A 144179-nucleotide genomic window follows, 5' to 3' on the forward strand; every position below is an offset into this window, starting at 1 on the left:
GATCCTGACCACAGGTGCTGTCTGGACGGAGTTTGTACCTTCTCCCCGTGACCTGCGCGGGTTTTCTCCGGGTTCTCCGGTTTCCTCCCGCAATCCAAACACATACAGGTTTGTAGGTTAATTGGCTCCGGTAAAATTGTAAATTGTCCTTAGTGTGTGTGGGATAGTGTTAGTGTGTGGGGATACATGGATGAAAAAGTGGGGTAATATAGAACTAGTGTGAACGGTTGATCGACAGTTGGTGTGGGCTCAGTGAGATGAGAAAGAGGGGTAACATGGAAATAATGTCAATGGGTGATCACTGGTCGACACGGACTCGGTGGGCCGAAGGGCCTGTTTCCGCGCTGTATCTCGACACTAAACCGAAAAACCGAAGCTACAGTATGTGAGAATTCTGAATTTCTAGTAAGCTCTGATTCTGAGCGAGTTTAGCTGAAGAAGTTCGAATTAGCTGGGTAGTGTAATCATCTGTGTGTTTGTGTGTAACGTCTTTGTGAGAGGCAGCGATACTTGGCACGCTCTCACCCTATTCATGGCAGTTGCCAGTTTGCAAGCCCCACCTCGCTCAGTGGAAAATTACCAGCAATAAACCCTCCATGAAAACAGATTGATGACAATGAAAATAACCAGAATTTGATAAACATTAAAGACAAGACAAAGCATTTACTGTTCAGCTTTGTTGACCTCAAGTTCCTACAAAGCAAAATATTACTTCATTCTGAATAAGTTGCACATGTGGCAAATAACAAATTGAAACAATGCCAAATTAACTTTTCAGATATTGTGAAATTCTAAATGTATGCATCTCTCCTTGATTCAGAGTATAGATAGTAAATTGTGGAGGAATTTTGTCCTTAAAGTTTTGAAGAGATCTGAAAAATAATATGTTTTACAAAATAACGCGTTTTACAAATATACTAAAGAGCACATGGGGTTATTAGTCAGATTTTAAAAATTAGGTTTTATGCCATTCTCAACCACCAGGGGCGCTGGGGCGATGGCTGCCCTGCCGGCAGTCTGTTCGTTTTTTCTTTTTTTTTTTGTTATTTTTTAGTGTGTAAAAAGTTTGTTTTAATATTATTCGGTTTGTTTTATCTGGGGGGAGGGGGGGGGGCGGGGAGGGGATCAGGAGAAACTTTTTTTCAAATTCTTACCTTGCCGGAGATGTGATTAATTTTCGGATCACATTCTCCAGGCGCTCTGCGGCCTTCCATCGATGGGGCTGGAAGCCTCCTCGGACTGACTTTTATCCCTATTAGTGCAGAGTTAACATCGGAGCTGATCCCTTGCCTGGGATTGCTCCCACCGTGGCCACCGCGGACATTACCATCAAGCTCGCAGTTGGAAGCTCCAGCGTCGCGGAAGGTTCGATCGCCCGGCGCGGGGGAGCTGACATCCCCCTCCCCCCTGATGCGAGAGCTGATCACCTCGACACGGAGGCCCGAACGCCGCCGTCTACGGGAGTCTAGATAATCCCGTCAACGGAGGGCTCGAGGCCCACGACTGAGGAAGAACTAAGGGAAGGACTTGAACTTTATTTCGCCTTCCATCACAGTGAGGAATGTGTAGGAGTCACTGTGGTGGATGTTCATGTTAAACTGTGTTTTTTGAGTGATCTGTTGCTTTTAATTGTATGACTGACCTGGCCAATGAAATTCCTCATATGTTGCTAAACATACTTGGCGAATAAAGTGCGATTCTGATTCTGATTCTGATTCCGATTATAAAAGCCAATATGTATCGTTGTTCCGTCCAAAAATTAGTTTCCGCTTCTACAGCAGCTATCAGGGCAGCACGGTGGCGCAGCGGTAAAGTTGCTGCCCTACAGCGCTTGCAGCACTAGAGACCCGGGTTCGATCCCGACTACGGGTGCTGTCTGTACGGAGTTTGTACGTTCTCCCTGTGACCGCGTGGGTTTTCTCCGAGATCTTCAGTTTTCTCCCACACGCCAGACGTACGGGTTTGTAGGTTAATTGGCTTGGTATAAATGTAAATTGTCCCGAGTGTGTGTAGGATAGTGTTAGTGTGCGGGGATCGCTGGTCGTTGGGGACCCGGTGTGTAACTCTAAACTGAACTAATCAGCTTCAGGTCTCATCTCTCTGTTTCATTTATATTTTACTTGTCAAACAACCCATCCTTAATAAACAATGTTGGCTTTGCATTCTCTAACATGTTCAATGTAATACCCTCTTCTCTCTCTAAATTTATACATACTATACGTCTCCTGAGACCACAAGTCCAGCACGCACTCGACCCACTACAGTTTGCATACCAGGAGAACATTGGGGTGGATGACGCAGTCCTCTACATGCTGCACCGGATCTACTCCTTTTTGGACAAACCCGGTGGCTATGTGAGGATTATGTTCTTCGACTTTTCAAGTGCGTTCAACACCATCCAACCCCTGATTCTGAATGACAAGCTTAAGAAGATGGGGGTGGATTCCACATTTATCTCCTGGATATACGACTACCTGACGGGTCGACCACAGTTTGTCAATCTGGGGGACAGTGTGTCTGGCACAGTGGTGTGCAATGTTGGAGCCCCACAGGGAACGGTTCTGGCCCCGTTCCTCTTCACCCTGTACACAGCAGACTTTAACTATAAGTCTGACACATGCCACGTACAGAAATACTCAGATGATACAGCGATTGTGGCATGTGTAAGGAACGGGCATGAGGAGGAATACAGGAACTTGACCAGTGCCTTTTGTACCTGGAGTGAAGAGAACTGTCTCATCCTGAACACAACAAAGACTAAAGAGATGGTGGTTAACTTTGGCAGGTCCAAGCTCCCCCTTCAGCCGGTCAACGCTGCAGGGGCTGACATTGAGGTGGTGCAGACATATAAATACCTTGGAGTGCACCTTGACAACAAACTGGACTGGTCTGTCAACTCTGACTCCCTCTACAAAAAAGGCCAGAGCAGACTCCTTTTCCTCAGAAGGCTCAAATCCTTCAATGTGTGTAAGGATATGCTGCACATGTTTTACAACACAGTGGTTGCAAGCGTTATTTTCTACGCTGTTGTCTGCTGGGGCAACAGCATTAGTGCAAAAAAACAATAGGAAGCTGGTCAAACTGGTTAAACGAGCTAGCTCAGTGCTGGAGGGGAGAGTAGACTCTGGGATGGAGGTGCTTGAGACGTGTATGAGGCACAAGGTGCAGGTCATCCTGAAAAACCCCGGGCATCCCCTCCATATAATTCTGGAGAGTCAAAAGAGCACTCGGAACAACAACCGGCTCCTCTCCCTGCCCTGTAGAACGGAGCGGTTCAGGAGATCCTTCACCCCTGCAGCCATTAGATTTTATAATTCGGACCGCTAGGCTGTAGGGGGATGCATTTTGCAATTATTAATTTTTAACTGTTAATTATTGGTCTTTTTAAGTATTTATTGCTCTCAGGTAGTGTCCACATTGTATTCTATGTATTTTCTGTCTGCGTTCGTTTTGAATCTGTGGGTTTGTTGGTTGGGAGCTTCTGGACATCTGAATTTCCCTGAGGGGATCAATAAAGTATTTATTATTATTATTATTATTATTATTAGTTTAGTTTTTAGTTTTAGGGATACAGCCGGGAACAGGCCCTCTGGCCCACCGGACCGCGCCGACCAGCAATCTCCACATATCAACACTATCCTAGACACAATTTGTTTACATTTACCAAGGCAATTAACATACATACCTGTACGTCTTTAGAGTGTGGGAGGAAACCAAAGATCTCGGAGAAAACCCACGGTGAGGATGTACAAACTCCGCACAGACAGCACCCGTAGTCGGGATCGAACTCGGGTCTCCGGCACTGCAAGCGCTGTAAGGCAGCAACTCTACCGCTGCGCCACCGTGCCGCACTACTCTTGCTAATACGTGACAAAAACAGCCCAGGGTCACTTCAGCGTTAATAGTATCCTAGTTCTGATTAAATTGATGGAAACGTTTGATGTTTGAAATTCAGCTGTTATTAACCCTTTACTTTCAGTTCCTCTCTATGACTCGGAGATGGAAAGGCAGAAGGTGCGAGTGACAAAGGGTGTGAAGAGTTGCGGCTTAACCTGTGCCTTAGCTTTATTGTCTTCTTCGGCAGTATGAATATTAATTTCTCTAACTTCAAGTAACCCTTGCTTCACCTCTCTCTCCGTCCCACCCCCACCCTAGTACTCTGACTAGTTTCACTGTCCTCCCCCCTCAACCTGATTAATTTTACTAATTGTATGCCTCGCTGAATCTCCCGTCATCCCAGAGCACCAATCGCCATGAAACAAGACAAAATAACGGTTCCTACATCGTCAACTCGCTAAATGTCAATAAACTTAGCTACCAATATTCCCTTTACCCAAGGACAATAAGGGAATGGAACATGTTACCACCCGACACATGTGCTGCTCCCCATGTTAAGTCATTTAAAAAGGGGATTGAGCAACTAGATCTCCTCAACTTGGTCAAAAAGGCTCACTTCAAAATTTAATCGCCACTCTACTCACTCCGACCTGCACGAGATAACCACTGATGAGATGTCTGCGACATAATCAACCAGAACCAGAACCAGAATCACCTTCCCCCCAGCCAACAATGATCCATTCTGCATTACTTTGAGCATCATCCGCTTTGATCTATCGTTTTCACACCTTCTATATCTCTGGTCTTCCTCTCCCCTGACTCTGAGTCGGACGAAGGGTCGCGACCTGAAACGTCACCCATTCCATCTCTCCGGGGATGCTGCCTGTCCCGCTGAGTTACTCCAGTATTTTGTGTCTATCCAGACATTTAACCTGACCACTGGTGCTGTCTGCATGGAGTTTGTACGTTCTCCCCGTGACCCGCGTGGGCTTTCTCCGGGAGCTTCAGTAAACACACCAAAGACGTGCAGGTTTGCAGGTTAATTGGCTTCTGTAAAATTGTAAATTGTCCCCAGAGAGTTGGACTAGCGTTAGTTTACGAAGACGATCGCTGGTCAGCGAGGACCTGGTGGTCCGAAGGGCCTCTTTCCGCACTGTATCTCTAAACTAAACTAAGGTGACTAGTTTTGGGTCAGGACCCTTCTTCAGATGATCGCTGTTCAGCAGTGTTCAGCTCTGACTCCCTGTCCTCAGATGCTGGTCAAACAGCTGAGTATGAAAGCCTTTCTCATTTTATCCTTGAGTTTGTCATATTGCACCCAGTGGCGTCAGCAATGGCTGCCTCGCCCACAGTCTGTCTAAAAATAATAATAATACATTTTATTTGCGGGCGCCTTTCAAAGTCTCAAGGACACCTTACAGAGATTAACAAGAGAGAAAAAACATATAGTCGAAGTAAAATAAATAATAAGGACATCACCAATACACAAATTAAAGACAGAAATCGCTCCAAAGACAAAAAATCAAAAACACAATGTGAAGAGAGAGCAGCGGCAGCTAAAGCGCGCCAGCGTCCACTCTCCCTTCCGACAGCCATCTTGGACACAGACTAACATATTAACTTACACACAAAAAAAATCATCCCCCCACAATGATTGCCACTGTGGGGGAAGGCACAATGTCCATTCCCCATCTCCAGTTCTCTCAAAGTCAGGCCTATTGAGGCCTCCGCTATTGCCTCTACGGAGGCCCGATGTTCCTGGCCGTTCTGGCCGGGTGCTGTTGCCCCGGCGTCGGGAGAGTCCTCACAGCGGCTGGGCCACCTGGAACGGCCGCTTCGTAACTGGGGACCGCGGCTTCCGAAGCCGGCAAGGCCGCGCCGGCCTGGAGCTCCCAGGCTCCCAATGTTAAAGTCGGCGCCGCCCGCTCCGCTCCACAGAGGCGCAGCCCGGAGGTGTTGAACTCGGCGGTCACAGCTCACCGGAGCTCCAGCGCGTCGATCCAGCGCGGCGACCCAGGCAAGGCATCGCCCGCTCCGCTCCGCAATAGCACTCCAGCGCTGTGCCGCCACCGAAGCCGAGGTGCTGGGCGGTCCCCGACAGGAAACGGCGCTCCACGCCCGCTGGCAGGCCACGAGGACGGGTCGACGGGGCAGCCCGGAGAAAAAGCTGCCTCACCAACCAGGTAGGGACCTAGAAATATTATTACCCCCTACCGCCCACATTAAAAAGTAATTTCTCCCACAGACAAGGCACAGAACACACTAAAACTTCCAAAAAAAAGTGAATTAAACGGACGGCTGCTGGTTAGCAGCCGTTCCCCAAGATGGCTCCTCCTCCTCGAGAAGTCTGTCACTTCCTTCTCTGTTGTTTCTTTAGTATGTGTTAAATGTATGTTTTTAGTGTTCTCTAGTTTATATTATGTGGGGGAGGGGGGGGGGGTTTGGGGAAATATTTTCTACTCTATTACCTCGACGGAGATGCAATTTATTCCGTATCGTATCACCGTCCACACTGGTCTTACCATCATGGAGCTCGCGATCCCTGTCGGGGATTGACTTTGGAGCTCAAACCACGGGAGCCTGCGGGACCTTAACATCGTGGAGCTCGCGGTCCCTGGTTAGAGACCGACTTTGGGAGGTCTGAGCCGCTGGGGCTTCGACCTCCCCAACGCGGGGTCTTAGACTGCCCCAACTGCGGGAGAAAAAAATGGAAGAAGTTGTACTTTATTGCCTCCGTCACAGCGAGGAATGTAGGGAATCCGGAGTGGTGGATGTTTATGTTAACTTTTATGTAGTTGTGTGTCTTGTTGCTTTTTTTTAGTATGGCCGTATGGCAATTTGAATTTCACTGTACCTTAATTGGTACATGTGACAATAAACTGTCCTTGGAACCTTGAAGCTTGACCTTGACTGTAGAGCCCTGACTGTCGTGTCGAGTCCTGTAGAGACATGCAGCTGTGGAGTGAAACCCCTTCAATTCTCGCTTTCAAAAGACATATGTGTGAATATTCCTACTCCTTGCATCAACTTCCCCATCAACATCCCGACTGGAATGGCTAATCGACTGCCGAGGTAGGGAACATTTTCTAACTTTTGCCTGTGCCAGAGGGTCACAGTTTAGGAATAAGGGGTTGGCCATTTAGGACTGAGATGAGGAAAAACCTTTTCACCCAGAGAGTTGTGAATCTGTGGAATTCTCTGCCACAGAAGGCAGTGGAGGCCAATTCACTGGACGTGTTCAAGAGAGAGTTATATTTAGCTCTTGGGGCTAAAGGAATCAAGGGATGTGGGGAAAAAGCAGGAACGGGGTACTGGTTTTAGATGATCAGCCATGATCATATTGAATGGCGGTGCTGGCTCGATGGGTCGAATGGCCTACTCCTGCACCTATTTTTCTATGTTTTCTATGTTTCTAATATTCTGAGCAGGCCCTTCTCAAAATTATTTGGAATCGGACCCTGACGGCTCAGATCTGCGCCTTTCACCCTCCACAGCTGGAGTGGATTAAAATATAAATACGAGAGGTGAAAGAGTTCTTACCCACATCACCCAATTCTCTTCTGTTTATTCTGATTGATGAGTTTAAATTCCTCTCTTTCGAATAGCCTGCTACATTTTCACAATCAAGTAATTCCCTGCAGTATAAATCATTCCGCAAAAGTTGCAATTCCCAGGATCGGGCTTCGGATCAAAATGGAGCAACATCAGCGTGTGTCTGATCGTCTGGTGCCATTCGCGAGATCAAAAGTTGGATACAATCCATCTGTGCCCCTTGCCCTTCAGACATCAGTTATCCACCAACATTTTCACCACCATCACATTACTAGCAACAGCCTCCCCTCAGAATCAGACACATTCCTCTGGAGGGAACAGAATGTAAAGTCAAGGATATAGAACAAGGAGGCCCAGGGCAGGGGCGACACGGTGGAGCAGCGGTAGAGTTGCTGCCTCACAGCGCCAGAGACCTGGGTTCGATCCCGACCATGGGTGCTGTCTGTACAGAGTTTGTACCTTCTCCCTGTGACCGCATGGGTTTTCTCCCGGTGCTCCGGTTTCCTCCCACACTTCAAAGACGTGAAGACAACAATTGTTCTAGACGTTGAGCAATAAAATGGCTTCGCACTTTTTTAAATTGGCTTTGGTAAAATTGTAAATTGTCCCGAGTGTGTGTGGGATAGTGTTACTGTGCAGTTGATCGCTGGTCGGCTCATTTCTCGGGCCTGTTTCGGGGCTGTACCTCCAAACTAAACTAAACGCATTGAAAATGAGAAGCAGGAGTGGTCTATTCAGCTCTTTTAGTCTGAAGTACCTTTCAATGCGGTCATGGTTCATCATCCCAATTCGAGAGGGCTTGACAGGGATGTCATGCGGAGGTTGATCCCACGAATGAGTAGGTTAACATATGATGAGTGCTAGACGGCACTGGGCCTGTACTCGCTGGAGTTTAGAAGGATGAGGGGGTACCTCATTGAAACTTACAGAATAGTGAAAGGCTTGGATGGAGTGGATGTGGAGAGGATGTTTCCACTAGTCGGAGAGTCTAGGACCAGAGGTTATAGCCTCAGAATTAAAGGATGTTCTTTTAGGAAGGAGATGGGGAGGAACTTCTTTGGTCAGAGGATGGAGAATTTGTGGAATCCTTTGTCACAGAAGGCTGTGGAGGCCAAGTCAGTGGATATATTTAAGGCAGGGATAGAAAATTCTTGATTAGTGCAGGTGTCACAGATTATGGGGAGAAGGCAGGAGAATGGGCTAGGAGGGAGAGATAGATCAGCCATGATTGAATGGCGGAGTTGTCTTAAGGGGCCGAATAACCTAATTCTGCTCCTGTCACATGATCTTATGATCCCATTTCAGGACCCTGTCCCGGCTTTCTCTCCGTATCCCTTCACTCCTCCGACCTTAAGAACAATATCGATCTCATCCTTGAATATATATTAAAGATTTATTCCAACGTCTGCACTTGGAGTATTGTGTTCAGTTTTGATCACCCTGCCGTGGGGGCAATAGCACTAAACTGGAATGGAAGACAGAGAAGATTTATGAGGATGTTGACAGGACCTGAGGAGCTGGGCTATAGGGAGGTTGGGTCAGCTCGGACTTTATTCCTTGGAGTACAGGGATGATCTTATGGAGGTTATAAAATAGTGAAGGGTATGGACAGGGTAAATGCACACTGTCTTTTCCCCAGAATTGAGGAATCAAGAACTGGAGGCTTAGGGTGAGAGGGAAAAGATTTACACTGTAGTAGGAACCTGACTTCTCCTGTCTTCCATGTCATTCTCCACGATAAATGCAGTAGAGATATATTCACTTAATGCCTCACCCATTCTAGTTCAGTTTAGGTTAGGGAGATGTTCACTTGCACCTCCTCCAACCTCATCTACTGTATCCGTTGTTCAAGATGTGGACTCTTATACATCGGCGAGACCAAACGGAGACTAGGCGATCGTTTTGCGGAACGCCTTCGCTCAACCCGCCTGAACCAACCTGATCTCCCGGATGCTCCTTCCCATTCCCACACAGACCTTTCTGTCCTCGTTCTCCTCCATTGTCAGAGTGAGGCTAATAGCCCTGTCCCACGGTACGAGTTCATTCCAAGAGCTCTCCCGAGTTTAAAAAAAATCAACTCATGGTATGCACGGAGAATGAACGTAGCGGGTACGCCGGAGCTCGGGGACGTCTCTTAGCGCTAACGGCAGGTACTCGGGAAGACTCGCTAACGGCAGGTAAGCACGGGAAGACTCGTGAAGATTTCCCAACATGTAAAAAAATGTCCACGAGATCCCCGAGTACCGACGAGCGGCCATTACCGTTAATCTCCGAGTTCGAATCAGGGCAAACTCGGGAGAACTCTTGGAATGAACTCGTACCGTGGGACAAGGCTTTAAATGCAAATTGGAGGAACAGCATCTCATATTTCGCTTGGTCAGTTTACAACCCAGTGGTATGCACGTTGATTTCTTTAACTTCAAGTTCCCTTTCTCTCTATCCCTCCCCCACCCAAGTCGCACCAGCTTCTCGTTTTAACACAACTAACAATGGCCTGTTTCCTTTATCATCATTACTTTTTAGCATTTCTTTCATTCATTGTTCTTTATCTCTCTGCATCATTGTCTGTAGATGGTTTATGCATGCAACCTATAATGTAGCTACCTCATCACCACTAACCACGCCCCATCTTATTAGTATAACTGTGGTATCCTCCCTTTGTTCCTCCCACTAGGTCCCAGTACGCCTGAAGGCTGGATGCAGTCAGTGCTGGGACGTGTGTGCCATGTGCTATATTATACTCCTAGTAAAGGTTACAGTGTGTCAGCTATCAATCCTTTACATGGTGTCAGAAAGTTAAACTCGCATTTCCCGTTTACCGGTTTTCTTTTATTTGTCCCCTGAGTGCCCAGTGTTGGGCTTCCTTTGATATGGCATCCTCATGCCGAAAGCCATCTCCCCTTGTCTTTGACGCTGACATTGCGGAGCGATGGTCGACTTTAGTGATGGACTACAATCACTTCGTCAATATTGCGCACCGGAACGACCCAGCCGCGGTCAAAGCCTCACTCCTGCTCAACCTGGCCGGTCCCGACGCAATGAAGAGAGCTCAGGCTTTCGTCTACGAACCAGCAGTCCTGGATGACAACGGCCAACCGGTCGAGCCAGCTGAATCTGCCGATGACCCGGTATGTCTTTTGCGCAAGTTTGCGGAGATATGCGACCTGCCCTCCAACCGTATACTGGAGCGGGCCAGGTTTTTCTCACGTAAGCAACAGCCGGACGAACCTGTCGAGTGTTTCATTGCTGACCTGCGCTACCTTGCTCAGCGGTGCCGTTTTGAAACCATGCGTGACCAGCTCACCAGGGACATTCTCGTCACTGGCATGCTTGACCAGAAACTACGTGCCGACCTGCTGCAACGGCCTGACCTAACCCTGACTCAAGCAATGCATGCGTGCCGCATCGCCGAAGTGGTCACCCCTCCGCATGGGCAGAGGGGATCTGACAGCTGAGCCATAAATCTGACTGGTGTTGCTGGACAACGACGTATGAAGGACAACTTTCGCCCTCCACCGCGGCCCGTTCGTACATCTCGGGTCCCGCGATCTCAGAAGTGTCCTAACTGTAATTATGTGCATCCTACTGAATCACAGTGCCCAGCCCTCGGAAAGACTTGCAATTTCTGCAAGAAAATGAACCATTTTGCAGCTGCCTGCCGGTCCCGTGGGAAAGTGCCCTCAGCTCCTAGACAACTCCTAAACAACCTTCTGCAAGTTGATAGCGAGATGGATTCTCAGTCCTCTGTTGACACTGCCCCCAGCTCTGAGCCCAGCTATTCCATGGGAGATGCAAGTGTTTACACTCTCCTCCACAGCCGGTCTCGCCTCCCCGATCCATCTGTGCTCATTACTGTGAACAACAAGTCCTTCTCTGCGAAGCTGGATACGGGGGCAAAAGTGAACGTAATGTCAACATCACTGTTCCACAAGATAAGGAATAATGAGCTGTTGACTGCAGATCGCTCTGTTTTGCGTGCCTATGGGGGAGAGGAGCTAACACCTGTGGGGAGGGCGACCTTCCATTGCGTGCTACAGAAATCTTCCCGTGACCTGTCGTTCTTTATTCTGGATTGCGACTGTGTGACTTTACTGAGCAACCAGGCCTGCCAGGATCTTGGTCTGGTGTCCTTTGACCGTACGGTCCACGAGGTGCAAGCAGTGATGGATCCACTATCCGAGTACCCGGACCTGTTTGACGACAAGTTGGGGAAGCTGCCGTTGGTGTACAAGATCGTGACTGACCCATTCGTGGTGCCTGTGATCCGTCCACCCCATAGAGTGTCGTTCGCCATGAAGGGCAAGGTGGAGGCCATGCTGAAGGACATGGTCAACATGGGAGTGCTGGAAGCTGTCAGCGATCCAACCGAATGGGTCTCCACCATGGTCGCCACAATGAAGAAAGGAAAAAATGAAATACGGGTATGCATCAACCCTAAGGACTTGAACCTGGCGATTAAACGGCCCCACTACCCTATGAGGACTGTTGAAGATGTTTCCGCCCAGGTCGGACAAGCCACAGTGTTCTCCGTCCTCGATGCCAGAAGTTCGTTTTGGCAAATACCCCTGGACAAACGTTCCACGGACCTAACCACGTTCGGTACGCCCTTCGGCAGGTTTATGTTTTTGCGGATGCCGTTCGGCATCAACTCCGCCAGCGAGGTATTCCAGCGTTCTATGGAACAATTGTTTGCAGGTCTGCCCTGTGCGATTATTGTGGACGACATTCTGGTCTATGGAAGGGATGTGGCCGAACATGACCGCCACCTCCGACGGATTTTGGACCGTGCACGGCAGATCAATCTAAAGCTGAACCAGTCAAAATGCAGGTTCCGGGTGCCTGAGGTCACATATTTTGGCCACATTTTCACGGCCCACGGGTTACAGCCTGACCCGCAAAAGACCAGCGCCATCTCAGAGCTGCCTGCCCCGACAGATGTTATCAGTCTACAGCGCTTCCTGGGTATGGTCAACTACCTGGGCAAGTTTATCCCTGACCTCAGCGAGTTGAGCGCACCCCTGAGACAACTCACTAAAAAGGACATTGCTTGGTCATGGTTTCCACACCACCAGCAGGCGTTTGATCTGCTAAAGACGAGGCTGGTCAGCACACCTACTCTGAAGTTCTTTGATCTACTGCGTCCGGTCGTGGTCACTTGCGACGCTTCTCGTTTTGGACTGGGTGCTGCCTGCCTGCAGCCCCATGATGGTAACTCGCTGCTGCCTATCTCTTATGCCTCCAGGACCATGACGGACACAGAGCAGCGCTATGCGCAGATAGAGAAGGAGCTGCTGGCGGTGGTGTTTGCGTGTTCAAAGTTTAAGGACTTCCTATTTGGCACCAGGTTCACCGTTGAGACGGATCACCAGCCACTGGTGACGATACTTAACAAGCCCATACACTGCGCTCCAGCCAGGCTACAGCGGATGATGCTGCAGCTACAGCGGTTTGACTTTAAAATCGTGTATAAGAGGGGCACCGAGATACATGTGGCTGACGCGCTGTCCCGGGCCCCCCGGACCTCCTGCGACCAGCACCCCTTCGAGCAGGCAGACCTACAGGTACTGAATGTTAACTTCGTCCCTTCCAAGCAACTACAGTGCCTGGTTGAGCATACCGCTAACGACCCCGACCTGCAGCAGCTTGCTGCTGTCATCAAGCGCGGGTGGCCCACCAAACGGACTTCATTGCCTGCTAGCGTCCACCCCTATTTTTTGGTCCGCGATGAGTTGGTCCTCCGGGACGGTATTATTGTCAAGGGACACAAAGTGGTCGTCCCTGCCTCGCTGCATGGTTTGTACTTCGACGCCGCCCACATGGGGCATCCCGGGGCAGATGCCACTATCTCGCATGCCCAAGAACAATATTACTGGCCGGGCATGGCAAAGTACATCAAGGCCAGGGTGGATTCCTGTCCGGATTGCAACTCTCTTGCCCCGCATCAGCAGAGACAGCCGCTTCTACATGCCCTGGTCTTCACTAGCTGCCGATATTTTCGACTGGCGTGGGAAGCAGTACCTTGTGCTGGTAGACTCTTACTCAAATTGGCTTGAGGTGGACCTCCTCCCTGCCATCACCTCCAAGATGGTGATCAGTAAGCTACGCCGTCACTTTGCCACGTTTGGTTCCCCTGTTCGGCTGCAGACAGACAACGGCCGCCAGTTCAATAGCGCCGAATTTCAAGCTTTTGCTGCAAAGTGGAACTTCAATCATTTCACCAGCAGCCCGGAGTACCCGCAGAGCAAGGGACTGGCTGAACGGGCGGTCCGCAGCGCTAAGCACTTGCTTGAACAATCCCGTCTCTCCAACGGGGATTTCTATCAGGGTCTCCTGAACCTTCGGAATATTTCCAGAGACAGTACTATGCGATCCCCTGCCCAACGACTCATGTCCCGAGTTATGCGCCCTCCGATGCCGATCGCCCAGCAGTCCCTGATGCCCAAAGTCCTGCAGCCTGCTGATGTCCAGCAACGAATTGCCCAGAAGCACGAAATCCAGCGCCGCTCGCACGACAAATCCTGCCGCCCCCTATCCCCACTGATGCCTGGACAGGTCGTCCGTTTGCAGACGCCCACCGGCTATTCCCGACTTGCCACCGTGGTCGGGTTCGACAGCGCGCCACGGTCCTACCTGGTGGATTTTGAGGGGACTGTTTACCGACGCAGCCGCCAGCACCTGTTGGCGGTCAACGAGCCTAAACCACCTCCTGCGATTCCGTATACCCCTCCATCGCGTGTCGAGCCTTCCTCTACTAACTTGCCCTCTGCTCCCTGCATGCCCCGGTCGGTCCGTTTGCCTCGGGTACCCCCCCCTGCTCTTCCCGGTTTTGCTCCCCAGGCCCTGTTGTCCCCTGTCAGGTCTTCTCTCTCTCCGACTTCTGCTCATTCTACCCCTTCTCTTTCACCTGGCTCACCTGTGCCTCTCCGTTCCCCTTCCAAGCTGGGTTCTCCACCCACCTTCTCTCCCCCTCCTGTTTCTGTTCCTGTCCCTCCTCCTATTCTTTCGGGTGGGGAGGGTGAGGGTGCTGTGCGCACTCGCTCGGGTCGGATTGTAAAACCTCCGGCTCGATATGGAGAGTTTGCTTAGCTTTGCAGGCACTGTATAACCAACCTGCCATTGCTGTAACTTGTTTAAATTGTAAGGGGAAGGATGTAGATGGTTTATGCATGCAACCTATAATGTAGTTACCTCATCACCACTAACCACGCCCCATCTTATTAGTATAACTGTGGTATCCTCCCTTTGTTCCTCCCAATAGGTCCCGGTACGCCTGAAGGCTGGATGCAGTCAGTGCTGGGACGTGTGTGCCATGTGCTATATTAAACTCCTAGTAAAGGTTACAGTGTGTCAGCTATCAATCCTTTACATTGTCTATATCTCTCGTTTCCCTTATCCCTAACCAGTCTGAAGAAGGGTCTCGACCCGAAACGTCACCCATTCCTTCTCTCCAGAGATGTTGCCTGTCTCGCTGAGCTTTTTGAGTCTATCTCCCAGTCCAGTTTAGTTTAGTTTAGAGATACAAGCCCTTCGGTCCACGCCGACCAGCGATCACCGCACGCTAATATTATCCTAAGCACACTAGGGGCAATTTACAATTATGCCAAGCCAATTATAACCTACAAACCTGTACGTCTTCGGAATGTGAGAAGAAACCCGAGATCCCGGAGAAAACCTATGCAAGTCACGGGGAGAACATACAAACTCCGTAATGACAAACACACGTAGTCAGGATTGAACTCGGGTCCCTGGCGCTGTAAGGCAGCAACTCTACCGCTGCGCCACCGTGCCACCTATGCTTATCAACATGCGCACATTTTTTTTAACCATGTCATATCATCTCTTTTGCTCCCACATAGATGATCTTTGCAGGGCCCTATTCACTTCCTAGTTTCTTTTTGCTCTTTAATATACTTCATGAGTCTCTTTGGACTCCCCTGCACGTAATCAGCCCAAACTATCTCTTTATACCCTCCTGATTTCCCTTAGGCAAGATAAACATAGAAACATAGAAAATAGGTGCAGGAGTAGGCCATTCAGCCCTTCAAGCCTGCACTGCCATCCAATATGATCATGGCTGATCATCCAACTCAGTATCCTGTACCTGCCTTCTCTCCATACCCCATGATCCCTTTAGCCACAAGGGCCACATCTAACTCCCTCTTAAATATAGCCAATAAACTTGCCTCAACTACCTTCTGTGGCAGAGAATTCCACAGATTCACCATTCTCTGTGTAAAAAATGATTTTCTCATCTCGGTCCTAAAAGACTTCCCCCTTATCCTTAAACTGTGACCCCTTGTTCTGGACTTCCCCAACATCGGGAATAATCTTCCTGCATCTAGCCTGTCCAACCCCTTAAGAATTTTGTAAGTTTCTATAAGATCCCCCCCTCAATCTTCTAAATTCTAGCGAGTACAAGCCGAGTCTATCCAGTCTTTCTTCATGTGAAAGTCCTGCCATCCCAGGAATCAGTCTGGTGAACCTTCTCTGTTCTCCCTCTATGGCAAGAATGTCTTTCCTCAGATTAGGAGACCAAAACTGTACGCAATACTCCAGGTGTGGTCTCACCAAGGCCCTGTACAACTGCAGTAGAACCTCCCTGCTCCTATACTCAAATCCTTTTGCTATGCGATAGAGGCATGTGGGGCTATTTTCCAGATTTTTTTTCGACGTTTCCATGACATTTTATTGGGCTGGAAGTACATTAATTACCCATCAAAACCACTTTCATAATCAGGGACAGATTTCGTTTTGTTTTGGCATTTACAATTTCATTTGGAGATGAACTCCAAGCCCATCTATCTGAAAACATCTGATTGCCCGTCCCATCCCAAAGCCCTGGGATGTCGTGGAAGGAACTGCAGATGCTGGTTTACACCGACGATAGACACAAAGTGGGCTGGAGTAACTCAGCGGGTCAGGCAGCATCTCTGGAGAAAGGGAATGGGTGATGTTGTGGGCCAGAACCCTTTCTGAAGAAGTGCCTCGACCCGTAAGGTCACCTATTCCTTTTCTTTCACGTAATCCTGACTATTATCTGGTGCCAAGAATGAAATTTGATTAGTCGAGAGCAAGAAACATAAGGTACAGCAATTTCATGAAGAGCGTTTTTGGAGAAACTGCCTTTGTTTACAGAGAGCAATACAGCGAAAAAACTTTGCTGGGTGACAATTTCTTCCTGAGAGCCAAGAGGATTATTTAAAATACAGAAACAAACCCTTTTTGTAAGCTGTTCCCCAAACATGCAAGGGGCACCATGAATGGGGATTCAGACTGAGGAGCTACATGCCTCCATCTCATGCTACATGTTTCTTCACGACCCTGAGGTACTCCTTCTGCCTCCAGGAGACCCGTTTCCGAGCATCTGCCTTGTAAACGGGGTTCATTAAGCTATTTAGTCAGCCCACGAGAACTTTTTGATGGTTTACAAAGCGGATTTAAAATAAAAGAGGAATGTAAATAGGTCCTGCTCCAGTGGCTCGGAGCGTTGAGGACCTGCCAGAGTCAATAATTGTTCGCCGTCTTTGGTCACCAGAAGGAAGAATGCATTGGCTTCTTATCAATTAGGCGGCCACAGTTGTAGGCGGTCATAGCGGTAGAGTTGCTGCTTTACAGAGCTTGCAGCGCCGGAGAACCGGGTTCGATCCCGACTACGGGTGTTGTCTGTACGGAGATGGTACGTTCTCCCCGTGACCTGCGTGGGTTTTCTCCAAGATCTTCGGTTCCCTCCCACACTCCGGAGACGTACAGGTTTGTAGGTGAATTGACTTGGCGTATGTGTAGATTGTCCCTAGTGTGTGTAGGATAGTGTTAATGTGCGGGGGCCGCTGGTCGGTGCGGACTCGGTGGGCCGAATGGCCTGTTTCCGCGCTGTATTGTATTTCAGCCGGAGCCATTCTCAACACCAGGGCAAGAGGCTATGTGTTTGAAGAACCCATCAGCTGTGCACAATATATAGGCTGAAACTCCAAGGTAGTTGCAATGGAGGGAAGCATTTTTGAAGAAGGATCTCGACTCGAAATGTTGCTTATCCATTCCCTCCAGTGATGCTACCTGACCCGCTGGGTTCTTCAAGCACTTTGTATTTGCTCAAGGTTCCAGCATCTGCAGCTTCTTGTGTCAGCATTTTTGAACGAGTCTTTAAACCAATGCCCCCACCCCCTTCTTCGAAGGACCAGAGTGACAACTGGACCAGATTATCTTTAGACTTTAGACTTTAGAGATACAGTGTGGAAACAGGTCCTTTGCCCACCGAGTCAGCGCCAATCAGTGATCACCCCGTACACTAGCCTACGCACACAAGGGACAATTTTACAACTCACCAAAGTCAATTAACCTACTAATTTGTACATCTTTGGAGTGGGAGAAAACCAAAGGGTGACCACGTGGGTCTGGTTTCCTCCCACATTCCAAAGAAGTGCAGTTTTGTAGGTTAATTGGCTCCTGTAAACATGTCCCTAGTGTGTGGACTTTACTGGACTTTGTCCTGCACTAAACGTTATTCCCTTTATCCTGTATCTGTACATTGTGGATGACTTGATTGTAATCATGTATAGTCTTTCCACTGACTGGATAGCACACAACAAAATGTGTGGATGTGGAGAGGATGTTTCCACTAGTGGTAGAGTCTAGGACCAGAGGTCAAAGCCTCAGAATTAAAGAATGTTCTTTAATAAGAGGGTGGTGAATCTGTGAAATTCATTGGCACAGAAGGCTGTGGAGGCCAAGTCAATGGATATTTTTAAGGCAGAATTAGATAGATTCTTGATTAGTGCGGGTGTCAGGGATTATAGTGAGAAGAGAATGGGGTTCTAAGGGAGAGATAGATCAGGATGATTGAATGGTGGAGCAGACTTGATGGGCCGAACGGCCTAATTCTGATCATATCACTTATGAACATGAAAATGCTTCTCACCCTACCTCCTGCCCACTGGGAAGCAAGGAGGCCCAGCGGTAGAGTTGCTGCCTCACAGCACCAGAGACGTGGGTTCGATCCTGATCACGGGTGCTTGTCTGTATAGAGTTGGTATGTTCTCCCTGTTTTTTCCAGGTGCTTCGGTTTCCTCCCACACACCAAAGATGTACAGGTTTGTAGGTTAATTGGCTTCTGTAATTTGTACATTTTCCCCAGTGTGTAGGATAGTGCTAGTGTACGGGGTGATCGCTGGTCGGTGCGGACTGTGTGGGCCGATGGGCCTGTTTCCACGCTGTGGCTCGAAAGTCTAAAGTCTCACTTCCTCTCTCTCTTCTTTGTACCGACTATTGTCCTTCTCAACACTCAGCCTTGATGTAGGTTCTCGACAACAATTCCTTTCCCTCCCCACAGATGCTGCTCCACCCGCTGAGTTCCTCCAGCATTTTGGGGTTTATTTGCACCAGATTCCTTCATCTGCACCCTCTTGCCTGTCCCTGCAAGTTATGTTCCTTTAACTGTCTGCCAAATCTCTTTTGAGGAATTCCGTGTCAAACGCCCTTCCAGTCAATGCTATTTCTTGCTATTGAGGGAGTGCAGCGTAGGTTTACAAGGTTAATTCCCGGGATGGCAGGACTGTCATATGCTGAGAAAATGCAGCGACTGGGCTTGTATACTCTGGAGTTTAGAAGGATGAGAGGATATCTTATTGAAACATATAAGATTATTAAGGGTTTGGACACGCTAGATGCAGGAAACATGTTCCCGATGTTGGGGGTCCAGAACCAGGGCCACAGTTTAAGAATAAGGGGTAAGCCATTTAGAACGGAGATGAGGAAACACTTTTTCTCATAGAGAGTTGTGAGTCTGTGGAATTCTCTGCCTCAGAGGGCGGTGGAGGCCGGTTCTCTGGATACTTTCAAGAGAAAGCTAGATAGGGCACTTAAAGATAGCTGAGTCAGGGGATATGGGGAGAAGGTAGGAATGGGGTACTGATTGTGGATGATCAGCCATGATCACATTGAATGGCGGTGCTGGCTCGAAGGGCCGAATGGCCTACTCCTGCACCTGTCTATTGTCAGTCACTGAGTTCCGGACTGAAACCTGTTAAAGACCTGCATACCTCCTCCCTGCAATATAAGACTAGTTTAGTTTATTGTCACATGTACCAAAGTACAGTGAAAAGCATTTGCCGCGTGCGAACCAGTCAGCAGAAAGACATTACATGATTACAATCGATCCATTTACAGTGTGGAGATACATGGTAAGGGAATAACGTTTAGTGCAATGTAAAGTCAGCAAAGTCCGATCAAGGATAGTCCGAGGGTCACCAACGGGGTAGATAGTAGTTCAGCACTGCTCCCTGGTTCAGCAATATTCTCCTACACCCCATCTCCTTCAACCTTCATTTCTTCTTCTCCTTCATGGTTTAGAAAATAATTTGTCCTATTCTCTTTAGGTCAGTAGTTACATTTTCAATCAAACTGTACATTAATTTATAACTTGCCAACAACCTCAGTAGTTGTGACCAGGAAACATAATTATCAAGGTTGTGGAAGGGTCCCGGCCAGGAACATCACATGTCCATTGTTATGTATTGCCCGGAACATAACAACAATGGAGTAAGTAATGAAACAGTAAATTTACTAACTAACTGGGGTACACGTGACATTAAGCTAAACTAAACTAAACTTGGAAAATAGTACACCATCCTAACTTACATAAAATGGCGGCTGCATTGTAAACATTGCCCGGGGTGTGTCCCATGCAAGTCCTGTGTCACCATCCTCTGGTTGGACGGCGTTCCCAATCAACCATGCACGCCGCACCCGTGACCTTCCTGGCCGGCAGGGATGCGCCAAATATGCCAGTGAACATGGGTGTAAGATGCTGTGAACATGCGTGTAAGATGCCGGTGTACATGCATGTAAGATGGCGGCACGTACGCGCGCACCATGTTGGCACATACGTGTGTAAGACGCCAGCACGTGTGCTCGGAAGTCAACCGTTCAAGATGGTTTGTCCGTGTTCTCCAGTGATGCTGCCTGACCTACTGAGTTACTCCAGAGCTTTGTATTGCTTTGGTAACCCAGCCTCTGCAGTCCTTTGTCTCTGCATTCCTCACTATCAAATACTATCCAGCAACACTTTGCACTGCCTCGGCATGGCCAGCAGCATAATCAAGCACAAATCTCACCCCGGTCACTCCCTCTTCTCCCCTCTCCCATCAGGCAAGAGATACAGAAGTGTGAAAACGCACACCTCCAAATTCAGGCATGGTTTCTTCTCAGCTCTTATGAGTCATGTTTACTATCCTATCACCAACTAGAGGGTAGTCCTGACCCACCAACTTCCTCAATGGAGACCCTCGGACGATCTTTAATTAGACCTAACTGGACTTTGTCTTGCACTAAACGTTATTCCCTTTACCCTGTATCTGTACACTGTGGATGACTTGATTGTAATCATGTACAGTCTTTCCACTGACTGGATAGCATGCAACAAAATGTGTGGATATGGAGAGGATGTTTCCACTAGTGGGTAGAGTCTAGCACCTGTGGAATTCATTGGGACAGAAGGCTATGGAGGCCAAGTCAATGGATATTTTTAAGGCAGATTTGGATAGATTCTTGATTAGTACGGGTGTCAGGGATTATAGGGAGAAGGCAGGAGAATGGGGTTATGAGGGAGAGATAAATCAGACATGATTGAATGGCGGAGTGGACTTGATGGGCCAAATGGCCTAATGCTCCTCATATCACATGAACTTATGAACATAAAAATGCTTTTCACTGTACCTCCTGTCCTCTGGGAGGCCAGGAAGCCCAGCGGTAGAGTTGCTGCCTCACAGCACCAGAGACGTGGGTTCTATCCTGATCATGGGTGCTTGTCTGTATGGAGTTGGTATGTTCTCCCTGTGACCACTCGGTTTTTTCCCAGGTGCTTCGGTTTCCTCCCAAACTCTAAAGATGTACAGGTTTGTAGGTTAATTGGCTTCTGTAATTTGTACATTTTCCCTAGTGTGTAGGATAGTGCTAGTGTACGGGGTGATCGCTGGTCGATGCGGACTGTGTGTGCCGATGGGCCTGTTTCCACAAAGTCTCTAAAGTCTCTCTTCCTTTCTCTCTTCTTTGTACCAACTATGGCCCTTCTCCACTCTCAGCCTTGATGTAGGATCTCGACCCGAATCATCGACAATTCCTTTCCCTCTCCACAGATGCTGCTCCACCCGCTGAGTTACTCCAGCATTTTGTTTATTTGCACCAGATTCCTTCATCTGCACCCTCTTGCCTGTCCCTGCAAGTTATGTTCCTTTAACAGTCTGCCAAATCTCTTTTGAGGAATTCTATGTCCAACTCCCTTCCAGCCACTTGAGTTCCTGAGTGAAACCTGTTAAAGACCTGCATACCTGCAGCCGCTCCTCTCTGCCAATATAAGACTAGTTTTGTTAGCATGCAACAAAATGTGTGGACGTGGAGAGGATCTTTCCACCAGTGGCAGAGTCTAGGACCAGAGGTCATAGCCTCAGACTTAAAGGACGTTTCTTTAGGAAGGACATGTTTTTTAGTCAGAGGGAGGTGAATCTGTGGAATTCACTGGCACAGAAGGCTGTGGAGGCCATGTCAATGGATATTTTTAAGGCAGAATTAGATAGATTCTTGATTAGTGCAGGTGTCAGGGATTATAGGGAGAAGGCAGGAGAATGGGGTTACGAGGGAGAGATAAATCAGCCATGATTGAATGACAGAGTAGACTTGATGGGCCGAATGGCCTAATTCTGCTCATATCACTTATGAACATGAACATGCTTCTCACTGTACTTTGGTACACGTTACAATGAACTATCTAAACTAAACTAATCAAAAAAAGCAAGTCGATGGAAATGTAGGAGGTCGCCCGTAGGTCTCCATTTTCCAAGTAGGATTATGATGACAATTGTAAACAATGATTGCCCCTGCACCTCTTGTTGGAGAACTTCAGGCTTCTGCGCCTCCTGCCGGATGGTAGCAATGGGGAGAGGACGTGGCTCAAAAGGTGTTGCATGATCCTTGATGATAGATGCCACTTTCTTGAGACAGGGCATCATGTAGATGTGGATGCCTTCAATGCGGGTAGGACTATGCCCAAGATAGACCAGGTTGGGACCACCACTGTATGCAGCCTTGTGTGTTCCTGGGGATTGGAATGACCACACCAGAGCAGAATGCAACCAGTCAGGACACTTTCCACAGTACATCTTTAACCTCCACTTGCCACGGTTTCACCCATGCACGCAACCTGTTTCAGATGCAGAGTCCAAATATCTTCATTGAAACTTGCCCTCCCACCTGCTTTTATGTCATTGGCAAACATGGGCAACTTAGGCCCCTGTCCCACTTAGGAAACCTGAACGGAACCCTCTGGAGACTTTGCGCCCCACCCAAGGTTTCCGTGCGGTTCCCGGAGGTTGCAGGTGGTTGCCGGAGGTTGCAGGTAGTGGAAGCAGGTAGGGAGACTGACAAAAACGTCCGGGAACCGCACGGAAACTTTGGGTGGGGCACAAAGTCTCTAGAGGTTTCCATTCAGGTTTCCTAAGTGGGACAGGGGCATAAGGAACTGCAGATGTTGGTTTACACCAGAGAGACACAAAATACTGGAGTAACTCAGCGGTTCAGGCAGCATCTTTGGAGAAAAGGAATTGGTGACGTTTCGGGTCGAGACCCTTCTACAGACTGAGAGTCAGGGGAGAGGGCATCTTTCATTCATTTGTTTTATGTACCTTTTCATATCTCATTTCCCTCTCCCTGCCTACGCCCCATAACCTCCGACACCTGTACTAATCAAGAATCAGTCAATCTCGGCCTTAAAAATATCCACTGACTTGGCCTCCACAGCCATCTGTGGCAATGAATTCCACTGCTACCTTCAGGTAGAAGGTACAGGAGCCTGAAGACTGCAACAACCAGGTTCAGGAATAGCTACTTCCCCTCAGCCATCAGGTTATTAAACCTGGCTCGGACAAAACTCTGATTATTAGCAACCACTTTCTGTTATTTGCACTACCAGTTTATTTATTCATGTGTGTATATATTTATATCATGGTATATGGACACATTTATCTGTTTTGTAGTAAATGCCTACTATTTTCTGTGTGCTTAAGCAAAGCAAGAATTTCATTGTCCTATACAGGGACACATGACAATAAACTCACTTGAACTTGAACTTGAACCTGAACCTCTGACTAAAGAAATTCCTCCTCATCTCTTTTCTGAAGGTATGTCCTTTTATTCTGAGGCTATAGCCTCTGGTCCTCGACTCTCCCACTAGTGGAAACATCCTATCCACACCAACTCTATCCAGGCCTTTCACAATTCGGTAAGTTTCAATGAAGTCCTCCTCCCCCTCATCCTTCTAAACTCCAGCAAGTACAGGCCCAGCGCCGTCAAACACTCATCGTATGTTAACCCAATCATTCCCGAGAACATTCTCAGCACCTGCAAAGATAAATAAATATAACACGCTGAAATGGAAAACCTAACCTTTAATAACCTTTTCAAGTAGAATGCTTTGTCGATATACATTTTAAAATATTTTAAGTTCAAGCAAGGTGAGGTCACTTTCTTTTGGAGCGTAATTTTGCTTCGTAGTCGGGTGGGATCAATCCTGGGCAGCTGTCTTCAGTCGTTGGGAATTTGTGCTTGAGGATTGTAGGTCTGACCACATCAACGTCACGGTCTAAATGGTCCAACATGGTGGGGATAATGGCCGGAGGTGCTTCAAAGTCCACCGAGAAGTACCTGAAGTAAATAAAACACGACAAAGTTACTCACTCTAAACAACTCACTCTCTTTTACATGACGGAAGCCTTGCAAGTTTTATTAGACTACTTGATCTGAGACATGTGGCGTAGCGGCACAGTTTGCTGCCTTACAGCGCCACAGACCCAGGTTCGATCCCGACCACGGGTGCTGTCGGTACGGAGTTTGTACCTTCTCCCTGTGACTGCGTGGGTTTTCTCCGGGTGCTCCGGTTTCCTCCCAAACTCTAAGTTTGTAGGTTAATTGGCTTCTGTAAATTATAAATTGTCGCCACTGTGAGTAGGATAGTGTTAGTGTACGGGGTTATCGCTGGTCGGCGTAGACTCGGTGGGCCCAAAGGCCTGTTTTCGCACTGTATCTCTAAAGACAAATCCAAGTGGAGACTGGATCAACAGTATTGAGGGCCAAAGCTGGACACAAAAGGCTGGAGTAACTCAGGCATAGGCAGCATCTCTGGAGAGAAGGAAGGGGTGACGTTCCGGGTCGAGACACTTCTTCGGACCCTTGAGGGCCACCTCTAGATTGGACTTGCCTCCCTCCAATTTACACCCACAACCTCAAGGACTCATCTGTGGAGTTGCCGACTCCCAGGATATCCAATGGGCATCCATTGAAACTAAGAAAAGGAACCATCTTACCCCGCCCCCCCCCACCACAAGCCAGCGAGGCCAAATTCGGAGAACCATTTTTCAGATACACCGAGTCATCTGTGCAAACGTCTGGCCAGGAAACATGTCCGCACATCAAAAAGAGCAAATGTTAAACAAAATGGTTGTCCCTCAGAAGAAATGAAATTGTACTTCATGTGTAGGAAGGAACTGCAGATGCTGGTTTACACCGAAGATAGACACAAAATGCTGGAATAGCTCAGCGGGTCAGGTAGCATCGGTTCGGGACCCTTCTTCAGACTGAGAGTAGAGGTTGAGGAGGCGGGTGGGGGGTGGGGAAATAAACTGGAGGTGAGAAAGGGCAAGAACAAATCAGGGCCGGCAACAGATGACCTCAGGAAGGGTGGAGCCCACAATGGCCCATTGTTGGCTGGGGATGGCGTGATAACAAGAGGGGTACAAGGATGCAAACAGTGGTACTGGTTGGACGGCAAGACTGAAGAAGGATGCGGACACAAAACGTCACCTGTCCGTGTTCTCCTGCGATGCTGCCCCACCCGCTGAGTTACTCCAGCACTTTGTGCCTAACCCATGGAATTGTAATCTGCTGGCTCATATGCAGCACGCTGAACTTGCCAAATAGACTTTGAGAGTTTCACAGTGATCCCTGGTACCTTCAGCTGGTTATTCATTTTTATTTGTGCAGATTATTTAAACAAACAGCACGTCAGCCATGGAAAGGTCAAAAGGCTCAGGTTTTTACACCAACCCGAGTGTGAGTCAAGTGATTGAAGGTGGAAACTCACAAGAGAAGCAAAGCAAATGCTTCCCAATTATCTGGCTGCTTATTATTGAGGACTTTGAGGAATTAAGCACATATCTCACTCGTTACTTGCAATTTATAACGTTTCAATTGTTCTGTGTTAAAGGAACCACTTAGAAGGACACAGGCAGCTTCATGAAGTAGTTTAGTTTAGTTTAGTGATACCACGTGGAAACAGGCCCTTCGGCCCACTGAGTCCATGCCGACCAACGATCACTCCTTACACTAGTACGTAGTATACTAGTTGATTAGTGCAGGTGCCATGAGTTATGGGGAGAAAGCAGGAGAATGTGGCTGAGAGGGAAAGATAAATCAGCTATGATTGAATGGCAGAGTAGACTTGATGGGCCGAATGGCCTAATTCTGTTCCTACAGCTTATGAGCATGAACTAGTTCTATTCTACTCTCACGAGGGGCAATTTTACGAGGCCAATTACCCGACAAACCTGCGCATCTTTGGAATGTGGGAGGAAATCCGTACGAAGATCACAGAGAGAACGTGCAAACTCCACACAGACAGCACCCGTAGTCCGGATCGAACCTGGGTCTCTGGCACTGTGAGGTAACAGCTCTACCGCTGCGCCACCGTGTAACTTTGAACTTTGTAATTTAAACATAGGCAGTACCAAGATGAAACAGAAAAACTACCCCAGTACCTGTAGTTCAATATTATTGAAGGAAAAGGCGGTATCCAGAAAAACATATTTACTATTTAGTAGCGGACTTCTGTTTACAAATCTGCAGTAAGTATTGGCACCAGTCACTCACTATGTTCCTAGAAATGTAATCTCCACGGTAAACTGTACATTTGCCTAATGACTGCAATTGTACACGCTTGGCAACGGTACAGAATGGAAATGGATTTTTCCACACCATTGAGTAGCAACAAAAAAGAAATGAAAGACTCTTAAAGAAATGCAGCTGAATAATTGACACTTGCTACTCCTTCTCTCAGTTATACCCTCAAACTACATGCCACAAACATTGTAAAACGGTGGCGCAGTGGTAGAGTTGCCAGAGACACGGTGCGATCCTTACCACAGGAGTTTGTACCTTCTCCCAGCGACCATTTGGGTTTTCTCCGGTTTTCTCCCACATGCCAAAGACGTGCAGGTTTTTAGGTTGAAGTTACGACACAAAAAGTTGGAGCAACTCAGCGGGTCAGACAGCATCTCTGGAGAAAAGGAATAGATGCTATCTGACCCGCTGAGTTACTGCGGCATTTTGAGCTTATCTTCCGTTTAAACCAGCATCTGCAGTTCCTTCCTACTGGTTTTTAGGTTAATTGGCTGTGGTAACTTTGTAAATTGTGCCTAGTAGGATAGTACTGGTATATGGGGATCACTGGCTGGCACGGACTCGGTGGGCTGAAGGGCCTGTTCCCGCGCTGTATCTCTTAACTAAACTAAACTAATCTTAAAGGTGCTGCCAGCTCCCCAATCCAACATACACACAAACATGAGTAACACTACAGTGAAACACAAACACAGAAGTAGGCGTAGGAAGCACAACTTTAGCCTGCCTTGCTTCAAAAACACCATGGCAATCTTTTTCTTCATGCACTTTCCCAGCTGATGCTCACACCCCCCGACCGTCTCTGTGTTCAAAAATCAGTCTACTTCAGTTTTCAGTAATAGCAAGAGACTGTGTACTTGGGAAGAGGAGCGTCTTCAATAGGGAATGTGTCGGAAGGAACTGCGGATGCTTCACCCACGTTTGCCTGTGTGTGTCCTTGGGCAAGACACTTCACCCACCTTTGCCTGTCTGTATGGAAGTAATTGTGTGAAGCACTTTGGGGTCAATGCAAGTTGACTAAAAATGTGCTATATAAATAAAGACATTATTATTATTATTATTACACCAAACATAGACACAAAAAACTGGACAGGCAGCATCTCTGGAGAAAAGGAATAGCTGACGTTTCGGCTCGAGACCCATCTTCAGACCCAGGAGCCTGAAAAAGGGTCTCGACCCGAAACATCAACTATTCCTTTTCTCCAGAGATGCTGCCTGGCCCGCTGAGTTACTCCAGCGTTTTGTGTTTATCTTCGCCATCAAGAGGGAAGTGTATACGGCAATGGAAATGGAGAAAGAGTACATAGGACAACAAAGTGGTCTGGCAGAGGACTAGCACAGGCACGATGGGTCGAATGTCCTTCTTTGTTCTCCAGTCCTTCTACGATTATATTCTAAAGACAATTATGGAAATTATATTCAAATACAGGATCACATTGTCCATTTGAGTAAAATCTCCATTATTGCTTTTAGAATATAATCACAGAATGACCGGATATTAGAAAGAAAAAATGTAGTACTTCCTACCGATTACCAACAATGAATAGTTGTTAAATAAGTGAATGCCCCTGAGTTTGAAATCTAACATTCTACATAATGATATTGGATATGTTGACAGAAAAATTGAACATTTTGAGGCAAAAAATAGATGTGTCACAGTGTTCATGTTCCATGGCACTGCTAGTTTAGTTAAAATAAATATTAGGGTTGTCAACAGCTAACGGTAATAAAACAGCCCAGGAAATGGGTTTAGTTTAGTTTAGTTTAGAGATCCAGCACGGAAACAGGCCCTTCGGCTCACCGAGTCTCCACCCACCAGCAATCCCTGCACATTAAAACGAGCCTACATATACATGGAAAAATAGAAACATAGAAAATAGGTGCAGGAGTAGGCTATTCAGCCCTTCGAGCCTGCACCGCCATTCAATATGATCATGGCAGATCATTCAACTCAGTATCCTGTACCTGCCTTCTCTCCATACCCCCTGATCCCTTTAGCCACAAGGCCCACATCTAACTCCCTCTTAAATACAGCCAATGAACTGGCCTCAACTACCTTCTGTGGCAGAGAATTCCACAGATTCACCACTCTCTGTGTGAAAAATGTTTTCCTCATCTCGGTCCTAAAAGATTTCCCCCTTATCCTTAAACTGTGACCCCTTGTGCTGGACTTCCCCAACATCGGGAACAATCTTCCTGCATCTAGCCTGTCCAACCCCTTAAAAATGTTGTAAGTTTCTATAAGATCCCCCCTCAATCTTCTAAATTCTAGCGAGTACTAGCGAATACATGGGACAATTTTACATTTATACAATTATACCAAGCCAATTAACCGACAAATCCGTACGTCTTTACAGTGTGGAAGTAAACCAAAGATCTTGGTGAAAAAACCCACGCAGGTCACACGGGGAGAACGTACAAACGCAGTACAGACAAGCACCCGTAGGCAGGGTCGAACCCGGGTCTCGGGTGCTGTAAGGCAGCAACTCTACCGCTGCGCCACCGTGTCTAACGGGTCTTTTGTGCATTTGTTAGATACATGTGAGAGAGATTTTCAAAATAATAGGATACACAAGGTTAACGATCATTCAGGAGAAAGACAAAGATGAAAGGTTACAGAGACATTGATCAACGATGAATTATGTCAAACGTATGGAATCCACGTAACCATTGTGTCGTGAGAATATAAAAATGCAGTAGGTGCTGTGAATCTTTGAAACACTTTGGGTTTTCTCAGAGTGTTTCCCAGTGTGCACTATTAAGGCCTTCAATAAACTGACCCGTTCGAGAGACTCACCACTGTTTTATTTTGTGTCTGAGCCTATCTGTGCCAAGTAAAGCCTGATTCAGGTTACGGGTATAAATCATATTGAAAGGTACAATGATGGACAAACAATGGTTAGCATGTAAAGTCATTTTTAATCATTTTAAGACCAAAAATATCAATGATTCATTGGGTTTAGATTTATTATTGTCATGTGTTCAGAAGTACAGTGAAAACTTTAGGGCATGGCATGTTGGTGTGGCGGTAGAGATGCTGCCTTCCTGCGCCGGAGACCTGAGTTCAATCCTGACTATAAGTGCTGTCTTTGTGGAGTTTGTACGTTCTCCCTGTGGGCTTTCTCCGGGACCTCCAATTTCCTCCCACACTCCAAAGACATACAGATTTGTAGGTTAATTGGCTTGGTATTATTATACAATTGCAAATTGTCCTTGCTGTGGGATCGTATTGGTGTACGGGGATCGCTGGTCACTGCAGACTCGGTGGACTGAAGACCCTGTTTCCGCGCTGTATTTCTAAACTAAACTAAACAAAATCCAAATCTTTATTTGCATGCCATGCTGTCAAATCAGACAACACTGTACGTGAGTACAATCTAGCCAAATATATGCAAAAGGTGGAGTGACGAGAAAAATGTAATAGGAATCTGAGGGTTAAAGGGCCTGTCCCACCAGCATGCGATTGCATGCGGCTAGCGCGACCAAACGTGGTGGCTTGAGGCGTACAGCCTCACGGGGCCGGTCCCACTTCCAACCGCGGAGCCGTCTGGAGATGGTCCCGACATCATACTCACCAATCAGCTGGGCAGGAAGCGGGCCGACTGAATTTGGACGTCGCATGGCGTCGGGCGGTTACGTCATCACGCAACGGCACGTCGGGCGGTGACGTCATTGCACAACACCACGCGCTAGGCGTACGCCGTCAAGACGCTGCGTACGGCGTCGAGACGGTGCGTACGACATCAAGGCAGCTGCGTACGACATCAAGGCCGTTGCCGCGCAGAATTTTTGGACAGTGTCAACTCCATACGCTCCGCCGATCGAAGGGAGACCGGCCCCGCGAGGCCGTACGTCTCAAGCGACCACGTTAGGTCGCGCTCGCCGCATGCAGTTGCATGCTGGTGGGACAGGCACTAAACTCTTTTACACAAAGGGTGGCGGGTATATGGAACGAGCTGCCAGATGAGGTAGTTGAGGCAGTGACTATACCAACGGTTTAGAAACAGTTTAGACAGGTACATGGATATGACAGGTTTGGAGGGATATGGAACAAACACAGGCAGGTCTGTAGTTGGGACATGTTGGCCAGTGTGGGCACCATGGGCCGAAGGGCTTGTTTCCACACTGTATTATTCTATGAATCACTATGACTATACCAAAATTCAGAAAATACAGTCACTACAGTTGTGTCAGCTGCAAACATGTAGATGGAGTTAGAGCAGAATTTGTTTGTACATTTCTGAGTGTATAAGAAGTCTAGGAATGGACTGAGAATGCATTCTTGTGGGGCACTGGTGCTGAGAACTATTCTGGAGTACGTGAGCACAGTCATTGTTTTTACCACATGCTACTCAATCATCAGTAACGATCTGCTGATCAAAGATTGAGTTATTTCCAGTTAAGACTACTTACAAAACACCCAACCCAAGATATCATGTGGCCTTTGCTATGAAAACAGTAGGTCAATGCACATAAAAGAAGACATCTTTCCCGGTGTTATATTTGGAGGTCAGCTGAGAGATGTTGTGATTTTGACAGTTTTAGAAGTTCAATGTTAGCATTATGATGCCACACAACCGAACCAGGTTATCATTGAGTCAGACACCAATTATATAAGCACCTTAAATATCTAATTCTTGCAATGCACCAACAAATATTAGGAGCAACAAAGTACCAGTAATGACTGAGTTTGCATATGATGAGCGTTTGACGGCACTGGGCCTGTACTCGCTGGAGTTTAGAAGGATGAGGGGACCTCATTGAAACTTACCGAATAGTGAAAGGCCTGGATAGAGTGGATGTTGAGAGGATGTTTCCGCTAGTGGGAGAGTCTAGTAACAGAGGTCATAGCCTCAGAATTAAAGGGCGTTCTTTTAGGAAGGAATTTCTTTAGTGAGAGAGGGTGGTGGATCTGTGGAATTCTTTGCCACAGAAGGCTGTGGAGGCAAAGTCAATGGATATTTTTAAGGCAGAGATAGATAGATTCTTGATTAGTATGGGTGTCAAGGGGTTATGGGGAGAAGGCAGGAGAATGGGGTTAGAAGGGATAGATCAGCCATGATTGAATGCCGGATTAGACTTGATTCTGTCCCTATCACTTACGGCCTTATGATATCTGCTTATGGATATTTGTTGGAACATTACAATGTATGCTCATGGACTTTTAATTCATTGTTCGGGACAGAAGAGGTGTTTACACTGGGCGGCGGACTGGCTTGTGATGCGAATAGGGCTGTTGAGCCAAAACCAAAAAGGCCTAAGGCAGGCAACGCCATTGTAGTAGGAGACTCCATTGTGAGAGGTACGGACAGGGGTTTCTGCGGCAACAGACGGGATGCGAGGATGGTGTGCTGCCTTCCTGGTGCCAGGATCCAGGATGTCACGGACAGAGTGCAGAAAATCCTCAAGGGCGAAGGTGAACATCCGGAAGTGGTAGTGCATGTCGGCACAAACGATGTCGGAAAGAAGGGGATGAATATTCTGCAGCGTGACTTTAGAGAGCTCGGAAAAATGCTGAAAAGCAGGACCTCCAGGGTTGTTATCTCCGGTTTGCTTCCAGTTCCTCGTGCTGGCGAGAGCAGGAACAGGGAGATACGGGACCTGAACGTGTGGCTGAGGAACTGGTGCACGGGGCAGGGATTTAGATTCTTAGATCACTGGGATCTGTTTTGGGGTAAGGGGGAACTGTACAAAAGGGACGGATTGCATCTTAACAGGTGTGGGACCAGCATTCTGGCAGGCAGGTTTGCCACTGCTACACGGATGGTTTTAAACTGAATAAGGGGGGTGGGGTGTCGAATGGGATAGTGGAGGATGGAGTTAAAGGGAAAGGGTTTCTTAAATGTGTGAGCGTAGAGACAGAGGGGTGTAAAATGAGGGTAGAAGCAATAGGTAGCAAGGTGAAAAGTAAAAGTGGCAGGCCGGAAAATCCAGGGCAAAAATCAAAAAGGGCCACTTTTCAACAAAATTGTATAAGGGGTAAGAGTGTTGTAAAAACAAGCCTGAAGGCTTTGTGTCTCAATGCAAGGAGCATTCGTAATAAGGTGGATGAGTTGAATGTGCAGATAGCTATTAATGACTATGATATAGTTGGGATCACGGAGACATGGCTCCAGGGTGACCAAGGCTGGGAGCTGAACATCCAGGGATATTCAATATTCAGGAGGGATAGAGAGAAAGGAAAAGGAGGTGGGGTAGCGTTGCTGATTAGAGAGGAGATTAACGCAATGGAAAGGAAGGACATTAGTTTGCAGGATGTGGAATCGGTATGGGTAGAGCTGCGAAACACTAAGGGGCAGAAAACGCTGGTGGGTGTTGTGTACAGGCCACCTAACAGTAGTAGTGAAGTTGGAGATGGTATCAAACAGGAAATTAGAAATGCGTGCGACAAAGGCAAAACCGTTATAATGGGTGACTTCAATCTACATATAGATTGGGTGAATCAAATTGGCAGGGGTGCTGAGGAAGAGGATTTTTTGGAATGTATGCGGGATAGTTATCTAAATCAACATGTAGAGGAACCAACGAGAGAGCAGGCTATTTTAGACTGGGTATTGAGTAATGAGGAAGGGTTAGTTAGCAGTCTTGTTGTACGTGCCCCCTTGGGCAAGAGTGACCATAATATGGTTGAGTTCTTCATTAGGATGGAGAGTGACATTGTTAATTCAGAAACAATGGTTCTGAACTTAAAGAAAGGTAACTTTGAGGGTATGAGACGTGAATTGGCCAAGATTGACTGGCAATTAATTCTAAAAGGGTTGACGGTGGATATGCAATGGAAGACATTTAAAGACTGCATGGATGAACTACAAAAATTGTTCATCCCAGTTTGGCAAAAGAATAAATCAGGGAAGGTAGTGCATCCGTGGATAACAAGGGAAATCAGGGATAGTATCAAAGCGAAGGATGATGCGTACAAATTAGCCAGAAAAAGCAGCATACCGGAGGACTGGGAGAAATTCAGAGACCAGCAGAGGAGGACAAAGGGCTTAATTAGGAAAGGAAAAATAGATTATGAAAGAAAACTGGCAGGGAACATAAAAACTGACTGCAAAAGTTTTTATAGATATGTGAAAAGAAAGAGATTAGTTAAAACAAATGTAGGTCCCTTGCAGTCAGAAACGGGTGAGTTGATCATGGGGAACAAGGATATGGCGGACCAATTGAATAACTACTTTGGTTCCGTCTTCACTAAGGAAGACATAAATAATCTGCCGGAAATAGCAGGGGACCGCGGGTCAAAGGAGTTGGAGGAATTGAGTGAAATCCAGGTTAGCCGGGAAGTGGTGTTGGGTAAATTAAATGGATTAAAGGCCGATAAATCCCCAGGGCCAGATAGGCTACATCCCAGAGTACTTAAGGAAGTAGCTCCAGAAATAGTGGATGCATTAGTAATAATCTTTCAAAACATGATTACAATCAAGTCGTCCACAGGATAAAGGGAATAACGTTTAGTGCAAGATAGAGACCAATAAAGTCTTTAGATTCTGGAGTAGTTCCTGAGGATTGGCGGGTAGCAAACGTAACCCCACTTTTTAAGAAGGGAGGGAGAGAGAAAACGGGGAATTACAGACCAGTTAGTCTAACATCGGTAGTGGGGAAACTGCTAGAGTCAGTTATTAAAGATGGGATAGCAGCACATTTGGAAAGTGGTGATATCATTGGACAAAGTCAGCATGGATTTACAAAAGGTAAATCATGTCTGACGAATCTTATAGAATTTTTCGAGGATGTAACTAGTAGCGTGGATAGGGGAGAACCAGTGGATGTGGTGTATCTGGACTTCCAGAAGGCTTTCGACAAGGTCCCACATAAGAGATTAGTTTACAAACTTAAAGCACATGGCATTGGGGGTTCAGTATTGATGTGGATAGAGAACTGGCTGGCAAACAGGAAGCAAAGAGTAGGAGTAAACGGGTCCTTTTCACAATGGCAGGCAGTGACTAGTGGGGTACCGCAAGGCTCAGTGCTGAGACCCCAGCTATTTACAATATATATTAATGATCTGGATGAGGGAATTGAAGGCAATATCTCCAAGTTTGCGGATGACACTAAGCTGGGGGGCAGTGTTAGCTGTGAGGAGGATGCTAGGAGACTGCAAGGTGACTTGGATAGGCTGGGTGAGTGGGCAAATGTTTGGCAGATGCAGTATAATGTGGATAAATGTGAGGTTATCCATTTTGGTGGCAAAAACAGGAAAGCAGACTATTATCTAAATGGTGGCCGACTAGGAAAAGGGGAGATGCAGCGAGACCTGGGTGTCATGGTACACCAGTCATTGAAAGTGGGCATGCAGGTGCAGCAGGCAGTGAAGAAAGCGAATGGTATGTTAGCTTTCATAGCAAAAGGATTTGAGTATAGGAGCAGGGAGGTTCTACTGCAGTTGTACAGGGTCTTGGTGAGACCACACCTGGAGTATTGCGTACAGTTTTGGTCTCCAAATCTGAGGAAGGACATTATTGCCATAGAGGGAGTGCAGAGAAGGTTCACCAGACTGATTCCTGGGATGTCAGGACTGTCTTATGAAGAAAGACTGGATAGACTTGGTTTATACTCTCTAGAATTTAGGAGATTGAGAGGGGATCTTATAGAAACGTACAAAATTCTTAAGGGGTTGGACAGGCTAGATGCAGGAAGATTGCTCCCGATGTTGGGGAAGTCCAGGACAAGGGGTCACAGCTTAAGGATAAGGGGGAAATCCTTTAAAACTGAGATGAGAAGAACTTTTTTCACACAGAGAGTGGTGAATCTCTGGAACCCTGCCACAGAGGGTAGTCGAGGCCAGTTCATTGGCTATATTTAAGAGGGAGTGGCTAAGGGGATCAGAGGGTATGGAGAGAAGGCAGGTACGGGATACTGAGTTGGATGATCAGCCATGATCATATTGAATGGCGGTGCAGGCTCGAAGGGCCGAATGGCCTACTCCTGCACCTAATTTCTATGTTTCTATGTTTCTATGTTCCACAAACTATAAGAAACAGGAAACGCACAAGCACCAAACAACTAGCTCAATATTTTAAAGGAATAAAAGTGGAAATGCTCACAATATATTTCATCGTTCAGTATTTTTCAGAGTTACAGCGTGGGAACAGGCCCTTCGGTCCACTGAGTCTACGCCGACCAGCAATCACCATGTACTCCAGCACTATCCTAACACACTAGGGTCAATTTACAATTTTACAGAAGCCAATTAACCTACAAACCTGTACGCCTTTGGAGTGCAGGAGGAAACCGGAGCACCCGGAGAAAACCCACGTGGTCACGGAGAGAATGTACAAACCTCAGTACAGACTGCACTCGTAGTCAGGATCAAACCCGGGTCTCCAGCGCTGTAAGGCAACTACTGTACCGCTACGCCCGTATCTTTAGAAGTTGATTTGCGTGGGAAATTTTGTCATATTTAAACAAATAAGTGTCCCTTTATGCCTGTGGTTTTTGTTTTTCAAACAGGAACTACACTTGTATTTTTCCCAGCCACTGAACTGATCTCAGGGTATCAATCTTCTCTTAGTCAGATGTGAGATCTCTTGCAATGACATAAGTAACAGTGAATATCTGCTCTCTGTAACTGGCTGCTCGATAACAGTCAAACTCAAACCGGAACAGGATCCAGATGCACTCTGCTCAACATACCACAGCCTAAAGTACATTTTACTTTGTTCAAATACTGTACTGGAATTGATCATGTTGTTAACAACTATTTCCCCTCCCCCCACAAATGGATAATCAAGGCATCCATTCCTTCAAGTGTAGGTTTGTAGAGTCATAGAGTGATACAGTAATCAGTCTGAAGAAGGGTTTCGGCCCGAAACGTTGCCTATTTCCTTCGCTCCATAGATGCTGCCGCACCCGCTGAGTTTTTCCAGCACTTTTGTCTACCTTCGATTTTCCAGCATCTGCAGTTCCTTCTTAAACATTCACTCTATGAACAGTCGATTCCCCCACTCTGAGCAAGAAAGTCTGTGCGTCTACCCAATCTATTCCTCTCATGAGGAATATCTCATCCTTCTCAACAATCACATCTGCATTTATATGTTGTAACTTCAATCCGCCTTTAAGGGTGTACATTTTGCAGGAAGCCCATCACATGGTTAAATTCTTCCCACATTTGAACAAATGGCAGTATTGTTTCAACCATGGACTACTGATTGCACACCAAAACCATAAAGAATGCCTGCAGTACGTCCAAATCAAGATTTTTAAATGAGCCATGAAATGGCTCCGTGTATTTGCAATCCACAATTGGGCTGTCGATGCTTTTACATGCATGTTGACCACATTACTTTCCAGTCACTTTCAGTAGCAGTTGTTGATTCCATAGAATCATAGATTCACCCGGCGTGGAAACAGATCCTTCAGCCCAACTTGCCCACGCCGACTGACATGTCCCATCTACACTAGTCCCACTTGCCTGCGGGAAGGTGCAATTGGATTTTTTTTCAAATCCACTGCTGAGGGAGGCAGGGGAGTGCTGGAATCTTACATTTGGGAACGGCTTCAGTTCCATTGGAGGAGACGGGTGCATGGTGGAATATTGGGTTGGGGGATCACACCATTGGGGGAGCAGACCCAACGGGTCTGCACTTGTGCCATCCGACCGGCTGCCGTCCGGCTGCCTTTCTGCCTTTTGATTCGTTGACGCCTGCTCCTTCCTATCAGCTTCCAACACACTTCGAAACAAAGTTGCAAGGCAGGAACACTTTGAACTTTTCACTGCTGCAGCTTCAGTTCCATTGGAGGAGACGGGTGCATGGTGGAATATTGGGTTGGGGGATCACACCATTGGGGGAGCAGACCCAACGGGTCTGCACTTGGTCTAGTATCCCTCTAAACCTATCCTATCCATGTACCTGCCTAAATGTTTCTTGAACATTATCTTGAATATTATCTGTTTCAACTTTCTCCTACGGCAGCTCGTTCCATATACTACCTACCTACATGTAAAAATGTTACCCCTCGGGTTCCAATTAAAAGCAGTAGAGTCGCTGCCTTATGCCCCTGTCCCACTTAGGAAACCTGAACGGAAACCTCTGGAGACTTTGCGCCCCACCCAAGGTTTCCATGCAGTTCTCGGAGGTTGCAGGTGGTTGCCGGAGGTTGCAGGTAGTGGAAACAGGTAGGGAGACTGACAAAAACCTCCGGGAACCGCACGGAAACCTTGGGTGGGGCGCAAAGTCTCCAGAGGTTTCCGTTCAGGTTTCCTAAGTGGGACAGGGGCATTACAATGCCAGAGACCCGGGTTCGATCTTGACTACGGGTGCTGTCTGTACGAAGTTTGTACGTTCTCCCTGTGACTGCGTGGGTTTTCCCCGGGTGCTCCGGTTTCCTCCCACACTCCACAGACGTACAGGTTTGTAGGTTAATTGGCTTCGGTAAAATTGTAGATTGTCCCTAGTTTGTAGGATTGTGCTAATGTACAGGGAGATCGCTGGTCGGGGCGGACTCGGTGGGCTGAAGGGCCTGTTTCCACGCTGCATCTCTAAAGTCTAAAGTAAAGTCTAAATCTTTTCTCCCTGACTTAAACCTATGTCCTCTGGTTCTCAATTCCCCTACTCTGGGTAAAAGAAGGTGCATTCCAGTTGAAGGTCACATTTAAATTAGAACTCAAAGCAGTAAACTGAATAATAAAGTTGTTACAGAAACCGGTTTCAATTAAAACAAATGCAGTCGAAGGTATTTCACTAAAAGGCAACGTTCCAGTGGTGAAATATTAAATAGAAACCTTCCTGCTTTAGATTCCCACTGTCATTAAGTCATCGAGTGACACAGTGTGGAAACAGGCCCTTCGGCCCAACTTGACCACACCTGCCAACATGTCCCAGCTACACTAGTCTCACCTGCCTGCGTTTGGTCCATATCCCTCCAAACCTGTCCTATCCATGTAGTTGTCTTACTGTTTCTTAAAAGTTGGGATAGTCCCAGCCTCAAGTATCTCCTCCGGCAGCTCGTTCCATGCACCCACCGCCCCGACCGCAGGAGAAAAGGAGGAAGAAAGTCAAAGTTATTCGCCTGAGGAGTGCGAGGTCACCGAAAGCAAGATGGATGCTGCCCGCACTGATGGGGACTCGGAGGGATTGCCGTGAGTGCGGTGGTCTCGGTGTTTGCGGGGACAGACAAGGACTGCAGAGAGAGCAACAAGCGGTCAGTGCAACGGTGGTCACATCACGGTGAAGGAGCGTGTATGTGGCCGGACATTGTACTGATGGCCGTGGGTCTGCGCTTTTGCCCAGGGACCCACATGCCGTTGTGGGGGCTGTTTATGTTGGATTCTTATGTAATTTTGTATCTTGTTGCTTTTTTTTGGTATGATTGTACGGTAAAATCAAATTTCACTATACCTCAGGGTATACGTGACAATAAAGGACTATTGAACTATTGAACAAGTTACCCCTCAGATTCCTATTAAATCGTTTCCCCTTCACCTTAAACCAATGTCCTCTGGTCCTCGAATCACCTACTTTGGGCAAGGGACCCTGTGCATCTGCCCGATCTATTCCTCTCATGATTTTATACACCCTGTCTTTTAGTTAAACCAGTGGAACATCACCCTGCCAGCAATGGCTGTAACTCGTGAGTGAAAACAAAGACATAGTCGTAAAGCCAAAGGTGATTCTAAATACACGATGTTTACTATACATCAGGTTCAGGAATCATTCCAAAGCAGAGAATTTGTTGAAGTCAACACCACTTACTGTTCAAACCAAACCATTTGCCTATAATTGCCTCCGGAAATTGGAGGAACAGCACCTCATATTCCGCTTGGGGAGTCTGCATCCTGCGGGCATGAACAATGAATTCTCCCAATTTTGTTAGCCCTTGCTGTCTCCTCCCCTTCCTCAGCCCTCAGGCTGTCTCCTCCCATCCCTCAGCCCTCGGGCTCCTCCTCCTCCTTTTTCCTTCCTTCTCCCTATCAGTCTGAAGAAGGGTTTCGGCCCGAAACGTTGCCTATTTCCTTCACTCCATAGATGCTGCTGCACCCGCTGAGTTTCTCCAGCATTTTTGTGTACCTGCCTATAATTGAAGTTCACTGCTGTAAACCACTGGGATAACAACATGGAGTGGTAAAGTTGCAAGGTACCTGTTGGAGTCCAAGGTTAAAGCATTTGCACTTGAGGAAACCGCTAGGCCCCACCTGCTCAGAATCCCCAGCAAAGAGTCTCCAACAAACACTGCAGATGTTCAGTATTTCTTTCAATAAACAGCAAGCGATCGTTTAAGGGAGTTTACTGCACAAAAAGAGACATTGAACGGAAAAACAGAATTGAGGGAGACATTAAGAATAAAGATCTAGTACCAGCCTTGGGATGATTCTGTGCAATAAATGACATGCTGAGGGTTCATTTATACGTGTAAAAGACAGCCCATATATACAAGGCAACGCTTTCCCAATGATTAGTATAAGTCTCCTTTAAGTTTATTCCAGTGCAAATGGGCGATTGATAGTCGGCTTGGACTTGGTGGGCCGAAGGGCCTATTTCCATGCTGTATCCCTCTAAACTCTAAAAGAAATGTAACACCACAAAAAGCTGATAAAGATCTCAGAAGATCTTTCCTGGTCCGAGAACACTAATGCAATCATCAAGAAAGCTCATCAGCGCCTCTACTTCCTGAGACGATTACGGAGAGTCGGTTTGTCAAGGAAGACTCTCTCTAACTTCTACAGGTGCACAGTAGAGAGCATGCTGACCGGTTGCATCGTGGCTTGGTTCGGCAATTTGAGCGCCCTGGAGAGGAAAAGACTACAAAAAGTAGTAAACACTGCCCAGTCCATCATCGGCTCTGACCTCCCTTCCATCGAGGGGATTTATCGCAGTCGCTGCCTCAAAAAGGCTGGCAGCATCATCAAAGACCCACAACATCCTGGCCACACACTCATCTCCCTGCTACCTTCAGGTAGAAGGTACAGGAGCCTGAAGACTGCAACAACCAGGTTCAGGAATAGCTACTTCCCCACAGCCATCAGGCTATTAAACCTGGCTCGGACAAAACTCTGATTATTAATAACCATTTTCTGTTATTTGCACTTTATCAGTTTATTTATTCATGTGTGTATATATTTATATCATGGTATATGGACACACTTATCTGTTTTGTAGTAAATGCCTACTATGTTCTGTGTGCTGAAGCAAAACAAGAATTTCATTGTCCTATACAGGGACACATGACAATAAACTCACTTGAACTTGAACTAAAGTGGTAGTTATATAACATTGGCTCATTCATCTACAAAGTTAACTTAGCGCCTGCGAACCATGTTAAGAAAGATTTGAACTGCACCAGATAAATCAATGTGAGTAGTGGTGTAGAATGTTGTTATGCCAGCTTTGAAGGCTGAGGCATTTTGTTAAGAGTAAGATTAATGATTAAAACAGATGTCAACATATGGGGCCTTCTTTGAATAAATGTTGAATTTAATCAAAATAGGATTATTGTCAAAACAAGTTAAGCAGAATTCATTCCAAACATGAAATCCGATAGGGCTGATCAAATTGCCTGCATGTGGTTGAGATCCAGAATAGTTATTTTCCAACACTCAAACGATACTACTTCAAGTTAAAACATAGATGCTGAACATACAGGTTGGTGGAAATATATATGCTCGATAACAGGCGTTTTAGTGTACAAAATCATTAGAGGAATAGATCAGCGGCGTGTGAGAGTCTCTTTCCCAAAGTACGGGAATCGAGGACCAGAGGACATAGGTTTTAAGGTGAAGGGGAAAAGATTGAATAGGAATCTGAGGGATAACATTTTCACACAAAGGGTGGTGGGTGTATGGAACAAGCTGCCAGAGGAGATGGTTGAGGCAGGGACTATCCCAACATTTAAGAAACAGACAGGCTTGGAGGGATATAGGGCAAACGCAGGTGGGACTAGTGTAGCTGGAACATGTCGGCCTGTGTGGGCGAGTTGGGCTGAAGGGCCTGTTCCCACACCGTATCACTCTATGACCATATAATCTACTTTTAGCAGCTCGGGATAGCAAGATAGCAAAATTAAAATAATATCCCAGCTGTAGTCATACAATACAGAAGCCCATTGTGTCCATGCCAACTAACAAGCGCCTCACTGCACTAATCCTAAACTCATCCTATTTTGGTATCGGTCTTGATATTGGTATGGCGTCGTCACATGTACCAAGACACAGAGCAAAATTCTGCTTTGCAAGTTGTCTGGGAAAATCATAGAAGTGTCTCGACCCGAAACGTCACCCATTCCTTCTCTCCAGGGATGCTCCCTGTCCCCTGAGTTACTCCAGCATTTTGTGTCTATCTTCGGTTTAAACCAGCATCTGCAGTTCCTTCCCACACCATACATGAGTAACATCAGGTGGCTCAGCAGAGAAGCAGGAACTCAGCGGGTCAATAGACAATAGACAATAGGTGCAGGAGTAGTCCATTCAGCCCTTCGAGCCAGCACCGCCATTCACTCTGTTCATGGCTGATCATCCACAATCAGTACCCCGTTCCTGCCTTCTCCTCATATCCCTTCACTTCTCTATCTTTAAGAGATCTATCTAACTCTCTCTTGAAAGAGCCCCATCCCTGGAGAAAAGGAATAGGTGATGTTTCGGGTCGAGCTCCTTCTTCAGACAAAATATAATTTTAGTATTAGAGATATGGCGTGAAACAGGACATTCGGCCCACTGAGTCTGCTCCGACCAACAATCACCCTGTACATTAGTTCTACCCTACACTATAGGCACCATTTACAGAAGCCAATTAACCTACAAATCTTCACCTCTTTGGTGTGTGGAGATAAACCGGACAACCTGGAGAAAACCCACGGCGAAAACTCACAGGGAGAATATCCAAACTCCATAGAGACAGCACTCATAGTCAGGATCGAACCTGGATCTCTGGCGCCGTCAGGCACTGTGCCGCCCTATGTTTCCTCCCACATTCCAAAGACGCGCAGGATGGTAGGTTAATTGGCTTATGCAAATTGCTCCCAGTGTGTAGGATGTGAAAGCGGGATGACGATGAGCGGAAAAGAATGCGGAAAGTTGTGACCACTGCCCAGTCCATCATCGGCTCTGACCTCCCCACCATCGAAGGGATCTATCGCAGTCGCTGCCTCAAAAAGGCGGCCAACATCATCAAGGACCCACACCATCCTGGCCACACACTCATCTCTCCGCTGACATCAGGTAGAAGGTACAGGAGCCTGAAATCTGGTACATCCAGGTTCAGGAATAGCTACTTCCCCACAGCCATCAGGCTATTAGACACGACATCAAACAAACTCTAAACTATAACAGCCTATTGCACTTTATCTGTTTATTTATGTGTATATATACGGTCCATGGTATATAGACACACTGATCTGTTCTGTATTTATGACTACAATCTCCTGTTGTGCTGCAGCAAGCAAGAATTTCATTGTCCTATCTGGGACACATGACAATAAACTCTCTTGACTTGACTCTTGAACTAGTGTGCGGGTGATCAGTGGTCGATGGGGCCTCGGTCGGTCGAAGAGCCTGTTTCCACGCTGTGTCTTTTTGGAGATACAACACAAAAACAGGCCCTTCGGCCCACCGAGTCCGCACCAACCAGCGATCGCCCCGTACACCAGCACTATCCGACACACTAGGGACAATTTACAACTTACAAAAGCCAAATTAACCTACACAACTGCACGTCTTTGGTGTGTGGGAGGGAATCGGAGCGCCCGGCGAAAATCCTTCTCTAAAATTAAACTAAACTAAGGTATTTCAAGGGAAAATGTTATGTTCCTATCATGTCCCGGATACACTTTATATTCAAGGGGTCAATTGCCCTCATTCCATTGCCAGGCAGCGTTAAGATACTATAACCGTAATGGACGTAAGTGAAGGGGGAAGAATGGAAACAAAAATAAGGGGATTGACTATATGCTGAAGATAGGCACAAAATGCTGGAGTAACTCAGCGGGACAGGCAGCATCAATGGAGAGAAGGAATGGGTGACGTTTTTGGTCGAGATACTTCTACTATATGCTGTTTTATATTAAGACTATCTGTGGAATTCTTTGCCACAGAAGACTGGAGGCAAAGTTAGTGGATATTTTAAAGGCAGAGATAGATAGATTCTTGATTAGTACGGGTGTCAGAGGTTAGGGGGAGAATGGGGTTAGGAGGGAGAGATAGATCAGCCATGATTGAATGGCGGAGTGGACGATGGGCCAAATGGTCTAATTCTAGTTCTATCACTTATCGTCTTATGAAGAAACAAACATTGAAAGCAGAAATTTAACCGTCTGAATTGTACACATCTGGTATAAGATTTGATCCTTGAGCTGCCCATGAGAGGTAGAAGAAATTAGAGTTGAGCCAGTGATCTCTTCCAGATGTTGACTTTGTTGCGAGGTTACAAGTCATGTGGATTACTGGGAAAACTGTTGGTGGACTCTTGAAACATTTTCCTACACCAAAGGTCTTAAATAAATGCAAGTTGCTATTATTGTTCATGCTAATCCCTCAAATGTATTGACAGATTCTTGGTTACCCTTGCACGCCAGAATGGACATTTTGTTTTGGCTTGCTGCATAAACCCATCAACTGAAACTCCTGTATCAGTCCGCCTAAACCTACCTGATCTCCCGGTGGCTCAGCACTTTAACTCCCCCTCCCATTCCCAATCTGACCTTTCTGTCCTGGGCCCCCTCCATTGTCAGAGTGAGGCCCAGTACAAATTGGATCAAATTGGATCCTCATATTTCGCTTCGGCAGCTTACAGCCTAGCGGTATAAACATTGACTTCTCTAACTTCAAGTAGCCCTTGCTTTCCCTCTCTCTCCATCCCCTCCCCCTTCCCAGTTCTCTCACCAGTCTTATTGTCTCTAACTACATTTTATCTCTGTACCGCCCTCTCTCCTGACAAGTCTGAAGAAGGGTCTCGACCCGAATTGTCACCCATTCCTATTCTCCAAAGATGCTGCCTGTCCCGCTGTGTTACTCCAGCATTTTGTGTCTACCTTCAACTGAAATTTTAGTCTGGGCTCTCCAGATTTAGATAATTTTGAAAACCAATCTTTTACGAGAACGATCCCAGGAATGATTGGGTTAATATATGATGAGCGTTTGACGGCACTGGGGTTTAGAAGGATGAGGGGGTGGGGTCCTTATTGATACATACCGAATAGTGAAAGGCCTGGATAAAGTGATTGTGGAGAGGATGTTACCACTAGTGGAAGAGTCTAGGACCAGAGGCCATTGCCTCGGAAGAAAGGTACGTAGCTTCAGAAAGAAGATGAGGAATGTCTTTAGTCGGAGGGTGGTGAATCTGTGGAATTCATTGCCACAGACGACTTTGGAAGCCAAGTCAATTGATATTTTTAAGGCGGAGATTCTTGATTAATGACTTGTAACCTCACAACAAAGTCAGAGGTTATGAGGAGAAACAGGAGAATGGGGTTGAGAGGGAGAGATAGATCAGCCATGGTTGAATGGCAAAATAGACTTGATGGGCTGAATGGCATGATTCTGCTCCTAGAACATGGACTTATTTAGGATTAAATAAGAGAGTTGTGGATAGGCCACCAGGTTATACTGGGAAGTTACGGAACAAGGATCAAGTTAGATTGATCGAGGAGATTAGTTTAAACTGGCGTCATGTTTGGTATGTACATTGTGGGCCAAAGGGCCAGTTCTTGGGCTGCACTGTTCTATGTTTTATGTCAAACCAAATTCTACCAAGTCCATCATCCCAGTGTTACGAGCAGTGGGGAGGAAAACTGCAGGGGCAGCAAGAGGCTGAACATCTGTGCACTCTGTCTTTGAAGAACAAACTTGCATTTAAACAAGCCCCTTTGACGTTCTCAAGGAATCCTAAAGAGCCGCACATCCAATTAACTGCTTTTGAAACGTGGAAACTGTCAAATGGGAAGCGCATGTGGAACTCAATTTGCACTTCTGCAAATGGGATAAGTGATGAGATAATCTGTTTCCATGACGTTGGTTAGGGGAATTATTGACCAACTAGTTCATTAGTAACCTTGAATACAAAGTCAAGATGAATTCCCATTTTAAACATACCCTTTCTATTAACAGAATACCTCTTTTCGCCAAAGTCCAGCCTACTGCTGTGGTCATAGATTGAGGTTCGAACTCTTCGACTTTCTGACTCGAGTGATGAAAATTACAATTGAGCCAATCTGATACTATTTATTCCTTTTCTATTGACACAATCAGACTCTGCTGGCTTCACGTTGCATTAAATATTATTCCCTTATCATGTATCTATACACTGTAAATGGCTCGATTGTCTTTCCGCTGACTGGTAAGCACGCAACAAATGCTTTTCACTGCACTTGGGTACACGTGAACTAATATGAACTGAACTGAACTCCTATAACTGCAAGTAATAATTTAAGAGTTCCTTGAATGTAGACCCTCATCAATTATCTTTAAAATATTGAAAGGAAAAATAGATACTGTACTTTAAGGTCAGAGGGGTAAAGTTTAAAGGTGATATGTGGGGGAAGTTCATTTTTACACAGTGTGGAATGTGCTGCCGGGGTTAGCAGTGGAGGCGGATATGATAGTGATGTTTGAGAGGGTTTTACATAGGCACGGGTAATGTGTATAAAATCATGAGAGGAATAGATTGGGTGGATGCACAGAGTTTCTTGCCCAGAGTAGATGAATTAAGGAGCCAGAGGACATAGGTTTACGGTGAAGGAAAAAAGATTTAATAGGACCCTGAGGGGTAACTTTTTCACACAAAAGGCGGTGGGTGTATGGAACAAGCTGCCAGAGGAGGTAGTTGAGGCTGGGACTATCCTGGAACGATTAAGAAGCAGTTAGACAAATACATGGATAGGACAGGTTTGGAGGGATATGGACTATAAACGCAGGCAGGTGGGACTAGTGTGGCTGGGACATGTTGGCCGGTGTGGGCAAGTTGGGCCGAAGGGCCTGTTTCCACACTGTATCACTCTATGACTCTATGGCATGGATATGCAGGGAATGGAGGGATATAGATGATGTGCTGGCAGAGGAGAATAGTTTATCTTGGCATAATTTTCAGCAGAGATATTTTGGGCCGATGAGCTTATTTCTGTGCACTATGTTCTATGTACGACCAAGCAATATCAGATTGGAACAACAATTCATTTTTGTTATCTATAAATCTTCCACTGACCAGCTTGTAAACTGACAAACTGACAAATCCCTTGTATGTGAACATACTTGGCCAATAAACGTATTCATTATTATTATTCATTATTCATTCATTCATTCATTATTATTCATTATTCATTATTAAATAAATAGGTCTGAATTCCTAAGACAATTGAGCGTTTCCAGTCTTTGATTTATATCTCTGAAGAAGGGTTTCGGCCCGAAACGTTGCCTATCTCCTTCGCTCCATAGATCCTGCTGCACCCGTTGAGTTTCTCCAGCATTTTTGTGTACTTTTGATTTATATGACAGGTATCTTTAGGTATTCTAATGCCTCTATAAAGAATAATATATCAAGCTGTGAACGTGTTCAGCTAATCTTGTTGTGTAGCAGAAAGTACTTCCTTATTTTGAACTATCCACAAGAGAAAGTTCGGTATCAAGCAATTCTGTTGCACGGGTTAAAAATTAATAAGTATAAAAGTCTATAATCGTACACTGGGCTTGCTGCTATCAACTTTGACATTGACTTTATCTGGGAGTCATTTTGTGTTTATTTTCATAAACAATCCGACAACATCCAAAAATAGCTTTGTGTGGCTCCTTTGGAAGAATTTGGAATTCAGATCTGAAAATACATTCTAAGCCCACTGTACAACTCCCACACACAGGCAGAGGGAAGTGGGAAAATGTACAACGCGGGTTTCTACGTTGTACCATCAAAGTGTAGTCGTAAATACATGAAGCAAAAAGAGTTTAAAATTATATGGGGGCAAAACTGAACTTTTTCTTTGAATCCAAGTGAAGAGATTAAAGTCTTTCGTTGGAAACATACCAGAGAGCAGTGCTGAACCTCTTTGATGGCCCTCGGACTATCCTTGATCGAACTTTGCTGGCTTTACCTTGCATTAAGCGTCATTCCCTTATCATGTATCTACACACTGCAAACGGGTTGATTGTAATCATGTGTTGTCTTTCTGCCGACAGGTTAGCATGGCAACAAAAGTTTTTTGCCGTTCCTCAGTGCATGTGACAATAAACTAACCTTAACTGAACCGAGATACCATATAAACCAAAGCCTTCTCCAATAGGGCGCCCTATACATGGCGACTCTTTGCATACTTGTGAGGAGGTGTTTGGAGGATACACTGTGGTGGATGTTAATTTGTGTTTATTGTTGTTTATTATTGTATGATTGTATGTATGACTGCAGGCACGAAATTTCGTTCAGACCGTAAGGTCTGAATGACAATAAAGGTATTCAATTCAAATTCAATTCAATTCAAACTTGTGCGTTGCATGCAAAACAAAGAATTTCACTATACCAAGTACATGTGACAATACAGTGTCAATCAAACATAGACCTGGAATTTCCAATTTTGTTATAAAGGATGGTTTAAGGATCTGGAGAAACCAAAATATCTGGTGCACAGTCAAAAAGAACAATCCAAGACGATTTTCATGGGTTTAGGGACAAAAGCACCAGTGGAATCACTCGAAACAAGTATGACTGTCCACTCATCTCCATAGGGTCGTCTACTTGTGGGTCTACAGATGTCTGTAGAGGCCAATCCGCGATCCACACACCTTGGTGCAACGTAGGCAGTGGTGACTAGCGGTTGGTTGGTAGTTGTCGGGCCCCCTTCTCTCCTTACAGTGCTGTCGTTTTGTCTCTGCGACATGGCGTAGCTCCGTTTCATGACGTGCAGCTCCTTCCTGCACGGATTTCCTCCAGGAACGCCTGTCCAGTGCAATGTGCTCCCAGTTGCTCGATGTGATGTGGAATTTCTTCAAACTGTTCTTGATGTTGTCCTTGAAGCATTTTTGTGGCCTGCCGGGGGCTTGCCGACCTTCCTTCAGTTGAGAACCAGTGGAATAGATAATGCTTAATACTACACGTGACTATTAATCCACATGCAACAATTTAGGAGCATGAGAGTGTAGATGGGACATAATGGTCGGTGTGTTCCCTATTTTTCCCACCTTGCTTCCCCAGTTTGTGAGCTCGAGGATTAAACACCTATTGTGAGCAATTTTTGGCCCCATATCTGAGGAAGGATGTGCTGGCCCTGGAGAGGGTCCAGAGGAGGTTTAGAAGAATGATACCAGGAATGATTGGGTTAACTTACGAAGAGCGTTTGATGGCACTGGGCCTGTTCTCGCTGAAGTTTAGAAGGATGAGGGGACACCTCATTGAAACGTACCGAATAGTGAAAGGCTTGGATAGAGTGGATGTGGAGAGGATGTTTCCACTAGTGGGAGAGTCTAGAACTAGAGGTCGTAGCCTCAGAATTAAAGGACGTTCATTTAGGATGGAGATGAGCAGGAATTTCTTTAGTCAGAAGATGGTGAATCTGTGGAATACTTTGCCACAGAAGGGTGTGGAGGCCAAGCCAATGGATATTTTTAAGGCAGAGATTCTTGATTAGTGCAGGTGTCAGAGGTTATGGGGAGACAGCAGGAGAATGGGGTTAGGAGGGAGATATAGATCAGCCATGATTGAATGGCGGAGTAGACTTGATGCGCCGAATGGCCTAATTCTGATCCTATTCCTTATGAAATAGTTACAAACTAGCAACCTTCCTTATAATGTCCAAAATTTCCGACATCACTTGGCCATTCAATTCCCCTTCCCTTTTCCCCTCTGCCCTCTCAGCCTGGAATCTGTTGCAGTTAAAATGAAGCCCGACTCGAGAAGCACATTGCACATTGCAGCTTCCCCAACATTGAATTCTCTAACTTTAGGTAACTTATTCTTATTTTTACAGTTTGTGTCAGGACTGGCCGTTTTTGTCTGCCACTCCCTCTCCTCCGTTATTCTTTTATTTTAATATTCTAGCCTGTAGCCAGACTACAGAATATCAGCCAGACATCATAACATTAACAATACATTATGCAGACAAGGGAACTTAACAGCCTGTTTAAAGGCTACATTATTTCACCCTATCGTTGAAATTATCTTTGTTTCACCCTAGCTCTTCCCCATCTTCTGTGCCACATGTAGAAACAAGGAACTGCAGATGCTGGGTTACAAAAAAAACACAAAGTGCTGGAGTAACTCAGGCAGCGGGTCAGGCAGCGTCTCTGGAAAACGCAGAGAAGTGTTGTTTCGGGTCGGGACTCACTACCTTGTTTTCTTGACTAAGTTTAGACTGTACATTTACACATTAGAAGTTTAGACTGTACATTTAGTACATTTAGAAGATTGAGGGGGATCTTATAGAAACGTACAAAATTCTTAAGGGGTTGGACAGGCTAGATGCAGGAAGATTGTTCCCGATGTTGGGGAAGTCCAGAACAAGGGGTCACAGTTTAAGGATGAGGGGGGAAGTCTTTTAGGACCGAGATGAGAAAAACATTTTTCACACAGAGAGTGGTGAATCTGTGGAATTCTCTGCCACAGAAGGTAGTTGAGGCCAGTTCATTGGCTATATTTAAGAGGGTTAGATGTGGCCCATGTGGCTAAAGGGATCAGGGGGTATGGAGAGAAGGCAAGTACAGGATACTGAGTTGGATGATCAGCCATGATCATATTGAATGGCGTGCAGGCTCGAAGGGCCGAATGGCCTACTCCTGCACCTATTTTCTATGTTTCTATTAGAGATACAGAACAGAAACAGGCCCCTTGGCCCAACAAGGCTGTGCTCACCAGCGATCATCCCGTACACTAGCACTATCCTACACACGAGGGACAATTTACAATTTTTCCCGATCAATTAACCTACAAACCTGCATGTCTTTGGAGTGCGGGAGGAAACCGGAGCACCTGGAGAAAACCCTAGCGATCACAGGGAGAAAGTACAAACTACGTACAGACAGCACCCGTAGTCAGGATCGAACCCGGGTCTCTGGCGCTGTAAGGCAGCGACTCTACCGCTGCGCCGCCGTGCCACCCTATCTTTCTCTCTATCTTAGTTATGACGAAGAGCCCTCAACCTGAAACGTCAACTGTTTCTCCTTCCACGGATGCTACCAGACCTGCTGCGTTCTTCCAGCATTCACTGTTCTTATTTCAAATCTAGAACAAATCCAGAACAAATCCAAAATGCAACAGTTCATGGAATTAATGGCAATGAGCAAGAGCTTATAGTTGTGTGGGACATACCCGCCTCTGGTGTGCCGCAGATTGTGTTTGGATATTTTGTATGGCAGTGTCCGTTCTCCCAGGTTTTCCAGATTCCTCACCACGGCTCCATTTTCCAGTAACGCCTCGACCGTACGCCGCAGGGCTGCAGCCATCTCCGGCTGCCACGAGAACATCAAGGATGGGACGGCGGACAGGGAAGGAAGAGAAAGGGAGAAAGAAATCTCAGTTCAAGTCCAATGTTCGAGGCTACAAACACAGCAGTCAACGTCTGGATTGAAAGAGGCAAGCATCCCTCAGACGACTTGCTTCAGAAGATGGTTCTACACATTGCGCAACCATTTATGACCATTATTCTAGATAGGAGTGTGGAAACAAGCCCTTCGGCCCAGCCTGGCCATGCCGACCAAGGAGCCCCATCTACACTAGTCCCTGCTTTTGGCCCATGTCCTTCTAAACTTTTCCTAGTTACATACCTGTCCAAATGCTTTTTAAATGTTGTGGTAGTACCTGCCTCAACTATCTTCTCTGGCAGCTTATTCCATATACACACTATCCTTTATTTGAAATTAATTGATTTGAATGAATTGAATATGTTTTACTAGCCAAGTATGTGCCCTGATGCTTTGCTCACGTAACAACACGATACTCTGTAGACAATTAAAAATAAAACATTATAATTTACACATGTGAAGAATGAAATAAAATACCAAAGCAAAAGGAGGCTACAGACTTTTGGCTGTTGAGTAGAGCTACTGCTCATGGGAAAAATGCTGTTTTTATGAATGGCAGTGGCGGCTTTGACAGTCCGGAGTCACCTTCCAGAGGGAAGTGATTCAAAGAGTTTGTGGCCAGGGTGAGAGGGGTGAGAGATGATCTTACCCGCTCGCTTCCTGGCCCTTGCAGTGTACAGTTCGTTGATGGGGGGGGGGGGGGGGGGGGGGAGGTTGCAGCCAACAACTTTGAAAGATCTGAAGTACAGAAGGTCTCAGTCACCTTTCATCACTTGATGGAAGTGATTATGGGAACGGACAACCAAGATAGAACTTGCATTCTTGTTAATTACATTTTCAGTAAAGGGCCTGTCCCACGAGCATGCGACTGCATGTGGCAAGTGCGACCTAACGTGGTCACTTGAGCCGTACGGCCTCGCGGGGCCGGTACCACTTCGATCGCTGGAGCCATATGGAGTTGTGCGGAGCTGGTCCCGACATCGCGCGGGGCTCCTAAACACTGTTCAAAAATTCCGCGCGGCAACGGCCTGCTGGCCCGCAGCCGCATTGAGGCCATACGCAGCGCCTCGACGGGTGTACGCACCGACTCGACGCCGTACGCACTGTCTCGATGCCGTAAGCAGCATCTTGATGGCGTAAGCCTAGTGCAAACTTCCCGCGGACTTCGCTCGAACTTCACGTCAACTCGTACGGGATCACTCGACCTCCGCGCGGCCCCCGCTTCCGGTTTGGTCGCGCTTGCCGCATGCAGTCGTATGCTCATGGGACAGGCCCTTTAGGGTTGCAAAAAAAGGCAGAGCTCTCAGTTTCTTAGCGTTGTGGAGTCATAGAAGCACAAACCATTTGGTCCCATTTGTTCAAACTAACTAGTGGGCACCTTCTATACATATAGAAGAATTTAGTCCAAAAGGCTTCTATACTTTAGCGATTTACATGCTCATCTAGTCATTCCTCAAATGCTATCAATGGTCCCGTTTTAACATCTCTCTCAAGCAGTATTCTAGGTATTTACCACTCTTCGAGTGAAGAAGGTCTCCATCATATCCCCTCTAATTCTCTTCCCCCTTACCTAAATCCATGTCCTTGAGCTTTAGCTATTCTGTTCTGGGGAAAAGTTTCCTATAGTCTGCCCTATGTATAAAACTAATAAACCTGTACCCCTCGTAATTGTATATATCTCAGTCATGCCCCCCTCGTAACCTCCTCCTCTTTAGGGAGAACAAAAATTGATTCTCCCTGGGATAGATACAAAATGCTGGAGTAACTCAACGGGACAGGCAGCATCTCTGGATAAAAGGAATGTGTTAGGTTTCAGGTCAAGACCCTTCTTCGTCTGAAGACGGGTCTCGACCAGAAACGTCACCCCTTCTTGTTTCGTCAGAAGACAGGTCTCAGGGGAGAAGGCAGGAACGGGGTACTGATTGGGGATGAATCAGCCATGATCACATTGAACGGCGGTGCTGGCTCAAAGGGCCAAATGGCCTACTCCTGCACCTATTGTCTATTGTCTCGACCCGATACGTCACCCCTTCTTGTTTCGTCCGAAGAAGGGTCTCGACCCAAAACGCCACCCATTCCTTCTATCCAGAGATGCTGCTTTTCCCGCTGAGTTACTCCAGCATTTTGTGTCTTTCTCCAGTGTGAACCAGCATCTGCAGTTACTTCCTACACGCTTATTCTCCCTAGGGTCAGAAGCTCTGCCAGCTACACCACTGAGCCCCCCTATATGGACCAGGGGGTTGATAATCTGAGTGTCAGTTTTCTTAATGCCCCTGTGTAATTATGTCACTGTCAAAGTCATCTTCCAATGTTAGGCCCATCTGATTGCAGGAATTGCCAAATAAATGATTGAATATGTCTGAAGTTGCTGTCTGCAATTATCCTTGTTGTCCATCCTTTAGTGGCTCGACTTCCATCTCCACTTTTCATATTTATATTTGTAGGAAATGTCATGTTCCCTTTTCTCTGCCTGCCTTTATTTCTTGGTATTTCCCATTGTCATTTTCTGTCATGCATTCATGTAGACCCTTCTTCGTCTGAAGACAGGTCTCGACCTGAAACATCACCCCATCATCTGGATTATTGCTCTCATTCTCATCAGTCCGTAGAAGGGTCTCGACCCGAAATGTCACCCATTCCTTCTCTCCAGTGATGCTGCCTGTTCCGCTGAGTTACTCCAGCATTTTGTGTCTAACTTCGATTTAAACCAGCATCTGCAGTTCTTTCCTACACTTGCTGCTCTCATTGCCAGCTTTGTTAGTGCGGCACGGTGGTGCAGCGGTAGAGTCGCTGCCTTACAGCGCCAGAGACCCGGTTCGATCCTGGCTACGGGTGCTGTCCGTACAGAGTTTGTACGTTCTCCCCTTGACCTGCGTGGGTTTTCTCCGGTTGCTCTGGTTTCCTCCCACACTCCAAAGACGTGCAGGTTTGTAGGTTAATTGACTTAAATTGTCCCTTGTGTGCCGGATAGAATGAGTGTATGGGTGATCGGACAAAGGGCCTGTTTCCACGCTGTATTTCTGAACTAAACTAAACTTTGTGCCTTTCATTCATCCACTGCATACTGTAAATGGTTAACTTGTTTTTACTGGAATATATTTTTCCCAGAACACCATTTTAAGTGCAGCCTGTTTCCTTTTCACATCATTGGCTGCTAATTTTTACTGTCTATTTTGCTTTCCAAAGTTGTATTCCCAGGGTCCAAAAATTGGTTTTCCTCCAACCCACTGACCTGATGTTTGTTTGACTTTTGCCCCTCTCAATTATTATCATGGAGCAGATTCTATTGTGGTCTCGACTGAGAATGAATCGACTGGACTTGTATTCACTGGAATTTAGAAGGATGAGAGGGCATCTTATGGAAACATACAATTCTTAAGGGATTGGACAGGCTAGATGTAGGGAAAAAATTCCCGATGTTGGGGGAGTCCAGAACCAGGGGTCACAGTTTATGAATAAGGGGTAGGCCATTTAGGACTGAGATGAGCAAAATCTTTTTCACCCAGAGAGTTGTGAATCTGTGGAATTCTCTGCCACAGAAAGCAGTGGAGGTCAATTCACTGGATGTTTTCAAGAGAGAGTTATGACCCTGTCTCACGGTGCGAGTCCACCCACGAGTGATCCCGAGTGAAAGAAAAAAATCACACTCGTGCATGTCTAAGTTTGCCGTTTACTTCTCATTTCTGCGATGTACCAAGTTCCTCTCCCGAGTTACTCTTGAGCCAACCGTGAATGAAGGTCTGTTTTAAGTATCAAATAGAGGAGCTGGACAGCATCTCGTACAGTAAGTATATTCTGATTCAGTATTGAAAGTTATTCAATTTCAGAACTTAAAAAAACTAGGCAGGATCTCGGCCTCTTAAAGAGTGCCCATGGTAGAGTCACTAAGGTAAACTCACGGGCTACTACCTTCTTACAACGAGTTTAAATGTTTCAAATTTTAACTTCACAAGTAAATTTGACTCGTGGAAATCTTTAAACATGTTTAAAGTTTTTCAAGAGTTTACAAATTTCCCGGGTACCTGCCGTTAGCGCCATGAGTCGCTAAGTTGTGTCCATGAGTTCCGACGTCCCCGCTACGTTAATTGTACGTGATTACCACGAGTTTCATTTGTTTTAAACTCGGGGTCACTCGTGTGTCGACTCGCACCGTGATACAGGGGTTTTAGATTTAGCTCTTAGGTCTAACGGAATCAAGGGATATGGGGAGAAAGCAGAAGCAGTACTGATTTTGGATGATCAGTCATGATCATATTGAATGGTGGTGCTGGCTTGAAGGGCCTGCACCTATTTGCTATGTTTCTATGTTTCCATGTCTCCATTCCCTAGATATTCACCCTTTCTCTACTTCTCTCAACTGCTCTCAGTCATTCTGTACCATCAGATCAAGCAGCAAAATCACCCTGGCTGGATTCCTTAGTGACTGGATTAGAATGAACTGATTTGGGTGAAGGGGGAGAGATTAAATAGGCATCTGAAGGGTAACTTTTTCACACAAAGGGTGGTGGGTGTATGGAATGAGCTGCCAGAGGAGGTAGTTGAGGCAGGGACCATTGCTAACAATTATGAAGATAGCAACAAAGAGAACAATTCATTCATTTTATGTGATTAAAGTTAACCAGACAAGGGATATGGGGAGAAGGCAGGAACGGGGTACTGATTGTGAATGATCAGCCATGATCACAATGCATGGTGTTGCTGGCTCGAAGGGCTGAATGGCCTACTCCTGCACCTATTGTCTATTGTCTGTAACCCCATTCTACCAATTTATCTTCTCTTCTTATCCATTCATTTAATGGATTATCATAAATCTATCAAACTCGGGATTAAATTAATGGATCTGCTTTCATTAGTCAATGGCCCTGAGTTCACAATTACCCTGTGTAAAAGTGTTAGCCAACTTCACTGCTAAAAGACTAGTCATTTATTATCTCATCCCCAGTGACTGCAGGAGCCAGCAAGTAAGTGCCAGAGACACAAGGACCTGCAGATGCTGAGGCTTTGAGTAAAATATAAAGTGCTGGAGTAACTCGCAGGACAGGCAGCATACTTGGAGGGAATGGGTCCAGTATGCTGCATTCACAGACTTGTTCAGACAGAAGTTCATAAGTTCTAGGAGAAGAATTAGGCCATTTTGCACATCCTCTACGCCGCTATTCACTCATGGCTTTACTCGGTCTTTCACTCTAAACCCATTGTCTCGCCTTCACTCCTGATAGCCTTACTAGTCATGAATCTGTCAACCTCTGCCTTAAAAGTATCCATTGACGGCCTTTGCTGGAGACTGATTTTGTGAGCTCCATCACTGTCGCCTATGAACTTACCATCACGGAGCTCGCGATCCCTTTGCCAGGGGTCGACCTCGGAGCTCCAACCGTGGGTGCTTGCGGAATTAACATCACGGAGCCCGCGGTCTCTGGTCAGAGACCGACTTCGGGAACTCCAAGCCGCGGGAGTTTTGATCGCCCCGATGCGGGGGGTTTCGACCGCCCCAACACGGGGGCTTTGATCGCCCCAACGGATGGTTTGACTGCCCCGACCACGGGAAAATAGACAGGAATAAGATTGTACTTTATTGCCTTCCATCACAGTGCGGAATGTGGGGAATCTGCTGTGGTGGATGTTTATGTTAACTTTTATTTAGTTGTGTGTCTTGTTGCTTTTTTTCTCGTATGGCTGTACGGTAATTCGTATATCACTGTACCTTAATTGGTACATGTGACAATAAAATACCTTTGAAACCTTTGTAATTCCATTTGAAAACAAAACCTATATTTCATCTAAAAGCTCTTGTTGTGTTTACATCAGATTACTACAGCTCACCCGCAATAAATAACTCAAGACTCCCTATGCTTTGCTGCAAGAAGGGTGGCACGGTGGCGCAGCGGTAGAGTTGCTGCCTTACAGCGCCAGACACCCAGGTTCGATCCTGACTATGGGTGCTTGTCTGTACTGCGTTTGTACGTTCTCCCCGTGTGACCTGCGTTGGTTTTTTCACCAAGATCTTTGGTTTACTTCCACACTGTAAAGACGTACAGATTTATCGGTTAATTGGCTTGCTATAATTGTATAAATGTAAAATTGTCCCATGTATTCGCTAGTACTCGCTAGAATTTAGAAGATTGAGGGGGGATCTTATAGAAACTTACAAAATTCTTAAGGGGTTGGACAGGCTAGATGCAGGAAGATTGTTCCCGATGTTGGGGAAGTCCAGAACAAGGGGTCACAGTTTAAGGATAAGGGGGAAATCTTTTAGGACCGAGATGAGGAAAACATTTTTCACACAGAGAGTGGTGAATCTCTGGAATTCTCTGCCACAGAGGGTAGTTGAGGCCAGTTCATTGGCTATATTTAAGAGGGAGTTAGATGTGGCGTGGGTTTTCTCCAGGATCTCCGGTTTCTTCCCACACACCAAAGGCGCACAGGTTTGTACACTAATTGGCTTGGTAAAATTACACGTTGTCCTTAGTGTGTGTCGGATAATGTTAGTGTACGGGGATCACAGGTCAACATGGACTCAGTGGGCCGAAGGGCCTGTTTCTGTGCTATATCTCTAATCCAAACAAAATAGTAGATTTTTGCAATTATAGGGATTGACACGACTCAGGCAGGAAAACAACACTGTTGTAACGAGCTCATCCATCATCTTATTAAATGGCAGAGTAGGCACAAGGGGCCGAATAGCCCTACTCCAGTTTTTGTTTCTTGCCAAAAGGACAGCGAGCTGAATCACCAAACTGTAAAAGGTGAACATCAGCTGGTTGGGGAGTTGTGGAGATGATCTTCAACATGTGCTAGTCAGGAGCTCCAAAACTGCTGTCATGTCGTCTGCTCTGAACTATGGAATTCCATCCCTCGAGCATTGTGTCACGCTCTCTTTTGATTAGCTGTACAGAGAGTCATACAGTGCGGAAACAGGCCCTTCGGTCCAACTTGGCCACAGCCATGTACTCTCTGAATGCTTCGTAAACATTGTGATAGTGCATTATTTCTGAAGTTGTTAATATTCAATTGGATCCAGACTCAAAACTAATAATATTAGGAATATCAGAACAAAGTATAAAACTTACAATAAAACAAAGACATTTTCTTGATTATAGTATAATAATTGGGGGAAAATTAATACTAACATTTTAGAAAAATCCAACAACCCCCACAATTAAAATGTGGATTACGGAAATGTCTGAGACCTTACACTGGTCTTAATTGACAAATCAGAACTATTTGCTAGAATATGGTCTCCATTTATTGATTTTCTAAAAGGGTAAACTGGTTCAACACGGAAGCTGGACTGAAACTTGAATCCAAGACTGGATGAAAAATTACACTCTATAATCTACTGACCTATCTCCAAAATTTATGTTATTGGTAATCTTCTTTGATTTTTTCCCCCTCCCCTCTCTATTAGTTTATAGTTTTCTTTTTTTTTCTCTCTTATTTCTTTTCTTTCTATAGCTCTATCTTTCAAAAAAAATTATAAAAAATAGAACCTTGTTTATATGTAATTGTTAAGTTTTGGTTATATGTATATGCTTCTAATAAAAATATTATTAAAAAAAACATTGCGATAGTGCCTGCAATGGCCTGGGAGGGTGGCTCAAGGAAAGTTTTTTCCCACAGGGAGTGGTCATGGTCAGGAACATGGTGCCAGGAATAGCGATGGAAGATTCAATTGCAGAGCTCAACGGGCTGAATAGGTATTTGAAAGAGAAGAATATTGGGGCCAAGGACAGTAAGGCTGGCTGCTTTATTGCGCCGGTTTAGATTTGATAAGGCTAATAGGGCAGCACAGTGGCGCAGTGGTAGAGTTGCTGCCTTACAGCACCATAGACCCAGGTTCGATCCTGACTATGGGTGCTGTACGGAGTTTGTACATTCTCCCAGTGACCGCGTGGGTTTTCTCTGGGTGCTCCAGTTTCTTCCCACATTCTCATGACATGCAGCTTTGTAGGTTAATTGGCTTCGGTAAAAATTGTAAATCGTTGTTCGCGTGTAGGATAGTGCTAATGTACGGGGTGATCAGCGCGGACTCGGTGGGCCGGAGGGCCTGTTTCTGCGCTGCATCTCTAAACTAAACGAAACTACACGAAATTGAAAAGAAAAACGAAGGAAATGTTTTGAGTCACGTTAAATAAAACAGGACAAAACATAATATTGTGCAGTTCTAAGAATGCATGAAATGCAGAGAACCACTCTGTAAATGCTGGTACATTGCAGAGACCAGAAATAATCTAGAAACAAGCAGAAATAATGAAAAGAAAACATAATTGAAGAGTAGAAAACAACAATGTAACTATTAGTAAGATGGAATGTAGCAGAAAAGCAGGAGTAGTCTTGATGAAAATTCACTAAAGGGCCTGTCCCACTTGGCAATCATTGACTGACATATCAAGTCACCGAAAAAGTCGCGGCATGATGCGGCGTGATGACGCACTGACGCGTGGTGGTTCCTCAAGTGTCGCAACAGTTGTTTTGTCGCCGCTGGATTTTGAAATGTTCAAAATCCAACGGCGACTGCCAGCGTCAGTCAATTATGCCGGCAGTCGCCGAAAAAATCGCCAAGTGGGAGAGGCCCTTAACTGTCCTCTCCCTTCTTTACTTCCACTCTTCCAATTTCAAATCAGGTTCCAAAATTTGCTGCCCTGCGTCATCTCCACTTATCACCTCCCAGCCTCTGTTACTATCTCCAATGTTCCCACCCCAACTTGACATCATCTGCCATTCAGCCCCTCCACATCCGGATCCACCTATTGCTTGTGTTGGAAGGAACTGCAAGTGCTGGCTTACACCGAAGAAAGACACAAAATGCTGGAGTAACTCAGCGGGACAGGCAGCATCTCTGGAGGGAAGGAAATGGGTGACGTTTCGGGTCGAGACCCAACTTAAGACTTTGGCTTGCCAGCTCTGGCCATAACCCCCTCCCCCCCCCCCCCCTCACCTCTTCAACACCCTTTTATTCTTTCAGTACGGGTGAAACGTCTCGACTCGAAATAGACACAAAATGCTGGAATAGCTCAGCAGGACAGGCAGCATCTCTGGAGAGAAAGAATGGGTGACGTTTCGGTCTGAAGAAGGGTCTCGATCCGAACCGTCACCCATTCCTTCTCTCCAGAGATGCAGCCTGTTCCGTTGAGTTACTCTAACATTTTGTGTCTAGTTTCGATCCGCAACATTGACTGTCCATTTTTCTCCACAGATGCACCACTCACTTCCCCTATCAGTTTGCTTTTTGCTCCAGGAATGTATTTATTGCATATATTTCATCTTACTCTCACTCTCATTCATCTACTGATATTATGTGTAGGAAGGAACTGCAAATGTTGGTTTATACTGAAGATAGACACAAAATGCTGAAGTAACTCAGCGGGTCAGGCAGCATATCTGGAGAACACGGATAGCTGACGTTTTGGCTCGGGACCCTTCTTCAGTCTGCAGTTTGAAGAAGGGTTCTGACCCAAAATGTCTCCTATTCTTTTTCTCCAGAGATGCTGCCTGACCCGCTCAGCTACTCCAGCATTTTGTGTCTAATTCTGATATTAAGTCCACAAGCTCTTTCTCATGGCTCCAAGCGTGAGGTCATGCATTGTTAAACTTGTGAATGTGCTTTCAGGAGATAGAAGCAACTGCAGATGCTGGAACTTTAAACAAAATACAAGTGCTGGAAAAAAACACAGCAGGTCTGGCAGCATCTGTGGAGAGAATGAACTGGTGACATTTCAGGTCACAACCCTTCTTCAGACTAAAGATAGACACAGAAAGCTGGAGTAACTCAACGGGACAGGCAGCATCTCTGGAGAGAAGACATGGGTGACGTTTCGGGTCTAGACCCTTCCTCAGACTGGTTAGGGATAAGGGAAACGAGAGTTATGATGATGATGTAGTGAGATAAAGAACAATGAATGAAATATGCACAAAAGTAATGATGATAAAGGAAACAGGCCATTGTTAGCTGTTGGGTGAAAACGAGAAGCTGGTGTGACTTGGTTGGGGGAGGGAGAGAAATAGAGGGAATGCTGGGGCTACCTGAAGTTAGAGGAAACCACTGCCCTTCTTCAGACTATTTAAGGTTCCTGACCTGTTGCCTGTCCATTCCCTCCTGCCTGACTGATTGTGTTTTAAGGTAGAAATAAGGATGGATATAAAGTGATGGAGTAGCTCAGCGGGCCAGGCAATGTCTTTGGACAAAACTACTCCAGACTCAATTCGGAACACTACTTCAGACCTGAAGCCCGCTGAGTTACTCCAGCATTATATGTCTACCTTTGGGATAAACCAGCACCTGCAATTCCTTCCTACACAAGGAACTGCAAGTGCTGATTTACACCAAAGGCCACAAAATGTTGGAGTAACTCAGAGCGTTAGGCAGCATCTTTGGAGAACAAGGATGGATGGCCCTTCAGGTCAGGACCCTTCTCACTCCAGCACTTGCTGGGTTTTCAGGTTGATTTTGCAATCAGAATACTGACCATCCTCAGGTTACCACGGGTTTCTGTTCCTTTGAACTATTTGTAACCCTAGAAGTTTGCAAGTCAGAAATGAGATCATGAATCGAGTTATCACAGGACAGAAGATGTCTACACTCTGAGTTACTCCAACATTTTGTGTCCTTTGGTATAAACCAGCACCTGCAGTTCCTTGTGGAGGAAGGAATTGCAGATGCTGGTTTATCCCAAAGATAAGACATAAAGTGCTGGAGTAACTCAGCGTGCTTCAGGTCTGAAGTACAGTTCCGACCTGAGTCTACAGCCCTACAGAGGCTGGCAAATCCATACCACCAATCTCCCAAACGCTCGTTCGTACGTTCGAGCTGTACATAAGTCAGGCATTCATAGTCTGAAGAAGGGTCTCGACCCAAAACATCACCTACTCCTTTTCTCCAGAGATGCTTGTCTAACCTGCTGAGTTACTCTATCTTCAGGCATTCATACTTCTTCTTGCGTATAGCGTGCACAGCCCAAAGTTGTAGGACAACTTGTTCTATTTGATCTTATTTGATTTGCACACCAGGTTGATTGCATTCGTCGAAGCAGGGCAGACCATGTGAAGGTTGCAATCTCCCACTCCAGGCATTCACACGATGGCACCTGTTTTTAACTTCCAGCTTGCTTTTTTTAATTGATATAAGTTCATTTTAAATCTCCCGCATCCACTGTAAATTTATATGTTTTTCATTCTGACTATGCAATCCCTGAATATTTAGAAAGTAGAAACAAGGAACTGCAGATGCTGGCCTACCAAGGAAAGACACAAAATGCTGGAGTAATTTTGCAAGTCAGGCAGCATCTCTGGAGAACATGGATAGGTGAGGCTGAGGAACTCGTCTTCAGAATGATTGCAGAGCAGGGAGAAAGAAAGCTAGAACAGTATTTGATGGTTTTGGTTATGATTTTTAGTAGTCCTGCGTTTCTCAAAAGTGCATAGGAGGGAAGATACTATTTTTAAAAATCAACAAAATTTTAAGTTAAAAATGTGCCGATGAGCAATGAATATTGTATTATCATCTAAGGCCACGAAACATGTTCTGTCTGACAGAGTAGGAGGACATTTCTAGAATTCTGTATGAGGCCTGCATAGATGACTCTTTCATAGCTAACAATGTACATACAGAGCGGGTAAAATTGCCTCTGAAGAGACCCAAGTTTGAAATCATACTCAATAGCAATGACAACTGGCATCAATTCTTTTGGAACATTTGGTTTCTTTGCAATTGCTTACAGCTGTATTTGTTGGAAAATGTATCTGAGGACCGTTACTGACATGAATATTTTGTGTTTAATACGTTAACTGAAGTGCTGGCAAACAAGTTCGGATTTGGCAATTGAGACAACATTAACTATGCTGTTGTTGACTCCACAACTTCTTTAAATACTCTGGCTCAGCTTCAAGTGTCTGGTCTGCCTCAGAATATAGAAAGGTTTTTTTTATTCCCTTGTGTATGCAGCTGCATTTCTGCTAACTATCATACGAGTCGATGTACAAGTCGCACTCAAGAGCACTCTGTGTTATGTGAAAGGATCATAGAAACATAGAAAATAGGTGCAGGAGTAGGCCATTCGGCCCTTCGAGCCTGCACCGCCATTCAATATGGTCATGGCTGATCATCCAACTCAGTATCCTGTACCTGCCTTCTCTCCATACCCCCTGATACCTTTAGCCACAATGGCCACATCTAACTCCCTCTTAAATATAGCCAATGAACTGGCCTCAACTACCTTCTGTGGCAGAGAATTCCAGAGATTCACCACTCTCTGTGTAAAAAATGTTTTTCTCATCTCGGTCCTAAAGGATTTCCTCCTTATCCTTAAACTGTGACCCCTTGTTCTGGACTTCCCCAACATCAGGAACAATCTTCCTGCATCTAGCCTGTCCAACCCCTTAAGAATTTTGTAAGTTTCTATAAGATCCCCCCTCAATCTTCTAAATTCTAGCGAATACAAGCCGAGTCTATCCAGTCTTTCTTCATATGAAAGTCCTGACATCCCAGGAATCAGTCTGGTGAACCTTCTCTGTACTCTCTCTATGGCAAGAATGTCTTTCCTCAGATTAGGAGACCAAAAATGTACGCAATACTCCAGGTGTGGTCTCACCAAGACCCTGTACAACTGCAGTAGAACCTCCCTGCTCCTATACTCAAATCCTTTTGCTATGAATGCTAACATACCATTCGCTTTCTTCACTGCGATGATCATGAACATAAGGAGATGTTTTACCTGATTTCTGAAGGGCCTTTTTCCATGCTGTATCTCTAAACTAAACCACAACATTTAAGAGACATTTGTACGGACACGTAAATAGGAAAGCGATAAAAGAATAGTCATAATGCAGGTAAAAGAGATGAGTGGAGATGGGCTAAAAGATTGGCACGGACATATTGGGCCAATGGTTTATTTCGGTGGGTGCCGTACAACTTTTTTGAGGGAATAAGAATAGACAAATATTAGAAAGATCAAGAGTGAAGAGAGTTTTATTGTCATGTGTCCCAGATAGGACAATGAAATTCTTGCTTGCTGCAGCACAACAGAATATTGTAGGCATAAATACAGAACAGATCAGTGTGTCTATATACCATTGACCATATATATACACATAAATAAACAGATAAAGTGCAATAGGCTGTTATAGTTCAGAGTTTGTTTGAGGTTGTGTTTAATAGTCTGATGGCTGTGGGGAAGCAGCTGTTCCTGAACCTGGATGCACCAGATTTCAGGCTCTTGTACCTTCTACCTGATGGCAGCGGAGAGATGAGCGTGTGGCCAGGATGGTGTGGGTCCTTGATGATGTTGGCACCCTTTTTGAGGCAGCGACTGTGATAGATCCCCTTGATGGTAGGGTGGTCAGAGCCGGTGATGGACTGGGCAGTGTTTACAACTTTTTGCAGCATTTTACGCTCCAGGGCGCTCAAGTTGCTGATCCAAGCCACGATGCAACCGGTCAGCATGCTCTCTCCTGTGCACCTGTAGAAGTTCGAGAGAGAGTCCTCCTTGACATACCGACTCTCCCTATTCTTGTCAGGAAGTAGAGGCGCTGATGTGCTTTCTTTATAATTGCATCAGTGTGCTGGGACCAGGAGAGATCTTCGGAAATATGCACGCCCAGGAATTTGAAGTTCTTGACCTTTTCCACCATCGACCCGTTGATATAAACGGGATTGTGGGTCCCTATCCTACCCCTTCCAAAGTCCGCAATCAGTTCCTTGGTTTTGCTGGTGTTGAGAGCCAGGTTATTGTGCTGGCACCATCTGGTCATTCGGTTGATCTCACTTCTATACTCTTGACTTGTCCCCATCAGTGATACGTCCTATAACAGTGGTGCCGTCGGCAAACTTGATGATGGCGTTCGCACTATGTCCGGCTACGCAGTCATGAGTATAGAGTGAGTACAGCAGGGGGCTGAGCACGCAGCCTTGAGGTGCTCCCGTGCTGATAGTTATCGAGGATGATACATTTCCACCAATACGGACAGACTGTGGTCTGTGAATGAGGAAGTCGAGGATCCAATTGCAGAGGGATGCGCAGAGGCCCAGATACAGGAAAGGAACAAAAGTGAGGTCACAGCAAAAGAGATGTAAGCGATCAAAGCAATTCCTTCTTTGCTGAAGATTCTATGAACCTATCGGACAATTGTTTATTGTCCTACAGTAAGTTTTTGTTCTATTTTCTGGACAAGAATGTTCACAATGGTTCCCTGCTGCTTCCTTAAAATAGATTCCAGTTATTTTTGAAACTCCCTCTTGCTTTCTACAATGGTCTATATGTTCTCAAAAGCTGCTAATGATGTAGTAAAGCCAAGTGATTTATTCCCCCCCCCACCACCCCCACTCCACACCTGTCTCCAATCTGCAACATATGAAGGGCTTCGACCCGAAACGTCATCCATTCCTTCTATCCAGAGATGCTGCCTGTCCTGCTGAGTTACTCCAGCATTTTGTGTCTAGCTTTCTGAGCAAGATGATTATTACCCACTACCTATCCTTTGGCATGAAAGCAACACAAACATAGATCCACCGATCCCCAATTTAAATCTTAACCCCCTTCGGCAAATCATAAGTTCATATGTTAGAGAAGCAGAATTAGGCCATGCGACCTAACCAATCTATGCCACCATTCCATCATGGCTGATCTATCCATCATTCCCAATCAACCTCATTCTCCTGCCTTCTCCCTCAAACCCAACACACGTATTAATCAAGAATCTATCTCTGCTTTAAAAATATGCATTGACTTGGCCTCCAGAGCCTTCTGTATCAATAAATACCACAGATTCACCACCCTCTGACTCAAGACATTCCTCCTCATCTCTTTCCTAAAGGTACATCCTTTTATTCTGAGGCTATGACCTCTGGTCCTAGACTCTCCCACTAGTGGAAACATCCTCCCCATATCCACTTTATCCAGGCCTTGCACTTTTTGGATAAGTTTCAATGACGATGCCCCTCATCCTTCTAAACACCAGCGAGTACAGGCCCAGTGCCATCAAACGCTCATCATATGTTAACCCAATCATTCCTGGGATAATTCTCGTAAACCTCATCTGGACAATCGGAGGGTGGCGCCGTTGTGTATGGCTGCCTCGCCTGCAGCTGTTCGTCCTTTCATTCTTTTTTTAATTTTTAGTCTGAGGTCTTTTAGTCTTTTTATGTGGGGGATGGGGGGGGGGGGGTGGAAGGGGGAAACTGTCTTTCCCCCGAGCCGCATCTTCGCCCCCTTCTCGCGCCTGCCATCTGGATTGGCGCGGCCTTCCCTGCCAGAGACCGGCTGGAGCTTCAGCAGCGGTGCAGCACTGAAGTACCATCGCGGAGCGGACGATGCCTTACTGGGGTCGCCGTGTTGGAGCTCCGGAGTGCTGGGCCTGACGATTTTAACAGCGTGGAGCTGTGGTCTTCAGAGCTCCCAGACGCGGGAGGTGCTGACTTTAACAACGCGGGGCCCTGGGATCTTTCGCCGAGGATTGCCGTGTGAATCTCCGCCCAGCTCGGCCTGTGGACTTGGGAGCCTCGGACTCCGGTAGGAAGCAACCGATCCGGAACTCCAGGCCGCTGAGTGTTCTTCCGACGCTGGAGTTCCGTCATCCAGCAAGAGGGCCTGAACATCGGGCCGCCGTTGCAGCGACAGCAGCGGCCTCAATAGGCCCCGACCACGAGTGAACATAGAGGAAGTGGACTGAACTTTATTGCCTTCCCTCACAGTGAGAAACATTGATCCCACTGTGTGGGGATGTTCATGTTGAATTCTATTGTGTGTTGTGGTCTTATTTGTATGGCTGTATGGCAACCCAAATCTCACTGTACCAATTGGTAAAGTGACAATAAATGTAACCTTGAACTTGAACTTGGACCCTCTCTAACACCAGCACACCCTTCCTCTGATATGTGGCCCAAAGCTACTCACAATATCCAAATACAGTCTGACCAGTGCCTTATAAGGGTTCAGCATTATATCCCTGTTTTTATATTCTAGTCCTCTTGAAATAAATGCTAGCATTGTACTTGCCTTTCTTACAAATTCGACTTGCAAATTAACTTTTTAGGAATCCTGCACCAGTACTCCCAAGTCCCTTTGCACCTCCGATTTCTGAATTCTCTCCCCATTTAGAAAATAGTGTATGCCTTTATTCCTACCACCAAAGTGTATGACAAGATGTAAATTCATCTTAAATTATATGAACATGGAATTTCAATTTCTGATCTGAAATTGAAGAGAACAAATTGCTTCTGCTTTGCCCCAGATCTCTGATGCTTCGGCTGTGTGGTGGAAGCTGCAGGCATCATGCTGAAGACAGGTTCATTGTATACTGCAGCTCCTTTACGAAGAAATTGATTGCAACATTGGAGCAATTTTCCTGGAAGCGCAGGTAAGTACCAATTACCAATCCCCAGGTAAAATGTCCTATTCAGGCTTCGAGGAGGAGTGGGGACCATTGAATTTTAAACATGGAAAAATTGCACAAGGCTGCATTAATCATTTAAATCACCTCAGCGTGGACATTAATGGTGTTCGGCAGGATTACTGGTTTCCAATGGAATACCACTATATATAAACAAGTGGATGCTTCAACAGATTAAAAGATAGCAGGCATTAAGTATGATATGTGGAAACAAGGAACTGCAGATGCTGGTTTGTAAAATAATTCATAGAGTGTTGGCGTAGCTCAGCAGGTTAGGTAGTGTCTCAGAACATGGATAGGTGACGTATCGGGTCGGGACACTTGCTTTATAATGTCAAATGATGCAATAGTCCAGTAATAGCAAGAAGCCTTGGTAAATGGATCTCAACATGCCAGATAATCAATTGGTACATAAATATCCGTGCACTAACACTTGCCTTGGACAATGCCTTGGTGTCTCGGTGACAAAGGAGAGAAGGAAGTCTGACTTCTTAACCTGGTCTTGCAAATATGTGACTTCTATCTGCCTTCTGAATAGACAAGACAAGGGATGAGAATAAGTGACGTTTCGGGTCAGGTCCCTTCTACAGACAGTCGAAAGAAGGGTCCCGACCCACAACATCACCTATCCATATTCTCCAGAGATTCTACCTGACAGGCTGAATTACTCCAGCACTCCGCGTCCATTTTTGTAAACTAGCATTTGAGGTTCCTTGTTTCAACACGAGAGTCCCTCTCACAAAATAGCCACTTATCTTCAAGGATCCTCACCATCGAGGTAAAGTCCTCTTCTTGCTGTTACCGTCAGGCAGGAGGTACAGAAGCGCAAAGACGTGCACCACCAGGTTCAGGAAGTTACTTTCTTACAGCTATCAGGTTCTTGAACTGATCCGCACAAGCCTAATCCTACCTTGGCAACAGGGCACTATGAACCACCTCTTGCACGACCATGCACTTGTTTTGTGCCTAATTGAGATTTGCAATCTTTCTTTTTACCATCTTGCTGTTTATTGTGCGATTTATATATCGTTTTTATGTGCAGTCTGAATCTACAGTATGTGCCTGCGACGTTGATGCAAGCGAGAAGTACCTGTACTTCATCCGACTATGCATGGAGAATAAACTCGACTTGACTCGTCATAAAGTATGTGTTTTAGCAAATCTGTAGTTTAATGAAGCCGAGTGTGAATGCTGACATGTCTTTATTTTTAAACCCGCAAAGGAAGAATCCAGGAAGCACATCTGTCACTTCATGATCCTGAGCGATAGCAATGTTGTCAGCAATTTAGCAGTGAAGTTCACACAAAACATATGTATCGTAGATAAACCTGAATCACGTCTCTTAAGAAATGAAAGCCAATTTGAAGCACGGGCCGTGATAGATGTCAAGGGTTTTATGGACTGGCGAACTACAGCAGAGACAATCGAAACTGAGCCACATTTCAAGAAACCTAGGCCAATGCCCAACACAGTATTGGTCAGATCACCAATAATGGTAATCGAGGGAACTACAACATACCTAATTATATGGAAATATAAACCAGCAATTGGATCTAGATGTTACTAAATTTATCCTCTCTATTAAAGAATATCAAGGTTCCATAATCACCTCCACCTCACTGCAGACATTGGACTTTGTCTATGGAACTGATGCGCTACAATGCTGTGAACTATATCCTGCACTCTGCATCTTCTTCCCCTTTGTTCCACCTGTTGTACTTGAGTTTGACTTGATTGCATTCATGTGTAGCATTAACTGATCTGATTAGACAGCGTGCAAAATAAAGTATTTTACTGTACCTCTGTTCACATAACAATAATAATAAACCTAAACCTCACGTTAAAAACACTACTATTCACAAGGATGATCATTCTAAATTAGAGGAGATGCAATGAGCAGTGCTCAAGTTTTTGATAAGCCAAATTTAAGATAGTGTTGAATGAAAGGCTGGCAAGAGAACACAACCAATCGTGGGGCAAGGAAAGAATCATTGATAAAATGATTTTTATTAAAAAGTACAAAGCCAGCATTTAATGCCGATGCCCTTGAATTGAATGACTCGCTAGGCTATTCCAAGTCACGAGTCTACTACGATGAGCTCAATCACCTTTAAACTTACAGCACATACAGAAGATTTATTTCCCAATAAGACCATTGTGGACTTGATGGCTTTTTAAACAGGCCATAGTTTCATGATCGCCAATGATATTAATTAACAATTAAAGATAGCAGAGTCAAGGGACATGGGGAGAAGGCAGGAACGGGGTACTGATTGTGGATGATCAGCCATGATCACATTGAATGGCGGTGCTGGCTCAAAGGGCCGAATGGCCTACTCCTGCACCTATTGTCTATAAATTCCTCACAATTCCTCACAAAGGTCTCTTGGTAACTAATCTAATTTAGTTACCCAGCAACAATGACTACTTGTTGAGAGGTGGAAGCAGGCAGTGGTTAATACCAGGGACACAAAAGTAGAAAGGTACAGTTCAGGGTTGAATAAAACACTAACATTCCCTGCATTTGTTCAGTCCATTGACAACAGGAGGAGGATCATGGAAATCTGTGACAAAGTGAAGTCTAAAGATGTGTAGGAAGGAACTGCAGATGCTGGTTTAAACCAAAGATACACAAAAAGCTGGAGTAACTCAGCAGGTCACCTGACTCTCAGTCCGAAGAAGGGTCTCGACCCGAAACGTCACCTATTCCTTTTCTCCAGAGATGAAGTCTAAAGATATTGGGATGACTGAAGCCAACGTGCACAAAGTTTGCACAATATTCCATTTTGGACAAGCACACTCGACAACAGATGAGCTGAGAGATTTGTAGTTTGGTTTGATCGGCACACGCAAATCCAGACACCTATCTGTGGATAATGCCGTCTGACCTTCATTCAAAGGAAATTGATGCAGATGCACGAGCAATAGTCATGGCAAGTAATGCTTCAGATCCACATAGATCGTTTAGAAAGAAAGGAAGGGCAATCTGACTGGACTAAATAATAGATGGATAGTCAATCATGTCCTTTCTGCAGCCTTCAATGATATGGGACAGAGTTTGTGACTGTGACCGTTAATTTAGTAATGACAGCCACAGAAACCAAACTGGAGATATTGAAACAGGATAAAATGACCACAGACTTGGATGGCTATAACTATTTTGATATTTTCAGAGGGATATCACAGTTATAACTTGAAAACAAATTTAAACTATACCCCTATGATCGACACAAAATGCTGGAGTAACTCAGCAGGACAGGCAGCATCTCTGGAAAGAAGGAATGGGTGACATTTCAGATCGAGACCATTCTTCAGACTCATAACCTCTTAACAATAACCTCTTCCTCAATGTCAGCAAGACGTGGGAGCTAGTTATTGACTTCAGGAAGCATGATGGAGTACATGCCCCGATTAGCATCAATGATGCGGATGTGGAAATGGTTGAGAGCTTCAAGTTCTTTGGCGTTAATATTACCAATGATCTGTCGTGGACCAACTACATTGATGTGACAGCCAAGAAGCCATAGCAACACCTCTACTTCCTGAGGAGACTGAGCAAATTCATAATGTCTCCATTGACTCTTACAAACTTCTAGAGATGCACCACAGAAAGCAGACTGTCGTATTGCATTATGGCTTGGTTTGGGAACAACTCTGCCCAAGACTGCAAGAAAGGGCAGAGAATTGTAGATGTAGTCCAGTCCATTGTAGTCCAGTCCATCACACAGACTACACTTCCCACCCTCGACTCCATCTACATTTCACACTGCTTCGGAAAAGCAGATAACACGATCAAAGACTTGTCCCACCCCAGTCATTCCTCTTCCTCTTTGCTTCCATTTAACAGAAGGTACAGAAGCTTGAAAGCGCACACCATCAGATACAGGAACAGATGCTACCCCTCTGTTTTCAGGTTTCTGAATGGTCCTTCCATGAGTTCAATCCACCTCTATCTCATCTAATGAACTGATGCGCGACAATGCTAAAAACCTTATTCTGCACTATATTTCTTTCCTTTTACGCTATGTACTGTAGTTGAGTTTGAACCGATTGTTTTCTATGTATGGCATATCTGATCTCTGGTTAGCATACAAATTTCCCATTGTACCTTGGCACATGTGACAATAAACCTGAAGAGACGTAAATGCTAATAGTGCAAAATGCTCTTCAATTGTCTTTTCTAAAACTCACTATTGTAAACATTCATCCATGGGGAAAGTATAAATTAATTTGGATACTAATATTGGATTACCGATCCATCCAATGCTTCAAACTTTGCATTCTTCAGTGCATTGCTAAACTCTGAACACTATTCTCACATACGGCACAGTTTAAACAGTGCGATTCTAGAGTGGGCAGGACTTTACAGAATTAAGCTCAACATATGCAATGTCATTTACATAACTGAATTTTCCATAAATCTCAAAAGTTTTTAGTAGCAAGTGACAATTTTAATGCTACTCATAATGAAAATGGCTGGATATAATAGTTCAGTAATTACATAAAATATTTCAATCTGATAAGTAATAATGACTTTAGTGACAAGGCTGAGGTCACAAGCCTCCAAGTGACAAATGTACGATGGTGAAGCATGGAGTGATAGATTTATTCCTGGGCAGCTTTATAACGTTCATGTTCATGTTATAATGTTCATGCTATTTGCTTTGCCTTTCAATTGTCAACTACAACAATAGCATATCAGGAAAATGTAAGCTACCCCAACCCTGGGAATAATTCACTAAAATTAAAATTTTCTTGACGGACAAACCCACAAACAGCAATAGTAAATAAGCCGGTTCATTGTAAAATGCATCATTTTGTAGCAAGATGTGCTCTTCATGGAGATTTCCTAATAATTCATATTCTCGGACATCTTATTTTAATGCGCTTTTCTATTACAGCAGAAATGTACAACTTACAAATAAAGTACAGACTGGTGAACATCATTGCACAAAAATATTCCTCATCTTTATTGAATATTTTGACAAGTATATAAAATCGATTTATTTTGAGTACACAAGTTGCATAGTAATTACAGGTAAAAAATGTATACAATTTTATTTCCTTCACATTGATTGATTTACATAAATGGGTTATACAACAATCACAGGTTACTAATAGATATACAAAAGGATTATCCAAAATTAAATGACTTTCTTCCATTGAAGTAAGAATAAAATGGCATTACTGCATCCAACTCCGTTATTTTTTTAATTTTGTCACTTCTACGGCTAATCTAGTAGAAAATACTCCAATCATCTGCTGCTGACTTGACAAATCCTGCATCAAAGGGGCTTAAAAAATATATTGATGGTCCAGTTTTCTCATCTCTCAAAACTATATATCACAAAAGATTTATTTGGCTAACCCTACGAGGTACATTGAAAGATCTTAGGAGGTGCACTATTAAAACTACGACTGAGCCAAATCATTTATATCAAGTATTAGTCCATTCAAACTGCTTTGCATTCCTCACTTCACACTACACAACCTGAAATCCCTCACCCACTTTTTGGGGAATCATTTCATAACTGGGATTCAAAGGCTTAATAATAATCTTTGTTACATACAATCTTTCCAGATCCTTCAGAAGTTAATAAACTTGAGATGCCTTCAGTATAAATCTAGTCCAACACCACCTGACCTCCCCATTTCAAAAGCTTGTAATGTATTCAAAAAATTCTTATTTTCATAAACGGAGCTTCTAGCAAAAGCATAATTGTCAAAATTGCCATGTACCTCCTGGCAAAATCCAGGCATTTTGAACTTTCAAATCACTATAGTGACCAAATTAATGATGGATTCTACTCTTCAGCCACATTTCATTTTAATAGAAGTTAGCACCACGCTGTTCCCTACAATGGGTTCCTCATTATGAGCCAGATAATCAGATGAGGATTACACACATCCATTAATGATAGCATTTGTGTATGTATGTACAAAGTTCAATGCCCTCAAATAGGCTGCCAAATATGCACAACAAATTTCCATCTCAATCTTCAAACGCAAATACAGGAAACAAAAGTGTTGCACAAGGCATTTAAATGGTAAATGTGTGCTGGCTTCATTTGTACAAAAACTGCAAATAAAAAACAGCTAATTAGGTTCGCCACCTTGAATAAAGGGGAAAACAAGGATTGATTGTGAGTTGGGAAAGCTTACTCCAATGGAGTAATATGCTCCGAATCCTTGAAACTACATCAAAAATCAAAATGGAAAGCCTTATCTATGAGCATGGTTTCCACTTGCTGAGTACAGGCTTACTATAATAAATTCAAACCCTAGATGCAAACATAGCTTGTTAACACATTCAAAATTGACAAGTCTACAGCCAATGCAAAAACAAAGTGAATATATCTGCTAATAGCTTCCAGGAATTAGACCGTATTGGGGAGTCAATATCATCTTCACAGACAACAATACTTTGAGCAATATATAATAGTCACACATAATAATAATAATAATAATAATAATAATAATAATAATAATAATAATAATACATTTTATTTAATGGGCGCCTTTCAGACATCTCAAGGACACCTTACATAGTAATCGGAATAAAAACATATAATCGGAATAAAATAAGTAATAAAGACATCAGAGACACAAATTAAAAACAGAATTCAATCCAAAAACAGAAAATCAAAAACACAGTGTGAAGAGAGAGCAGCGGCAGCCAAAGCGCGCCAGCGTCCACTCTCTCTTCACGGCAGCCATCTTGTACACAGACTTACAGGATTACAATTAGACAAAAAAATCATCCCCCCACAGTGGATAGCACTGTGGGGGAAGGCACAATGTCCAGTCCCCGCCCCATGTTCACCGCAAAGTCAGGCCTATTGAGGCCACCGCAATTGCCTCTACGGAGGCCCGATGTCCCTGGCCGTTCTCACCGGGTGGTCTTGCCCCGGCGTCGGAAGAGTCCTTTCGGCGGCTGGGCCATCTGGAACGGCCGCTTCCTGGTTGGAGCCCGCGGCTGCCAAAGCCGACAAGGCAGCGCTGGTTTGGAGCTCCCAGGCTCCCGATGATAAAGTCGGCGCCGCCTCTCCGCACTGCCGCCTCTCCGCACTGCCGCCTCTCCGCACTGCCGCCTCTCCGCACTGCCGCCTCTCCGCACTGCCGCCTCTCCGCACTGCCGCCTCTCCGCACTGCCGCCTCTCCGCACTGTCGCCTCTCCGCACTGCCGCCTCTCCGCTCCGCAGACCTGCAGCCTGGAGATGTTGCTCTCGGCGGTCCAGCTCGCCAGAGCTCCAGCGCGTCGCTCCAGCGCTGCGACCCAGGCAAGGCATCGCCCGCTCCACTCTGCTCCGGCGCTCCAGCGCTGTGCCGCCGCCAAGGCCGAGGCGCTGGGCGGTCCCCGCCAGGAAACGGCGCTCCAAGCCTGCTGGTAGGCCACGCGGACGGGTAGACAGGCAGCCCGGAGAAAAGGCTGCCTCATCGACCAGGTAGGGACCTAGAAATAAAGTTTACACCTACCCCTCACATTAAAAAGACCATATCCCCTACAAACAAAAAACAGGACTCACTAAAAACTATTAAAAAAACTAATTTAAAACGGACGGCTGCTGGCTAGCAGCCGTTCACCAAGATGGCTCCTCCCCCACACATAACTTTACACTACCAAATTCAAACCTCACAGGGGTGTTTCTTTAAGATTTTGTTCAGCAAGATGCGAAAATAAACCGTTTAATTCCGGCAAACAAAACCGTAGTGTTAAATGTTGTCTCCTGCTATCTTCTATTGTAAAGGTCATGCTTCAAGTTAAATTGGATGGGTTTAGTAATTTTCTTCCTATGCTTTGAGTCACGATAACTTCTGTATTGTCGGTATCACCATGGAAATCTAGTGAATGGCAAGATAGATTAGTGATTCTTTCCTTCGCATAATTATTGCCTGCTCCAGGTTGTTCCAATCTTGTCTGAATCCGCCATGCAAGATGTCACATTTACAAATAGATTTAAAAAAACTCAATTTAAAAATAAGTTTTGACCAATAAAGTCTCTGTCCTCATTAGTCACAACTTGCAATGCATATTGGTCAGTCTGAAATGTATCTACTGTCAGTAGACACAATGTCACCTGTGCTAATGGTCACCTACTCTAAACATGCAATGGTGTAAAAAAAATGTTATGCTTTAAAAAATATATACTTATTTAAAATTATTCACCCTCTTTCCCAAACACGAACTTAAATTAAAATAGCTTAACACTCTGAAACCATCTAAACGTTAAAAGCAACCTAATGTGCCAATTTCAAGTTGTTATTTTACTTCCTATTTCAAAGATAAATAATGTTCTTATTTGCTTAATGAAAAGGATGAACATGAAATTCAAGTTGTCATGGCCCCTATTCTTGCCTTCCTCCTGGTAAACACCTTGAGGGCTTTAATATTGATTCTAAACTTTTAGAGGTCACATAATACATTGTATTTTCTAATTTATAAGCATTATCAAAACATGTTAGTAACTCAGCGGGTCAGGCAGCACCGCTGGAGAGAAGGAATGGGTGACGTTTCAGGTCGAGACCTTTCTTCAGACCCGAAACGTCACCCATTCCTTCTCTCCAGAAATGCTGCCTGACCCGCTGAGTTACTCCAGCATTTTGTGTCTACCTTCGATTTAAACCAGCGTCTGCAGTTCTTTCCTACACATAGCATCCACTGAGAATACTTAAAACAGACTAAATTTACAATCAGAAATCAGAACCACATGGACCTAACACAAGGGGTATCTTCTCTACTATATTAACCAAAGACATGGCTAGGAGAATTTCAACAGAGGGTAAGTATTCTATAGGATGTCTGACATGCATTCTGACCAGCATCATAGTGCTATTCGGTATACATTTCATGACTCTGTCTAACCTATATACTTTAATTGGTTGGACATAGTCAGATTCCAAGCACTTCACCGACATCCCTAAATGACACCCCAATCAAGATGCTATAATACAGAGTAGATAACAGTTGATCTTGGGACTGCCAACACAAAGGAACAAAATGAGCCAAAGGGAAAAAAGGATGATGGAAAGAGTGAGTGTTGCAAGATCTGCTGCTAAAAAGTTTTATTTTTCTCCCCATTTTGTCCAATCTAATGAACAACCTCTCTGCAATTAATTTCCTGAAAACTGCTAATCTATTTCAAGAATAGAAATAGAAATGTTTGGTACAATGTTTAAGCTGCTTCACCCGGCTCTGAATTTATGTTTCAGACCCTCCCATTCTCTCAATACATGTTTGGTTTTCATTGATTCTCAGGATTTCCCCCAAATTGCATCAAATTTAGTTAGCCTTTCTGTCACCCAGTAGAAGGAAGATGCCGTCATGTAGTCCCAACCATCTCATCACTCGACGGCCTGAAACATACTCAACTTTTGCCAGCAATTCCATAAAGAACTATTGGCAGGCCAGTTGATCAATGATTTCCACAGCTACACGTTGAATGCATAAGTTGAAAGTCAGTTAGAAGTCGCAGAAGCCAGCACTTTTGGCCCTTTGCTCCCAAACTGGACTCAAAATAGCCAAAACTGAGGCGGCAAATACAATTCACACTTGGCCTCTTAGCATTATGTTAGCCATGAATGGCATATGCTGCCAGCCTGATTAATTTGAATTGCATTTCCAACTTTGATGTGCTATATATTAGTGCATTTAATTAATATCACTTGCATGTGACAAGAAAACATGTATTATTTAAATCTATTTAACATGTTTTGAAATTAATTTGATCAAAGGCCTGTTGATATCAGCTGGTGGTCAAAAAGGCCTTCGGGGGAGGGCTTTAGGATCCGCTCTCTGAATGGTGGCCGATTAGGAAAAGGGGAGATGCAACGAGACCTGGGTGTCATGGTACACCAGTCATTGAAAGTAGGCATGCAGGTGCAGCAGGCAGTGAAGAAAGCGAATGGTATGTTAGCATTCATAGCAAAAGGATTTGAGTATAGGAGCAGGGAGGTTCTACTGCAGTTGTACAGTGCCTTGGTGAGACCACACCTGGAGTATTGCGTACAGTTTTGGTCTCCTAATCTTAGGAAAGACATTCTTGCCATAGAGGGAGTTCAGAGAAGGTTCACCAGACTGATTCCTGGGATGGCAGGACTTCCATATGAAGAAACACTGGATAGATTCGACTTGTACTCGCTGGAATTTAGAAGATTGAGGGGGGATCTTATAGAAACGTACAAAATTCTTAAGGGGTTGGACAGGCTAGATGCAGGAAGATTGTTCCCGATGTTGGGGAAGTCCAGAACAAGGGGTCATAGTTTAAGGATAAGGGGGAAGTCTTTTAGGACCGATATGAGAAGAAAAAAATTCACACAGAGAGTGGTGAATCTGTTGAATTCTCTGCCACAGAAAGTAGTTGAGGCCAGTTCATTGGCTATATTTAAGAGGGAGTTGGATGTGGCCCTTATGGCTAAAGGGATCATGGGGTATGGAGAGAAGGCAGATACAGGAGACTGAGTTGGATGATCAGCCATCAGGCTCGAAGGGCCGAATGGCCTACTCCTGCACCTATTTTCTATGTTTCTACCAAGTCTGGACTTCACAGAATTGTCATGGAAAAGGATCCGGACCTACTGGTTACCGAAATTAAGTGCAACTTTGGGAATAGCACAGAGGAATAATGCAAGGAGTGGTGGATTGTTAAGTCATAATCTCGTAATTACCTTTTACCTCTATGGTATATAGACACACTGAACTTTTATCTCCTGTTCTGTATTATGTTTACATATTCTGTTGTGCTGCAGCAAGCTAGAATTTCATTGTCCTATTTGGGACACACGACAATAAAACTCTTGACTCTTGAAAAGAAAAATTGAAATATTGGTCTGACCTCAACAGAACTGAAGGTTCATCTATGATCAGCATAGTTTTGGGGAACGCTAGTATATTTATAGTTTAGATTCCATAGAGCAAGCAAACCATTAAAAAAATGCAGCTAGAGAGACTAAATCCATTTTTAAAGTACCTAACATATCTGCACTATATTATGATATAGAATGTGAACATTAAAACTCAGGGGTATTCACTTATTTGACATCTCATTGTTGGCAATTGTTCAGAAGTTCTACTTTTTTTTTTGCTCTATTGTATCTATGGTGATTGTTTTTCTGGGAACAAGAAATACAGTCTTGACAATTCAATCAAGTTCATGGAGCATTCTATAAATTGTTTAACTTGTGTGGATGGTAACTCACTGGAGTTACTATGAATAGCAACAGTGGAGTTGCTATGAATGTCCAAACAATGTCAAAGTACAACTAACAGTTTAAGCATGTCAAATAATTTTAAAACATTACAAACAATACTTTAAAATGAAGCTTTTATTACAAATGTCAGGTTAAAAAACAAATAACCAAGAGTTTTAGAAGAAAATCATGATTATTGATCTAATAAGTTAGAAGATAACTCCTGAATTTTGCTAAGAACCTCCCAAATTCTAATTCTGAATAAGGAGACCTCATCTTAAAAAAAATTAAATCATACTTTTAAATCAAGGCACACATAGTCCTGGTATGTATTTTCAGCATTGTTCTTTTATTTACTCCTTTAAATTCCTAAAATTGGTCAACACCTCTTCAGGCACCTCAAGGTTTCACTAGATCACACCAAAAGTGTGTTAACTTTGTCTGTCTGTGCCCCATATTTATTTGTGCTTTGTGAAGCTGGTCAACATTTGGATATCAAGGTAGGAATGTCAGTACGCACAAGACACAAGCTGGTACCTATATAAATCCAAAATGTTATTTGCTGGTGATAGGATTAATACTTTGGATAAATGCTATTTTGCAAGTACGCTTCGCACATTTTAGCAAATCATGTTCATTATATACTCTTCCAATAAGGACAACAATTGGTACTTGCACAGCAATCTATACATTTGTCCTTACACAAAGCTTTTCCTCCATATTAAAAAGTGATAGACATGTCTATGGCAGAATATATAATTTATAGCATATTCCTGATGTTGCTTTCTTTGGCAGAAAACTCTCATTTGAAATGAGCTCCTCTTAGTTAGACTGACCTGGTATGACCTTGCAATTATTTTCAGCAACCACGACCTCTACTTTAGCTTATATTTTAACAAACTACATTCATCTTTTCAAATATGTCTTAAAAATAAACACTAATTAATTAAGGAAGAGCATGACTGACAGAAATGACAAACGATGGAGAGATATCGACAAAGATATTAAGCTATAAGGATAGAGAACAAAACTCAACTAAAGTTACCATGTTGTTTTGAGACTAGCGAGTAGATGATTCCCTTCACATATTCTTCCAATCGCCAGGATCCAATCACTAATATTTTACAAATGTAATCATCATACATATAGGGTCGGGTGGTCATGTGCTGCTGATGTTGTTTAACTAAAGGATGCACGTTTCCTAGTTTATCACAACCTAGTTCCGGCATCTTTGCAAAAATGAGAATTTACTCGCCACAATGCATTTAAAATTATGACAGAGTCCGATTAAAACAGTCAACATCTTCAATATTAATGCACAAGTAGTTTCTTTTGGATCAGGCTAAAAATATTTTATAAAATGACACTTTTTTTTAACCCATTTCATCCATAATAAAAGCTACAGTATACAATAATAGTTACACAAAGAAACTAAGATCCTTTTGTTGACCTATAAGAAAGGAATTTGCATTTGGGTGTCATCTTCAGAGTTGTTTCATGCAATTAATATTTTGGAGGGCAGCATTTTTTACACATGTTCTTAATATCACATAATATAAAAACATCGACATCCCTACCCCAAATAGAACTAGTATTAACTAAATCCTGATCTAGAAAATTCACTGACTCCTGTTATGGAAAAAGGGTGTTCCAATAATGGGATGGGGAAACAAATTTTGAAAAGGCCACAGCTGAACATATCTTTGCAGCTTATAGGCTCAGTGGGAGCTGGCCAGTATGCAAGAAAATGAAGCAAAGTGAAAAATGTGGAAATTAAGGGGGGGGGAAAGAAATATTGCTATGAACTTTATTTGTCATTAAACTATATTAAATTATTTTACTGTCCACTGAACTTATTGTAAATTCTTGGGGCGAATTTTAACTGTGTTCATAAATGGACTTTATTGGAGCCACATACATTTTCAAGTTTCTCAACATGAAACAAAAATAAAAAATAAAAACAATGATATCTTATTTGTATATAGTTTACAAGTATTGCAGAGAAAAAAAGCTGAGTAATAAATTATAAAACCCCCAAATTATGTTAGCTATGGATTTAATTTCCAAATCCCAATTTTCCCCTCTAAAAAGTACTGATTCGCCGTTTTCATAATGGCCATTGGTCTTTTATGTTGCACGTCAAAATGTCTCAGTGAGTTTGACAACGACCATCGTAAAAAGCATTCAATAAGAGTAACCAAAATCACGAGTGAATTCTATGCTGACCCTCAGTTGAAACCCTTCCTTGTTTCCAGTAGTAATTGCAGAATAGCAAGTCAGAAGATGAAACACTGTAATTTTCCACCTCAATACAAGGCAACAAGGTCAATTTTACTGCCTACGACTTAAATCTACCAAGTTCACATTGGGCACTTCAATTTGATTTTATGATAAACTTCCCCACTCACCACCCGAAAGATTTAACAAGCAAGGTACAAAAGTTCACTATCCAGGCCAACAAAAGGAATATAGAAATCTTCACAACCAAAATTGCATTCACTTAAACCTGCAGACTGATTTTACAAAGAAAAATAAATGAACATAGATATTCCAGAAGATAATACAACTACAAGGCCAATATTTAACAGTATTTTAATCCTGGGGCTCTCTTGAAGCATTTCTCTGCAAATGCGTTCGTCTTCTACAGTATTTATCGCTACTGTATCTGTCACATCATAATTTTTTAGTCCACAAATACAGTCAATAACTTTCCACCACTTGCTTCTTTCCAGTTGAGGTTCCTCTTTAGTTTCTTGGTCCACAGAGGTTTGACCATTTAAAAAACCATCATTTGTAGTCAGTGCTTCGATGTTGGATGGGGAACACAAAGATTTGGAATCATCACTTCCAGGCATTAATAAAACTAATTCTATTCCATCAGTATCCTTGCGATTACAATCAGATTTATCCGTGCATGTGGTACTGCCGTTACATTCAGACACCGTTCGATTTTCTATTTTATTCGATTCATCTGCCTGGGAGCTTTTTATGTTGTCCAAGTCTTTTAATGACCAGAATGTGGTATTGCGAGTATATTCTTTCGGAAGAGCAGGTGTCAGCAGACTCACAACGACTGCTATAATGATGGTGCTCCAAAATAGAACTGTTGCCACATACATATAGTGAATGTTTCTGATAAAGCTCGGTCTTGTGTCAGGCTGATCACAGTCTGGCACTTGATAAACAAAAGCAAGAATCAAGCGGATTATTCCCAACATCGATCCAAGTAGCCCTCCATAGAAGGCCCCCTGCTCGTTACAGCGTTTCCAGAAAATACCAAGTAGGAACACTGCTGCCACAGGCGGTGTGAGATAATCTGCTACTTCTTGGATGTAGAGATACATTTGTCCTCCTTGCATCTCTATAATTATAGGAACCCAGGCAATACTTATGCCCACCATGAAGATAACAAATAAGCGACCGACCACCATAAGTTCCCGAGAGCTGGCAACTTTTCGAAGATGCTTGTAGATGTCAAGGGTGAATATTGTGCTGGCACTATTGAATATAGAATCCAAATCACTCATTAAGGCTGCAATCATGACCGCCATCATGAGGCCACGAAGGCCTGCCGGTAAGATTCCCAACACCAGGCGTGGGTAAGCAATATTTGAGCAACCTGCACTGCTACCACATACTTGCACGCAGTGTTCTGGATTAATGCAAATAACCTCATCGGTAAAGAGAATCCTGGAAATCATCCCCGGAATGACTATGATGAACATGGGCAAAAGTTTCAGAAAACCAGCCATCAGAGTGGCTCCTTTGGCATGAGCGATGTTCTTTGCTGCCAAGACTCGCTGCACAATGACTTGATCAGCGCACCAATACCAACCAGAAGCTGGTGTTTGACCCAACAGAAAACCAGGCCAAGGAATATCCTCATCAGTTGGTTCACGCAGCATCTTCAGAGAATCTTCTTTTGGGTGAATATGGCAAGTGTTCGTAGAACTTAGATTGAAGGAAGCAATGATTCCAGTAACATTTGGTGAGGCAAGCATGTATTTTCGTTTCAATTCCTCAAAACCTCCAACCTTGACCAAACCGACAACCATCAGTGTTAAAGCTCCACCAATCATAAGAATGGCCTGCATGACATCCGTGTAGATGACAGCCACAAGTCCTCCTGTGACAGTTAATACTGCAGTCAATCCAATCAAAATGATGATAGAAATATATAGATCCCAGCCCAGTGATGCTCGGATGAACAGTGCACCGGCATACAAGTCCACGGAAAGCTTGGTGAAAACATATAATAGTAAAAACAACAAAGCAAAATAAATCTTTAATCTGCTACCACCATAACGTTTGTAAAGGTACTGTGGCATGGTGAACACACCAGATCTAATATAGACTGGGATAAAGACCCAACCTAATAACTGCAAAAGTAACACTGCATTGAACTCCCAAGCTCCCACTGCAAAACCACTGGCTGCTCCAGATCCTGCTAAACCAATAAAGTGTTCACTGCCAATATTGCTCACAAACAATGAAGCACCTATTACCACCCAGGTCATGGAGCGTCCTGCAAGAAAGTACCCACTCACGGTACTTCTGTTGGATTTCCACATTGCAAAAAACCCAATACTCAATACAAGAACAAAATAACATCCTACAACAGCCAAGTCAACTGGTTCCATAAAGCCAAACATTTTTATAATAGGTTAGATTCAGCCGTGTACAGAAAAGGATGCCAGACAACAGCAAGGTACGTTATGGTTGCTAATGAAACACAAAAAAAAAATCAGTAAGGAGTGGCAAAATATTTGTCCTTTGGTTTGCTGCCTTGATTGAACCTGCAGGATTCCAGTTCTACAGGACTGGGATGCTTTATATTTATCTTGTTAACTTCACTTCTGACTATTTCTCATGCTCTTTTAAGCAGCATTCCACAAGATTGGCACAGCTTAAATTGTTGGTGTTGAAATTCTTAGCTGTTGCTGAGAGGTCTAGTAAGGCCTAGAGTTACACTCCTGCAAGACAGCAAAGACAAAAGACAAAAAAAATGAAATTAGAATTGCACTTATTAGGTTCATTACCGGAAAAGAAATAGAATACATGATGTAAATTCTCTCAATGACTAATGACATACGAAAGTGAAAAGGCTAAAGAAAAAAACAGTTTCCAAAATGGAACGGTTGAAAGCCTACGATGAGTATTATTACTGATCGTAGACTTCTTGAACCCGACAATCCGCTCTCATGTGAATCAGGGACATGAGGGCAAATGCGCTTAAGTGGCATAAATAGATCTGGATCAGATGTAAACCAGGTAACTTTATGGTAGATTTTAAGGATTTTTTTTCACAAAACAAACTGAGTGGCCCAATCCCAAACATTACAAATACCATATACATGGTTTCTGAAGCCACAGTTCAAACAATTTGTTTTGAGCAATCCTTAAAGACATTTTCAACAAATGAGCAGTGGCAAAAAAAAACAAAAACAAAAAAAACTACTGATCCAGATAATTATGCCACTAGATTTAAAACAACTTACCAAGTTGGATTTGTACAAACATTTGTACACTTTCATAGCCCGGCAAAAACACGAAGCAGCCCAAATTCAAGGCACAGAGAAAGGGTTGCTCTATGCTCAACATACTGAAATATTCAAAATAAAGTCAGATCGTGTGACTTTGGAAAAAAAAAAAATGCTAATACTTAAAGGTTCAATTGGTCACAGTGGAGGAACGAACCACCACTCTGCACCAAATCCAAAAATGACGCACAAAATATAACTTTGCAAGATATCTGACAAAAATGTCAGAAAGTGGCACCTAATAAACAGATTTTGGAATTGCGAGCTATTTGCTTTACCCAACTAAAAATACCACGTTGTTGATGATCATTATGGAATTTCTGCAAAGCAGAGAAGATTCGAAAATAAATCATTCGGTGTTTTAGAGTGTTTTAATATCAAACACCAGGAGTGCATGGTAAATGTACATGCCATTTCTGTACTCCAATTTAAAGTTCCATATTTTGCCGTTTAAAATTCTCCGTTTTAACAATGTAAATACAACACAGTTTTTTAGAGGTAAAAGCAGGGATAGAGTTTTGCTATACATTGAGAATTACATAATGATGTATGTGCAATACTCCATATTCAATCCATGGTCTGTGAAAAATCGGCCACAATTCACCTCAATGCTTTGATCTGGTGTGAAAGAAAAGATGGGGAGCTGATTGTGTGGGGAGGGTAGTGGTGGGTAGGGACAGCACTGCAAGGGTGAAGCTCCAGAATGATCTGGTGGGTTGGGTCAATAATGAACCAAATTTCCTCTCCTGATTATTAATCAACGATCCCATATCAAAAAGTGCATAAAACCAGCAGTATGTTATCTGCTGAATCGAATCTTGCAAAAGTTAAATGTGTCCTTCCCATGCCAGGATCACATCAATAGTTCATCTCTTTCGACAACGGGATGAATTCCAGAAGGGATTACTGGACAGCAATCAGGAGAAAATTGGTTTTCTTTCCTTTGCCCACCATGATGACATGGAGACCAACTGTACTGCATCACCCTAACCGTAGTTCAGATCTAGCTTGGAGACCAGTGATCAAATCTGAAATCTGTACAGCTCAATCACACTATTATTTCATGGGGCAATTCCATGAAATGTTGCAAGAATTATAGATAAAATGTTATTTAAAAATCTTTCAAATTGCATTTAGACAGATAGCAAGATAAATTTATGTAGTAGTGTTAATGTAACGGCTGCCTAACTGATGTAAAAACCTTAATCATAAAGTGCATTTGTATAAAACTTTACCACAGCGGAGTGTTACTAGTAAACGGTTAGAAGATATATCTACTCACGTATGCAGAAAGGAGAAACCACGGGTTTTCCAAAAGATTTGCACATCTGAAGTTCAAGTGAGGCACATGAATGGTGCTGGTATCCTAAGCTTACAGTTGCACTGTTAGTACCAGTGACAGCAATGCACCTTTAACATAAGTGCTGGAGTAATTGCATTCAAGAGGCTAAATGATCCATTGCTACTATCAAATGTAGTGTGCATGTCATGGCTCCATTTTAGTTTTCTACGAAGCTACCATTCATACCCCTATAGTTACAGGACAAAACCATATATTAAAGTGCAATTAACACCCCAACTTTTCGAATTTCTCCCTAATCACTATATAGAGACGCATTTTTGACATGTATTACCATCAACTCTGACAAATTGACTAATATTCCAAACTGCAGCTAGTCATTTCTGACAATATTGTTGTGAAAGTTCTTTGGACATGGTTACAGCAAAATTAATATCCAACTACTAAATATGGAAATGTATATCTACAAAACACCATTATGCTTCTTGCAAGATAGAGAATTATTATTTCAGTGGCCAATAAAATTGTCTGCTTTTTTTAAATACAAATATTATGATTTTGTTAATTATTTTACAAAATCAGTTTTTTAAATAAATTTCAGTAGAATGCCCACAAATGTGCTCAAAATGTCTGGCTTTTTTTTTAATAAATACCTCTTTTTTTAAACAATATTCAAATGTGTCGAATACGAGGAAATTAATTTGTTTCTCTCTCCAGAATTTAACTAAAAACATCCACAATCATACCACAACCCTCCCAAACACAAGTGTAAAATTTTACAATTTCGAGCAATGAAACTAGCAGAGCGCAATAATATTGAGTAGCAAACCAGACAATTTCCAGCATCCACACTTGTATAGTTACATGTGTGAATTAGAAAGTTGCTGTCCAATGTCAGCTGCTCTGAAACCTTTGGCAGCCATGAAGCTGCGGCACTGACCAATAAATGCTAGAAGACGTAAACCTTCCCATTCTGGCAAAGCTGAATTTAATATAATGATTAACTACTGCCAAATAAACTCTGAAAATGTACTTTTAGCTAATTCCATCACAATGTAGTTAGCATTTTATTTTCACTTTCCCCCACCACCATATCTGGCATCTTTCCCATCTTCACTTTCTGAATCTGGTTTTACACCAACTTGTTCTATTTCTTAGTTTGGAATATATATTCAATTCTATTTGGCATTACAAAAAAATGCATCTTTGCTGTATAGTTTTGCTTTAAAGACATCTAGTTGCTTGTTTATTCAAGTCCCCGAGTCTCCATAAGTTGCTGTACAGATGCCCATGAAAGGTTTAAGCAAGGATAAGCCTAATTTGTTCAGAGAGCTATTTTCAATATCCTCTGTTCTCAACATGTCCTCATTTACACTCATGTCATTAAGTAAGGAACTTGGTGAATTAATAATTTGTTTTTAAACAATAAGTTTGTTTAGCTTTTTTATTTTACTAATGTAATTCATTATCCCTACTACTAATTTACCATATTATAGATCTCTGCAACGCTGCTTTGACTGTTTGGTGATTCACAGAGCTATAACTTATCCAAAGCCTTGTAGAATTAAGCACTGCCCACTCCTAATGAAGATATTACACATTCTCCCACCAAACCAATGCTGCCTAAAAAAACCCAATGACAGTTACTAGTTCATCTGATTCCTTGTTTAGTTGGTTATAGGTTTCTCCAGAACCTCATTACCCCAATCTCATCTGAAGAAGGGTCTCGACCAGATACGTCACTCATTCCTTCTCTCCAGGGATGCTGCCTGTCCTGCTTAGTTACTTCAGCATTTTGTCTCTCATCTTTAACTGTTGTGTTTATCATATCTAAATTTAGTAACCATGAATGTTGGCAGATTGCTGAATCATGCAAGGTAGCCTTTCCCATTAAAATTTTTACATACAAACTAATTTTACCCTTTTATGGTTTACCCCTTTATTTTGCTTACCATCTATACCCAGGAACTTTTACAACATTATTGAATGACTCAAGAAAGGGTGATGTTTGGGCCAGACTTATTCTTAATGATAAAATTTAAATCTGTCAGTAGTTGCAAATATTAGTACTATACATGAGAATATTTTCACATATGGCTGAACTAGCTGGAAGGAGAAAAACTCATTATCTGACCTAATTTCTCCATTTCACTGATTCGATCCCTCAGCTATTCAAACTTCTATAGTAATTTGCATTCCTTTCACTACTTTTATGGAATTTTGAAGCAATTTTTTAATATCCTTACATTCCCATTTTTTAAGGAAAAACTACAAAATTCTACTAATCCCACCCCTCTCTGTATCATCTTACAAATTTGTTTATAAAATCTTAGTTAACATATATTTATCAATTAATTACCTGGTAATCTTTCTACTTTGATAGTGTCCTGTAGTATAATGATCTTCCTCCACCTTGGTTTCTCAATTAAAAATTATCGAGACTATATTAAATTAACAAGCTTTCTGGGAAAAAGTTAAATATTTTAGAAATAACTTAGAATCTGTTTTTTCCCCCATTTTGCTTGGACACTAATCTAGCAAAAATGAATGCAATTCTATGATATAGCATCTAAGTAATGTGTTTAGGCTGCATACAGTTATTGTATATTCAGCACACCTACCTGCAGGTACCACTCTAGCACACACACTGCAGAGAGAATATTAGCTATTATACAATAAACAATGGCCAAGTTAACATGTTCAACTTTATCAACATTTTGCACCCTACATAAATATTCCCTTTCGAGACATCTTTTCCTGGTTTATCAAATTGATAAAGCACTACTTTCAAGTTTCAAACCACGCAGCAATTCAGCACCAACAAATTACTTTTTATATTTTGTAGAACCCAATACTGTAATTTGTAATTATAGTAATCTGAAAAGTATACCTATTTGCAGCCAATTCACGAGCAAAATGGACACTCTGATGGGAAATAAAAATCTTGCCATGAACATTTCAAATGGAATACAGTTTAAAAAACATTTGCTTCCATTAAGTTTTAACTGACAAATATATTTGTCAAAACATACCATCTCTCCACTGATTTAATTCCATGGCCTGGGCTGCTTTTGGACAAGTTATGTTGGGGCTAGTATATAGAGGTAAAAGGTAGCTACAAGAAAAGCTGCTGGGTAAGAAGCCAGATCACAACCAGAAGGATTCAATTTCCTTACTGTCAGCCATGACATATCTTTACACCACATTTGTACATTGTTTTGATAAGACCCTTGTACACAAGGATCTACAAGCTGCAAACTTTAAACCAATTACGGAAATAAATCCAAAAAGGTAAAGTTCAATTTAGTATCAACCCTGAACATTATTTCCAATTCTGATTAGGTTTTGTACTTTTCAGTTCTCATGACTACTGGAAATAAATAGCATTATTGTTCTATTCAACTCCTAAATGTGGCTATAATGTTTACTGAGAAATCAATGTGAAAGCAGGAATTTATCAATTGTCAAGGTGTTTATCACCACATTTTTGGCCCAGGCAAAAGCAAATGTTTCAGAGAAGTTATTTAAACCTGGAAAAATAGACGTAAATTTTTCTCTTAACTTCTAGGATTACTTCATTTTATTCTGCTCCCAAATTAAAACTGTATAACCAACCCCTTAATGGAGAAGAGAAGAAAATAATCCTCTGGTTTGTTCATTGTAACACAGCACAGACAATCTTTCATACACCCAACACACCCCAATGTTGATTCAACCTTAGTTCCCAGGCTTACTAAATGCTTAATAAATACACCCTTTCTAGTTTCCTTAATGCAAAGTGGGAGTGATAATGAAGGATAAACTGCCCCAGGAAGAATAATGTGCGTTATCACCCCAAGGAGCTCAACTTTTCATCATAGTTATTGATGATTTAGATGAAAGAACTACCAATTTTTGCAGATCATGCGTTATTAGGAGGAACATTAGTTGAATTGTGAGCAGGAAGTTACAATAGACAATAATCAATAGACAATAAGTGCAAGAATAGGCCATTCAGGCCTTTGAGTCAGCACCGTAACCAGTACAAAGAAACAATGATAACACAGAGCAAGTGGGGGAAATTTCAGAGAAGGGGGATCAAGTCATGCAAGAGGTAATCCATTTTGGATGCAAATGGATAATTGTTTTTAAAATAAAATCTGGAAGTGTAGAGGATCAAAGACTCAAGTCCACAAACCATAAAAAGCTTGTAGGCAGATAAGTAATCAAGAGATTTATTGATAGAATGAAATATTTTACCCCCATGAAGATGCCTCTGCAACAGAGGATGAAGTTATGGTTCAGTTGCATAGACCCGTGGTCAGCTCCCCAGATGGGGCTCTAAAGGTTAAACTGTTAAAATAACTTAAGGGCGAAATTAATTCTTTTGCTGGAGGAAATCATTAACAAAACGTCAGTCTTAAAATTAGTTGGGCCACTCCGCAGACACATTGCCCCAGCTAATCCTACAAGAGGTACAAATCTGGAACTTTGTCAGTGTTGATTCTGCAACAAAATGCAGTTTAAGGTTGACAAACGATTTTGGTGAAGCAATGGAATCAAAGAATACAGTGCAAATGAAATGCTGATCAGCCACCTATTAAAAGTTTTTGATCTGGAGAATTGTTTTTTCAGCTAACATGCCTTAGCTAGGAATGGAATAAGATAACTGCAATGGGAACATCCATTGAACAGGAAAACATTTTAACTGCAGTGATTTAAAAAGTGTACTTTGAAAAATACAATACCTTAATTTTCAGTTAAAAATAATGCATTATGTAGCATATGAATCAGATCCTTTTCCATGTGCATCTCAATTCAACTGAAATAACTTACACCCATAATAAAGATCCAAACTGCACATAATCAATTGCAAATTATTCAATTCAGCACTTACCTGCCCCAAAATTGCAAGCAAGAAAGAACAGTAGATTCCTATTGATACGTTAGTTTCTAGCATTTGTCAAAACATTGATATCTTCTGAAATTATCACCTTAAATGAATCTTTCAAAAGTTAGCATTGTAGGAACAAAAAAAACATTGGCGACAAATTTCTATTCTCTGTAATCATAGTGGAATCCGGTTAAAGTGGGAAAATATCTTTGCCCCAACTGATTTGCCAGGTCATAAACAATTACAGTAAAAGTATTTTTGCATAAAAGTTTTGCTTTTTTTGGACTAATCTGCCTAATGTCAAAATTAATTGTTCAGGTTATAAAGACAGTTTTATTGTTTTAGGTAATGCCTGTGTGCCTAAATTAATACATTAGTTTATCAGTTTTCCTATAATTTTATAATTAAATATGTTGGTCACTGCAACTTGCAACACACAGCACAAGGTTTGAAAATCATTCCTCTGATCAACATCAAAAAAAGTTGACGATCCGGACCAAAGAGGGCCTTGACCCGAAACGCCCCCCTTTCCTTCTCTCCAGAGATGCTGCCTGTCCCGCTGAGTTACTGCAGCAGTTTGTGTCTACCTAAAAAGTTGATGAGTTGGATTTGAAACTCTTACTGCAAGTGAATCTGAAAATTGTTTCTGGCCTTTTCAATCCCACTTATCCCTGTGAACGATTGCAATCATGACATGCCGTGAAGATTTCCATATAACAGGGTTCCACCATATGGTACTACTAGATAACTTACCTGCTTCCAGAGATTTTTAAAAAAACATTCAGAATATGTAGTAGTTCTAAAGGCTAGAATTTATTGCCAATCACCAAATGTCAGTGAGAAGGTGGTGGGTGAGCTGCCTTCTTGAACCAATGCAATCTCACAATCTACTGCCAGGAGTATTTAGATCGTTTTTTTACCCAAAAGGTGGAATGGTGTACAACCTGGTGGGGAGTATTTGCAGCTTCTGGTGCATTTGCTCTTCTGATTATGTCAGCCAGGTGACATTTTTTTATTAAAAAAAATTGGTAACTTGCAGCAAGCAGTGCACATTGCTGATCGTACACGCAGAGTCAATATGTGTCACTGATAGAGGGACAAGTGTTTTGAAGACAAAAACCAAACCGTAAACCGAAATGGGTCTTCGCAGAATAAATAGCATAATTTCCGTCAGAGCTGGCAACGCATGATTCTAAAGTTGACAAAACATTTTATATACAAAGTAGTAAATATCTTTATTACTCGTGACACCCTGTATACCACCACCACAATTAAAAAGTTAACTTTTGCAGAGCGAATGAGTGTAATGTCCCTGCTAAGATTCATGAAATATCGATCACATCACAAACTTACAAGATAACTGTTTAATCAAGACGTTTAGTTTTGCCAGATAGCTCGAGTTTAATGTCATTCAAAAAATAAAACAGAAACTTCAAATGGAAAGGAGGATCTAGAGGTTTCGTTTAATCGCTCTGGAGACAGGTTGACCCACAATAATCTTAAAAGAGGTCGAGAGGAGAGGGTAGACACAAAATGTTGGAGTAACTCAACGGGACAGGCAGCATCTCTGCAGATAAGGAATGGGAATAGGCGACCCTTCTTCGGGGATAAGCAGTTTTTGGCTCCAAAGCATTTCATTTTTGTTATAAATTTTGAAAAAAATTAAAAAGCGAAATAAATGGCATCAAGTCCCAACATGGGGAGGGAGAGGTATTGATCTGGGATAGGATATGGAGAGGTGGGGGTTGAGATTGGTGGGCAGCAGAGAGCGGTATCTTCAGCTTATCTCTCTGTCCACAAGTGTCCACATGAACAGCAGCAACAAGATGTGGCCTGGGCGGCCTCACAGCCACCCCCCTTGGACTATGACAACCCCCCACCACCACCACCACACACACACATTTATAAAAAAATAAACACCCTCCATTCAAAAGGTGTCAAGGGCAGCGGCGGTGGAGGCGGCAACAGCAGGCTCTCGCGTTTTTAGTCGGCCAACGCTTTCCTTCAATGAACGGGGGAGGAGGGAGGGAGGGAGCGGGAAGATGGCGACTGGTTTTATTTGGCTTTTTTTCCTGCTCTCTCTCGCCCGCCCGCCCCCCGTGTACGTGTGCGTGTGTGAACACTCACCCGCTGCATGGCTTTCATAATCAATGCTAGTTCGTATCTGGGCATGTTGTGGCTCGGCGGCGCTGCGACCTCGTGTCCTTTATACCGCGCGCCCGCGTCTAGTCGCCTCCCACACAGACGATCTTTCCCCGCTTGACGGCCGCCGGCCCGCCTCCCCTCTTAAAGGCGCACTGCCACCCAAGCTCAGCTGTATGATCTTTGCTCCACGGCACCACAGAGAGTCACAGAGTGAGGGATACACTGGCCAACTATGCCCCAGCTACACTAGTCCCACCTGCCTGCGCTTGGTCCATATCCCTCCAAACTTGTCATATCCATGGACCCTTTTAACTGTTTATTAAAGCAACCCAAATTTCCACCAGCCTGGCTGTGTGGCAATAAATTATATCTAATCTAATATCTAATCTAAACGTTGGGATAGTCCCTGCCTCAACTACAGTGCCCTCCATAATGTTTGGGACAAAGACCCATCATTTATATATTTGCCTCTGTACTCCACAATATGAGATTTGTTATAGAAAAAAAAATCACATGTGGTTAAAGCGCATGTTGACAGGTTTTATTATAGGGAGGTACACAAAAAAGCTGGAGAAACTCAGCGGGTGCAGCAGCATCTATGGAGCGAAGGAAATAGGCAACGTTTCGGGCCGAAACCCTTCATTATAGGGAGGTTGCACGCAGTTGAGGTCACGACCCATGACCCGCACTGTTGCCACGCAACGCCAACTGGAGTACACGCGGTGAACTGCAGGTAAGCATTTACTATGGCTGGCAGCCCTTCTTCTGGCCCAGCATCCGGACTGATTGCACACTCTCGGACCCCGGGCCGTCTATCCCGTGGCCGGGGGTGGGAGGAGGAGGAGGAGGTGGTCGGGTAGGAAGAGGTCGGGGTGTCGGTGCAGCGCGGTCAGTGACTGGGTGGGCGGAGGGAGCAGACCGTCCCCAACTCTGCTGCAGCTGACGTTGCCCAGAACCGCGGTTCCCGCCAGCCCCGGCCGCTCCCGCCAGCCCCGGCCCAGCTCCCGCCGGCCCCACCCCTTCCCGCCAGCCCCGGCCCCACCCGCTCCCGCCGGTCCCGCTTCACCCGGCCCCGTGTGTGGGAGCAGCCGACCCACAGCCCGTGACAGTGCGGCCCACAGAGGGAGACGGGGCGGAGGGCGGGCGTGGCAGCTGACCCCGGGGGGAGAGTGGGGGCTGTCCCGATGGATGTGCTCCTTCGGCCGCTTACACCTTGGTGCTCAGGTTCAGAGCAAAGATACTGATACCTTCCTGCTTTCAATGACAGTACTCACAAATATTTATAGCGCAAAAAATGACAATTTCAGCGGTTTTTAACAGGTAAGAAGGTGCGCGTTCCGGTGTGTTAACAGTGTGTGCTGAGGCAGCCATGCCCTTTGACCCGATTACCTTGCGTGCAACCCCCCTAGAAGGGATTTGTATACATTTTGGTTTCACCATGTAGAAATTTCAGCTTTTACATAGTCTTTACAAGAAATAATGTTTATACATAGTCCCTCTTCCCCCCCCCCCCCAATTTCAGGGCACCATAATGTTTGGGACACAAGGCTAATGGCTTCACATGTGTTTGTCATTGCTCAGGGGTGTTTAATTGCCTCCTTAATGCAGATAGAGCTCTCAGCACCTAGTCTTTCCTCCAGTCTTTCCATCGCCTTTGGAAAATTTTATTGCTGTTTATCAGCATGAGGACAAAGTTGTGCCAATGAAAGTCAAAGCCATTATGAGACTGAGAAATAAGAATAAAACTGTTAGAGACATCAGCCAACCCTTAGGCTTACCAAAATCAACTGTTTGGAACATCATTAAGAAGAAGTACTTAAAAGAGCAACTACAGTTCTGGAAAAAGGTCTTCTGTAAACACTCTGATGTTCTTTATCTTATTCTCCTAAACCTAATTGTTTGATTATTCTGTTCAAATTTTAAATAACAGATGTTGATTTAAAGTTTAAACTGAGTGGCAATATTTTATGTGCAGAGAAAATCAAATCACTTTTCCAAGACCTTTAAATTATGTCTCAAGATACTAGCGTTTAAATACCTACTAAGGCATTGATTTCATTGATTCTATTGTTATTTTAGTGGAGGCAGTAATTAAGAGTTCGTATATCTGTGAAAGATATTGGAGAACTTTTATCAAATATTTTTATCAAATATATTAAACATATAATATATTTTGATTAATTGTTGGACAGATTCAGGATGTTAAAGAAATAAATGAAAAAAATTAAGAGTCTTGAGCATAAGTTTTGCTTACTGGACAATATACAAAACTGCTTAAGTGGAAACATCTGTTACTTAAATGAAAAAAACCTGTGCAAGTTTTTTTCCCTATCTGTAATCAATAAATATCGGGGGAAACAACATGAGCAAAACTGAGGACGTAAAATGTTAACAAATTTCAAATTGTCAAACTACATTATAGTTTTACCACAAAATGCAAACTAGATCATTTACAAACTGAAATTCGGAGCATGTTCCATGGTAAGACAGAGCCAGAAAAAAAAGTATCCATTCAAACTTTTCAATGCAGCTATTTTAACAACTAAAATCACAAGAATCTTTTCTTTTTGGAGCAATCTAGTGATCATAAGGAGATCAGCAGCTCTTCAGCAGGAAATCGTCTGAACTTTAATGTCATGTACATATTAACACAGAGATGGTTATGTTAGTTAGAGATCCATTTTAATCAGTGTTTTGCCCCTGTTGTCTGGTGACATGCAATTTCAAAGAAAATAATCCAGATTGCACCTAAAATGCTTTAAAATCAAGATTCCTCATACAAATATAATTAGAAATATGGCATTATGTGCAAGGATCAAATCCTTGATCAATGAGTCTCTCAGGAGCAAGTGGTTTGGGGTCTAAACAATTATTAAACAATTAAGAGTGAACAAGACAAGGACTCAAGACCGACATTTAAGCCTGTCATTTGAATGGATGTGAATATTGATGGTTGCGTGACAAATTGAAAAGTCAGATGGAGAATGCTTTTTTGGGTGTCTTTGACTACCATGGTTTGGAAGGGGACGATGCAAAGATACAGAATAATTTATAGGATCTGGTAGCATGGAAATCCAAGAGAATTGTCAGAACATTGCCAACGGTAGAGCAAGAATATGATCAATGGAACTGGAACCAAATGTCATGGACAAGATCAACTTGAAAAAACACAACTTAGTGCCCTCTATAATGTTTGGGAGAAAGGCCATTTTTATACATTTTGGTTTCACCATGTAGAAATTACAGCTGATACATAGTCCCTCCATTTCAGGGCACCATAATGTTTGGGACACAGCAATGTAGTGTAAATGAAAGTAGTCATGTTTAGTATTTTGCATATCTATTATGGGCATCATCAGTTGATGGGTGTCTTCTCTGGTGATGCTCTGCCAGGACCGTATTGCAGCCATCTTTAGCTTATGCTTGTTTTGGGCGCTAGTCCCCTTCAGTTTTCTCTTCAGCATATAAAGGGCATGCCCAATTGGGCTTAGATCGGGTGATTGACTTGGCCACTCAAGAATTGACCATTTCTGAGCTTTGAAAAACTCCTTCATTGCAATATGTTTGGGATCATTGTGTTTCTGTACAATGAACTGCCGGTCAATGAGTTTTGAGGCATTTGTTTGAACTTGAGCAAATAGGATGTGTCAATACACTTCAGAATTTATTATGCTACTACCATCAGCAGTTGTATCATCAATTAAGATAAGTAAGCCAGTACCTTCAGCAGCCATACATGCCCAGGCCATAACACCCCCACCACCGTGTTTCACAGATGAGGTGGTACGCTTTGGATCTTGGGCAGTTCCTTCTCTCCTCCATACTTTGCTTTTGCCATCAATCTGATATGTTAATCTTTGTCTCATCTGCCCACAAGACCTTTTTCCAGAACTGTGGTTACTCTTTTAAGTACTTCTTGGAAAACTGTAACCTGGCCATCCTATTTTTGGGCTAACAAGTGGTTTACATCTTGCAGTGTAGCCTCTGTATTTCTGTTCATGAAGTCTTCTGCGGACAGTGGTAATTGAAAAATTCCACACCTGACTCCTGAAGAGTGTTTCTGAACTGTCGGACAGGTGTTTCAGGATTTTTCTTTATATAGAGAGAATTCTTCTGTCATCAGTTGTGGAGGTCTTCCTTGGCCTGACAGTACCTTTGCGATTAGTAAGTTCACCAGTGCTCTCTTTGTTCTTAATGATGTTCCAAACAGTTGATTTTGGTAAGCCTAAGGTTTGGCTGATGTCTCTAACAGTTTTATTCTTGTTTCCCAGTCTCATAATGGCTTAAAAGACTTTCATTAGCACAACTTTGGTCCTCATGTTGATAAACAGCAATAAAAGTTTCCAAAGGTGATGGAAAGACTGGAGGAAAGACTAGGTGCTGAGTGCTCTCTTATACCTGCATTACGGAGGCATTTAAACACACCTGAGCAATTACAAACACATGTGAAGCCATATGTCCCAAACATTATGGTGCCCTGAAATGGGGGGGGGACTATGTATAAACACAGCTGTAATTTCTACATGGTGAAACCAAAATGTGTAAAAATACCCTTTAATAAAATCTGATAGTGTGCACTTTAACCACATATGATTTTTTTCCTATTACGAGGCAAATTAATAAATGATAGGTCTTTGTTCCAAACATTATGGAGGGCACTGTATGGCATGATAAGCTTCCACCTGAAGCTATCCATTGTGACCACATTCATTTATAACCATGATGGAGGAGCCAATTATTGAAATAAACAGTCAAACTTGCAGAGGAAAACATTGGCAAGGGATGCAAAGTTCTGGAGAGATGGTGTTGAGATTCAGCAATATACCATTCAAATAGTCTCTAAATTTTAAAATAAACTGGAATAGTACCTTTTCCATATCCTGGATGAAGCCATCTGATGTTGTTGATCCCACTTGGTCAAAGATAATTGCCTTCGCAGATCAGGTAAATGGTGACGACATTGATGGTTGGAAAGTCCAATCCCAGTTCCAGGCAACACAGCCAGTGGTCAGAGGTCAGACCTCAGGAGTCTGGGTCTCACTTCTCTTTCTTCTTTTACTTCCAAGTTCAGATGTGCCCCTGACATATCATGATGCCTCATATTGGGACGGCACTTCCCGTTTGTGCCACACTACTTACTGATCACTGAATAGTGACACTTTCTCCCATTCCTTTTCATGCTTGGATAATCCCACGTAAAATCATGAACTTCTTTAAAACTTACTACTGAAGGATCTAAATTGCATCAGATCTACCAATTTACCCGAGTATTTAAAAATATCTACACTATGAACCTGAATAGGTCTCCCTATTCGACAAATCCAACCTTCGTTGAAATAGAAATTTGAACATACCAAAAGAAATGCTTCAAAAGGCCATTACCTCAACATAATTTGACACTGTGCCAATTAAGTGGACATGAACACAGAGGTAGGTTTTAAGGACAATTTTAATTGGAGAGTGGAGGCAAAGTCAACAGGGAAAGACAGAGAAACAAAAGGATTAAGAAGGACATTCCAGAGTTTGAGCCGCAGATATATCCATTAGTGGTGGAGTGAAGAGGGAGTGATACAATAGAACAGAATGGAGGAGCACAGAGGTCCCAAGGAGTCCTAGTGTTAGAGGATTTGGGGAGGAGTATTGTCATGGATAAATCTGGTCAAGGGTGACGATTTCAAAATTAAGGGATTACAAAGTCACCTCATTGATGAAATCAGCACAGATATGACATATTATGTCATGTTTATACCAAAAGATAAACGATCGTAGTTAAATTAATACAATTTTAATCATAACCTTAATTTTTATAAGAATTGTAAAATCCTACCTTCAACCTTATTTTACCATTTATTGATTTAAAGGAAGACAATTTAAATTGGTACAGGTTAATACTGTCCCCTGGTGGCTAATGTACCAAATGAGTGCTGCTACATCAATAAAACTAGTCTATTTTTATGTACATCATAAAATTAATCAAATTAATCTCTTTGCTATTTCTACATTTCCTGCATGTTTGTTTAATTTTGGGGAATTGGGTGTCACTGACACACTCAGCATTAAATTGTTCATGCCGAATTGCCCTTGTGAAGGTGGGTGGTGACAGGGGCCACAGTTTAAAATAAGAGGTAAGCCATTTAGAACGGAGATGAGGAAAAACTTTTTCACACCGAGGGTTGTGAATCTGTGGAACTCTCTGCCTCAGAAGGCAGTGGAGGTCAATTCTCTGGATGCTTTCAAGAGAGTTAGATAGAGCTCTTAAAGATAGCAGAGTCAGAGGATATGGCGAGTAGGCAAGTACGGGGTAGTGATGGTGGGTGATCAGCCATGATCATATTGAATGGTGGTGCTGGCTCGAAGGGCCGAATGGCCTAGTCCTGCACCTATTGTCTATGGTGAGCCAACTTCATGAAAAGTTGCAGTGCCTCTGGTGAAAGTACACTCAGAGTGCTGCTGAGTAGGGAGCTCTAGGATTTAAACACAGCAACAGTGAAGGACTGGCAATCTATTTCCAAATCTAGATGGTGTGCACTTTGGAGAAAAACTGACAACTGGTGGAGTCCCCACATGATGGTACACATTGCCGTCACTGTGCAGGGAAGAATTGCAGATGCTGGTTTAAAATCAAAGGGAGATACAAAATGCTGGAGTAACTTAGCGGGACAGGCAGCATCTCTGCGGAGAAGGAATGGGTAACGTTTTGGGTCGAGATCCTTCTTCAGACCCACTGTGCAGTCACTGTGCAAGTGTAACAGAGGGATTGAATGTTTTATGGCGCTTGATTGGATTGACAATCACGCAGTCTTCTCTGACCTAGAGGACGCCAAGCTCCTTGAGAATGTTTGCCCACTGCACATCCAGGCAAGTGCAGAGTATTCCACCCAGCTCCTTAACTTAATTTAGTTTATTGTCACGTGTACCGAGGTACATGAAAAGTTTTTGTTACGTGCTATCCAGTCAGAAGAAAGACAATACACGACTACAATCGTGCCATTTGCAGTGTATAGATACATGGTAAGGGAATAACATTTAGTGCAAGGTAAAGCCAGTAAAGTCCGATCAAGGATAGTCTGAATGTCACCAAAGAGGTAGAGGTAGTTCAGCACTGCTCTCTGGTTGTGGTAGGATGATTCAGTTACCTGATAACAGCTGAGAAGAAACTACCCCTGAATCTGGAGGTGTGCGTTTTCACATTTCCATACCTTTTGCCTGATGGGAGAGGGGAAAAGGAGTGGCCAGGTTGCGACTCATCCTTGATTATGATGATTTTGCCTTGTAACCGATGAAAAGGATTAGGTGACAGAAGACAAGTCATTCACCTCAAGATCTCCAGCCTCCAGACCTGCTCTTGTAAGCATGGTACATATGTGGCCAGTACAGTTAAATTTCTGGTCAATGATGAGCACTAGGATATGTTGGAGGATGACTCAGGGCGGCACAGTAGTGCAGCGGTAGAATTGCTGCCTTACAGCACCAGAGACCCCGATTCAATCCTGACTACATGTGCTGTCTGTACGGAGTTTGTACGTTCTCCCTATGCCCACATGGGTTTCTCTGAGTGCTCCTGATTCAGTTCAAATTCCAAAGATGTGCAGGTTTGTAGATTAATTGGCTTCTGTAAATTGTCCCTAGAGTGTAGGATAGAACTAGGTGGTTGTTTGTCAGCGCAGACTCGGTGGACCGAAGGGCCTGTTTCCACACTGTATCTCTAAACTAAACTAGACTAGACTCAGCAATAGTAGTGCCATTGAATGCCATCAGTAAATGGTTAGATTCTCTCTTACTGGAGATGGTCATTACCTGACACTTTTGTGGCGCAGCCATTACATACCGCTTATCAACATATGCCTGAATGTCATCTAGGTCTTGGTGCATGTTGCCATGGACATTTCATTTGCTGAGGGCTGCCAAATATATTGCATTGAATATCGTGGATCAACTTGGATGATCTCGTTCTGGACCACAGGTTTTCAGTATTACAATGGAACGTTTTCTGATCGTGTTTCCTTTCTTATGTCCTGTGTTCTCAGCCACTTCTTGAAATCGCATGAAGTGAATTGAACTAGATTTAGACTGGCTTCTGTGATGGGAAGAATCTCAGGAGGAAACTGAAGGGCAACCCAGTTGTGCAGCTGGTGGAGCTGCTGCCTCGTAGCACCAGAGGCCCAGATTCAATCCTAACCTCAGGTACTCTCTATGTGGAGTTTGCATGGTCTCCCTATGACCGCATGGGTTTTCTCTGGGTGGTCTGAACTGGAGCTCCCAGATGCCAAAAACGGGTGTTTTAGTACAGGTGTCAGAGGTTATGGGAAGAAGGCAGGAGATGGGGTTAGGAGCGAGAGATAGATCAGCCATGATTGAATGGCGGAGTAAATTTGATGGGCCGAATGGCCTAATTCTACTATTCCTTATGGTCTTATTTGTAAGTTAATTGGGCTCTGTAAATTGTTACCAGTGTATAAGGAGTGGATGAGAATGTGGGATAACATAGAACTAGTGTGAACGGGTGATCAATGGCCAGGATGGACACAGTGGGCTGAAGGGCCTCTTTCATGCTATATCTCTAAACTAAATAAACCAAGATGGATCATCTATTCAGCACATGGCTATATATGGCTGCAAATATTCATTGCACTAGAGGCAAAAATGATCTTTCAACTCGCGTTCCAAAAATAAATCCACCAGCTCTACTAAATCTTCCAATCATCCATCCCCTCCTGCTTTGTTCATTGAATTCTGAATGCTGCCCATTCCCAATTATCAATGGCAAAGGGAAAACACTGCATGCCTCAGTGAAACTTTTCCACCCTTTTCCTCCCGTTACACCAAGTACCGTGAAATGTTTTGTGTTAAAGTAGGTTGTTATCTGTGGTATTCTTGGTATTCATGGCTCATATCCAAACAGGATTTAAAATTGTAAAACATTTTTTTTTTTTTAAACAACCAAAAAGGTTTTCAACTGTCCAATCATTATTAGATACACACACGAAGGGATTGAATCAAATACATAAACACTCGCTGGAATTTAGAAGATAACATTTTGAAGCTTGGGGAGGTGAGAAAGTGGTAAATATGGCAAAAGGTAAGAGTTTGGAACTAAGAGGCTTAGACTCAGAAAAAGTACCAACCATTTAAGAAAATGCAAAAAACAGTTGACTCAGGAATTTATGGATCTTTGGATTTCCTTTCCCTTGAATTATGGAAAAGACACAGCCCTGTAGAAGGCCTTTCAGCCCATGCAGTCTATGGTAACCCATATTACAGTAAATCCCATCAGTTCCATTTCCCAGTTTCATCCCTGCAACCCTGCACATGATTCTCCCCAGATACCAATCCAATTCCCTCTGAAAGCCTTAATCCTGCTTCCACCATCCTGACAAGTGGCGAGTTCTAGATCATAAATATCCTCTGCAAAACCGACGCTGGGGTCGGGTGAGCGGGCGTAGGGAAGGGTAGTGGGATATATCTCCGCTTCTTTCACTTCCTCGTTAGTTCTGGGGTTTTTCTCTTTTCTTTTTCGTGTCTTTTTCGAAATTCTTTCTTTTCTATTTCTTTTCTTCTTTCTTTCCCTTTTTTCCTTTTTTTCGATTTAGTTATTAGTTTATAAAATGTCAAAATTGAAGCAGTACGAAAATTGTATAATTGTTATGTCGATTACTTTCTCCTTGTACAATTGCTTCTAATAAAATCAATATTTAAAACAAATATATATATATCCTCTGTATAAAAATAGGTCCTTGAGAGTAATGTGTAGGAAGGAAATGCAGATGATGGTTTAAACCGAAGATCGACACAAAATGCTGGAGTAAATCAGCGTGACATGCAGCATCTCTGGAGAGAAGGAATGGGCGACGTTTCGGGTGGAGACCCTTCTTCAGGCTTCTATGAGAGTAATGACCTCTGGATGATTGCTTGAGCCTTGTGCAACTGGTGCAGTAACACACTGGTCTGGTGAATTAATGCAAGCCTAAAGGCTGGTGTGGGAAATGAAGGGTTGCTTTTCATGGGATGGTGACAGAGCATTGGGACAAATAACTGCTCAGATGGGATGGGCTCCACCTGAATGGGGTTAGGATTTATGTCCATGCAGAAAGGGTCATTAGGGACGCATAGAGAGTTTGAGTTAGCAAGAAGGCAGGGATCTAGAAGAGACATAAACAGCCTAAATTTAAAATAAAGGAAAAGGGAACATTGTAAAGAATAAACGTCTTTCACAGCAAGGAAACAAGTAGAATTAAGACAGAATTTTACAAGTATGGTGAAATGCAAAAATAAGAAAGAATCCTGTAAAGTTAAATTGTCTTTACAATTCAGTGGATGCAATCATACCTTGCTGAGAAACGGGTGAAGTAGGGTTTGCCGAAGGATGGCTATAAAAGTCAGGACTGGGAATTGAACATTGCAAGCTCTGACATATTGAGGAAGGATAGAGAAGGGGAAAAAAGATGGGCTAACTAAGAATAACATAATGGCAATTGATAAAAGAGACACAGCGATAAAGCCAAAGATGGAAAGCAATTTAAATGGAGCCAAAATATACCAGAAGGTCAATCAATACCAAGTGCAACCTACAGGCCTAATAGGTCATGTGATAGGAGCAGAATTAGGCCATTCAGCCCATCAAGTCTACTCCACCATTCATTCATGGCTGTTCTATCTCTCCCTCTCCTAATCCCATTCTCCTGCCCTCCCCATAACCCCTGACACCAGTACAGTACTAATCAAGAATCTACCTCTGCTTTAAAAATATCCATTGACTTGGCCTCCATAGCCTGTGGAAAATAATTCCACAGATTCACTACTCTCTAACTAAAGAAATTCCTTCTCATCTCTTTCCTAAAGGAATGTCCTTTAATTCTGAGGCTATGATCTCTAGTCCTAGACTCTCCCACTAGTGGAAACATCCTCTCCATATCCACTCTATCCAAACCTTTCACTATTCGGTACGTTCTTCTAAACTCCAGGGAGTACAGGCCCAGTGCAATAGTGAAAGGGAGAAGAGAAAACTAATGCCAAATTAGGGACACGTTAAAACATGGAGCAATCATGGAAGATTCCAACCATGCCAATGTTAATTAGACCAAAAAGATAAAGGAAATAAAGAAGAGAAGCCCCTTCAAAATAGAAAGGAGCCTGTTACACAATGTAGAAAAAAAAAAGCCTAACAATAGAGAATTTGTTATTGGATCTATTAAAGGGAAATGAACCAGAACAGATTAGAGAAGTAAAATTAAAAGCACATTTTAGTATCAGTAGAGGGCATCAGCATGATGAGAATCAGTTTGTTAAATGCATGATGATTTGGGGGCATGGAAAAGAACAGGAATTTACAATGGGCAAAGAATATTGGCAAACGAAAGCATAATGATATGAAATATGATTGGTATTCAGACTGTAGGAACACCTCGTGGATAAATAAAGGCACAAGGGAACAACTGAGGCTAGGAAAGAGACATAGTTTAAATACACAGACTGCAAATAACCAAAAGATAAAGCAATTCAGAGAAAAGTACTAAAATAATAAGGCAGCAAAAGGGAACTACGTATTTAAATTATAAGGGCTCATTAAACCGTAAAATATTTCATAAACACATCAATAAGATATACTGGGATGTGAAAAGTGAAGGATGACAATCGCTATAGGGAGCAACAGGGAGATGGCACAAATATTACATTTACAAATATCACTGCCATGTGCTGCAGCAGGACTGGTTCGCCGCTACAAGCAGAAGATAAGACTGTTCAATTAAAAGTCTGATGAAGGATCTTGAGCTGAGACGTCACCCATTCCTTCTCTCCAGAGATGCTGCCTGTACCGCTGAGTTACTCCAGCTTTTTGTGTCTAACGTTTTGTAACGTCAGAGCCAGTAACGTGGTGAGTCTTTATGTACTACCTATGTGAGGTCTGCTGTATGATTTTACTGGGTTGTACGCAAAACAAAGCATTTCACTGTACCTAGGTACATGTGACAATAAAGTTTAATTGAATCATTTTGCTTTAGTCTTTACCAGGGAGACAGAAAGGATGGACATTGACAATAAGTTGAGTACCATAATTAGATTATATTCAATTTATTTTAAATGGACTGAAGTAAACAAACCCAAAAGGATAATAAACGCAGTCCAGATGGATTGCATCCAGGCATTTAAAAAAAATGTAAGGAATAAATAACAAAGCATTACAGAATCATACAGTACAGAAATAGGCCCCTCTCATCCTACCTCACCCTTGCCTGCCACAATGCCTTTTTACATTAATCCCATTTGCCTGCATTGGGGCCTTATTCCTCTACACCTTCCCTATCCAACTACTTGTCCAAACACCTCTGCCTCTATCACATTCTCTAGCGGCACATTCCAGATGTGGAGAAACTTACCGCTTAAAGCTCCTTTCAATTTTTTTCCCCTTTCCTTAAACCCATACCCATTAGTTCTAAACTCAATGTGTAGGAAGGAACTGCGGATGATTGAAGATAAGACACAAAATGCTGGAGTAACTCTGGATCTCGACCCGAAACATCACCCATTCCTTTAATCCAGTGATGCTGCCTGTCCCGCTGAGTTACTCCAGCATTTTTTATCTATCTTCAGTTCTAAATTTACATGGCCTGTGGAAAAGACTATTTAATCTATCAATGTCCCTCATGATTTTATATACCTCTACAAGGTCACTCTCAATTGCCTCACATTCCAGTGAGAATAAACCCAGCCTAACCAATCTCTCCTTATAACCACAGCCATCCATTCCAGGCAACATCCTGTCAAATCTCTTCTGCACTCTCTCTATTGCAATCACGGCCTTCCTAAAATGTGGCAACACATTCAGTAATTCATTAGAAAATTATTGTAATGCGAGAGGACTGGTGAGAGAGCTACTTGCCATTTAATAAGAGGATAGAACGTGTCCAAGAAGTTACAGAATTCTTAATTTAACATCATGATACAAGAAATATTTGAATCCCAATTAAAGGAAGAACAAAGAAAACCCCAGTATAATAAGGAACAGTAAATATAGATTTCAAAAGGGAAAGTCTGACTTAACTAATCTTTTAGACACAAAATGCTGGAGTAACTCAGTGGGATAAAGCAGCATCTCTGGAGAGTAGGAATGGGTGACGTTTCGGGTCGAGACCCTTCTTCAGACTGAAGAAGGGACTCGACCCGAAACATCACCCATTCATTCTCTCCAGAGATACTGCCGCTCCCCGCTGAGTTACTCTGCCATTTTATGTCTATCTTCGGTGTAAACCAGCATCTGCAGTTCCTTCCTACACAAACCCATTTTTTTGTCGGTTTTGAAGCAACAGCAGACATAATAAACTATTGTAATGTAGTGGATATAATTTATCCAAAATTTCAAAAGGCCTTTGATAAGATACTCCTTAATGGACTAATCAATCTCAGAGAATGCAGAGCGAAAGGACATCTGACAGAATACAATATAGTATTAACACAAAAAAACAAAGAGTGGGAGTAAGTGGGTAGTTATTCAAAGTGGAACATACCAACATACAAATTAGGAGCCTGAGTGGGCCAATATCAGCTGAACACGCCAGCTCAATAGGATGGGTGGTGGTGTTCCACAAGAATCAACAAACACACCACTGCTGATCATAATTTACATTCATGATATAGATTATGAAATCAAGAGAACAATTTCTAAATTTGCAGATACCATTTACTTGGGGTGGGGAGATATCGTTAATAAGAGATCGCTAACAAATTACAGTAAAATGTTAATAAATTGGCAAACTCAACGAATAATTGGTAAATGAGGTTCAGCTCAGATAAATATGGTATGGAAAGAACAAGAAAGTCATCTGTGATCTAGATCGTGCAGAACTAGATGGAGTAGATGTACAAAGGGATCCAGGAGTACGAATAAGCCCATCTCTAAAAATTACATAACATCTTCAATTCCTCTATTTTTAATTATACCACATACATAGTGGCCTTAAAGAAAGCTAACCAAAATATAGGCTTTATTAAAGTCAGAGTGATACAGTGTGGAAACAAGCCCTTCAGCCCAACTTGCCCACACTGGCCAACATATCCCAGCTACACAAGTCCCACCTGTCTACATTTGGTCCATATCCCTCCAAACCTGTCCTATCCATGTACCTCTCTAACTGTTTCTTAAACGTTGGGTTAGTCCTAGCCTCAACTACCTCCTCTGGCAGCTTGTTCCATACACCCACCACACTTTGAGTGAAAAAGTTACCCCTCAGATTCCTACTAAATCTTTTCCCCTTCACCTTAAACCTATGTCCTCTGGTCCTCGATTCACCTACTCTGGGCAAAAGACTGTGCATCTAGAGAGATTATTTCTAGAGAGATTGACTACATTTGAAGTACTGAGAACATGTTTGGACACCTTATCATTATAAAATAGAGCCAAAGAAAATGATGCAGAACAAATTAACAATGATGCTGTTTGAATAATTGAGTACAAAAAGAAAAGAAAAGAATGAACAGACTGTATCTCTGTCCTCTTGGAAAAAGACCCAAACAAAATCTGAATATAAAGGGAATGTTTCCACTTATTCCAATCGAGGATTCAGAAGAAAGTTCTTTAGTGAAGAGTGATGTGACTGTGGAGCTTGAGATTGGTTGAAATGAATAGAATAGATGCAATTAAGAGGAAGGTGACAAGCAAATAAAAGAAAAGGAACAAAAGGTTGCACTTTGAATTTCCACATGATGAAAGACGGCAGAAGGGTATTTGAATGTGAACACGATTTCCATTATGTCTGCACTCTTTTGACCTGTGCTATCAACCATATTGTGTTTCATTCTTTCCAACAAAATCCGCCACTTCATTATTTCATCTGTAATAATAATAATAATAAATTTTATTTATGGGCGCCTTTCAAGAGTCTCAAGGACACCTTACAAAAATTTAGCAGGTAGAGGAAAATCATGTAAGGGGAATGAAATAAATAGTAGAGACATGACTAGTACACAAAGTAAAGACAGAATACAATTCAAATTTATAACGTGTAGTTCCCATTGTGCCAGCTTTATCTATGCAAACTATTGCTATCCTTTTCCACAACAATCCCAAATGTTATGACCCTCAAATATGAATCAAATTTGCAAACCCACATCTAAGCTATTAATATCTAACTAAAACAAATGGAGATAATAAGGCAGCAGTGGGCTGGGAGAAAAAAACTACTGCAGGTGACTTTTTATATACATTTAGGCAGATATATGGATAGGAAGGGCTTAGCTGGCTATGTGCCAAATGCAGACAAATGGGACTAGCCTTGTATGCCACCTCGGTCAGTGTGTGCAAGGTGGGCTGAATGACTTGTTATCTGCAAGCAAATTAATGGTTAAAGAACTAGGTACTGTCCCATCCAATGGCAGTGAACAAATATGCAGAAGGATTGTATGATCAGCCGAGCCAAAGACAACTGACAACTCGAGAAGGATAAGGGAAATTATGTGCCACTGACATAGTCAGAAGGAGGTATTCTTGAGTTTGATAACAGCCATTTTTTCACAATGCCAATGATCATAATCAGACTGGAAGGATTCAAGAATGGATTTTGGACGTAACCTTGGAGACAAAATGGACTTCGGAATATTAATGGGAAGATGGCTTAAACGGAACAATATTGGAATATTGAAACATTTTAAAAGGACACGTTCATTTAGCAAAGCGAACAATTAGATCAGAGCTGACATACAATCTTTTCCCGATATCCCTTAACACTTTGGTTAATGGAAGTTATCAGCTCAGATTTGCACTGCTTGTAGAAAAGTTCTAAATTTCTACTATCCTTTGCAAATAGTAGCAATTCTTATTTTAACTCATGAAAAGCCTGCCTCTTGTTTTTAGACTTAAATTATGCACCCAAGTTCAAAACACAGCAACCAGTGAAAAATAGATTTCTATTTTAATAACTTCAATCAAAAACTACTACATAAACTTCTAACTTTCATGAAGCAGAACCTTGATTGATCCAATTATTTAACATTATTTAACCTTTAGAATCCACATTTCACTGTCAAAGCTACAGAACATCTCCACAGAGACCAATATATCCTTCCTAAAATTAAGCTAGGGAGTAGTCCTGATCTTCCAGCTTACTTTCATTGTGGTGCGAGACTTTTTTTCTGCAACCATTACACTAAAATGTTGCAAAAATATATTCGACACTCTGGTATTTTTCTCTTTGAACTACCTATTATTGTTGCGTTTGGTTTGATTGTACATATGTACAGTCCGCCTGATTTAATCGGACACCACACAAAGAGGTTTCACTGTACATCAGTGCACATAACAATAAACCAATACCTTTCCCAGCCACGTGTCTTTCTCCATCCAGCAATTCCGCCAGATACCTATACTCATCTAATTCTTACCACTTAACCATACGTATTTTCCATGTACTTCCACGTCATTTCTCAACAATCAGCAGCTATGCTTTTGATGCTGAGGGCCAAGTTCTAGAATCTGCTCTAAAACATCTCCGCCTTTCCTTTTCCTCCATAAAGATATGCAAACAAATAAATTAAGAGAAGTAAGCCACTTGGCCTTCAAAATGGTTCCACCATTCATAATATCATGGCTGATTTGACCCCAAAAGCCTTTTGCACTTTAACAGCCTATTGCACTTTATCTGCTTATTTATGTGTATATTGAACTGAACTGTTCTGTATTTCTGCTTACAATATTTTGTTGTGCTGCAGCAAGCAAGAATTTCATTGTCCTATCTGGGACACATGACAATAAACTCTCTTGACTTGACTCTTGACTCAACCTGTACTTCATACTCCTGCCTTATCCTGAAAACTGTCCACCTCCTTGCTTGAAGAATCATTCCACCTCTGTCTTACAAATATTCAATGACACCTCTTTCACCATATTTGAAGAATAGAGTTCCAGAGACTCAACCATTTGATAGAATAAAAATTGTTATTCGGTCTTTAATGGGTTTTATAAAGACTGATTTTAAAATCTACCACATATCTCATAATATTTCCTCCCATGGCTCTGTCAAATTTTGTCTGATATAAAATATTTTAAGAACAGGACTACAGAACCACAAACCATTAAGCCCAGTAAAACACATACTGGAATGAAATTCCCCTGTAAAGTATGGACTCTTGAGTTCAGAAGAATGAGAAGTGACCTCATTTGAAATGAAAAATGCTTTCAGAGCTAAATAGGTTAGAGCCCAAACGGTTTCCCCTTCACTGTAGAGTGCAGAAATAAAACTCATCGTAAGTCCTTTAGAATTGAAGATAGCTAAACAATTTTTCCAGTTACTTTCATGTCGTTAAACATCAGCCATTGCTTTGGGGTACAAGATCAGCCATGATCTTGATGAACTGCAAAGTAGGGTGAAAGATCTGAACAGCCATGACATTCTGTTTTTAATGTTCCCACAATTAACGACCAACAATCTACAACAACAAAAAATGTATTCCTCCGCTTTTAATGTATCACTTGCTCATTATTATAATGACACTAGTCTACTTGTGAAGACAAAATGCTGGAAATACTCAACGGGCCAGGCAGCATCTGTGCAATGAGAAACAGGGTTAAAATTCCTGCAGGACGATTTTCCATTAGAAATGGCCACTGACCTGATGCTATTTCCAACATTTTGTGTTCTTATTTTAGCTTCCTATCAAGTGCAGCTTTCTAGTTTTGCAATAACTATTCCAACGGCATCAAACAAATGGATTTATCTCAGCGGGGAAGAGAAGACAGGCCAAAAACATTGTGTTCATAAACTTGCCCAGAAGGGGATCAGGCTTCAGGAAACGCCCGGCCAAGCATCACCCCCACTGAATCCTGGGTTCTGTAGTCCCAATCCCGAGTGTTCCCGCTTCCCGCGCTCAAACTCCCCTACCGTCCGCCTACAGCTCCCAGAATCCACCGGTGCAACTGTGCATCCTCAGAAGCCTCCCCGGCCTTGGGTTGACCTACATCAGGCGAAGAAGATGGCGGCGCCGGCCAGGTTGTGCGTGAAGGTGAAGGAAGAAAGAGTTTAATTCAATTGATTTTAACGTTTTAAGTAAATAACCTTGATTGTTAAAACATCTACAGGTTTTACTATGTAGATTTAATATATTTGCGTTAAATAATGTTCATTTTACCCCGCTGATGGCTTGGCTGTCATATCGTCTGGCTGTGTGGTATTTGTAATGTTGGTTATTCAGGTTTGATTGTTACCTGATTCGGATTTGTTTTAAGTGTATGCTTATATCAAACTGATACCTCACCTAAATCCCTATCTACAAAAGCTTGATTGTTACCTGACTCGGATTTGTTTTAAGTGTATGCTTATATCAAACTGATACCTCACCTAAATCCCTATCTACAAAAGCGAATCCCACCTGACATTTAAGATTTTCGAAGTCCAAGGACCTGCAGATGCTCGATTTTGCGTTTACTTTTAGTTACATAGATTATTTACTTCGTCATCATTTAATCATAGTGTCGATTTTAGTACAGTAATATATTTTAACTTTACTTCTATTGATTCCAATGATGAAGGATTCCTATTTCATGAAAGGTTGATGTCAAGAAAGGTTAAACAGGTTAGGCCTATCCTCATTGGGGTTTGTAATGAACAATAGATGATCTTACTGAACCATGTAAGATACAGCAGGGCATTAAGGTGTGGAAGCTGCAAAGATGATTACCCTGGTGGTTATCCAGAATTTGGGACATTGTTGAAGAATAATTAAGTTGCCCTTGTCAGATGATGATGAGGAGCATGCATCCCCAAAGTTTGATGAGATATATTTCTGGCTACTACAGCTGGGTGTGTTGGTGACAATGAACTATTTTTTAAGAAGCCTTCTTGATTTGTCCTTTAAAAAAACGATATGGTTAGAAAGTATTTTGAACGTCATGCTCCAATGTACTGATATGAAAAGCTATTAACACAGCAAACTTGTTTGAGAGTCATAGTTTCGTGCAGCATAGAAATAGACCCTTCAGCCGACGACTTCTATTCTGACCAACGTGCCTATCTGAACTAATCCCACTTGCCTGCATAATTCCATATCATTCTATGACCTCTATCGAAATAATTCACACGAGACGTGATTGACTATCAGACTGTAGCTACTTTATTTGCAGGCTGCTCTCTTTCGTCGGACCAGTATTGCGTGCTTATTGCGAATAAGGTAGCTACAGTTTAATAGTCACTCACAGCTCATGTGAATTATATGGACAACTTATTCAAGTAAGTACCCGTCCAGGTGCCTCTTGAATTTCGTTATTGTTCCTGTCTCCATCACCGCCTCTGGAAGTGCTTTTGCAGATATCAACTACTCTTTGTGGTGAAAACGTTACCCCTCAGATCCCCTATAACTCTCCATCTCACCTTAAACCTCTAGTTTTACACAACCCAACCCAGAGAAAAGGTCTCTGTCCATCCACGTTATTTATGCCCCTTATAATTTTATATCCGTCTAGCAAGTTGCCTCTCGGCCCTCTTCACTCCAGAAAAAGAAGAATGCTGACTATCCCAATCTTTCCTTAGAGGTAAAAGATAATTCTGTATTCAATATTCCAGTGCTAACTTCGATCCAAACCTGCTAATCCAAGAAATCGCCTTGAGAATGTTTTCTGCTTAATCACATCTTTCCAGCAGTGTGGTGACCAGAACTACACACAATATTCCAAGTGCAGCCCAAACAACATACAAATGTAACGTGATGTCCCAATTCTTGTACTCAATGCCCTGTCTGAGGAAGGCAAGTCATGCCATATGCCACCTTCACCATTATCGACTTACGTCTTCCTTTTCAGGGAACTTTGTAGTTGTACTCCAAGGTCTTTATTTTCAATAACACTCCTAGGATTCTGCCATTCACTTTGTATGTCCTGCCCTGGCTTAACTTTCCAAAATCCCTTGCTTCACACCTGTCCGAGTTAAATAACATCTACCATTCCTTTGCCCAAATAAGTTCTCCCAATCATTAATTGTAAAAAAATGGGCAGATAGCAGGAAACATTTTAATATCTGTTTTATAAACTCCTTTGCTGGAAGATTGAATCCTAAATGTCTCATAGCTCCTCTTGGCCTCCTTTGATCCAAGATAAACAGATCCAGTCCAACCTATCTCCTTATAAAGTACGTCCTCCAATCTAGGTAGCATCCTTGTGAATCTTTTCTGCATCTTCTCTAGCTGAATCGCGTGATGTATACTAATCATGTACTAAGCCTACGTGTCACACATTTGTACGTAATTCATTTTGTTTCAGTCTTTGATATGTGTCTACATAGTGCAAATCAGCAAATGTGTTCAAAAACTGACTTAAATTTCTCTTTAAATCTTCAGGTCCGTTGCTTCAGCACCTCGGTGGTCAACCCAGTTAACAAACTGGTTATGGTATGAAACATTTCAAAGCTTTTAAATTTGGGTAAAGTAACATTAAATAAGTTTTACAAGAGCTAAGTAATGCATAATTACATTGGTCCGATAGTATTGTTTTTCTTCCATAAGATTTCTTCCTAACTATTCTCTTTTGGATAATTGATAAATTTCAGTTTTATCCTATCCACAGAAGCAGATAATAGTAAGAAATTGGGTTGAAAGCAGGAATTGTTTTCTTTGAAGATAGACACAAAAAGCAGGAGTAACTCAGCAGGGCAGGCAGCATCTCTGGAGAGAAGGAATGGGTGACGTTTCTGGTTGAGTCCCTTCTTCAAACCCAATTGTTTTATTTTTTGTTGTTGTAGACTCATTTTACTGTTACTGATGGTAGACAAAAATGCTGGAAAAACTCAGCGGGTGAGGCAGCATCTATGGAGCGAAGGAAATAGGCAACGTTTCGGGTCGAAACCCTTCTTCAGACCCGAAACGTTGCCTATTTCCATCGCTCCATTGATGCTGCCTCACCCACTGAGTTTCTCTAGCATTTTTGTCTACCTTCGATTTTCCCGCATCTGCAGTTCCTTCTTAAATGTTACTGTTACAGCCTTGGTCTACTGTGCAGATGCCATAGTTTTCTTCCTACCTGGATCACTGATATCCAGTCTCATCTTTATATGACTTCAGACCCAGAGTATTGTGGTATTGCAGTTTGGAGATAATTAAGGATGAATTAAGGATCTGTGAATGAAAAAAAATAAAAATCAACAATTAATTGTGAATGTTGCATAAGAGTTCAGCTCTTAATTCTTTGAGTTGAGACTTCCCGTGTAATTTTCAGCTGTTTTCTTTTGCCCACAGCCACCTATTCAAGTCTATGGGGTTGAAGGAAGATATGCTACAGCTTTGTACTCTGCTGCCAGCAAGCAGAAGAAACTGGACCAAGTGGAGCAGGAACTACAGAAGATTAATGCAAGTTAAATATTTGCTATAACATTTATGTTCAATTAAAGAAAATCTATTTAAAGTTCACTTGCCTGTAAATTTAATACTTTAAAAATGCAAGAGGATTAATATAAAAAAACAGTTACCGTATTTCCCGGCAATGAAGACGCACCTGCATCGAAGACACACCCCCAATTTAAGTTGCAAAATTTTGGGGGGAAAAGGATGGCGGGACAGGATCATGGGTTTGGTTTAGTCCAGAGGTCGCAACATCACCTGCGTGCCCCAGGACTGGCTTTAGCGTCTAGGTCAGCTCGCTTGCCCCAGGTCTGGCTGTGACACCCAGGTCGGCTGCGTGCCCCGCGAATGGCTGCAGTTCCCTGGTTGGCTCGCTTGCCCCAGGTCTGGCTGTTGCGCCCAGGTCGGCTCGCTTGCCCCAGGTCTGGCTGTAGCGCCCAGGTCGCCTGACCCGGGACTAGTAGAGAGAGAGAGAGAGAGAGTGAGCCTGGGATGGAGCAGCCAGCCTTCCGCCCAGTAGCTAACCTGCCAACCACCACCTCCACCTGTTGCGCCTGTGCCGAAGGACACCGTGGCTGGCTGGCAGGCGGGCCGGCAGAAGGCGCTGAGGTGGCGGTCGGTTCCGCTGTCAGGTCCCGGCGGTTGCTCGCAGCCTCCCGAGCTACTTCCCTCCCCGGCCACAATGCGGTGGCTCCGCGCCCAGAGCGCCACGGCAGCGATGAGTGAGTTGCTGGCATGATCCCCGACCCCCTCCTACACAATGCTCCTGCCCTCCCCTCAACTTTACACCTGGCGGGCCAGCCAATTTGTGCAGCCCAGGCTGTGCTGACCCGGGCCAGACTCCCCTCAAGCTGTGAAAGGAACTCTCCACCCTCCAGCGGCGCTGTCCTTTTACAGCCGCTTCCCGCTTTACAGCCACTTCCCATCGGCTGCCAGCAATGAGGGATAGACTTGACTACCCCTCAGTACAGCAACATCGTTCTTGATGTTGCTGTACTGAGGGATAGCCAAGTCTATCTTTCTTGGCTAAAAACCTAACCTTCGGCCTCCAAGACGCAGATAAATTTTCGTGCCTTATTTTTGGGTAGAAAATAGCGTCTACATTGCCGGGAAAGACGGTATATGTTTCAGCCCAATTTGAAAAATTGATGTTAAACATTACTCGGGTGTTTCTGTCACCTGTAATTATATTAAATCACAAAGGGCTGAGATTGTCTCCCATTTGCTCCATGGCTAATATCACAGGTGAAGAGCAATGGAAGGATTAAAATAAATTAAGTATCTTAGAGCTGCCTTTAAAAAAAAAAATTTAAATTAATATGTAATATTGTAAAACATCTTGTCGTCGGAACCAAAAGATTTCCATCCAATGTTAATTAATCAAATTATTAGTCAACGTAAACTAACCCCAACAAGATGCAGTTTAATGGAGACCACAAGAGACTGCTGATGCTGGAATCATGATCAAATCACAAAGTGCTAGCGGAACTCAGTGAGTCAAACACCATCTATGGAGAGAATGGACAGACGGCATTTTGGGTTGGGTCTCTTGTTTAGAATGATTGGAATGATGGGGGGGGGGGGGGAGGAGCAGCATAAAACCTGGCAAGTGATAGATGGACACAAAATGCTGGAGTAACTCAGTGGGACAGGCAGCATCTTTGAAAAGAAGGAATGGGTGACGTTTTGGGTCGAGACCCTTGTATTTGCATGTTTTTTTAAGTTGTGCAGTGAATATGAAAGTTACTGCAGCATTTTATGTCTACCTTCGATTTAAACCAGCATCTGCAGTTCTTTCCTACACGTTATTTATGTGTGAATTAGAGCTTAAATTACCAAAATACGAAAGTAAGAAAATAGAAGCAGGAGTGGGCTACTTGGCCTATCAAGCCTGACCAACATTAAACATGATCATGGCTGATGGTCCATAGCTTTTGCCTGGACAGTAAGCGAATGACAAATTTGCCCTTTTTTATAGTTTGGCTATCTGAAAATACTATTTAGTACTCTGACACTTGAAAGCATCACATGTATGTATTGGCTATGTGCTGATGGCTATTTCACATGCCACTTCAAAAAGAGTATTTTATTTCCAATAAATGTTATCTCCTTGGTTCCCTTCCAGTCGCTAATGAAAGATTCCAAGTTCTCTGGACTGATCGTCAATCCCCACATTAAACGCAGCATCAAGCAAAAAGCTGTCAACGATGTCTTGACAAAACAGAAAGTCTCCCCCATAATGATCAACTTCATGAGTAAGTGCTCTATGGTTACCTCTCAATAATCCAAATTTTTTTTTTTGCATTGTTTACCGAACATGTACACCATTACAGGAACAGAATACGTGAATAACATAAATCTTTAATTAGGAGCTTAGTAACCAAGTTAATATTTCATTGATGAATTTAAATGTGAAAAATGACGGCGCAACATTCAGAATTGACTGTAGCTATAGATATTCGTAGGTAGTCTTTGAGGAAAAACAATATTTGTGCTTAGGCAAGTAAATACTTTTATTCAAAACTTGTGTCTATCTTCGGTATAAACCAGCATCTGCAGCTCCTTCTTACAGAAATACTTTTATTTGCTGTCAAAAACGAACAGTAGTATACCTGAATACAAACTGAAAACATCAATTTCATCTTGGCAATATCAGATGCCTAAAGTGATATAGTCAAAACGCCCCTGTGTCTATATTCCAACTATCTGTATTTGCCAACATATTAAAACCTTTGTCAAAGGCAAAGAAAAAAAACTGGAATACAAGTCCAGGTATCTTAATAATTGTCTTCAATACAGTTGCCTCGGAGTACTTTTTCCCCATAATCTCACACATAATTGGTACACATGACAATAAACAGACCTTTGAGCTTTGATACAAGCAGTTATGTTCCAGCCATCTGAAGGATCAACAGTACAGGAATTTGAAATGTAAAATGGGGAATTCAGCGGTTTATATCTGCACGTGCCCTGTACCAATCCAAATCTAACTTATAGTATCTTGCATGACCACATAACCTACAATTTTCCTCAAATGTTTATCCACTTTTCCTTTGAAAGACACAACAAATCTAATGGTTTTCTTTCATTTTATTTCCACTGATTTATGCCTGCCTTGTTTTTGGCACCAAGAAAACAAAAATAAACCATTCTTTGTATTTGACTGATTAAAAACGCAATAAATTAAAATTTGATAAAGGTATGACGTGAATACATTGTGGTTGTCTTACAATAACTCCCAAATAAGACTAAACCTTATATTCTTTGCCTAAGTACAACGATTCCATACAAAATCACTGATCCTCCTCAAATATAATTAAATTTCATTTTAAGATTGTGGTGTTGCTATCAGGCACATGCGTCATTGGAGGAATTTAAGATAGTTTTTAGCTAGTGGACCCATGACTCATTTGGCAATGAACCTCAGTATTGACTTCAGACGAAGAGAGGAAAATGTTTATAAATATGCTTCAAAGAGAATTTTATTGAATTTTCTCATTGAACTTTGTTTTAAAAAATGTTTTTCTCTTGACATTTTTCATTTTGTTCCAAATGTAACAACTGGCTAGGTTTCCCCAATAGAGTAAAACACAATGTGCCGGAGGAGCTCAGCCGGTCAAGCAGCATCTATGGAGGAAATGGACAGGCGACATTTCAGACTGAAGTGTCGCCTGTCTGTTTCCCACCACGAATGATGTCTGACTGGCTGAGTTATTCCAACATTTCGTTTAGTTTAGAGATACAGGCCCTTAGCCGACCGAGTCCGCACCCGACCAGCAATCCCCACACATTAACACAACCTTACACACACTAGGGGCAATTTACACTTATACCAAGACAATTAACCTACAAACTTGTACGTCTTTGGAGTGTGGGAGGAAACTGAAGATCTTGGAGAAAACCCACGGGGTCACAAACTCCGTACAGATAGCACCCGTAGTCGGGATCAAACCCGGGTCTCCGGCGCTGCAAGTGCTGCAATGCAGATACTCTACCGCTGTGCCACCATGCCGCACAAAACCGTGTTTTAGTCAAGAGTGTTTTATTGTCATATGTCCCAGATAGAACAATGAAATTCATACTCAAGATGACAACATCTGCAGTTTCTTGTGTTTCCTTTAATACCGATTGTGATAAAGATAGAAATCTTACTTATTGTCTTCAGATGTATTAGCTGAGAATGGAAGGTTGCGCCAAACCCCTGACGTTGTTGGGGCTTTCAGCAAGATCATGAGTGCTCATCGTGGGGAAGTTCTCTGCTCAGTCACTACTGCTCAGGTAACATGAATTATTCGATGTACAGTTGTGTTAATAATATATCGTTAAATGTCAAGAATGTTCAAGTTTACTGAATAGCTCTGTCAACTTGTATTGGCCATGCAAGCATGCGACGAAAAAAATCCATTTGTAATTGAGAATCCTCAGTTAATAATAGACAATAGGTGCAGGAGTGGGCCATTCGGCCCTTCGAGCCAGCACCGCCATTCAGTATGATCATGGCTGATCATCCCCAATCAGTACCCCATTCCTGCCTTCTCCCCATATCCCCTGACTCCGCTATCTTTAAGAGCCCTATCTAGCTCTCTCCTGAAAGTATCCAGAGAATCGGCCTCCACCACCCTCTTGAGGCAGAGAATGCCACAGACTCACAACTCTCTGTGTGAAAAAATGTTTCCTCATCTCCTTTCTAAATGGCTTGCCCCTTATTCTTAAATTGTGGCCCCTGGTTCTGGACTCCCCCAACATCAGGAACGTGTTTCCTGCCTCTAGCATGTCCAAACCGTCAATAATCTTATATGTCAAATAAGATCCTCTCTCATCCTTCTAAATTCCAGAGTATACAAGCCCAGCCGCTCCATTCTCTCAGCATATGACAGTCCCGCCATCCCGGGAATTAACCTTGTAAACCTACGCTGCACTCCCTCAATAGCAAGAATATCCTTCCTCAAATTAGGGGACCAAAACGGCGCTCAATACTCCAGGTGTGGTTTCACTAGGGCCCTATACAACTGCCGAAGGACATCTTTGTTCCTATACTCAACTTCACTTGCTGTGAAGGCCAACATGCCATTCGCTTTCTGCACTGCCGGCTGTACCTGCATGCTTACTTTCATTGATTGATGAACAAAGTCAAAGTCAATTTTATTCGTCATAAGGACCCCCAGATCCCGTTGTACTTCCCCTTTTCCCAACTTGACACCATTTAGATAATAATCTGCCTTCCTGTTTTTGCTACCACAGTGGATAACCTCACATTTATCCACATTAAACTGCATCTGCCCACTCACCCAACCTGTCCAAGTCACCCTGCATTCTCATAATGTGAAGGGACCAGACCTAAAATGGGACGTCAACAAGAGCAATCAGAGGGAACATTGATAAATCCAGATGTAGTGATTTAGAAAGCGGTAATCTTAGAATTTAGTCTCTGGTTTATAGTTGGTTGGCGCAGCAGTAGAGTTGCTGCCTTACAGCACTTGCAGCACCTAAGACTCAGGTTTGCTCCTGACTACGGTTGCTGTCTGTACAGAGTTTGCACGTTCTCCCCGTGACCGCGTAGGTTTTCTCCACGATTTTCGGTTTCCTCCCACACTCCAAAGACGTACAGGTGTATGGAGTATGTGTCAATTGTCCCTAGTGTGTGTAGGATAGTGTTAATGTGCGGGGATCGCTGGTCGGTGGGCCGAAGGGCCTGTTTCCGCACTGTATCTCTAAACTAAACTAAACTAAAATTGAAGCCTTGGAGGCTGTGGTGATTTTTTTTAAAATACGATAAGAGACCGAGAGTTTTGATTGCTGAACGAGGGTTGAGAGTGGTGCCATGAAAGTTAATGAATACTGACTAATGAGTTTTTGGAAGATGTGACAAAAATTAATTTGGCTATTAAAAGTCCTTAAGACGCTTGGGCTGAAAGAATGTAGCCACGGTGAAGAGAAACCATTAGTACGACATTACATTCAGTGGGAAGGACAAGTATTATTTAAAGTAAAGGAGAAAGACCTTTTTAAAAGTTAATAATGAATATGCAAGTTTAAATTATTAGCCATACTGTAAGTGGAGCATTTCAAGTAAAAACAAAACACAGATTTACTAAGATCGCCTGAGCAGGAGTTTTAAACCTAATGAAACTGAAAGTGGGATGACGGGAAGGATGAAAAAACACCGGCACTATCTATCTATCTGCCTGTCTGGCTGGCTGTGTGTGTTTCTGACTTGTGGCTGCCAGCCTTTGATTCGTTGCCACGACAATACCCGACCCACAAACGCCCTGATTTTTTCAATTTCGGTAGAGATTTCACTTTTCATTCCAAGTATCCACTCCTCATTAAATTTCGTCGTGTTTAGGTACACATTTTTAATCAAATCCTTCTCCCCCCCCCCCCCCCCCCCCACTCACTAATTATGTCGCCTCCTGCTGGCCAGCAACCATAACGGCTGCTGGCGCCCGCATCTCGCCTCAAAGACGCCATTTAAAAACAGCCGCACTGCTGATTCCTGAGCCGCATGAGTTAGAGGACCACGTCTCCCGTGGGGGCTACGGGTAGGGAACGGCTGCGTTGGGGGAGCAGACCCAACAGGTCTGCACTTGGTCTAGTTACAATTAAAAGTTTCATGAAATGAAATTGCTCATTAGGAGAGAAACATACTTTCACTCCATAGTATGAGTACAAAGAATAGATCAATTAGCTTAATTTTGAAGAATTGCATAATTAGTAATTTAACCAAATAATATGTTGCATCTTTGACAAATGACCCTTGGTTGAAATTTGACATGGACATTTTCTTCATTTTTCTAGCCTCTGGATGAAGCAGGTCTTACAGATCTAAAGGCTGCACTTAATGGGTTCCTAAAGAAAAGTGAGACCCTGAAATTGGAGACCAAGGTAAGGCAGTAAGGCATAAGACCAAAGGAAGGTTGAAAGACTTTGATCGTGTGAACATGGGAATAATTCCATGTAATTTGGAACCACAGTGGGAGGTTATAAACATTGGGGAATTTACAGCAGGAAATATAGAATATATTTTTCCGCAATGATTATAAAGAGCATAAATTAACTTGTAATGAAGAAAAGAATGGGTTGTGCTGACTGGTTTGAGCAATGTGTGGTGTAAAAGAGTCTCATGCAAAAATGAATTGGCATAACTTAGAAGAATGTATTCCAAAGAGCAATTCAGTTAGTCACGTACACAACCCCAGCCTGACCCTCCTTGTATCTCTGTAGCTTCTTTTACCTTTAGTTATATATCCGCTACGTCTTGAAAAATGAAAGCTGTATGAATGACTTGGACCAATATCCTTATTCTGGACTATTTATTGGGTATGGGAGTGCAGAATTAGAAGTTGGGAGATGTATAAATGGCCACTTGTGGGAAGTTATAAATACGGCACAACATTTCTGCAAATTGTTTCCATTGTACAATTTTGAATGGAAAAATATAATAGTTACGCAGCAAACATTTGAGATCATAATACAAAGATTAGTAGGAAGAGGGCACAGGCAAAATTTAAGACTTTTATTTGTAATTACAGTGGTGGTTAATTTACCAATCTAATAATCCAGATGTCTAGATTAATAAACCAGTTCAGATGTCACAAGGGCATTTGTTCGATTTAAATGCAGCCATAATTTGCATTTAATAAAAGTCATCAGTACTCATGACCATAGAACATTTAAATTATAACAACTCATCTGGTTCAATGCCTTTCAATGGAGGAAATTTGCCTTCCACTCTGGAATCTGAACTATGTGTTTTCAATTAAAATGTATCCTGTGAAATGGTCTAAGAAGTCACTCAGTTCAATTGTAATAAAGGTGGTACTAAACTTGGGCGATTCAGAGGTCGCTGAGAGTGTTCTCCCGTTCAAGGGCCTGAAAACATTGGGCCGCCGTAGTGGTGACTGCGGGAGCCTCAATAGGCCCCGACCACGGGTGAACAGAGGAATAGACTGAACTTTGGTGCCCTCCCTCACAGCGGGAAATGCTGATGGGGGGATGTTTTTTATGTTTTATGTTAAATCCTAAAGTGTTGTGTTTATCTTATTTGTGTGCTGCATGGTAACTTAAATTTCACTGCACCAATTGGTGACAATAAATGTCCTTCGTCCTTTGTCTTTATCAATGAAGCCATTAAACATTTTTTTAAAGCTGATGACAAGGACACAATTTATTATATTTCATTCCAGATATTTTAATCATCTATTTATCTAGTATATTGTCTTTCACGCCTTTAAAGATCTTACTTTAACTTAGCGATCAAAGCAGGAGTAGGACATCTGGCCCCATGCCTTCAAAGAAAGCTTCACTGATCTTTTACCTCCCAGATGCTACCCGATCTGCCGAATGCTGCCAGTCACTTCCCTGCACTAATCCCACCTTCTTTAATCCTTTAATTTCTACTGAGTTATTAGCATTTATATTTTCAGTTTTGCAAGTTCAAATTTGATCAATTTTATTCTTTCCAAAAAGGATTAAAAAATAGAGAGCGTGGAAGATTTGCTTAAAAAGTTAATTAGAGAAATTAAAAATGAGCATATCTCAAGTTTTCAATTCAGTTGCAGTTATCTTTTAAACGGTTAACTTGTTGAAGTACATTTCCACATGTTCCCATGCCCATTCCTACACACTAGGCCAATTTACAATTTACCTACACACCTGTACGTCTTTGGAGTGTGGGAAGAAACCGGAGTACCTGGAGAAAACCCACGCAGTCACAGGGTGAACGTACAAGCTCCGTACTGACAGCACCTGCAGTCAGGATCCAGCCCACGTCTCTGGCGCTGTAAGGCAGCAACTCTACCGCTGCGCCATTGATGAAATACTTTGCATTTAATTCATTTGGTGTCAAGAACTGTGACTCAAATTGTTTTGATGGCATTTGTTTGAAAAAATAACATTATTTTTTTAATTCTAGACCGACCCTTCAATACTGGGTGGAATGATTGTCAGTATCGGTGAAAAATACGCTGACATGTCTACAAAAACTAAAATCCAGAAACTCAGCAAACTAATAAATGAAGTTATATAGCAGTGCTCTGTGATCTGGGTAACCACGTATCAGATGTTTAATGTAAATTTGTTTCACTGTATTTGCAGTGAACATCTTCCAATGTTCAAATGAAGTAATAAAAATCATTCTCTGAAACTGTTTGCTGCAATCATTTAATAAAAACAATGGCAAATGTTTTTTTGTAGTAAACAATTAACATTTTGTCAATTGTGTAAGCTGAACGTAATTGTTCAGAAATTGATGGAGTGACTCATTTCAAGGCAGATACCCAGAGGTGGGTTTTTTTCCTCAGTCATCCTATTGTACTATTTTTGTACTATACGTTGTTGGAACGCAAAATGTATGCACCCGGAGTGAACCTAAACAGTCACAGGGAGAACGTGCAAACTCCACACAGCACCTGAGGTCAGAATCGAACCTGAGTCTCTAGTGTTGAGCCGGCCTGTTTGGTGTTATTTGATAAGGGATGTACCCTTTGATAAAGTAGGTTGATTAACAAGTTTAAAGCATATGAAATTATGGGTAGTTGAGAATTGGCTTATGAAAAGGTGCTGTCATCCAATCTTTTGGGACTTTATGGCCTTAAGTAATCTGTAGATAATTAAATGTAATCTGAGGGAAAGAAACGGCAAGCAACAGAGAAGGAAATTAGAAAGGGAAAAGGAAAAAGAAAGTATGGTTATGAAGACAAAAATGGTTACAAATCTCTGGAAACAATTTACTACCTGTGGGAGTGAGACTGCATGGTTTCAATTCTGTTCCTGGGATTTCAAAGATTAGATATGTGTTTGAACTAAATATCACATTGGCATGGTTTTTATGATGTATCAACTATAAATATCTTTATTGAGCTTATTTTTTGCCGAAATGGTGCATATCCAGCAATTTCTTCATTCCCAGAGAAGTTTGCACCAAGATCTCGTTTCTCTTGGACTGAGCAATCACGAAATTATCAAGATATTTTTGGAAGTTTGTCAAAATACACACCATGTACAAAAGTGAGAAAATACAGAAAAATCATTCAATATGTAACTATACCTTAAGTATATTGCAATTAATGATATCAAATGCATACAGACTGATAGGAAAGAGCAATTATTAAAAATGGAGAAGGAAAGAAAATTAGTGTGGCCAATTAACCAATAATCTTGCACGTCTTTGGGATGTGGTCGAAAACCAGAGCACCCGGAGGAAACATACACGGTCACAGGGAGAACGTGCAAACTCCACACAGCCCCCGAGGTCAGGATCGAACATGAGTCTCTGGCATTGAGCCGTCCTGTTTGTTGTTATTTGAGAAGGGATATACCCCTTGATAAAGGAGGTTGGTTAACAAGGTTAAAGCATATGAAATTGGGGGCTGTTGCGAAATGGCTAATGAACAGAAAGCAAAGAGGAGGAATAAACATATTCTTGGGTTGTGGTATACAGGGATTGCTGCTTGGGTCCTAACTATTCACAATCCATATCAATAATTTAGTTGAGAAGAAAAATACTACATTTGTATATTTGTTGCAGATATTAAATTACATTTTAAATAAAGAAAATGAGGATGTAGACAAAAACATGGTAGATGGAATATAATGTAGGAAAAATGTGATGTCATCTAATTTATATGACTAAACACAATATTTGTTTAATGCTGAGAGATGGGCAACATTGATGTTCAAAGAGACTCAGATGTGCTTGTACTCGAGTCTCTGAAGGCAATCATACAGGTACAGCAAATAATTAGAAAGGCAAATAATATGTCTTTAATATGAGAGGGCTTGATTGCACGTAAGGAATTCTTTGGTAATCAAGGTCAAGGCGAGTCTGCACCTGAAATACTGTACAGTTTTGATCTCTTCCCTTTGGAAAATATTTACCACAGAGTGAAGTGCAATGAAGGTTGACTTGACAGATTCTAGGACTGGCAGGTTTACTCATGAGGGGAGATTGAGTGGAATGGGATTGCATTCTTTAGAATGTAGGAGAACAAGGAGATCTCACCGAAACTTGCAAATTTTACAGGGGTTGACAGGCTAAACTCAGTAAGACTGTTACCCCTGACTGAGAATCTTAGACAAAGGGGGCACAGTTTAATAGTAAAGGGTAGATTGTTGAGGCCTAAGATAGGGATAAATTCACTCGGAGAGAGGCGAACCTTCAGTAGAATATGAGGGACATGCTTCCCAGACCACAAAAGACATCTACTTTCACACTAACACAGTGGCACGACTGGTAGAGCCGCTCCCTCACAGTGCCAGAGACCCTGACCTAGGGTGTTTTCTGTGTGGAGTTTGCACATTCTCCCTGTGATCGCGTGGGTTTCCTCTGGGTGCTTCAGCTTCCTCCTACACCCCAAAGACGTGTAGGTTTGTAAGTTAATTGGCCCTCTGTAAATTGCCCCTAGTGTGGAGGGAGGTGGATAAGTGCGATAACATAGAACTAATGTGAACGAGTGATTGATGGTGTGTGTGGACCGAAGGGCCTGTTTCCATGTTGTATCTCTAAGCTAAGCTAAACTCTGTTGCAATCACACAATTGATATGTGCCATGAATAGACCAAAAGCTATTTGAAATTGAATGGAATTACTTGAGTCTGAATTTCTTGTAAACATTATGGCAATTGTTAAATAGAAGGCTGGTTTACTGTGAAAGATGGAGACACTAAGGAGCTGCAGATGCTAGAATCTTGAGCAAAACTCAAAGTGATGGAGGAATTCAGCAGATCAGGCAACGTCTGTGGAGGACATAGATAGGCAATGTCCTGGGTGACTACCCGTCTTAAGACTGATGGTAGTGGGGGGTAGAAACCTGGAAAAGAGAGGTAGAGGGGAGGACAAAGCCTGGCAAGTGATAAGTGGATACAGGTGAGGGGTATTTTGATTTGCAGATGGGTGGAGTAAGTGACAAAGGACTGAGTTTCTCCAATGTTTTGCTGAGCAAACTGGTTTAATTCCTTCAAATGTATTGGTGTGAAGTGACTTGATAAACAGGCCTGGGGTCTTTAGTAATAATATTCATGGTGAGAAAAATGGTCACTGGGTTACCGTGACATCAACTAAATGAAATACTGGAGTTTTGTTTTAAAGAAAGTCTCAAATTTTCTTTCCATGTGTTCTCAATTATATGGTATCGTTAGGGTCAAGAGTCCTTGTTTAAGAGCAGTTTCTGTGGATGGCAGAGGAAACAAACCCACTTTTGCTGATGAAATGTTTTCACTTCTGAAATTAAATGAGAAACGTCTGATTGACAGAGTTTCATTAGTTTATGATCGAGTTGCCTTCAGATACAAAAAAAATATTCTCTATTGTGATAGTTCCAAAAATTAAATTGGCAGTATTGTGCAAATAGTCAGAATATTAAATCTGCACCAAGACTGGCAACTTTAACTTTTCTTAGTTAATTTAACCTTTCAGAACACTTTTTAAGATGACATGTTTACTGAACTCAAATCTTGCATTTTACAAATGTTAACACTATTCACAAAATGCATATGAATGTTGTCAATGTTACAAAAGAAAAATATTTGGCGAGCAGTCACTTTGATTGGCACAGAAGAAAGTGTAACAATATATCAAGAGTTCAAACTTCCATCTCCAAGGTTAAATTGAACTTTGTGCTAATTCTCATGGGACTTTAAATACCGATGTCAAGTACATTGACTTGAAAGCATTCGCAACTGTCTATTAATATTTATTTGTGGGCTTATTTATGAAGTTTTTTATGAAGTTGCTATACAAATCTAACAATTAAAATAAAACAACCTACACTGCTGGAAGCATTCGGCAGATTGGGTGGCATCTGTGGAAAGAGAAACAGTTAACACTTGAGGTCCATAATCCTTCATCAGAACTGGGAAAGAAAGGAAACAAGTTAGTTTTTGGTTGTGGAGAAGATGGGGGAAGGATAGGTAGAAAATAAAATAATATTCTGATAAGGTGAGACCAGTTACCGTAGGTTGCAAATAATAGTGTTTTCAGCATTTTCACTTCATGTTTCAGATGTCCAGCATCTGCAATCCTTGATTGTCAATTATTTTTACTATATCTTTCATACATCGCCATATGAGAATAGGTTCAATTTTCATAAGGGCAGCACTGTGGTGCAGCGGTAAAGCTGCTGCCTCACAGTGCCAGAGACCCGGGTTCAATCCTGACTACGGATGCTCTCTCTGTATAGACATGTGTGGATTCCTGTGACCATGTGGGTTTTCTCTGGGTGCTCTGGTTTCCTCCCACATTCCAAAGACATGCAGATTTGTAGGTTGATTGGCTTCTGTAAATTGCCCCTATTGTATAAGGTACAAAAGTGGGATAAAAAAACTAGTTCGTGGGGGCACGTGGACTCGGTGGGCCGAAGTGCCTGTTCCCACGCCGCATCAATAAAACTAGAAAAAAGAGAAACCACAATTTATTACCAGCCTGACAAAGGGTGTTTCAACTGCAATATTAACTCTCGAAAATCCCTGTCCCACTTTCACGACCTAATTCGCGATCTCTGACGACCTTAAACGACCTAAGAAATCAAGGTTGCGGTAACCTACGACCTCCTACGACCTTCCACGACTATGTGTACGGCCTCCTACGGCCTTCCATGACTATGTCTACGACCTCCTACGACTATGTTGAAGACCTCCTGCGACTATGTTGAAGACCTCCCACGACTATGAAGAAGACCTCCTTCGACTATGTTGAAGACTGGCTTCGACCATGTACGTTTTACTGCTGTTTCAGTAGCCCTTTTGCTTCAGCAGCCTTTTAAGAAAGGCAGAAGGGGAAGAGCAAGGGTGAAGAGGAAGCACAAGAAGAGGTCTCAATGGGTGAATGGAGATGATGTGATGGACTGTCCCAGTCCATCAGATGACTGGAAGAGAGTGGAGCTGGGCTTTGACAAAAGCTGGAACTTTAAGCACACATGTGGGGCAGTGGATGGCAAGCATGCCATTCTTGTCCCTGTCCCTGTACTCCTCATTTTCCTTTTCGTACAGGATGGCATTCTGCTGGAACCATTCCTCAAGGTCCCCCTCCTGCTGCCTGGTGAAGGTGTAGGGCATGACCTTCCTCCAGCCCTCCCTCACCATCAATGGGGCATCTGCCTCGGATGCTGTGTCAGACACAGGAGAAAGGGCAGCTTTGCTGCCTTCAAATGAGGCAGTGAAGGATGGGGTGGTGGTGGGGACATATACTACCACCCTGGTCTCCTCCTCCAGGGGTCTCTCATGCAGGGCTACCTCCTCCTGCACTATCACCTCCTGTGGCATCACCTCCTGCCACTCCTCCTCTTGGGTGGGCAACACCTGCATGGCAGGATTTTTTGAGGGTTGTGCCCTCCCTCTGCACTGCTGCCTTTTTGGTGCCATCTCTAAAACACAAGTCTCCTCTCCAAAAAACTCTCCAGCATTGAATGAACATGCCTTGGAGTGACAGAGGTGACGTTCTGCTGTGTAATAATAACCTTTTTTTTCTACTGACCTTTTTTTCACCCCGGAGCTATTACCTTCGACTGCCTCTGACCATCTACGACTACTTACGACTAGCATCACGACCTACTACGACCTACCTACGACCTACTTACGAGTAAAAAGTATTGATTTTTTTTCCATGCCAACCTTTTTTTTAAACTCGTGGACATTTTTTATCAGGCTAGAAAAAACGCCGCGACCTACTTGATGCCATGAGTACCTACGACTAGCATCACGACCTACTATGACCTACCTACGACCTCGTGGCGACCATGCTGCGAGTATGAGTCCAGGGCAAACTCGGCAGAGGTCGTGAATTAGGTGGTGAAAGTGGGACAGGGGCGATCCGGCTCGGGGCTGGGACGGTGTTCTGGCGGTGGTGGCCTGAGTCCGGGGTTCGGCCGCGGGCCAGCGGCTGCGTCAGCAGGACTGGTGGGCGGCAGCTTCGACCACCCCGGGCCGCGGTGTTTGAGCCGCGGGACAGTTGTAACATCGCCCGGGGGGTATCGCCTCAGCGCAGAGGGAGAAGAGGAGGGAAGAGACTGGAGACCTAAGACTTTTGCCTCCATCACAGTGAGGAGATGTTGGGTGGACTCACTGTGGTGGATGTTAATATGTGTTTATTGTTGTTTTTTATTGTATTGTATTGTATGTATGACTGCTTCAATTTCGTTCAGACTTCGGTCTGAATGACAATAAAAGGTAATCTAATCTAATCTAATCTAACTCTTTCCACAGTTTGCCTGATCTGAGTATTTCCAGCACTTTTCCTTTCTGCAGTTCTTTTTCTAATTTTCAATCCACAACTAGTAGAACTGTTTAGAAACAGATGGAACTGCACATGCTGGAATCTTGAGTAAAACACAACGTCCTGGAGCAATTTAGCGGGTCAGGCAGCATCTGTGGATGTACTGTTTGGAAGATCGATTTAGCAACAGAAGAAGGGATAATGAATACAGTATGTGTTTGAATTGGAAAAAATAACTAGTGAATTCCCACAAAGATCTGTACTGGGGTCTCAAGCAATCTCTTTATTTATAAAAAGCTTTCATAGAATCCATGTACCCTGGTTCAAGATAGAGACTACTTTTGTAATAAGTAGAATAGATGGGAGTGTAAGATTACAAAGCAATGTTAGAGATTAAGTCAGTGAAGAGAAAGGCAGCAGATGTTTGCATGTGATGACCAGATATTTCTTTAAATGTTGCTAAGACAGAACTGTCTGAGGTTCAAACAAATTTGGGGTCCTTGTAAACTGAAAGAGAGTTGTCAGGTACAAAAAGAATCGAAATAACTAATCATCGTATCTGAAGGAAATTAATTTTCCATAACTCAGTCCTGGTTCCACCCTTGAGGGGACACTGCACTGTGGAGCAGCTAGTTTACCCCTGGCAAGAATCAATACAAATTCACCAGAAAGTTACCTGGAATCCTAAGAGTTACAGAATTAAGGGGAGCTTAAGAATAAATGAGACTGGCATTCTCTAGAATATTGGTGATTAAGGAGTAATTACGGTAGTTGTAATTTTATTTAGCACTTTGAAAAAAATTAATGTAATACACAAAGGGAAGAAAAAGCTCCCGGCAGAGAAGTGTAGGATATGAAAACATAGCACAATCCAAGGCAGGCCCTTTTTCGGGATATGTTAGAGAGCATTTCATACAATAGTCAACGTGTGTTTTGAAAGCAATAGACTGCAATGGGTTCCACAACGAGAGTGAGAGGAACCTGGCAAATTGAATGCACTTATTTATGGGGATATACATTTCTGTGCTTGTGGAAGTCTTCATTCTCATTGGCAGTGCAGTACCACAAGTTTTTTGAAACAAAAATTGTTTAAAAAAAAAATTTATTTTAAGGGCAATTAATTCTGTTCAAGCCGTAAAGACTTTTATGAAAACCTAGGACATCCTCAATGACATTGATTATGAAAATAGGCTGTGTGGAGTCACAAGAGATAATGGGATGGTTAGAACATAGGACAGTACAGCACAAGAACAGACCCTTCGGCCCACAATGTCTGTGCCAAACATGATGTCAATATCATCACCTGCAGAAAACCGGTATCCCCCTGCATATCCTTATGCCTAACCAAAAGTCTATTAAATGCCACCAATGTATTTGATTCAACCATCACCCTGGCAGCACATTACAGGAACTCTCCTTTAAACTTTACCCCTCTCATCTTAAAGCTATGCCCTCCAGTATTTGATTTTTCCATCTTGGGGAAAAAGATTCTAACCATCTACCCGATCTGTGCTTCTCATAATTTTAAATACTTCTATCAAGTCTTCCTGCAATCTCTGGTGTTCCAGAGAAAACAATCAAGTCTGTCCAATCTTCCCCTGTAGCTAGTATCCCTTAATCCAGACATTATTCTGGCAAATTTCCTCTTCAACCTTTCCAAAGCTTCTACATATTTCCTGTAATGGGGCGACCAGAACTACACACAATGCTCCAAATGCGTCCTAACCATAGTCGTATAAAGCTGCATTATGACTTCCTGTCTCTTATACTCAATGACCCTTTGTAGAACTTTAAAGGTTAATCTAACTTCAAAGGTTAAATACATTTTAGGTTAATCTGCTAATTTAATTTACGGTCTGGGTATGTAATTGGCAAATATATTCAACATAGATAAGTATGAGGAATTAAATGTTGGTAAGAAAAATAAAAGGAATCATATATTAATTAGAAATAAGAATCTATACGGGGTAGAGGGGCAAAGTTATCTGGGAATACATGTACAAAACGTAGTGAAAGTTGTGCTGCAGTTGTGATGTATCAAACATTTCATTCTTGAGGCTTATAATTGAAAACTAGTGGAGTTATGTTACAAGTGCTGCAAACTTTGGTTAGACCACATGAAATAGTGTTTACAGTTCTGGAAACTAATCTGCAAAAAGATCAAGCAGGCATTGGAGTGGGAGCAAAGACGATTTGCAGGGTGCCATTACAAAGTCGTATCCATCTGAAAGAACATAAAGCATGGATCTCTCTTTTTGCAGAGAAGGCTGAGTAAAAACACTAAATTTATGAAGATTTTCATAAAGTAGAAACAGATGCTTAGAATTGGAGCCACTGATATGTTTTCAATGTATAAAAACAATTTGTCAGAAAACATTGGCAATTATTTTGAGGCCAATTAGTGACCGTTATAGAGACATACAGCATGGAAAAAGGGCCTTGGGCCCAACTTGCCCATGCCGACCAAGTTCCCCCATCTACGCTGATTCCACTTGCCCACATTGCCCCATATCCCTCTAAATCTTTCCTATTCATATAGCTAGTATCCCTAGCTACACCTGTCGAAATGTCTTTTCAGAATTGTAGTATCTGCCTCAACTACCTCCTCTGGCAGCTCTTTCTACATACAGTACCCATCACCCTCTGTGTGAAAAAGCTGCCTCACAGATTCCTTTTAAATCTTTCCCCTCACACCTTAAACCTGTGTATCCTGGTTCTCGATTCCCCTACTCTGGGTAAAAGACTGCAGTCATCTTATCTATTTCCCTCATGACCTTAAACAGCTCGAAAAGATCATCCTTTAGACTTGTGCACTCCAAGGAATAAAGTCCACGCCTGTCCATCCTCTCCCTATAGCGCGGCAGGCAGCATCTATAGAAGGAAGTAGATATATAATGTTTTGAATAAGAATAAGGTCATTTAAGGAATAAAAACAAGGTGGGCCATTTAGGACTGAGATGAGGAAACATTTTTTCACCCAGAGAGTTGTGAATCTGTGGAATTCTCTGCCACGGATGACAGTAGAGGCCAATTCGCTGGATGTTTTCAAGAGAGAGTTAGATTTAGCTCTTAGGGCTAAAGGAATCAAGGGATATGAGGAGAAAGCAGGGACAAGGTACTGATTTTAGATCATATTGAATGGCGGTGATCATATTGAATGGCGGTGCAGGCTAGAAGGGCTGAATGGCCTACTCCTACACTTAATTTGCTATGTTTCTATGTTTCTATGTATCAGACCCTTCTTCAGACTGAAGAGACGCAACCTCCATGTTCTTTCCAGATGACACATTGATGTCATCCTGTAAATCTTTTTTTCCCCTCACTCCAATGTCTCTTGTGTCTCTATTTTACTGGCTAGAAAGATTCACCTGAGTGCAGCTGGCTTTTGCCCAGATTCAGCCGAGCACTTATTGATATTATTACATTACATGGCACATCTCATCCATACGCCAAGTCTCAGAGAAGTTTTGGAGGGAACCCTACAACCTTGGTTACTAAATCGTAGAATAAGTAAAAGCACATCGTGCAGGGTTCATGAAAGAGGTGGCAATTAGAGGATATATAGAAGGGTCTCGACCCAAAACTTCACCCATTCCTTCTCTCCAGAGATGCTGCCTGTCCCGCTGAGTTACTTCAGCTTTTTTTGTGTGTATCTTCGGTTTAAACCAGCATTTGCAGTTCCTTCCTACACAGAGGATCTGTATGGTCACTTTGATGGCTTGTACACTGTGCCTCTCAGCTTCACTACTCAGTGGTCAGTTTTATGTTATGTAATCCCTGTGCTGGTTATAGCTTTATGTTAAAAAACATTCAGTGACCAATGAGTCCTGATCAGTATGTAGCTGGATGATACATCAATGCATGGCGGTGCCCCAGACTCACGGGAGAGCGCCATATCACCCCATCCCCTCCTCCACACCACCCACCAGCTATGCAACAACCCACCTCTGCCTGGTTCCCTCACCTTCTTGGCAGCCTCTTTGTTGCTGTAATGTGTTGCCATGGAGAGTGCTCCTAGTCCAGCTCGCTTCCAGCAGTCAGCAAGGCAATGAAAGCGGCAGCTGCAATCTAAGCAGACAGCTGCTGTTAGGAACAACACAGGTGAAATGTTGCACATGAGCAGAGCAAAAACGCAATTTTGTAACCAGCTTTGTCGCCATTTTTGCCATTTTCATTTTGCTGGCTTTACACATGGCTCCTGACAACACCATTAAGACTGAACTTCTGTTCTTTGGTAATAGACTGCAGGGAATAGCAAATAGAACCTATTTGTCATGTTATGGCGGAATTGAACAGGGAATTGAAAAAAAATTCCCCAGAGAGTGGTGGGAAAATGGATCTTAAAAAGACAGAGGCATTGAGATGAATAGTGATGGCATAATTAGGATGTATTGAGAAGAGAGTAGATGACAAAGACATTAGAATTAGAAGTGGTTGGATGTGAGAAGCTTGAATGGAGAATTAAAGGACGTTCCTTTAGGAAGGAGATGATGAATTTCTTTAGTCAGAGGGTGGTGAATCTGTCGAATTCATTGCCACAGAAAGCTGTGGAGGCCGTCAATGAATATATTTAAGGCAGAGATAGATAGATTCTTGATTAGCATGGGTGTCAGGGGTTATGGAAAGAAAGCAGGAGAATGGGGTTAATAGGGAAAGATAGATCATGATTGAATGAAGTAGACTTGATGGGCCAAATGGCCTAATTCTGCTCCTATCACTGATGAACATGAAAATAGGCATGGACCAGTTACAGTATATTCTAATAGCCTGTTCTAGCAATTATATTCTATGGAGAAAGCACCTTCAAAGAGTGGTACAAGAATAATGGCTTTAATTAGGTCCTTTTGTGAAACGTTAACTCAGTTTCTTTCTGAGTTCTGTTGGCAGATCTATTCTATTCTATATTCTATGTTTCCAGCTTTATCTATTGGATTTCTTCTGTATATACTCTGTACTCTATTATACTGTGTTATCTGTAATAATATTTACCTACTACCTGCAAAACATAAGATGCAACTTAATTTTCTTCTTCACTTCTCACAGCATTATTCATATTTCTATAGGCGTTTCAAATCTAAAATAATGAATTAAGGTTAGCACTTCATGCTGATCACTTAATTGATAGGTTATTTTTCCTAATAAGTTGTCGTGTTAGATTTGAATAGCTGACCCTGAAACTTTCTGGGGAGACTTTTTTCATTGTTGGCTATGGCCGACACGGTGGCGCAGCGGTGGAGTTGCTGCCTTACAGTGTTTGCAGGGTTCGATCCCGACTACGGGAACTGTCTGTACATTCTCCCCGTGACCTGCGTGTGTTTTCTCCGCAATCTTCGGTTTTCTCCCACACTCCAAAGATGTACAGGTTTAATTGGCTTGGTATAAGTGTAAATTGTTCCTAGTGTGTGCAGGATAGTGTTAATGTGTGGGGATCGCTGGTCGGTGTGGATTCTGTGGGCGGAAGGGCCTGTTTCCATGCTGTATCTCTCAAACTAAAACTAAAATCCAATGACAAGTAATTGAATGGGTTGTCACTTGACATGATCTAGCTTCCCTGAGCAACTCCAGTCAGTTCAAAGTTCATCTAATCCTTATCCTGAGCTCCAAATCTCAAACTGTCACAGACTCACTCCCATGGTTACGTAAAGATAAATTGCAATTATTGATGCTAGTGCTGTAAAGGTCATTACAGAATATCATATATCATTAAAAATATTTCCAGTCGTTTTTTAATTCTGTCTAGTAACTAATCCGTTCTATTGTGGTTAGGGACAATGAACTAGTAAAGTATTTGGTCAGATTAGATTAGACAAACATAGGATATTTGAATGAGAATGAGAACAGGCACATGGTGTTTGCATTCATAGGTGTGGGCATTGAGTATAAAAGTCCGGAATTTAGTTTAGTTTAATTTAGTTTCGAGACACAGCTCGGAAACAGGCCCTTTTGGCCCACCGGGTCCGCGCTGACCAGCGATCCCCGCACATTAACACTATCCTATACCCACTAGGGACAATTTTTACATTTAGGAAGCCAATTAACCTACAAACCTGTACGTCTTTGGAGTGTGGGGGAAAACCGAAGATTTTGAAGAAAAACCCACGCAGGTCATGGGGAGAACGTACAAACTCCGTACAGACAGCACCCGTAGATCAGGATCGAACCCGGGTCTCCGGCGCTGCATTCGCTGTAAGGCAGCAACTCTACCGCTGCGCCACCGTGCCACCCTGTGATTTATGATGCAGCTTTTTAGGATAAGCTGCACTTAGAACATTACATGCAGTTTTGGTCGCCCCATTATAGCGGAGGCTTTGGAAAGGGTAGAGAGGAGGTTTACCAGAATGATGCCAGGTTTAATCCCCATTGTCTCACACCTTCCGATTTTTCCTCTGGCCTTTGTCCATCATCTGCCTGTCAACCCCCCCCCCCCCCCCCCCCCCCCCCCCCTCACCTGAATCAATCTATTATGAAGAGTCACCCATTTCTTCTCTCCAGAGATGCTGCCTGTCCCGCTGAGTTACTCCAGCTTTTTGTGTCTATCATCAACCTATTACCTGCCAGGCTCTGTCCTGCCCCTCCTCTTTTCCAGCTTTCTTAACCCCCTCCTCCCCATACAATCAATCATTCTTCTCCTGGATTAGAGGGTATTAGCTACAGGGAGAGGTTGGTCTTGTTAGAGGTTAGCTTGTCTTCTAAGGAATCCCAGAAGTTGCGGGGAGGTATATACAATTATGAGAGGCATAGATAGTCATGGAAAATGCAAATACCAGAGGGCGCAGCTTTAAGGTCAGGGCGGTAAGTAGGTTGGCATGGCACCAGGTAAAACATGAAACAGTTACGCTGACAGTTTCAAAGAAAAAAAAAAGAATATTTGTTCCTTATGTTATGTTGTTCCCCTTTGCAGTTTTCTATGATCATATTGAATGGCGATGCAGGCTCGAAGGGCCGAATGGCCTACTCCTGCACCTATTTTCTATGTTTCTATGTCTTTTTCCTCCAATAATCAACTGATCCTGTTTAAGGTTCGCATTTGTGTAGGAAAGAACTGCAGATGCTGGTTTGAATTGAAGGTAGACACAAAATGCTGGAGTAAGTCAGCGGGACAGGCAGCATCGCTTCTCTCCAGAGATGCTGCCTGTCTCGCTGAGTTACTCCAGCAATTTGTGTCTACCTAAGATTCACATTTTATCTAATTGCCCCATCTGCCCGCAAAATCTATAATTCTCCGGTGTGCTTGTTGGAAGTTCTGGAAATGGTATGAGTTAATTTGTCATTTTTCGTTATATTCATTGTAATAAATGTTATTATTTAGCATTTATAATAGCATGGATGAAGGTTGTGTTGGCGTTATCTGATTTGTTTTGCTACAATGTAATTAAGCATGACAGTCAAACCACTGCCTGCAAGACACTTCCAGCTCTTTTGTTTTCGACCCTCTCTTACACAATAGTTCCTTCTCTCTCATTAGCCAAATTTCTATTAACTTGACCTAGTGATGGTTGAGCAATTTTTTCAAGAATGTATTTATTTAACTGGCATGATAACCATTTAATGTAATTTTATGGATGAGTGATGCCAATGCTTGCGTGATAACACACGATGTGAACAATGAAACAGCATAGATACAGTGCGAAAAATATCAAGGGGAATTTATTTCATTGAATAAAAACTAAAGCATGAAGATTCTTTTGTACACTACAAGATGATAGTGAGAATTGTCTGGTACATCCAGTACTCAATGATGATAAAGAAGAGCTGAAGTGATAAATGGGATTTAAAAAAATGAATTTGGAAGTGGAAATGTTCAGATAAAATAAATTATTATCTCAATGCAACATTTAAAGTTTCAGAATAGAAGATGTAACAATGACTAAATAATTTGCAACTCTAGTTACTGGTGTACTATTGACAAATAGGAAGTATAATGTCTCCTACACACACCTAGGCAACTATGTAGAGTGAGAATGTAGGAATGTGTAGGAATGTGCTGATGCTGGTTTAAACCCAAGATAGACACAAAAATGGAGTAAAAGGCGGTCAAACTGGTGAAATCAGGCGCATGCAACCTGACAAAGCTGTTGGATGTTTTGCTTGTGAATATCACTGATTTCGCATCCAATCCTGTAAAATGTGAAGAGTTAAGATTGTCATATGTCAGTTTAAAGTTGCGGCTTACCATCTGAAATGGAGCACAAAGACGCAACAGAAATTTGGAAACATCATCCCGTCACCCATTCCTTCCCTCCAGAGATGTTGCCTGCCCGCTGAGTTATAGAGTGCCCACAGTAGACTCACGAGTCACTAAGGTAAACTCACGGGCCACTACGTTCTTACAACGTGTTTAAATGTTTCAATTTTTAACTTCAGCAGTACATTTTACTCGTGGAAAACTTTAAACATGTTTGAATTTTTTCAAGAGTTAACAAGTTTCACAGGGTAATTGCCGTTAGCGCCACGAGTCGCTAAGTTGCGTCCACGAGTTCCGACGTTCCCGCTACGTTAATTGTATGTGATTACCACGAGTTAAATTTGTTTTAAACTCGGGGTACCTCGTGCGTCAACTCGCACCGTGAGACAGGGGCTTAACTCACGGCCCGAAACGTCACCTATTCCTTTTCTCCAGAGATGCTGTCTGACCTGCTGAATTACCCCAGCTTTTTGTGTGTATCTTGAGAATGGAGGAATAATTGACTTATTTCAGTACCTCGGGGTGATGACATTCAGTTAGGCCGTTCCCATTCTTCGAACACCATATGGACACGCTCATTTGAAGAACAACCTGCAGGGAGAGAACAGGGGCACAGCTAGAGTTCGCTCCTCACCTCGGATGCTGTCTGTGTGGAGATTGCACGTTCTCCCTGCAACCGGGAGCTCCGGTTCCGGCTTCCTTTCCCATCCCAAAGACGTGCAGGTTTATAGGTTGATCAGTTTCTGTAAATTGCCCCTGAAGCGTCGGCAGTGGATGAGAAAGTGAGATAACATAGAACTAATGTAAACTGGAGACCAACGGTCAGCGTGGACTCAGTGAGCCGAAGGGTCTGTTTCCATGCTGTAACTCTAAAACAAAACAAACTCAAATATCTGCCATTTTGAGAGGATGCTAGTGCATGTGATGATTGCACATGCAATTCTCTGTAATGTATTGTATTGTATTCAAATTTATTGTCATTGTCTCAATTAGAGACAACGAAATGAATTTCCCTTTACAGTCAGTATCATAAAAATAAATAAATGATAAATAATAAAACATATTAAAAATAAAATAGAATTTTTAAAAAAAGCACAAACACAGAAAGTCCACGACACAACATAACACAGTGGCACCAAGGTGAGGAAGGCACCATAGTCCAGCCAGCCTCCCCTCCGATCTTCCCAGATGTTCACCCGTGGTCGGGGCCTTCCGAGCACCCGCAGTCGCCACCCCGGGCGGCCTGATGCTCAGGCCCTCTCGCCGGGCTGGTGGAACACCGACGCCGAAAATCCTCCTCAGCGGCCCGGACCTCCCGATCAGCCGCCTCCCACCGGAGTCCGCAGCTCCCGAGTCCGCAGCGGCAGAGTCGCAGGACCCCACGATGTTTGTCAGCGCCGCCCGCGTTAGGAGCTCCGCGAACCACAGCTCCAGGATGTCGGTGCCGCAGGCCCAACACTCCGGGCCTGCGGCAATGTAAGCGTATTGGGTATCAATCCCTGTACAACACTGATCTCAAGCCAGTGGTGTCAAATTGGACATCTAGGGTGCTGGTAAAAGCAAGCGTTCAGTTCACATACAATACAGTATTATTGTATTGCGAGGGATATGCTAGTAACATATTGTAGGAGTGCTGATTTTACAGAAATATTGATCATGTTTGCAAATCTCATTGCGTTTTCAGACGTCTACAGGGAGACATGATTTAAAATAATTATGACTGGGCTTCAGCAAATTCTTTTTGGTCACGTACGTTGGCCCTTTGAACACCATTCCTTTTGGTCTTCAAGAAAGAAGACCTACAAAAACAGGAGGTTATTTTTAGAAGGAAGATATGGAGGAAGAGGGACTTGAAAAAGACAACCATCACAGAGGCTTAATTCAGGAGCAAATTTTTGACATACCCTTCAGCAAAGAGTAAATCGTTTGACCTGATATCACTTCTTTGTAGATGGTAGTATCCCATTTGGTGAAGTCACGATCGCAAACTGAGTTGGATGATCAGCCATGATCATATTGAATGGCGGTGCAGGCTCGAAGGGCCGAGTGGCCTACTCCTGCACCTATTTTCTACGTTTCTATGTTTCTAAACTTAGGCTAGGAATAAAACTGCATTACCTCTGGTAGAAAAAGTCACTGTGGTCATCAACTTCTATACATTTGGACATATAAAGGCTTTTGCAGTCAACAACCATAATCAAATAGAAAATACTGGAAACACCCTGCAACATCTGAGGAATGAAAGACAGAGGATGAAAAACCCTCCTCATCTGTATCAACCTATTACCTGCCAGGCACTGTCATGCCCTTCCGCTTTTCTCTTTTTCCCCCCCTACAATCAGTCTGAAGAAGGATTCCAACCTGAAATGTCATCTATCCATGTTCTCCAGAGATGCTGTCTGACCCGTTGAGTTACTCCAGCACTTTGTGTCTTCTTTTGTAATCCAGCGACTTCAGTTCCTTGTTTCTACTGTTCACTAACCTTAATTCTACTGTTTACTAACCTTAACTCCAAAGACGTACAGGTTTGTAGGTTAATTGGCTTGGTAAAAAGTGAAAAAGAATTGTCCCTGGTATGTGTAGGATAGTGTTGGTGTTCGGGGATCGCTGGTCGGTGCGGACCCGGTGGGCCGAAGGGCCTGTTTCCACGCTGTATCTCTAAACCAAACTAAATTGCTATCTTACAGCTTAACTCCTCATCTTGACATTGCCTCACAAAATTCACTTTCAATTGCGGGTTTAGTATTTGATTCCACAGTGGGTGAAGGACTGCTCTCCTAGCTCTATACATCATCCACTAATGTGAATTTGTTTAATGTGGATGCTCAGTCTTACCAACAACAAGCGTAGCAATCAGCTAGCTCCTAGGATATCTGAATGATGTCTACCATGTTCCTTTACCAATTTGATTTGTCCAATCTAAATGATATTTAAGCAAATATTTCATAAATCGCAGGAAAATATATTTCAATCAGGAAGAAAGTTCCTATAAAAGGATGAACATCAGATAACTAAGGAACTTAATGATGGTATCAAATTGAAATAAACAGTGTAGAACTTGGTAAAAATGAATGATGTTTAGAAACCAGCATGGGATTAAAAACCAATTATAAAGAGGGAAACAATAAAGTATGAGAATAAGCAATCAAATAATATAAAAGCAGACAGTGTGAGCTTGAACAGATATATACAATTGAATAGAGCATCTGAAATATATGTTGGTCCTTTGAAGGATAAGACGGGAATTATTAATAAATAGAAAAATGCCCGACATTCTAAATAATTCTATTGAATCAGTCTTCACAGAAGACACCCGACGTATTACAATAATTATAGATAATCAAGGGGGTGCACAGAGGGAGGTGATTAAAACAACCCCCATCACTGGAAAAAATTACTTTGCAAATTAATAGGGTTAACGGCTGACATGTCTCTTGAATTTAATGGTGTGCATCCTAGGGTTTGAAAGGAAGTAGCTGCAGAGATGGTGGAACTTTAGACATAGACATAGAACATAGACATAGAACATAGAAAATAGGTGCAGGAGGAGGCCATTCAGCCCTTCGAGCCAATCGATGATTGTGATCATGGCTGGTTTGGTACCTAACTTCCTTGGATTTTGGAAAGGGCCCAGACGATTAGAAACTCATAAATGTAATGACACTATTGGAGAAAGGAGGAAGGCAAAGGCAGGATACTTTAGCAAAGTTAGCCCAACATCCAACAGTCAATATGGTTTAATGAATGGGAAATAGTGTTTGACAAATTTGCAAGTGTTCTTTGAGGATTTAATTAACAGTTAAGTGAAGAGGAACCAGTGGATATTGTGTATTTTGATTCCAGCAGGCATTTTTAAGATGCCGCTGGAAAGATAAGATAAGAGAGCATAGAGTCATAGTCATTGAGTGTAGAAACAGGCCCTTCGTCCAAATTTGCCCATGCCAACCAGCATGCCCCATCTACACTAGTTCCACCTGCCTGTATTTGGTCCTTATCCCTCCAAACATGTCCTATCCATGTACCTGAATAAATGTTTCTTAAATGTTGCAATAGTAACTGCCTCCAGAACCAGGGGCCACAGTTTAAGAATAAGGAGTAAACCATTTAGAACGGAGACGAGCAAACACTTTTTCTCACAGAGAGTGCTGAGTCTGTGGAATTCTCTGCCTCAGAGGGCGGTGGAGGCAGGTTCTCTGGATGCTTTCAAGAGAGAGCTTGATAGGGCTCTTAAAAATAGCGGAGTCAGGGGATATGGGGAGAAGGCAACTACTGCAACTCACTTCTCCTTGGCATCAGCTACACCTACATCAACCGACTCCAACTGGTCCAGAACGCAGCCGCCCGACTCATCACCCACACCAAATCCTGGCATCACATCACTCCAGTCCTCAAACAACTTCACTGGCTTCCCATCTCCCACCGGATCAACTACAAAATCCTGATCCTCACCTACAAAGCCCTCCACCATCTGGCCCCCCCATATCTCACTGACCTCCTCTCCCCTACCAACCCTCACGGCCCCTCAGATCCACATCAGCCGGTCTTCTCTCCATCCACAAGTCCAACCTCCGCAGTTTTGGGGACAGAGCCTTCTCCAGGGCAGCTCCCAGGCTCTGGAACTCCCTCCCCCAACTGATCCGCAATTCCGTGTCCCTCATCATCTTCCAGTCCCGCCTCAAGACCCATCTCTTCACCTCTGCCTATCCTTAGCCCCACGTCCCTCTCCCTTTTCATCTGTGCATTAATTGCCTCATATTGTGTTTTGTATTGAATTCTGTCTTTACTTTGTGTACTAGTCATGTCTCTACTATTTATTTCATTCCCCTTACATGTTTTTCCTCGACCTGCTAAATTGTTGTAAGGTGTCCTTGAGACTCTTGAAAGGCGCCCATAAATAAAATTTATTATTATTATTATTAAGGCAGGAACGGGGTACCGATTGGGGATGATCAGCCATGATCACATTGAATGGCAGTGCTGGCTCGAAGGGCCAAATGGCCTACTCCTGCACCTATTGTCTATTGTCTATTGTCTCAACTACCTCTTCCTGTATCTCGTTCCATACACCCACCACCCTTTTGTGTAAAAAAGGTTACCCCTCAGGTTCCTATTAAATCTTTCCCCCCTCATCTTAAATCCATGTCCTCCAGTTCTTGATTCCCTTACTCTGGGCAAGAGACTCTGTGCCTTTACCTAATCTGTTCCTCTCATGATTTTGTATACTCCTACACGATCATCCCTCATCCTCCTGCATTCCAAGGATTAAATTCCTAGCCTGCTCAACCACTCCCTATAACTCAGGCACTCGAGTCCTGGCAACGTCTAAGTAAACCTTCTTATGGGGTTGGGTGTAATATAGCACTGGCATGGACTGGGTGGGGCTCCCTTACAAGAAATAGAGGTTTGAGATCACTTAGTCATTTCAGATGGCAATCAGTAGCTAGTGTTGTGACACAAGGACCAGTGTGGGGGCCTCGTCTATTTACGATCTTTACTGATAACGTGGATGAAGTGTACTGTAGCCGAGTGTACTGTAGCCAAAGAAAGTCAGATCACCAAGTTGTGAGGAAACAAAAAGGTTGCAGAGGAATCTAGATAACTTAAGTAAGCACGCAAGAAGTTGGCAGAAGCTATATAATATGGAAAAATGTGAGGTGATTTACTTTGGAAGGAAGAATGAAAACAAAAACATCTTATTTTAAGCAGAATAAAAGCACAAAATGTCTCAAGGGGATCCAAGGGGACCTGGTGGCCCACATGCATGCAGCACTGAAGGTTAACATGCAGGTACACAAGGTTAATGGGACATTGGCATTTTTTGTGAAGGTGTTTAGTATGAAATTCGGGATGTTTTGATGTAGATTGATACGAAAAACTAGAGTAACTCAGCGGGACACTGGAGCTTTGAGAGAAGGAATGGGTGACGTTTCGGGTTGAGACCCTTCTACAGACTCGACCTGAAACATCACCCATTCCTTCTCTCCTGTCCCGCTGAGTTACTCCAGCTTTTTGTGCCTATCTTCGGTTTAAAGCAGCATCTGCAGTTCCTTCCGACACGTTGTGATGTAATTTTGTAAGGGCTTCCCAATGATATTATGCTGACTTACCTATAGTATCCTGCTTTCTGTCCTCCTCATTTCTCAGATTGTGCCTTTACATTTGTCATTCTCTCCAAGCGTAAAAGAATGTCAATGCATATTTGTATAACTATGTTAACTGTTGAGGAAATCTAAATAAGTATGGAATGTTTTTGGAAATGCCAAGACGATTTCCCAAATTAGTCTGGTTAAGGAAAATTTGACTGCAGACTTGTAAAAGTATGTGTTTTAAATTGATTTGGTTATATCTTCTCTCATCCCCATGTCTTTCAGGGGTATGTTCTCATAGCCTGCATCAACAACTGTACAAGTAACTGTACACAGCAAGTTGTGCAGAAACAATTTGGAGTGGCCCACTCCGGTGTGCACTACTCTCAGCCTTCTAATATGGCACAGATCTTCACGCAGTACTTTTCCACACAACAGTTTCAGGCTGAGCTGGGAAAAACACTGGCTGCATGAGAAATACTACAGAAATTGTATCCAACAAATCTCTGAAATACCATATTTGTGTCAGAATAACTCCTACTCAAAAGTTCTAATCGCAGTAATTCATGTGGAACAAATCTGTAACAATATTCGTAAGTGAAGAATACTGGATTTTAAATCTATCCGCCACCCTTGAAATATTTTAGAAAAGGCTCTCAATAAAGAATGTTTAATACCTAACCTGGAAACTTCTACTAACAACCACCCCCCCTCAACCGCACCAATCCTGTAAACTTTACTACCAAGAAAAACAAGGGCAGCAGCAGCAACACCACTAACATGATCCCCTCCAAGTTAAACAACGTCCCGTTTTTTTTATTGCTATCCTTCACTGTCACTGGTTCTACATCTTAGAACTCCCTATTCAACTGCATTGTGGAAGATACTTTCACAAGAAAGACTACAGTGGTTCAAAATAGGAACAGCTTCTTCCGAAGGTAGACACAGAATGCTGGAGTAACTCAGCGGGAACGGCAGCATCTCTGGAGAGAAGGAATGGGTGATGTTTCGGGTCAAGACCCTTCTTCAGACTGATGCCAGGAAAATTGGCGGGACAGGGATAGAATATCGTCGGAGACAGTAAGACTGCTGGGAGAACTGGGAAGGGGGAGGGGATGGAGAGAGAGGGAAAGCAAGGTCTATTTGAAGTTTGAGAAGTCAATGTTCATACCGCTGGGGTGTAAGCTACCCAAGCGAGATATGAGGTGCTGTTCCTCC

General features: G+C 43.0%; 2 protein-coding genes and 1 long non-coding RNA gene across 5 annotated transcripts; 1 reads left to right on the plus strand and 2 right to left on the minus strand.

Moving 5' to 3' along the window:
- Nucleotides 1–5153: 5153 nt before the first annotated feature.
- LOC116980902 lies at nt 5154–6281 on the minus strand. The gene is made up of 3 exons (XR_004414090.1): nt 6192–6281; nt 6045–6047; nt 5154–5194 (listed from the first exon to the last, which is right to left on the minus strand). It is a non-coding gene; the product is annotated as an uncharacterized LOC116980902 (long non-coding RNA).
- Nucleotides 6282–23802: 17521 nt separating this feature from the next.
- On the minus strand, nt 23803–92309 carry LOC116980312 (sodium/myo-inositol cotransporter-like). 3 transcript variants are annotated; one of them, XM_033032411.1, is made up of 5 exons: nt 87516–92118; nt 85139–85386; nt 80918–83289; nt 50535–50678; nt 23803–24078 (listed from the first exon to the last, which is right to left on the minus strand). In XM_033032411.1, exons 3-5 carry the CDS (start codon nt 82966–82968, stop codon nt 23895–23897), a joined length of 2379 nt encoding a protein of 792 aa, XP_032888302.1. In that variant the 5' UTR covers nt 82969–83289; nt 85139–85386; nt 87516–92118; the 3' UTR covers nt 23803–23894. The 3 variants fall into 3 exon arrangements, 2 of the variants coding, with proteins under 2 accessions (XP_032888302.1, XP_032888301.1); XR_004413925.1 differs by lacking the exons at nt 23803–24078; nt 50535–50678; nt 85139–85386; nt 87516–92118 and adding exons at nt 78434–80712; nt 92157–92309 and having other exon boundaries at nt 80757–83289; XM_033032410.1 differs by lacking the exons at nt 23803–24078; nt 50535–50678; nt 87516–92118 and adding an exon at nt 92157–92309 and having other exon boundaries at nt 78434–83289.
- A 17436-nt stretch (nt 92310–109745) lies between these two features.
- On the plus strand, nt 109746–122628 carry atp5po (ATP synthase peripheral stalk subunit OSCP). The gene is made up of 7 exons (XM_033032413.1): nt 109746–110162; nt 112488–112538; nt 113382–113492; nt 115609–115738; nt 117649–117761; nt 120282–120368; nt 122398–122628. The coding sequence occupies exons 1-7, from the start codon at nt 109761–109763 to the stop codon at nt 122509–122511; spliced, it is 1008 nt and encodes a 335-aa protein (XP_032888304.1). The 5' UTR covers nt 109746–109760; the 3' UTR covers nt 122512–122628.
- Nucleotides 122629–144179: the final 21551 nt, after the last annotated feature.

Source organism: Amblyraja radiata, chromosome 14, assembly GCF_010909765.2.
Source record: "Amblyraja radiata isolate CabotCenter1 chromosome 14, sAmbRad1.1.pri, whole genome shotgun sequence".
NCBI lineage: Eukaryota > Metazoa > Chordata > Chondrichthyes > Rajiformes > Rajidae > Amblyraja > Amblyraja radiata.

Coding starts and splice junctions, on each gene's coding strand:
- LOC116980312 (XM_033032411.1), bottom strand. CDS start 82,968: ATGTTTGGCTTTATGGAACCAGTTGACTTGGCTGTTGTAGGATGTTAT. Junction 50,679..80,917: donor GAAATGCTTCAAGAGAGCCC/CAGGATTAAAAT, acceptor GATGTTCTCGTG/GCAGCCGGAGATGGCTGCAG. Junction 24,079..50,534: donor CTGCGGCACACCAGAGGCGG/GTATGTCCCACA, acceptor TATTTACTTCAG/GTACTTCTCGGTGGACTTTG.
- atp5po (XM_033032413.1), top strand. CDS start 109,761: ATGGCCACTGACCTGATGCTATTTCCAACATTTTGTGTTCTTATTTTA. Junction 113,493..115,608: donor AGGAACTACAGAAGATTAAT/GCAAGTTAAATA, acceptor GTTCCCTTCCAG/TCGCTAATGAAAGATTCCAA. Junction 117,762..120,281: donor GCTCAGTCACTACTGCTCAG/GTAACATGAATT, acceptor TCATTTTTCTAG/CCTCTGGATGAAGCAGGTCT.